This window comes from Camelina sativa, chromosome 16 (genome assembly GCF_030686135.1).
Source record: "Camelina sativa cultivar CO46 ecotype springtype chromosome 16, ASM3068613v1".
NCBI lineage: Eukaryota > Viridiplantae > Streptophyta > Magnoliopsida > Brassicales > Brassicaceae > Camelina > Camelina sativa.
Window position 1 is genome coordinate 13,350,094 of NC_141895.1, and position 111,315 is coordinate 13,461,408.

The following is a 111,315-nucleotide window of genomic DNA, read 5'->3' on the forward strand; positions in this document are numbered from 1 at the left end:
ACCCAGCTCTCACTGGCTATTACATATAAGAGGAGGCATTAAAACCCAGATCATTATTGTCAAAAATCAAACAAAGCATCTAATCTCTTAGCATGATTAATGATAATCTCTAGCCTTAGCCTTATCCAGCAGCTTAAACATTGGTATGATGTTAAGAAGCATGAGATCTATCCTCACCCTCTCGGTATAAGGATAGCATAGAGCTTATCTAATCCAGAAGAGATATGCAAGATACAAGCTTGATCAATCTAAACACTCATAACCTTTACCCAGCCTAATCCATCCTTAAGATCCTAAACCACTACTCACAATCACAAAACATGATGAACAAAGTGATAAACCCATAAATCAATGAAACTTGCATGACTAGATAGAGGAGTAAGAGATCTACAATATTGAAGAAGAAATCAAACCCAAAATCTCAGTACTTAGAAAGTTGTGGAACCAACAAGTATCAAGGATTTCTTAGTTTTTTCTCAAAAGTGGCTAGAGAATCTAAGCAAGGAAATGCAAAAAGTAAAACAATTCGCAAAAGGGTAAATACTAGGTCTAGATTGTTGTACTCTAAAAAGTCTCTCCTTTTTGGTGGCTGCAGGATACAAGGCTTATATAGAAAAAGGAAGGGAAGCCCTAAAAATGCTAAAAGACAAAATAGGAGGGCGGCTCGGTCAACTCGACCAGGTGCTTGGTCGAGTGCTGGTCGAGTGGCCATCTTCTTCTGCTTCTTCCATCCGGTCGAGTCCTTCTCCGCACACGGTCGAGTGTCTGGTCGAGTGGGCGGTCGAGTGGACTTCCGGACCTTGATTCTTCAGCTCTAAATCCTTTGTTTCCCTCACTTGATAGCTTTAATCTTCTTCAGCATTCCTTCCATGCTCCTTAGGATCCAAAATCACCTGTTATGCAAGAAACTATGCAAATGCAATGCAAACCTACTCTAATGCATAAACAGTTCTAAAGTTATACATTAATGGACAAATGTGATGAGAAATCATGGAAAAGATGTGAATATGCTAAGGGAAAACAAGATAAAATATATGAACATCAGAAAACGAAAGATCGCGTCTATTATTAGGTTAACTTATATTTTCCCGCCAAAATATTGCTTAACGGCTAAGTTATAGTTTTACGGGAAAACGAAAGGTCTCGTCGATTCATGTGATGGTTGCGTTATAGTAAGTAGTGGTTGAGTTATCACTAGTAATAAGCTGGAAGTAGATGGCTGATTTATATGACTTCACGGCTGAGCTATGGTATTTAAGGGAAAATGAAAGGTCTCGTCGATTCATGTGATGGCTGAGTTATAGTAAAATTATTGCTTCCTTGTATTCTGCCCAACCAAATAATATACTTTTATGATATCTCTGTATATATATACAAGTATTTCCGTTTCTTTAGTCTATTACCTCTCAACTACAAACTAGAATAAAATTATTGTTTACAACACTATGTCCGCTGGAGCACCCTTATTGTCGGATCTGTCCGACGATGTTTTCATAAAAATCGTTTCCCTTGCTGCAGAAGATCGATGGTGGTCACTTGGTTCTATTTTAAGGGTTGCTCGTAGGGGAAAAATGCAGTATACAGTAAAAAAAGTTCTAAAGACAGCTGCTATCTATTGCCTTTGTACTGATCCATCACAAATCAACACATCCAATGCCCCTGATGGTGGCCTCCAAATTGAAGGGCGGTACAAGCCTTTCTTCGTCAAATGCTTTGACGCCGGCAACCCCATTGCCATTTACTACGAAGGGCTAAGGGTTGTGGCCGAGGATAGAGATATCTGGCGTGGGATTGATATTCTCAGTTGTATTATACCGGTTGATGCTGATGCCACCTTAGCATGTGGGATACTAAGTATTTGTCAAGGGAATGAGGTTATGGCCGTCCATTACGTCCAGCTGTTTGATGCACATCATTACCCTCTGATGTCTTCAGGTGCCATGGCAACCGCTAATGATTTTCTGTTTGAGTTATCTCGTTATAAGACGGCCCGGAAAAACTCGTACACAGCCTCCCATCTCTATCCTGACAGCCTGTTACTCCCTTCACCCGCTTGTGCTGTGATGTGTGCTTTGGATAACGGTCCCTATTGTCTCCTTTTTGGAGACTATGAAATCATGTGCCAAAATTGTTACCTTTAGTGGTTGTCCCTCAAAGTCTCTGAGATCCTTTAGAGTTTTCAGCAGTGATTTCCAGTTTTACCTCATCAACTCGTGACTCTAAAGTCTGTTTATTTTAAAATAATTAGTTTCCATTTCTTAGGCGAGTATATTTTTTCATGTATTAAAGGTCCCTTTTTGTGTTTAATTATATATGTATGATAGAGACTTTGGTTTTTGGCATTATCCATTAAATGGGAATATTTTTATTGAGCATTTCCAATCCTTTCGTTATAGTAAAGTTATGGCTTAGTTATCACAAGAAACAATATGAAAATAAATGTTGATTTATTTCAATGTCATGACTGAGTTATAATATTTATAGGAAAACGAAAGGTCTCGTCTATTATTAGGTTAACTTATGGTTTTCCGCCAAAATATCGCTTAACGGCTAAGTTATAATATTTACAGGAAAACGAAAGGTCATGTGACGGCTGGGTTATAATGAAATATGGCTGATATATATGACTTGACGGCTGAGTTATAAATTTTACGGATAAACAAAAGGTCTCGTCGATTCATGTTACGGCTGAGTTATAGTGATTTTTTAGGGACGCGTGGCAAGAAACATTGAATGTTTACTACGGTATTTTAGAGTGATTGTAGGGACGCAGCGAAAGTCCTGTTGCAATCTGATTGGTGGAAGGGGATCGCAATTGCGTTCCAAGTTTTAGTATAAATAGGGGAAGGGTTGGAAATGTTCAGAGCATTCCAAACTCGAACGAAACTAGCAAAGATGCCAGTGACTACCCGATCTGCATGGTTGAAACGAGCCCGAGAACGGACAGCCGCTGGAGCTAGCGGTTTCGATCCGAATGCGTCGGATAATGCCCCCCCCCTCTTAAACTCGAGCAAGTCTTTCGGCTCTGCCGATTGGAAAGGACTATCCGAGTCCTGGATGAGCTCATCGCCGAAGGTTTCTTTCTGGCGAAGTGGGGCATGACTCGTCTACTTGCTGAGCATGCCTCGTGTGAAGAACAGGTCTCCCGTATGGTGGTGCCCAACTTATCTGAAGGTGATTACAAACCTTTGGGAGAGTCTGACTTCCCGCGCATCATGGACGTCTGGGCCTACCGAGCTTGCGTGGAGAGGCTGAGGCGGTATGTCAACTACTTGGAGTCAACGAACCATTTCTTCCGCGAAAGCTGGTGGTGGAAGAACCGTTGGAATTCGATCTATCCGGTCCGGCTCCCATTCTGAGACGACAGGACTGACCAGAATGCTAGTGATGGGAATCAGTTTGTGCTGAGATCAGAAGACTCGTGATTGCCTTCTCATGGGAACTAGTTCGCTGATAGGACGCTTGTCGCTTTTTATTATTATTCTTATTTTTTTTGCGAATTGCTGAACTGTAATCAATTCGAATTTAATGGAAATTTAATGGCAAATTTTCAGCAAAGTTGATGTGAGATGTAAAGAGAGTCAGACATATGTAAGATGAAAGAGAGTCAGACAAATTTACGGGAAAACGAAAGGTCATGTGACGGCTGAGTTATAGTGAGTTATGACTGAGTTATCAAAAGAAACAATCTATAAGTAAATGGATGATATATATAACTTTACGGCTGAGTTAACATATTTACGGGAAAACGAAAGGTCATGTGATGGCTGAGTTATAGTGAGTTATGGCTAAGTTATCACAAGAAACAATTTGTAAGTAAATGGATGATATATATGACTTGGCGGCTGAGTTATAATATTTACGGGAAAACGAAAGGTCATTTGACAGCTGAGTTATAGTGATTTATAAATCCGTAATGGCTGAGATATCGTAATACCGGTTAAATTATATTAATACTAAACATTATAAAAAGAAATCAAAAGAAAAAAGTTCAGAGTTCATAAGGAAGACGAGACGACAGTACAATGGAATTCACTTTTTAAAACCGATTAAGAGGAGGAGGAACCACGAACTTTTAGTTTACCCCAATCAAGAGGGCATTTTTGAGTTGTGTAAAAAACCAACGCCAAGACTCATCATTTTCAGTGTCAACAATAGCGAAAGCTATTGGGAAAATTTGAAAGTTACCATCCTGAGCTAGGGCTGTAAGAAGCGTCCCTTTGTAACTACCATGGAGAAACGTACCGTCGACAACAATAACTTTGTGCATGAAAGCAAACCCTGCAACACTCGCACCAAAAGCAATAAAAACATATTTAAATCTTTCTTCATCATCTATTTGGAGACGAGTGATTGTACCTGGATTTTCCCTTCTTACCATGTATAGGTAAGAAGGCAATTCACTAAAACTATCCTTAGGAGTTCCCTGATCGATCTCCCTTGCAAACCGCAGCAACCGATATGCCTTCCAATAACCCATCTGTTGACACCAACAAATTAATAAATCAGCCATAAAATATAAATAACTAAATCAATACATTCATATAAGTGAGTCGTAGAGAATCAAAAAATCAGCCATAATAAGTAAATAACTCAGTCAAGACATTCATATCAATCAACCTTATAAAATCATTACGTCAGCCGATATTAATTAATAATTCAGCCATAAAGTAATGATATGCCAGCCATTATGTCAATAAGTCAGCCGAGACAGAGTAATTACCTTCATGCTAAATTGCTTGTTGAAAATGACTCCGACACTTTTAGGTTTAACTTCCGGACCAAGATCACCAAGATAGTCCCTGTAAAGACCTGCCAATACACCAGCTGTTGCTTGACGGGATCGATTAGAACGTTCCGTCACAGAACATGAGTGTTCCGAATCGTATAAACGAACATGAAAATCCGGCTCATCCCCTTGTCGAGATGCACGAACTCTCCAAAGACATCCTTCAACCCAACACCGCGCAACCACCATTCTTGGATTTGATACCCCTCGCCGAAATAAGTTTCACGCGATTCTGGAACTCGGCTTTGCTCCTGTATCGTTGTCCTACAGAAATTTTTAGCGTTGACAACGCCAACCTAAAAGCCTCTGGGTTTATAGTCGATCCGGCATTATCGTTGTTATGAGCTCTCTTCTTAGGAGGCGGAGTCGGTGAATCTTCTTCTTTATTCGGAGGCAGAGTTGGATTATCCAGTTTGTCTTTATTCGGAGGCTCGCCCAAGACAGAAAAGTTATCATCATCAAATGACGCACCATCGGAGTCATCGAAAAAATTAAATCGGGTTGAAAATTCATCGTCTTCTTCTTCGTCAGCTGCTTCTTCGACAGCTTCTTCTTCTTCTTCGTTTTCTTCGATCTTACTATAATCATAACAAGTGCCTTCAAATCCTCCACCGTCCACTTCATAGGTAGATTCTACTTTTGAGTTAGAACTGCTTGGATGTATCATACTTCCTCTAGCTCCACTAGATTTTGTACACTCTTTAGCCGAAAACTCCACACAGAGACGTAGCTGATCGGTTTTCCATAGCCCCAAAAAACATTACAATTGTCGATCATTGGAGACAAAAACTGGTGGAGTATCCTGTGCCAGTAGTTTCAGTGCCTTGTTCGAGAACATGTAGCTCAGCTTTAGCTCATGTTTAAACGCGTCCAATCCGTAGTCTTCAAGAACAAGTTCCACAAGCTTGTCGTATGTTGTGCCACCATCGATCTGCACAACTATATACCCTTTATCGTCGGTGTTAAATACATATCTCTGTTTCTTTACCCAATTACCGGAAACAACTAGTACCGGAACTGGATCCATGAAAGAAAATGAAGAACAAGGTGAAGAAGAAGTAGAAAGAACTAGGTGAAGATGAAAGTGAAGAAGAAGTATAAGAACAAGGTGAAGTAGAAAGTGAAGAAGAAGTAGAAGAACAAGGATATATAAGGTAAATAGTTCACTTAATAACCAGTTGAAGAATCGAAGGAACGACATTTCGTATTTCCAGAGAAGAAAGATGATGACATGGAATGCTGACATGGATGATGCGTCCGACGTGGTAAGTCAGCCATTAAAGAAATAATAACTCAGCCTTAATATAACTCAGCCACGAAATAAATTAAAACTCAGTCACAACATGAATAACATTACAGTAATTAAAAAACAGAAAAATGGCTGCCAAATTCAGCCGCTGCGTCAACTGAAAATATGTAACTCAGCCGTATTGTTTCATAAGTCAGCCGTAACTGAATAACATTCTAGTAATTATCTTTTGCTTCTAAGTCAGCCGTCAAATGGCCGAGTTGAACGATAAGTCAGCCTTTGACGGCTGAGTTATAGAATTTAACCATAACTCAGCCGAAACTACATCTCATAAGTCAGCTGTTTTTCATAACTCAGCTAGCTGGAAATACGATAACTCAGTCGTGTCGTATTGATAACTTAGCCAAAATTTTGACAACTCAGCCATCGGGTAATAACTCAGCCGTAAGGACGGTTGAGTTATGCTCTAACTTAGCCAAAATTTTGACAACTCAACCATCCGGTGAAAACTCAGCTGTAACGTGTGGCTGAGTTATGCTCTAAGTCAGCCGTCTGATCTTACTCAAATGTTTTTTCCATAAATCAGCCGCAACATACCTCTAACTTAGCCGTCATTACCTCTATAACGCGTTACGACTGAGTTATTTAATACACGTCAGCGATTTCTGACGTGGTGTTTGACGTGGCAATGACATTTTTGTAACAACGTTTTTTCCGGTAACATAAAACAAGGGCACGCTGGTATTTTGAAAATAGCCGAAATATTCTAGTAGTAAAATCTTTTTTTTGTAGATTTTGGTAATATTACCTAAAATGTATAACATCTGAATAAATGTCCCATTATATAAAGATACAAAGAAGAACAAGCATGTACGAGGATGGAGAAACATGTATCTTCGTACGTTTTTATATAACAATTATTTTTAAAAAAAAGAACGTACGAGGATGCACCGACGGTGGCAAGTGTGGAGATGGGGAACAAGCATATACGAGGATGGAGAACATATATTATATAAAGACACAAAATCATATAATAATATAACAATGTGGAGATGAAGTGGAGAACTTACGAGGAAGCAACGACGACGGCTAATAACAAATGAGGAAGAACGTACGAGGAAGACGGCGGCTAGTGTGGAGATGGAGAACAAATGAGGGAGAAAAATAAATCATATATATATATATATATTCACCCTCACACTTGCCATAGGAAAGTAAAATACGTAAATTATATGATTCTTTTGTATTTTTTTTTGTGATATATCTCTTGTTCAACTTTCATTCAAGAATTAAAAACAACAAAAAAAGCTGATTATTTTTAAAAGGAAGAAATGTTTTAAATCAAAAATAAAATAAAAAGAGAGCTCATAAGGTATTGCTAACTTGAAAACGAAAAAATTAAAAAAAAAAAAACCATCTTCAATTTTTGTTGATGCATTCAATTTCAGTCTCATAGTTTACGAAGGTTTTGTAGAATCCATCCCTTGTGTTCTGCTATACACATATGGACGAATCCATATTTCATACTTAAACTTTGAACCATTATCATGGCCTCATAACACAAACCATCATCCAAATTAGGAATTTCTTTGATAGCATCCCACATGCCATCAAACAGTTTAACACCTACAAAATCATGTGCATCAAATCAAGTATTTTTAACAAATGAATGAATACAAGTATATATATACAACTTCGATAAATAAATAAAAACAAATTTATAAATGGGCTCACATTAGGCCTAAGGTACAAAACAAAATATTAATGGACTCACATTTTTTTTTTTTGTATCATGATCAATGATATACATGAATAAGACAGGTAAATTGGTCGAGAGTTGGACATGTCTTGAGCCATCCATTCATACTTACGGATATGAAATGTAACATTTTTTATGGGTCTGTAACATTCGCTGCCTAACATGATAACATACACTTTAAAGATATGATCTATGAAGTAGAAACAAAGTATTGATAGGCTCACATTAGGCCCACAAACAAAATTAGGGTTTATGGTTTCCACTTTCCAGTATAAATAGGGAAATACCCTATCCAAAGAGAAACACGAGAAAAAAAGAAAAGAGAAAAAAAAATGGGAGATCTTAGGCTTGTGGAGCAGATAGAGGTGCTAAGTAACCGTAGGTTACCAACCTGGGGGCTCGAGAAAATAATCCCAGAGGAATTCCCACAGTTTATAGAGAGAAACATCATCATATAACAACATTTACACATAAACACATCATCAACTAGAGAACAACCATGTATTATATAAAGACACAAAGAAGAACAAGCATGTACGAGGATGGAGAAACATGTATCTTCATACGTTTTTATAGAACAATTATTTTTATAAAAATAACGTTCGAGGATGCACTGGCAGTGGCTAGTGTGGAGATGGAGAACAAGCATGTACGAGGATGGAGAACATGTATTATATAAAGACACAAAATCATATAATAACATAAAAATGTGGAGCTGAAGTGAAAAACTTACGAGGAAGCAACGACGGCAGCTAATAATAAACGAGGAAGGCGGTGGCTAGTGTGGAGATGGAGAACAGATGAGGGAGGTAAAGTAATCATATATATATATATATATATATATATATATATTCACCCTAATACCCTCCATAGGAAAGTAAAATATGTAAATTTTACGATTCTTTTGCATTTTTTTTTTTTTGTGATATATCTCTTGTTCAATTTTCATTCAAGAATTAAAAACAACAAAAAAGTTGATTGTATTTAAAAGGAAGAAATGTTTTAAATCAAAAATAAAATAAAAAGAGAGTTCATAAGGTATTGCTAATTTGAAAACAAAAAATTATAAAAAAAAAAAAACCATCTTAAATTTTTGTTGATGCAAATAAAATAAAAAGAGAGTTCATAAGGTATTGCTAATTTGAAAACAAAAAAATATAAATAAAAAAAACCATCTTAAATTTTTGTTGATGCATTCAACTTCAGTCTCATGGTTTACGAAGGTTTTGTAGAATCCATCATTTGCGATCTGCTATAGACATATGGACGAATCCATATTTCATACCTAAACAATGAACCAGTGTCATGACCTCATAACACAAACTATCATCCAAATCAGGAATTTCTTTGATAGCATCCCACATGCCATCAAACAGTTTAACACCTACAAAATCATGTGCACCAATCCAAGTATTTTTAACAAATGAATGAATACAAGTATATATATACAACTTCTATTATAAATGGGCTCACATTAGGCCTAAGGTACAAAACAAAATATTAATGGGCTCACATTTTTTTTTGTATCATGATCAATGATATATATGAATAAGACAGGTAAATTGGTCGGGAGTTAGACAGGCCTTGAGCCATGCATTCATACTTACGGATATGAATGTAACATTTTTAATGGGTCCAGAACATACGCTGTCTAACATAATAACATACACTTTAAAAATATGATGAAACTATGAAGTCGAAACAAAATATTAATGGGCTCACATTAGGCCCACGAACAAAATTATTTTTGCTAACAAAAAAAATAGGGTTTATGGTCTTCACTCTCCAGTATAAAAAGGGAAATTACCCTATCCAAAGGGAAACACGAGAAAGAAGGAAAAGAGTAAAAAAAAAATAGGAGATCTTAGGCTTTTGGAGCAGATGGAGGTGCTGAGTAACTGTAGGTTAGCAACGACGACGGCTAAAAACAAACGAGGAAGAACGTACGTGGAAGGCGGCGGCTAGTGTGGAGATGGAGAACAAATGAGGGAGGAAAATAAATCACATATATATATATATAATACCCGCCATAGGAAAGTAAAATATGTAAATTTTATGATTTTTGCATTTTTTTCGTGATATATCTCTTGTTCAGCTTTCATTCAATAATTTAAAATAATAAAAAATTGATTATTTTAAATCAAAAATAAAATAAAAAGAGAGCTCATAAGGTATTGCTAATTTGAAAAAGAAAACCATCTTCAATTTTTGTTGATGCATTCAACTTTAGTCTCATGTTTTACGGAGGTTTTTTAGAATTCATCCCTTGCGATTTGCTATAGACATATGAACGAATCTATATTTCATACCTAAACTATGAACCAGTGTCATGGCCTCATAACACAAACCATCATCCAAATTAGGAATTTCTTTGATAACATCCCACATACCTATCATACAGTTTAACACCTACAAAATCATGTGCATCAAATCAAGTATTTTTTAACAAATGAATGAATACAAGTATATATATACAACTTCGATTAATAAATAAAAACAAATTTATAAATGGGCTCACATTAGGCCTAAGGTACAAAACAAAATATGAATGGGCTCACATTTTTTTTTGTATCATGGTCAATGATATATATGAATAAGACAAGTAAATTGGTCGGGAGTTGGACATGCCTTAAGCCATGCATTCATACTTACGGATATGAATGTAACATTTTTATGGGTCCGTAACATACGCTTCCTAACATAATAACATACACTTTAAAGATATGATGAAACTATGAAGTAGAAACAACATATTAATGGGCTCACATTAGGCCCACGAACACCCTCATTATGATTTCTCTCCACTTGATGCTCTCTCCAGGAAACGTCTAAGCGACGACGCAGAGGTAAGGAGCCAATGATTACTCTAACTGACGAGCCAACGACAAGGGTCTGGAATGCTGAGGATACCAAATGGTTTAAAACACGTGATCAGTGTAAGATAGAACCAACTCGATTTGCTGACCGAGAACTGCTGGGTAGGTTGCCATGCTAACTGATTTTGATGAGTTGGTGCACAACATGGGGTTTGGTACTTTTGCTGAGAAGGCATGGGACTTACATGAGCAGCTTGCACGCGAGTTTTTAGCTACTGTCCATGTGGAAATGTTTGATTATTCTGATTCTTTAGCGGAGCAGTGTTCCATCAGCTTTTTCTTGCGCAAGCAACACTTTACCATCTCCATGTTAGATTTGTGCGACATCTTTGGGTTCCCTCATCACATGCACTGCAAGATGGAGAAGCTCGATAGGAAAACCGATGTCTGGCAACTGATTGGGGCTGGGAACTTGTAGGTTGTCCATTTTACAGGTTTCTTTAATATGGCTGACGGAGAAAATAAGAACCATGAAGTAGAACAACTCGGGAGAATTCCAAATATCCAAATGGAACCGTTGTTGGGAGAAATGCAGCGGTTGTTGAGGGTTGAGATGAATGTCGTCTATAAAAGATTGGACGAAGTTCAAGCAGAAGCACAACAATGGCAACCACAAAATTTGCCTAATCAACCGAGGGGAGTAGGAGAACAGTTAAGACTACCAAGAGATGAAGGATCTGACAAATACTACAGTCGTAGTGGAAACTCATCTCAAGGAGGCCAAAGGATACATAGACGTGTGCGAGAAGGCAGACAAAGAAACAATGACGACATTGGAGGAATGAAGTTTAAAATCCCACCATCCATTGGGAAGAACGATCCAGATGTCTACTTGGACTAGGAGAAGAAGGTAGAAAAAGTTTTCAATTTTCAGCACTATTCCGAGAACAATAAGGTGTGAATGGCGGCTATTGAGTTTAGTGAGTATGCGCTTAGCTGGTGGGATCAGTTGGTGACTTCACAAAGACGTAATAGCGAATATTCGGTTAAGACTTGGGCTGAGATGAAGGCTATCATAAGGAGAAGGTTCGTTCCTGGCCATTACCATCGCGATCTGCATCAAAAGCTAAGGAGACTGACTCATGGAAGTCGAAGTGTGGAGGATTACTATCAAGAGATGGAGATTCTTTTGATAAGAGCTGATGTGGTTGAGGACCGAGAGGCGAATATGGCTAGATTCATGAGTGAGTTGAACCGAGATGTCCAGGATAGGCTTGAGATGGAGCATTATGTGGAGATTGAAGAGATGTTACATAAAGCAATCTTGGTGGAAAAGCAACTCAAGAGAAAAAGTTCTACGCAGATAACTTATGGTGTTGGTTCATTTAACCCAAAAACAAGTTACCAGAAGGAAGAAAAGTCAGTTGCTCTTCCAAAGGCTGAAGCGAAGCCAATTTTTGCCAATCAAGTTACCAAGGACAAAGCTGAGGCTACCAGAACCGAGATCGTGATGTGACGTGTTATAAGTGTCATGGGAGAGGACACTATGCACATGAGTGCTCCAATAGAAGAACCATGATTCTCTTGGATAATGGAGAGTTCGAATCAGCAAATGAAGAGGTGGTTTCTGATTCACTAGAAGAATTTGAAGAAATTCCATCAAAAGGCGAGATATTGGTGGCAAGGAGATCACTTAGTGTTCAAACTGCGATTGTGGAACATGAGCAAAGGGAGAATCTATTTCATACAAGGTGCCATGTCCGAGATAAGGTATGTTGTCTCATAATTGATGGCGGGTTGTACTAATGTGGCGAGTGAAACAATGTTTATGAAGCTTGGGCTGACTACGGAGAAGTACCCAAAGCCACGTAAGCTACAATGGCTTAATGATGATGGTGAAATGAAGGTTAGTATCCAATTAAAGGTTCCTATTGTCATTGGGAAATATGAGGATGATGTTTTGTGTGATGTTCTACCTATGGAGGCTAGTCATATTCTTCTAGGAAGACCATGACAATATGATCGGAGAACAAGCCATGATGGTTTCACCAACCGTTATTTTTTTGAGTTCAAAGGCAAGAAAATCATCTTAGTTTCATTGACACCTCATGAATTTTATCAAGATCAGTTGATTCTCAAGCAAAGGAAGGAAACAAGCACCATGAGCGACCCCACAAACACAATTCACCAAAAAGAGAGCGAGAGTTTGAGAAAAACCAAGTCAAAGGTCTGTGAGAGAAAACCCGTGAGGCATTCAAATTTCTTTGTGAGAAAAGGAGAGGTTAAGAGAGCTTTATTTTCAAAGCAGCATTTCATTATGTTTGTTTACAAAGAAACTCTCATGAGTTTTTCTGATCTTGCACCGGTTTTTCTGATTTTGCAGGATTTTAAGGACGTACTCCCAGAGGACAATCCAAAAGGCTTACCACCTATCTCTGGTATTGAACACCAAATAGAATTTGTTCCCGGTGCATCACTTCCAAACCGACCAGCTTACAGGACTAACCCCGTCGAGACATTGGAGCTTCAAAGGGAAGTTAATGAACTCGTGGAGAAGGGACATCAAAGAGAGCATGAGCCCATGTGCGGTCCTAGTCCTACTTGTGCCCAAAACGAATGGAAGTTGGCACATGTGTGTGGATTGTAGAGCCATCAACAACATCATGATCCATGAGAAAGCAAGAATAAACATCGAGGAGAAGACAAAGCAGTATGAAAACAAGCCAACAAAAAAGGCGCAAGATGGTATTTAAACCCAGAGACCAAGTGTGGGTTCACTTAAGGAAAGAACGGTTTCCACCTGAAAGGAAGTCAAAACTCATGCCTAGAATTGATAGACCCTTTGAGATCAAAAGAAAGATCAATGACAATGACTACCAAATTGATCATCAAGGTTACTACAATGTGAGGTCAAGCTTTAATGTTTCTGATTTAGTTCCTTTTGTGGCAGATGATCCTGATTTGAGGTCAAATCCTTTTCAAGAGGAGGGGGATGATGTGATCATAGATGGAACTTTTAGTTGAGCCTAAACCTGATGAACCATTGCTTGTACCAGAGGAGCTTGTACCTGAGGAACCATTGCTTGTACCTGAAGGACCAATGACTAGAGCAAAAGCTAATCTGCTAAGGAATGCACTAAATGGGCCTATTAAAGAGTTTATGGCCAAAGAGAGCATGAGAAATTATATTGGGGATGATGTCTATCAAGTCCAGCCCACTTTAAGTCTAATTCAAGTCCAAGAAATGCCAAAATAATCACTTTATTTTGTGGCCAAAGAAGAATGACGAAAATAGAGATACATGCACCTTGGAGGAAGAGATACATGCACCAAGAGTTGATAGTGAATTATCAAACGCATCTCTGCCCCAGCTATAATAGGGTCACAACCTACAATAGCGTTTTTTTATGTGCTACACACTATAAAATAATGAATTGCTATATATATAAATATATATATATTAGTAATTCAATTAATTATATGCTACAAATCTATTTGTTAAAAGCATGTGTCATTCTATAGATCATTAAACGATACATAACTGTAATTTTACAAAGTAGTTCATCATATAAAACCATATGTTTAAACATAGTCGCACAAAACATCATAAGTACTGCAATTGAGATGGACTAACGAAGGAGCTACTGCATTGGTTTGCTCTTTCTCGCCCTCCAAGAACATAGGGTCTCATTCCAAGCAATTCCCACTGCCTTCTCCATATCCTGCTTTCCCCTATACGTAATTCAGTATACAAGCATTGAAGAATGTCAAGTTCTTGGTTGTGGCTTTAGTTACCCCTGCATGATCCAATTCATCTTCTTTTCATACATAATAATATTAAAAAAAAGAAGAGGATGCTAAACTGATCCATGTAAATAATATAACCAAAGAACAATGTCACAGAACATAGTGAAAGCTTAAAATCCTATCAATGGATCATGTGAAGTTAAGAGATAAACCAAACCTGTTTCTTGCTCAAATCCTTTTGTTGTACTCTAGCTGAAGGAGTAAACTGGAGCATTAGAAAACCATCTTTTGACAACTTGAAAGCTCCAAACTGTAAAAAAAAAAAAAAAATAGAAATCAATCTCAAACGATGATTACACATCTTTGGGATAGAGACGTAAAGACTTACATCTTAACATGTTAACTGCTTGTCTCAATGTCTCCTCCTGCATCAAGTAAGAAATCTCACATCTTGATTTTGGAACTAGTGAATCGCAAGTTATAATTGTCAAAGCAATGACTAGCTAATACTAAACTCTTCCGGAGTTCAGCCGCCTTTGGCTTGCTTTATACGGCCACTCGTCCCCGTTTCTTCAGCTCGAGCTGATCCATGATTTTTTAAAGTCAAGATGTGACAAACTACTGAAATTTGTTAAATTTATTATAATACTAATATCAAATGAAATATATCTGACAGGAATCAGCTTACAGAACGCCAAACAATGCTAAGAAACAAGCCAAGCCAATAATGAGGCAATTCGTCGAACACTTGGAGGGCATGAAAGCATCATCAGTTTACATAACATAAATCACTTCAAAATTTCTAACCCAGGAGAAAACAAAACATATTGATGCAAGCTAAATGGCTAACATGATAATTGACATAAGTGGAGATTAAAAAGAAAAAAAAGGCACCTGATTAATTATAGTCTCCATGAGACATACGAATAGAACAACACTTGCGTCTTTAGTTCTTTTCCAAGTCTCCAGTTTCTGAACAACACTTTGCGAACCCAACACGCTTCAGCCTCACAACCAATAAATGCTACATCGAAGAACCCAACCTTCTCAACTCGCATCTGTCTTCAAAATTAGCCAATCCTAATTAGTATTCAACCCTAATTTCATGAAGTAGTAAAGATTCTCAAGAGTATCTGCTTTGTGACACATCATAGATCTAGCGTTTTATCACCATAAGAGGGACTTTTAGACAACATGAGAAGGCAAAAAAAAATTGTCGAAGAAATCAGATCTTGAAGAAGAAGAAATCTGATTAATCAAGCGGCACATAATTAGAGAGTAAGAGTGAAGAAAAGCTTGTTTCATGGGATGAAGAATCTGAAGAGGAATATAGCGAGAATTAGAAAAGCAAAGAGATGAGTATTGGAGAAAAAAGAAAAAATAAAAGATATAAAAGGTTTTGCTATGAACAAAAAAGAAAAAACTGTTTGGTGGTAAATGATTTTTAAAAAATTTCGGCTAAGTGTTGAGCGGTAAGCGAAAAATTTGCTAAGACCTTCCCTATCAACAGGTTCACAGGGGATTCTAAGAGAGCCCGTTATATAAGAGACTGAAACTTGGTTTAAAGAGCACTACGTGTCGGCATATTGTTGGGCGAAAGAAAAATACAAAAGGGATAAAAAAAAGTTGGGAAAGCTCGATTTTTTCTTTTTTCCTCTCTCTCTTCTCGTTTGCGATTGAATCCCCGAAACGTGAAAAATTTGGAATCAGAAGCTTGAAGGTTTCAAATCGAAGGAGCTGGAATCAGAGGAAAGGTTTGGATTCGAAGGGTAATTCACTTTTTTCGAAAACCCTAATTTTTAGTTTCTCTATATACAACAATGTGTATTTGTATCTTCGCTCTTTTGCTTAGCACTAAGTTAGAGTTTGATAGATTTAAGTTTTGGAAGTGTAATTAGCTTTGAAGGCTCTTGTGAAGATGTTGTGTTTTGGTCAGATTCCAAATTTGTGAAGAGTTGATCCAGGCTCCTGATTCTTGTTCTTGATTTTGTTTCTTGAAAAGATCAACTGACACTAATTTGAATCATATGTGATCTTTGTGAGCTAATAAGAAACATTGTGTGTGTTTTTTTCTTGAATCAAGTTATTACCTGGTGAGAGCTGGGGAATCTGATTACGAAAGCTTGGGGATCATCAACACAAACCCAGTGGCCAAAACATCGGTTGATAAAGGATTATCAGATAAAGGTAAGAAGCAGAGTGTGAGAGCTGTGTTACAGTTAAAGGCAATGGGAGCTTGTGATCGAAACTGTTGGCTTTGGCCTTCCATTACACAAAGAGCTTATCAGGCTGCTGAAATCATTGCCTCCATCAATGGGATTAGTCGCAGGTAATCATTGCGTCCATCAATGGGATTAGTCGCAGTTTTAGTTCTTTGATTTGTAGTTTACTTCGCATCTACGATTAACGGTTTTTGCGTCTATTGGTTTTCGAAATATGTAGTTCAAGTTGTTAAGAAGAGGCTATAGCATAAGAGTCCTAATGTTCAACTACTTGTTCTTACAGTATATGATGTTTGTAGTCAATTTTTGGTTACTCGGCCGGTTTATTTTGTGCATTGTTTTTGACTCTCTCCTTAACTCTCTATGTGTATTCTTCTGTTAATAGCTTTTGGAGACGTTAGTGAAGAACTGTGGAGATTATTTGCACCATCAAGTTGCAGAGAAAAACTTGTTAGGGGAATTGGTCAAGATTGTTAAAAAGAAGGTACTTCTTGTTCTGTGTTTCTATGTGTGTGTGTTTTTCCATAGTGGTGAATTGTTGATTGTTCGTATTGCTGATGATTTTGGACTTTATAGACGGATATGCAAGTTAGAGATAAGATACTGGTCAAAACTTGAAATGTAATTGATATAACTTTGGTAGACATATATAATGTTCAGTCATCATTTGTTGTAAGTTTTGAAGTATTGTATATTGGTAGCAACTAGCAAGTCTTGTATTTGTTGCCACCACTCTTTCTGGCCCAGTGCTAAAATGTGAAAGTTGAGTGTTTATAGTTGTGGAATCATGTTGCTCGGTGCTTTTCGATGAGCCTAGATGTTTTTTTTTGTGCGACTTTTCCCCGATCTCAGTTTCTCTCTGTTATTTGTAGATTGGTGAAGGATGCTTTGATGGTCGGTCAGTGATGCTTTGATGGTCGATCAGTGACGTATCGTTTCTTATCTTTACCCTGCTCACTTTCTCATATGGTGTGTTGTTTTTTTTTCATCATAAAGCTGTTTATATTATGTTTTGTATGTTTGAAAATTAATTAAATGCATTATTTTCTAATTTTATAAAATCTTAAATGTTTACACATTTATACCACTTATATTCTATTTAAAATTTTTAAATTTCAAAAAACAATATTTTCAAAAATAAGAGACCCAAAATAAGAACCTACCATTGGAGGAGAAAATATTAACTATGAGATCAAGGGTTCTTATTTTCAAAACAGTACACAATTAATTCATAAAAAATTCAAACAGTGTTTAAGAGACTCCAATTATCATACTACTGATAATCTTGCTCTAAGTTTTCGCCGCCATGAGGGATTTTAGCTTTCCATTCTCCTATTATAAGACTTTGCGTTTCTAAAATGCTATAATACAGTTGCACATTTCTGAATATTATCTTTCATAGCACTTGCAAAATTCGAGCTATCTTGTTCTGCTATCAATGGCAACTTTTTTTGTAGTGTCTTTAATGTTTTAGTCTTCAAGAATAATTAGTACTTGGCTTTGTTACCAAGTTTTCTTTTCCTTTATAAACTCATGTAAGAGTAATGAAATAATAAATCCAACTTTTTATCAAAACCTTTTCTTTTCTTTGAGAGTGATTCTCTTATGTTCTTTGTGAACAAAATCGATTGCTTGGTGTGATTCCAACAATCAAAATTGATTGCTTGGTGTGATTCCAACAATCAAAACCGACTACTTGGTGTGATTCCAATAGTCAAAACCCCAATCTCCTTGGTGCGAGGCTGAGAGATCCGATCTTTTTGGTGCGAGGCTGAAATATCAAACCGGTATATCAAGAGTCTTTCCGCAACTCTTTTGTGACCATTCGTTCCACCATCCTTATTCTTGAGGCTTCATCGTCTTTAGGATCTAGGTGTATCTATCTACCAACTTGAGGGTGTCGAATCCTTGGGAGGATCATATCAATACTACTTAATTAAACCAACCCAAACCACAACTCATCATTAAACCAGCAATAACCATTTTACACAGCGGAAACATACAAATGAGACCAAACCACTATATCTTTAATGCAATAACATTCCTAATCATTCTATCCAACAACCTAACATAACACTAACCAAGGTTCTAACATCATAAACATACATAACCAACATCACAAAAACGAGACCCTAGATCATCCTCCTCCTCATCGCCTTGATTCCACGATCACACTTTGCCTTTACCTGCACCGCAAACACAAATTGAGATGCATGAGTATTTAATAAACACTCAGTAAGACAATCCTCCCATCTATTGGGCTATACACACAAGCAATAAGATCCCTACATACCACAAACAACAAACAATATAAACAAACTAAACAATATACAAAGCAACACGTCATCGTCGTAACTGAAGAAGGGTGTCGACCGACACCTCCACATGTTGTCGATCGACACTCGCAAAAATTATCGAGCCGTCCTCGCGTTGGTGTCGACCAACACCCCAACTGGTGTCGATCGACACTGATGCCGAGCATCAATTTCCTTCGATCAGAAACTCCGAATCTCGCCTCCAATCTCTTCCAATCCGCTCCCCGCATTCCTAGAAGCGAAACCCAGCCGCAACAATCACAAAAAAACCATGGAAAGCATAAAGAAACAATCACATAAGCACCAAATCACAGAAAACAAAAGATCTTAGCTTAGATAACCATGGTCATGCACTCACCTCTTTTGCTGGAAGATTCTGTCCAAAATGATGAATCCAACACTATAGAAAGCTTCTCCTTCGTTCCTAGCACAAGATCTCCACTCCTCAGAGACAGATCTCACCAAACAAGCCTTGAATCTCAAAAATCCCCCAAGAACACTCTCTCTTCTCTCTTTTCTTTCTAACTTTTCTCCGTAGCGGCTAAAAGTGTTAATCCCCGAAACCCCCAGGTCGATTTCTCCCTTAGAAATCTCGGTTTGGGATCCACTTAAACCAAACCGTGCCAAAACGACGATTTAAAATGATTTCATCAAACCAGAAATCGTTGGTGTCGACCGACATCACCCTTGGTGTCGACCGACATCACCCTTGGTGTCGATCGACACCCATCCCAAAAATCCATTAATTGGTTCGCAGATGTTACAGATATATTTTTAGAGGAGAAAATACGTTGGAGCAAAACTCATCTCGGTGTGTCCAAAAAATATTGTGTTCTGTATGTGTTCACTTTTAATAATAACGCGGAAATTAATAGTTAAAGGTGACTTGATTCGAGAACAGGTGAAAACGAACACAAACAAATGATCGTCTTTTAAAATTTGAAAGCCTTAAGTCAAACAAAAAATTTCTATATTTCGTATGTATGTAAAATTTCTCTATTTCGTATGTATGTAAAATTTCAACTATTTGAGCTCCTTTGTGATATACGCCATCGCCTGATATTCTGCTTTTTCTAAAGACATACTCACAATCTTTTTTTCTTGGTTTTCCAAGATATTGGATAAGAACCAATATGTATGAAGTAGCCAAAACTGACCGCCTAGTGAGTGGGCAGCTTTTTGTAGTCCCTGGTAGAATGCCCATTAGCTTTATGCAGTTTGTAGTACGACTACGCGTTATCGTCCCAAATCCATTTATTGCTCGGGAGGACTCCAATTTTTGAGGGGCGCGAAAAAGGTGGTTTTGATGGCGAGTTCCTAGGGGAACTCTTTTACGGAGACTTATCCACAGCGAATGTCCCCATCCTGGATTTCGCCATCAGGAAAGGTAACTTCTTGGGGACTGCTTCGAATCGCGTCTTAGAAGCAGCCTTGAATTTCTGGGTGGCGGCAGCCTTTTCCTCTTTTGCGACTATCCAGTTTGAAGCTCTATGTAGTGTGTCCTAGATGGTGGGGAACTAATTGACAGCTAGTTCTTCTCAGAAGCGGTATTCATGCCACATACCATTCTTCAAGGCTGACAGGACAGTTGAGTTCGACACCCCGGGATTTGGACTTGGATTTCCTTTAAACTTTGTGATATAAGAGCAGATTGATTCTCCTGCCGCTTTACCTAGGTTCCAAAGCTGGGCGTCGGTCACCGCTGTTTTGATCAAGCTCGTATACTGTTTCATGAAAGAAGTTGACAGCTCCAGAAAACTATCAATCGAGCCTGCTGCTAAAGATGTGAACCATAGTAAGGCTGGTACATAGAGGGTTTCTGCAAACAGCTTGCAGTAACCGACATCTTCCTCGTAAGGCTCGAAGTTTACTCGACTTGCCTTGAGCAAGAAGGTTTTAAGATGTGTTATCGGATCTCCTTTACCTTCGTAGCTCGTAAACTTAACCTTTCGCGTATCTATTACGCGAACTCTTGCTATCACAACCAAAAAAAAAGTGTTTGCTTTGACTTCTCAATCACCCATGAAATGTTTCGTGCCGAAATGGTTGCGCTATGCACACTGGATTGCATAGGCCGGATCTTATTCTGCATTCTATGTATTTTGGGATAAGATGCGATCCCCAGAGCCACGCTTTCCCGGAGGACGCCTCCTCCCACTCGGGATAGAGTTTGGACAGTAACAGGCGGAAGTGTAGCCGCCATGGCTCCTACCGGGGTAAGATTTTCACTTGCGGGTGGAGCAGTGGTTTGTGGAACACTCGGGAGCAAAGTTTCGGTCTCAGGTGTTGTCTGCCCTGGTGGGAACTCTACCACAAGCTAAGCTTCTGCTAGACTGTGAGACGACTGGTCGACGTTTGAGCTGGTGCTTGCTACGCGGTAAATTATGGGACGAACCCACCAAAGTCCAAAGTGCGTCGCATGCATGGTATGCTCTAATGAAAAGAGATCCATTCTGTCAGCGTACGCATTGTGTGAGATGACAATTCGGTCATCGAATCAGAAATTGCCTCCAAGCAAGAGGTAACATGCCCTTGAATCTGGTGAAGCGGTCAGCCAGAGCGAAATTTGCCGTCTGTTGACGATCCAATTTTTTCGATAAATTGACATCTTGAGAGACTAATTAATAGAGTTGTGAAAAATATCTATTTCTATATTAATTTCTATGATTTCATCTTCTATTTTTTTCTTATGAAAAAAAAAACAAATCATGGAAATAAAGGCATCTAAAATAATTCTGTTTTTTTTTTTTTTTTTTCAACCAAACATTAATCAAATTAAAAAATAACTCCAAGATTGGTTGCCCAAACCGGAGGAAAAGAGTTTACAAAGGAAATTTCAGAGGAAATCAATCTTGAAGAACGGGCTAGACAATCTGCCCTTACATTGAGCTCTCTAGAGATCCTGATCAGGGAGAACGAGGAAAAGCATGGTCTGAGCACAAGAAACTCCTCTAACAGGTTCGAAAAAGATGGCCAATCGTCAGGCGTCTGCACCATCGCCACCAATTCTGCACAGTCTGTCTCAAAGCTTTGACATCCAACTCCAGCCGCCAAGAGTGACTCCATAGCCCAAATCAAGGCTTGTAGCTCTGCATGTAAGGATGTAGGACCGCATCTCTGACTCCGTGCTCCCAAGAGGAGAGTCGCATCATCATCACTACAACACCACCATCCTAGACCCTGCATAGCATCTGACCCTTTCCAAGAACCATCAATCTGACATCGAGGAAAAGCTCCCCTATCCTCCACCAGAGGCGTAGTATGCAAATACCTATCCGAATAGGATTTTGCTTCTTCCCATAGTAATTTATCATTATTCGCCTGGTGTAGAATTTCCGTCGGCTCGGCCTGTAACCCCTGAAAAACTTTTTTATTCCTATCTTTCCATAATGTCCAAAGTATCCAAGGAAGACGATTAGCTACATCCGAATCCCCCGACTGAGAGGCTGCCCGCCAAAAAATAAAGTCTAAATTTGCATAAATTGAAGCAAATGGAAAGCCATCGGGGACTAACGAAACTAGGGACAACTCCCAAACATCGAGCAAGCGAGGGCACTCAAAGAGAGCATGATTGATAGTTTCTGGTGCAGCCCCACACCGTTTGCAGAGTGTATCACACCGGATACCCCTATACGCAAGTCGTTCGAGCACTGGGAGGGTGCCCGACGCAATCTGCCAGAAAAAATGTTGGACCTTTGGGGGAACATCCAGCTTCCACACCTGGGCCCTGAGGGCCATACATGTTGGTCCGTATTCGACTTCCGTCATCAGTTCTCTGGCTAATCTATAACCTGATTTAACCGTATACTTCCCTGACTTGGTAAAATGCCATAGTAACCGATCCCGTTGCTGGACCTTACTGACCGACATACGCCGAATAATCGGTATATCCCCCGGATCCAGAAACTCTTCTAGAGTAGGCAAGTGCCAATCCTTCGTGACAGGATTAATTAAGTGGTTCACCATCAAGCTCGGTAACCAGAGTCGTCCCCGACCATTGGCAGGACGTGGTCTAATATCCGGAATCCATGGATCTCTCCAAACCGAAATAGAACTACCCGAACCTACCGCCCATCGCGCTCCATATTCCACTAAATCTTTCGTTGAAAAAATACTCCTCCAGGCAAAGGAGGGATTAGAAGGTTTTTTGGCCATAAGCGGGTGTTTATTGCTAAAATATCGGCCTTTCAAAACCCTCGCCATTAATGACGTCGGGTGTTGAATTAAACGCCAATACTGTTTTGCTAACATAGCATCATTAAATTGTTCCAAGGCTCTGAAACCTAGACCCCCATCACACTTATCCTTACATAGTTTATCCCAAGCCACCCAATGTAAACCATGAGCCTTATCGTTGGATTTCCACCAAAAAGTGGAAATAGCACTCGTTAATTTAGATGTCAACTCTTGCGGCAATTTGTAGCAGGACATCACATGCGTGGGAAGTGCCAAAGCCACCGATTTAATCATAATCTCCTTACCACCTTTTGATAAAAGCTTTGCATTCCAACCATTGACACGATCATCCAATCGATCCTTGACATATCCAAAAACCTTATTTTTTGAACCCTGGAGGCTTTCAGGAATGCCCAAATAAGATCCCATACCTCCCTCTTTGGTAATACCAATAACTGACTTCAACTGATCCCTTATCTCAGTAGGAACCTTCTTGCCAAACATTATAGATGATTTCTCTAAATTAACCTCTTGTCCTGAGGCTTTGCCGTAATTCCTGATAATTTCCATGACCGTCTGACATTCTGTCGCCTCTGCTTTACAGAAGAAAAGACTGTCATCAGCAAACAACAAATGCGAAATGGTAGGACTATCCCGGGCGATTGTGATACCCGTTACCTTTTTCTCCCGTTCTGCCTTTTTGATATTCGCTATCAGAACCTCTGTACAGAGTATAAACAAGTACGGTGACAACGGGTCCCCCTGACGAAGACCCCGCTGTGGTTTAATAAAACCCCGGGGTTGACCATTAAGAAGAACTTGATACGACACCGAAGATACACACCACATGATCCAAGAGATCCAATTCCGATCAAACCCTAACTTAACCATGACTGCCTCTAAAAAAGCCCATTCTACACGGTCATAAGCCTTACTCATATCCGTTTTGAAAGCCAGAAATTCCGACTTGCACCTATTATTAGTATTTAACCCATGAAACATCTCCTGCGCAACCAATATATTATCCGTTATTAAACGACCCGAAACAAAAGCCGACTGAGTTTCGGAAACCAAAGATGGGAGAAACCGCTTAAGCCGAAAACACAGGATCTTAGAAATAATTTTATAGCTCACATTACAAAGACTTATCGGCCTAAACTCCGCCATCCGCTGCGGACGATCAACTTTAGGAATAAGACAAATATTCGTCTCATTTAAACACGGGTCAAAACGTCCTGAACGGAAAAACTCTCTGACTAGAGCCACTAAATCCCCTTTTAAGGAAGACCAGAATCGTTGAAAAAACAAGGCCGTCATACCATCAGGTCCTGGTGTCTTCTCCGGGTGCATAGCAAACAGAGCTTTCCGAACTTCGGCTTCAGAAATATCCCGAATTAGATCTCTATTCATAGTATCCGATATTAAAGGGGTAACCTCCTGTAACATCTCTGACACACCTTGAGCATCTGAATTCCTAAAAAGGTCCTCAAAATATTTTGTAGCAATATTCTCCATACCTGAAGCCGATTCATTCCATACATTATCTGTATCAAAAAGACCAATGATCCTATTTCTTACCCGACGCTGTTTAGTAGAAGCTTGGAAAAATTTTGTATTCTTATCCCCAACCCTTAACCAGAACTTCCTACTCTTTTGTTGCCAATATAACTCCTCATCCCGATATGCTTCTTTTAATTTCCTCTCTATACCTCGAATTTCCTCCTGAGAAATTGAATCATCCATTTTCGCCTCCTGTAACGCCGCCTTTAAGGACGAAATGAGTCTTGGGCCAGAAAAAATATTATTCTTTCTCCACCAAGAAATCGAATTCCTGCAATTCTTTATTTTATCCACAAAGCCCGTAGGCCGGAAATTTATAGTACGATTCCAACCTGACTCAACTGCCCCGGATAATCCATCCTTCCCCAACCAGCATTTGTCAAAACGGAATTGCCGATTCCGTTTTATATGTGTCTTCAGACAAGTTGCCAAAATTGGACAATGATCAGAACCAATCATATCCAAATAGTCTACCTTGGAATTCGGGAAAAAACCTTGCCAGTCCTCATTACCCAAAGCACGATCTAACCGGCACCGAACAACCTGGTTATTGCACCGATTACCCCTCCATGATAAATGCTCACCATAACAAGGAAACTCTAACATCCCACAATGTCGGATCATGGAATTAAAAGGCACAAAAGAAGAGGCTGGACGCAAAGCACCTCCCCTTTTCTCATGATTACCACTCAATTCATTGAAATCACCAATCATAAACCACGGATCAACACGGAAAGACCCGATATCCGATAATTTATCCCATACTTTTACTCGATTTTGGGGGACCGGATCCCCATAAATAAAAGACATATAAACTAATTGTTGGCCAAAGAAAGCTTGTACATCTATAATGCGATCACAATCATAAAGAACTGAGAGTTTTATTTCATCTTTGTAAAATAATGCTAAACCACCACTTGTCCCGCAGGGTTCAACAGTATACAAATTATTAAAACCAAACTTATTCTGAAACTTTTGCAAATAAGAAAAACATTTCTTAGTTTCTGATAAAAATAAAATGTCTGGTCGATGTTGCTTCCATAAATCACCCAAATACTTCTCTGTCAGATCAACCCCAATGCCCTGACAGTTCCAACTCAGGATCTTCACGTGTGCGCCGGTGGTTTCGGGAGAGCCACCGTCCCTTTCTTGACTTGACGACTACCATCCGCTGGTTTACCTCTCAAGGGAATATCTTGCCTCCCCTGACTCTTCTGTTTTTTTCCTGCACCTGCAGGTTTAGATAACGCCTTAGCCAATAACCGTTTCCCCGGAGAAGCCAAAGTCCTAACAACATTTTTAGCAACTATTCCTGAACCACTAACACCCTTTCTAACATTAGGCCTATTAAGTCTCACCCTATGTATTACCGGATCCACTAGCTTAACATCAGCCAAAGCGTTATTAACAAGACCCAAAACCGAATCCGGCAAGACTAAAACAGGAGGTTTACCTTGTGAATCACCAGTCATATCCGACTGTGAATCCGTACCCTGCTCGGTGAGAGTGTCGTCCTCCTTACCCAACTCAGTATCAGGTATAACCGCATCATCACCTTCGGGATATTCTCCCTCCTCCAACAAGTCATCATTCTCCTCCATAAAGCCAGTCTCCTCTCCCTCCTTGACCAATCCGGTGAGAGTCTCTTCCGGAGCAACCGTAACAGCCTGAGAAGTGGAACCTCTCCCAACCGCATCCTCTTCCTCTTGGGATCTCTTTGCAACAGCATTCTGTTTCACCGCGCTCCCCTGTTTGACCTTATACAACGGTTTTGGCCACACAGGTCCCATACCCTTTCGATTCAGATTGAAGGAAGGAACCTGTCCCTCTAACTCACCACTTAGCATCTGCGAACCTCTCTGTCCACCAGAGCCACTAGACTCCACAGCTGTAAACTGTTTTTTCTGTCCCCACGTTGAACCTTGGAACCTTTCTTGATATCGGGAACCATAAGCACCCCCATCTCCGTGCATACCCTCGTGACCCTGGAAATCCAAAGCCCTCTTAACATGCTTCCTTGGTTTCTCCCAACCACCTTCACTTTTGAATCCCCCTTGCTTACCCTGAAGATGATGTTTCAGAACAAACCGTTTATCCACTTGCTGTTCCGCGACCTGCTCCCCCGCTCCCTTCTTCAATTCTGGGCACTCACGCACATCATGAGTTAGACGAGAACAATGCTCACAAAAACCTGTCAGCTTCTCATACTCAAGGGAGACAATAACCTCATCTCCAAACTCAAAGGGAACAACCATCTTGAAAAGGAGAGGATTAAAGCCATTAACAGTCACACAGAAACTTCCAGTCTCCTCATCAATCTCCCTGAGAATACCCACCTTCTTACCTATTGCTCTCAAAGTCGCTTCTTCCCAAAGATGCATGGGAATACCCGTTACCTTAACCCAAAAGTTGATTGCGGAGGGATAAGTAGATGATATGATAGGCTCCCATTTCACCAACGCGAGCATCCACCCATCAAAATGGTATGGACCGTTCATCAGCACCGCCTGCAGTTCCTCTTCAGCCTCAAAATTAAACTGAAATAAGCCCTGACCCAAGTCTGCTCCTACCACCTTGTCCTCCAGCTTCCAAATCTTCGGTAAATTAGCCACCAAAGACTCCATTTGCTGAACACTTGGATTCATCAAACGCCCAATAAGAGTCAGTGAGAATTGTTGTATTCTCTGAGCCAAAACCGAATTAGCGATCCTCACTGTCTCCGTACGGACCAACGGAGCTTTGCCTTTGTTGAGTGCTAACTGAGACATGATAGACCACCAACGACACAACCAAAACTCCTTGAGGTCTGAAAAACACGACACCGCAAGACACAATTCTCTCAGAAAATCAGACAAATCGCCCACTGAAGAAAGAATGATCCAGCAGTTATAAAACCACCCTATCAAACTGAGCTCGCGGATAAATACCACTTGAACAAAACACCCATTGTCAAGGGATAGACAAAATCTGTCCGAAATTGATATCTCAGAGAACATCACAAAACATTCCAGAATCACCAATACAAGATCGTAACGAGATACCCATCTGACAAACCAAGGAAAGAGAATTGATCTCATACCATAATTAACATACCAATGAATCCTCCCGATAGTATATTCAGGTGGAGCCTCAATCAACATGATATGAAAATCTCGACAATGTATAACAAGCAAAATCAATCGCCATGCAATCCGGAAGCAAATCCTATCGCACTCGCAATCAACCCGAATCGAATCAACCTCAATAAAACCAACCCGATACAAATCCTCAATCCACCCGTACCGTATCGAATCCTCAATCAGCCCGATAAGATTCGATCCAACTCGATCCCCACCATAGAGAAAGAGATCCCGTAAGTCCCGAGTGAACCCAGACCAAATCGAAGACAGATTTCCGATCCATCTCCGAGATCCAAACGTAACCAGAGCACACGAAAGACCAATCTTCCGCCTCTCAACAGCACTGAACCAAAGCATATCAAACCCTAGATCGAATCGCCATAACTGTCGCCCCGTTCATGTTCATATTTATCTTTTCAGTTTTTCTTGGTAACAACTTTATAGTAATAATTCTGTTTTTTAACACTCACTTCTTAATTAATTTCCAACATCTGTTGTGAGTAGAGACAACTGACAAAGGATGAAAACAAAGATACGCGTATTGTGGGTGGATATAAAAGAACCTTTGAATCATCAATGAAATACATTTAAGAAAGAAAGAGAAAAAATAGTTTTTTCTATAAGCTTTAACAAAGTTTAGCTTTGAGATCCTTTCTCAAAATTTTTCCGGAAGGAGATTTGGGAATGGAAGGTACAAAGAAGACCTTGTGCAATCTCTTGTAGAACACCACCTACGTACAAAAACAAATAAACATACACAATGTATTCAATAAGTTTAACAAAAAATGATATTCTTTTTATTTCAAAATATTGAATGTTTTGAGTAAAAGCATGTATATTAAGAAATGACTAGTTTAAAAAAATTAAACCAACAAGAAACAAAATTATATAATATAAAATATTAAACTACTTTAAAAATTATATATAAATTTGAAAACATTTTATGTTATAAAACAAAAAAAATTCTAAAATATTTTATATTATAAAACGGAAGAACTATTAATTAAACCCCAAAAAGAAATATTTCTACGTACCTGTTTGGCAATATATTCTTTAATATCTTCTTCAGTGATATCATTTCCATTGGATCGCACCACGAAAGCCACTGGAACTTCCCCAGCGACTTCATCATTTTGCCTGCACATTTATGTAGCAGAATGATTTAAGAAGACGATGCCGTTTTATACTCAACATGCGTATATGTTAGAGTGTGAGATGATTACTTACGGAACAACAGCTGCATCCGCTATTGAATGGTGGTTGATGAGCAAACCCTCTAGCTCAGCCGGAGGGACCTATTTTTTTTTTCCAAATTTGATCATCGCACCACAGTTTCTAAACCATCTTAATTATATTTAAACTAAAATGAGTGGACTTACCTGAAAGCCTTTGAATTTGATGACCTCTTTGAGTCGATCAACAATGAAGATTTCATCATCTTCATCCACATACCCAATGTCACCTGTGTGAAGCCAACCTTCTTCGTCTATTGTTGCTGACGTGGCTTCTGGATCGTTCAAGTACTCTGCATGCGCGCCAAAAGTTCGTTAAAATTTTTATACCAATTTGTTTAACAATTAATATATATCAAACTCTTTAATTTGCAGTGTTACGTTTTGTAATTTGACCCCTTAATGTAGTTACAAAATATAAAGAAAACATGTCACGTGTACGTGGAAATGTAAAGGACGTGGCGACGTATGCACTTTAGAAACAATATGCATGTCGTACAAAAACATGTGATGATGCGCAAACCTTAATAAAAAATTGCCGTATAATTCCTTTTTGTTTAAATGGTAGACCAAGTCCAATAGCAGCAACCTTACAAGATTGCTTTTAAAAAAAGTTACTAGTTTAATTATATATATGTTTTTTATTGAACCAATCAAAAGAACGATTTTCTTTTTTTTTTCTTTCTCATTATAATATTATTTTTATTAACAACTCTCTTAATTAGTATATGTCAATGGAGATGCCTTTAAGATTTGTCGGTAACTTTTGACCAAAAAAAAAAAAAAAAAGATTTGTCGGTAACTCACTAGCTTTAATTATTTTTTCCATAAATTAAGTTTTATCCTATGCTTGTCAAATAAAATGGAGAAGAATATTAAAAAAAAAAACATTATTCTTCTGAAACCATTACAACTTTCTCTTATTCATAAGACTCATATGTAAAAATATATACCTGATTTTGGAACCATTCTTAAATATTTATGAAGAAGTTTTAACTACTTTGTAGTACTTTCAGTCTAAAATAAATGAGTGATGTATACTCTTTGAAATTCTCCAATAAATTAAATTATGCTCTCTTTTCTTTTTTTTTTCTTTGTTCTAATTTCTATCCTCTATTAAGATATCACCTTTCCCTGTAAAAAATTATCACCCCAAAAAAAGAAAAAGAAAAAAACGAACCTTTCATGATCTGTTGACCGCGGATACAAATCTCACCAGGTTGGTTGTAACCAAGAGATAGACGTGTCTCGAGGTGAACCACTTTAAGCTCTGAGTTTCGGACCACAGTACCACAAGACCCTGATTTTGTCGGGATCGGTTCTTTAGCGAACCCAAGGCTCATTGACAAAACTGGTCCTGCCTCCGTCATACCATATCCCTGTTATTCGTATAATCCATTCGTTACTACTCTATATAATTAGAATCTTATTGGCACTATTGGACAATAGTTCGAAAAGATTAAATTAGTCGATTATACGAGGTTGCTCCAATATATACATGGATTCCCTATAAAGATATTTCTTTATTTAAATACTTTAGGTTACATATCCTTTTTGGAAAAAATGTTTAAATTTAACTTAAGGTTTCATAGACTTGACTTTGTGGTGTGGATATATATATCATTCATTTTTATTGATGATCCATTTGATGTGTTTTCCACAAAAAGGATCTGTCTTAGGCTAATGGCACTCAATAATGATTCCCTCCCATAGTGTTCAGCAGCCTGGTCATCTCCTTTGTAAGAGGAGTTTAATAGGCTTATATCCTAACTTTTCAAAACAAAAAAAAAATGGAAAATGAAAACAAGAAAAAAAAAAAAAAAAAAAAAAAAAACGATGTGTGTGAAAGAAAACGTGACCACGTCACATAAGTGTGTTTGATAATTTGACCCCATCTACTTTTTCCACTACTAAATAAAGGAAATTTAATTAAGTAGTTTGCACAAAAGAAAACCAATTAATGTCTACGTAATAATATTGCTGGTTTAAACCTCTCATGGATTCTGATAATATATACTATAAATGTTGTCAAATGTAATGAAATTATTCCAAAATTTATGTATTGTAGGAAGAATATTAGTAGAACATCTCGTATTCATTATTTTTGAGAAGAAAAGCTATCACAAGTAATCAAAAACTTATAGAAAATAATATATTTATATGAACAAAAAAAAACTTCTAGAAAAATAATTTTTCGAATTCTTGGCCAAAACGACCAAAGTAATTTAAAAAGGAAAATAATGTAAAAACAAATAAAGAAGAAGACATTTGGAGAAGTTGGAATTATATACTAACACAAGAAAAACTCTTTATAAAGTATATATAAAGAGGAAGTAACGTGAAAATAAATTCTGATTGACGTCATAGAATTATATGTAGTGTATCCATTGCAGCGGCGACCTAAATCATATCCATATTCTATTTTTCTTTTTTCTTTGGTAGTCAAAACCTAAACAATAACTGTTTTAAAATTTAAAATATAAATAAATAAATAAAAATAAAGATTACAAAAAAGTAGTGAGTTGCAATGCGAAATTAGCTTGAGATTCAGATGGAGCGTACGTAACCAAAAATTATGCCGATGACTTAGACGTAACTCACTCCTCACTCTCTTCCCGTGCATTCTCCTCCCATATATATATATATATATATATTTAAATATTTACTTTTAGCAAATTTATTTCAATTTTTTTTATTCATTCATTTTCATCAAAATGAAAATAATAAAATATTTCTTGATTTTTTTTTTTTTTTAAATATGCATAAGTAAATGATTCCCGCGAAATTGGTAGGGTTGTAGACTTGTAGTAAAACAAAGTATTAGGTTTGAAAACAGAGACATGAGACAGAGACATACTTGGCCAAGGATGGCTTGAGGGAGACGGCGACGAAGACTATCTTGAAGATCTCTGCCTAAAGGAGCTGCACCAGAGAGAACCAATCTAACAGAGGAAAGATCGTAAGAGTTAACGGCAGGGTTTTTAGCTAGAGCGATCACTAGTGGTGGAACAAGCGCCGCCATTGTCACTCTGTGTCTTTGGATGAGATCCAACAAGGCTCCGATCTCGAACTTGTGCATTAAAAGAACCGTCACACCTATCATAAGGAGTGATTTAAAAGTTAGATAAACACATTAAATATTACGTGATGAAAGAGTACGAAACGACGTAGTAGTTTGGTTACCGGATCGGATGGAGTTGAGGAGGACGCTGTTGAGAGAGTAGATGTGGAAAAGAGGTAAAACGCAGAGTACGACGTCGTTTGGTTTGAGGTAAAGATTTGGGTTATCTCCATCTACTTGTTGTGCAACGCTTGTGATTAAGCTCTTGTGAGTCAGAACCACTCCTTTCGGTAACCCCGTTGTTCCGGATGAGAACGGAAGCGCAGCCGCATCGTCACCGCAGATATGGACGGTTTCTTGAAGTGGGTATGGCTCGTTGGTGAGGAGTGTGGAGAACGGGAGACAATTCGCCGGTGTTGGTTCGTCGGTGGTGATGAGAGTGAGGTCTTCTCCTAGGTTTTTGAGTTTTTCAACGTATTGAGAGTGAGTGATGATGAGTTTGGCTCCGGAAGATTTGAGCTGTTTGTAAATCTCTTGACAAGTGTAGAAAGGGTTGGCCGTGGTTGAGACGGCTCCGATCATGGAAGAACCCATGAAGGAGAAGACAAACTCGGCCGTGTTTTGGAGAAGGATCATGATGACGTCACCTTGTCTGATACCTAACTTGTACAGCCCGGAAGCGACTCTCCGGCAGATAAGGTGGGTTTCGGCGTAGGTGTAGCTTTTTCCGGTTGAGCCAACGATGAGACAAGGCTTGTCGGAGACAGAGGAGAGCTTCTCGAAGCAGTAAGTGTGGAGAGGGAGGTGGTTGGGGATGTCAATGTCCGGGAGCTTCGACCGGAAAATAGGAGGAGTAGGAGAAAGAGGAGGAGGAGGATGGACATCGCCGGAGACGACGACGGATGTATCGGTTGGTTTGTGAATCTGAGGTTCGTGTAGAGCTGCAGTTATCATTGTGAAATGTGAACAAGAAGTGTGTTTGTATTTTTGAGAATGTGAATTTGTTTGATTAGTCTCTCTTGATCTTTTTGTTCAGAAATGAATTTTATGTAAATATATAGTAATGTGCGTGTGTGAAAGAAGAAGAGTTGTCTGAAAATGAAATAAATGAAGAAATTAATATGTGAAAGAGAAAGAGAAGAAGGAGAAGAAATTGTGGGGGTAGGTAAAGGGAATGGCTGATAGAAGAAGAATGGAAGGTCGTTTGGTTTGGTAGGTTTCATATTTTCCCTTTTATACTCTTGCATGTCCTTATTTCTCTATTTTATTTATTTATCATATTTTTTTTTGTTAATATTGAAATTCTGGTACATATATTGCGTATATAACTAACAGCCACCGATTCTTTTTTTCTCTTACTAGCACTAGGTTTTGAACCCCCGCTATCCGTGGATATATTTGATATATTTTGTTGAAAACTATATATGATTGATGACGGTAGTAGAATATTATTTTATAAAAAAATTTAAATTAGTATTAAGGAAAAAATTAAATTTCAAATACACAATTTTTTGAAATAGAAAAATCAGTTGTATTATAAAATCAAATCTGATAAAAAAAATCATGAATTTAACTAATGACCTCACATATCCTAAACCATTTTTTTGACCACCAGAAAAAACAAAACAATTTTATCATCATGAATTTAACTCGTTTTCATATTTAATTGATCGCTACCATCTATGTTTTAGTGTTTTTTATTCAATGTTTTCTTATTCTTCATATTCTTTCTTGTCATTTCTATTGTCAAATTTTGTGGTAATCGTCATCATTACTTTTACTGTCTGATTTTTCGCTATACTATTTTCCTTCTTCATCCTCGTCAACTTCTTCACTTTCTTCCACTAAAAAACTTTTTTTTTAGACTACCACACAACTTGTTAATCCATCAAACTCCAAAAACAAAATCATTTCTTTTCTCATAAAAAGGAAAAATAAGATAAAAAATAAAAAATTAATGGAAAAAGATAAACTTATCTATAAAATCATACACAAAAATATGTTTTACAACTCATAAGAAATAAAAAGCACAAACGTAGATAGATAAGATAATTTATGTTTTGCATAAATATTTATAATATTTTAAGCTTTTAAAAGGTTTCAAAATATAAATTTTGAACCTTTTAAAAAGTTTCAATATTTATAATATTTTAAACTTTTAAAATTTAAAAATTATAATATTTAAAAACTTTTCAAAAACTAAGAATTTTTAAAAGTTTCAATATTTATAATATTTAAACTTTTAAAAAGTTTCAATATTTAAAATGTTTGAAACTTTTAAAATTTTAAAATTATAATATTTAAAAACTTTTTAAAAGCTAAGAGCTTTTTCAAGTTTCAATATTTAAACTTTTAAATTTTTTAAATATTATAATTTATTTTTTGAAACTTTTTAAAGTTTCAATTTGATCAAATAAAAAACCGGATCAAACCGAATATACTTTTAAACTTGGACGCCTGATAAATCAAGCTTTCTTGCTCATTCGTTGTTGGAAGCATATTAATTTTATTTATACTGGTTTTGAACCATTGTCCATAAATTTAAAATTTTCCTTTTTTAAAAAAATTCTGGAAATTTAAAAAATGTTAATGAATGACACGTCAAATCCTGATAGGTTGTTTAAAATAATTTTAAATATAGAAAATTCTGGAGATTTTAAAAAATGTTAATTAGTGAAGTGTCTAATCACAAATGGAAGTTTAAAATCTTATGTGGACATCTTTAGAAGCTTATAGCTCATACTTTTTATTAGTATAGATTTATACAACACATTTTGTTTTCATTTGTCCACAATTCACTAGTACACATCACTAAATCAGATGCATATTATGATTGGTATGGACAGTTATTTTTGGGCTGTATAGACTTTGACCAGAAAATGTTTTGGGTGCAGAGATTTTTTTTTTTGACCGTTAAAGTCTAATTGGTAACCAAAAAAAAATCTGTAAAGCTGTGATTGTTATTTTTAAATATAAATAAATGTTAAATATAATAACTAGGATTGATTTTTTGGTACACCACATGATAATATTTTGTATATATTTTATATATAATTGTAAAATAAATGTTATTTAATCTGATGCTATAATACAAACAAATCATTATTCTAAAATTTTGTAAACACCAGCAATTACATTGATTCAGTTATAATTGTATTAAAAAATTGTCAACGGATTAAATCTTAGTTATTTATTTATACTTTTTGTTTTTTTGTCAACAAACAGTTATTTCTACTTTAGTTACTCTTTTCAACGCTAAGCTATCCGACCGAATTCAAGTTTTTAAACACCGTGCTCAATTAATTTCGCAAGTAACACAGCGTACCGATAGAAGCGTTGTAGGCTTTGTAGCCATAAGCCATCACTAGGCTAAAAAGGGATGAACACAGTCGTACATCTCCCACTAGGGTCTTCCACAGACTCGTCGTGTCCGTCTGGTATCCTCGAAAACAATGAAGTTTGTGGAAAAGTATAACTACTATATTCTACAGAACAATATCAAGAACTATACTTAAAAGGCAATTTCTTCTACATTTGAACGTTGATTCACTATCGAAACTAGTTAGTGGACCACACTTTCGAGAAGTTTACAAAAAATGTGTTTGAGAGATATCATCATTTAATGTAAGCAACTGTACATCCATGGTTCATAGGATTTGCCTGTTCATACCTTGAGACACGAGTGTGCTTTCTTAACCTCTCGATCACCAGCTCCTTTATAACGCCCGTCCCCATTCCATGAATAATAAAGAGGATGGAGCCCGAGTCTCTTCCCGAGATGGCCATGTCTAGCTGGTGAACCGCTTCTTCTGCCCGCATTCCTCTTAGATCCAATGTGTTCTTTGACGTTTGTATCCGCACTGGTTCGCTCTGAATCTGCAACACACTTCCTAGCTCTTTCATGTTTATCTGTGCAAGTATCAGGTACCACAGAGAACTGATGTTAAAACTCAAATGAACATATTACAATCAGATCACAAATTTTCAAAAAATTGTAATTCAACTAGGGAGCGTTGATCTTGTTTCGGATGTTTGAAGTCATCTCAGATGCTACAAAAAACACTGATCAAGTCAGGTGGTTTAGTCTTTGAGGATCCACAGTACCATTTTCATTGTCTGTTACACATACATACCTTCATTATTTTGAACATTAACAAATAGCCCTTACTATTTTGCTACATTTTCATTGTTCAGTTTTCTTCAAGCTAGAATTTATGATGACATGCCAATAATGGTTAGGTAGCTTAAGTTTCATAATGAGATACTGCAAGAACGGGACCTGAAAAGTCTATCAGAAAATGATGTATACCTGTCTCTTTGAACGTAGAGAACGATTGGATGTTTGGCTGTTTGTGCTACGCGGAAGGGGCTTTATGTCCTTTTTCTTTATACGTACTCTTATCTTACCATGCTGGACTAGAACTGTCTCATCATCTCCAGGTTCTTCAACCACAGTTCCTAACTTATCTCCAAGTCCAGTTACAAGAACTTTTTCACCTGCTTGTGGCGAGTAGTCACTGTCCGGTTCTACCATAGTTACAAGATCATTAGGACAGGAGGCTTCAATAATGTCTGCAACCGCCTCTTCGGTTTTCAGAATTAAGGAGTTGTATTGATCAGCTTGAGTGATTTCTAGTTGCCTTTCGAACTCAGACACCAGTGTCTGCATCTTTGATTTAGCAGAGTTTAGATCTTCTTGTACCTTCTGGGTTTCTTTCTTCAGAAGAGCCCTCTCACGTTTTTCAAGATCATGCGACTCATGCTCAAGCTTCAGGATAAGATAGGGGAAAATGATCAGGAACAAAAACAGACGTTACTAGAGTTTAATAACAACAAAAAAAAAATTAATAAATGCCATTTTTACTGTGGAAATATATAGAGTGATAATTGAATCAGATAGGAGGAGGACGAGACATATAACCATCTGATGTGTCCTCTAAAAGGACCCTTGAAGGCAAATCTCAACCACCTAAATGTTTAATAGTTCAACCACCAATATATTCAAGAATAGACAACTGATGTTCGATTACACAACAGGACTATCACCACAATCAATTCTCTCATTACTTCGACAGGGGTATCAAACAATGTTATTATGCTCCTCAAGTAAACATAATATTTCTGGAGGACCATTTCTTATGATTACTACATGCTATAGTCACACATGTAAACGTAGAAGTAGAAAGAAGCAATACCTCGCGGTAAAGGTTCGTCAAGTCTCTATAAAATGCTGCAGCCTTGGTTGTCTGAAGCTTTAGCTTATTCCTTTCTTCCACAAGGGACTGAAAGAGTGAGCCTTTCCGTTCTACTTCCTGCTTTGGATCTAATTTCTCTGTCCATTTATGTGCATTCTCTAATATTCTTCTATTGAAACCAATGGACTTAGCTACTCTCAATGCATTTGATGAACCAGTACTACCCCAGAGTACTCGGAATGTAGGCTGAAAAGTTTCCATGGAGAACTCCATAGCAGCATTTTGGAATTGAGACTCATTATCCTTCAAGCGACTTAAGTCTCCGTAATGTGTGGACACAACAGCCACATTAACACGATTTTTCATATACTGTAGGATACTGGTAGCAAGTGCAACCCCTTCTGAAGGATCAGTTCCACTACAGATTTCGTCTAGTAGGACAAGCGAATTTTCTGAAATAATGTCAAGTATCTGACGTATCCGTGAGATGTGGCCGCTGAAGGTTGAGAGACTCTGCTCTAAAGACTGCAAATAAAAATTTGAAACAAAAAAAAAAAAGTTGAACAGAGAAGCTTTGCAAGAGATCAAGCAAGATTCTTAGAACAGAGAAATACGCAGGAATTTTGAAAGTGTGACTCGAACTAAAAATCTTATTTAGGTGTTTTAGATATGCTCCCAACAAAGTTAGTAGCATGTAAACCTAGATATAAATCGAGACGTTAGTAGCTTATGTTACTTTGCAAGAAATTCGTAACGTAATACCTGGGGATCCCCGATGTCAGCCAGAATAAGATCGAACCAAGGCAACCTAGGGCAATTTTTAGCAGGCAGATACATCCCCGACTTCGACATAAGAGATATTAATCCCAATGTCTTTAATAAAGCAGTCTTTCCCGTGTTTGGACCCGAGATGACGACTACTTTGGCTCGGCTTTCAACTTTAATGTCTACTGGCACAGGGAAAATATTTCCATCACTTGGGCTGCCTAATACTGAACCAAGAAGTAGCGGGTGCTGCGCAGATTCAATGTCTACAGCTAAAGATTTATGGTCTCCACCCAAGTCCAGTGTTTTAGTGTGTTCTGAAGTTAGGTTGGGATAGACACCATTCATCCATTTTGCATGTGATGCTCTTGCAAAAGCAATGTCAAGTTCTAGTATTCTATCCAACAAATGGAATATATCACTCTGCACGTTTGCCACTTCAGATGTTAAAATGCTCAAAATTGCCATTTCTTCAGCTTTCTCGGAGTTGACAAACCTCACTTCCATGTTATTAAGCTCTACTGCCTCTTTTGGTTCAATGAAGCATGTTGCCCTTGAGCTACTAACACTTAAAACAACACCACCTGGAAGTAAACTTTTGTGGGTAGCTCTAATAGCTACACACATCCTTGATCTCCGCTGCGTTATCAAAGGCTTGTCAATCCCACCAGCCTGAAAAATCCTAGTTGATATTTCCTTCAAAAGAGAATCCAAATTCTCAATGTTTCTTCTCCTTTCAAATCTTATAATCTCCAAATCTTCACTAGCTCTGTCAAGAACCATAGACATGTTGCAGTCGATACAAAAACCAATCTTGTGATGCAATGTACCCTTGAAATCACAACCCTGAAGTATATCTACAAGGGGAGTAACCCTACAAATATAAGAGAAGCAAAGGCTTTCTCAATAGCAATAAGAAGACCACAAATAAGAGGATAAGACAGGGTACTACCGTTTATCACTGTTGGCAGCTTCTCGAAGTTTATGAAACGCTGATGAAGCCGCCATTAATGTGTTGCTAACGGCGCAGAGCTCTCTAACGGTAAGCAATTGATCAGCCACAGCACGCTCAGCGATATCAGACAAGTCCTGGATATCAGAAAGACCTAATCGCCGCGACTCCATCATCTCCATAGCCGCCAACGCAGCAGCCGTCTCGTCAAGGAGAGTCCTGCTCTCCTCCGGCGAATTTCCCACCGGAATCTCTGCGTTTTTGGTGGCGGAAAGGCCCATGGTTGTGGAGGCGAAGGGAGAGAGCTGATTGCAGAGGGCTCGCCATTCGAGGACCTCTAGAGTTTGGCTTTCGATTGACTGTGACTCGTCGGACGAGGCGGCGCGTGGGACTGAGGGAGAGGTGAAGCGTAAAGATGACGGTAAGGTGGCGCGTGATATGAATGGTGAGGCGGCGCGTGAGGATTTGAGGTGAATAGGCGTCGGTATGAGTAAATGGAGGGAAAGAGTATTATTATTCATTATGATGCCCTGTGGATGAATTATCTTACATATTTTTTAAGCTTTGGAGAGCCCCAAAATTCAGGGGAAAAAGATGCAATTGTCTATTATCCTTTTCTTTTTTCTTTCTTACTAAGTGGGGGCTCGATTAGGCCTGTAGAATCAAAACTAATACAGGACTTTTATAGAGGAACCGAATCCTTTTTTTTTTTTTTTTGTGCAGACAGAATCCGAATCCAAAAATTGGTAAAAAGATGCAAGTCTTATAAATTACGAGGTAAAGAGTTGTGAATTATGGGAATAATCAAGAGAGAAGAAGTCAAAATACTATTTTGTAAAACATTATTTTCTTCTATACCATATTTTTAATATTTTTTCAAGTTTCTAAAAAGAAATTTCTATGAATCTATGTTTTAATGACTTGTATCCGTATTTGTACGAGTTTTCATTTTGAAAAAGTTTCGAAAATGGGAAATAGAGTTCAAAAAGAGTTTTCATGCAACACTATTTATTGGTCTACAATATATTATTTTAGGGTTGGTGAACAAAACTATGTAGAATATAATTAGGATATTTGCACCCACACCTACTTTACCTCCATCTTTTTTTCCTTTTCACCTACTTTCTACTATTCCTATACATTTTCAAGCTTTTTTGTTTAGGTGTCATTTTTCTTAAAATAAGTTTTTTTGCCTCTCTCCTTTTTCTCTCATTCTTTTCTCTCTTTTTCTCTTTTTTTTTTTTTATTGTTGTTAACACTTTAAATGGTTATCATAAAACAAATTATCTATTTATTTATATATAATATGTTATGATTATATATTTTCTACATTTTAAGATACATATTGCTATATTTTTTAGAGAATTTTGCACTTACACCCACTTTCTCCTAAACTATTAACATACACACCCACTTTCTACTATCACTATACTTTCCTTCTGTAAAATTACCACTTACCCCTCAAACTAAACAAACCAACTCTCTTTCAATTAACTTACCTATGTGGATTCTAATTATAGAGAGAGAAAACAATACATCTTCTTCTTTTTCAATCATGATTCCTCCAATTTATCAACCAACAAAAAAATCCAACTCACCATCCTCCTAATTATTCAACCAAACAATACATTTTCTTCTTCTTTGTTTTGCTTTTGTTAATCCATTGAAAGAGAAAAGCTTGTTTTTGTTTCTCTCTCTTTCTCTCTCCCATTCCTTTTCTAAAATTTTCAAAAACCATTCCAACAATAGTGAAAATCCAGAGAAAGTGAAATCTTTAGATCTCTTTCCTTATCACTTTAGATTATATGAAATTCGATATGGGTTTTCTTGGTTTTATTGTGATTTTACGGATTAATTGTGGTGGTATTGTGAGCTTTTTAAAAATTGAATTAGTTTTCGTTTAATCTGGGAAAAAGTTTGAGTTTTGTTGTGTGAGTGTTATCTATTACTTATATTGTATCCATAAATAGTTATCCATTTGGATAAGTTTGACAAATATTGTATCCACAAATATTGTATCCACAAATATTGTATCCACAAATAGTTATTCATGTGGACAAATATTGTATCCACAAATTGCACTATAACCCCGATCGATAATATGTTTCCAAATGGACATGTTGTCATGGACACCTGAATTGATGGGTATTACTTCTATTTTGAATTGATGGGTATTACTTCGATAATATGTTTCCATATAGATATGTTGTCATGGACACCTGAATTGATTGATATCCACAAGACCATAGATATATGGATTTGATGTTGTCATTATACCATAATGTACAATAGTTCATCTAAAATATATTAATATAGATCTTAAAATGTAGAAAAAATTAAATCATAACTTATTGTATAAAAATAAATATATAATTTTTGATACTGTAATAACTAGTACAGTTAAAGAAAAGGAAGAGAAAAAGAGAAAGAGGAGAGGGAGAGAACCTTTGTCCAAAAAAAAAAAGAGGTGAGAGAGAGAAAGAAAAAGAACGATTCAAAAAAATTTATCCTCCATCAAAATTCTTTTGAGGACAATTTGTAAAAAAGACATAGACACCTAAGCAACAAACTCACAAAAGTATAGAGAGTTGGGAAAGTGGGTTTTTGTGAAAGAAGTTTACCCTAAAGTGGGTGTGAGTGCTAAAATCCCTATTTTTTATGAATTTTTAGATTATACAGTATCCATTTGTCATTGAACAAATGTTCAATGATAAATGGTTAATCAATTGCAGTATTATGTTATGTTATGATTTCTTTGCAAGGTTCATGTGTTACCCAAAACTCAAATAACAGAAAAAAGAGCTTATGATGATTAGTTACAGACCTTAACTTGAAAAGAAAAATAAACAAAGTTCAGTGGATAAATTAATTATGGATAGGTGTCCATGGATTCATTCAAAACAAAGTAAAATTTTCCAAGGTTAGTCTCTTTTCCACCACCAGTTTGGAAGTGCGACAATAACAAAGTATATTCATACATTAAGATTCATGATTTCCATCCAAGCCCATCCACTTAACTTTGACCACATGTTTATTAACTCTAATTTGTTGACATATGTTTGTTAGACATGAGCACATGCTTTCTTCTGCTATGATATCATTTAGTTTAGTTTGATCGCTACAAATGATAACCATGTGTACATGGTAGCATGGATACCATTGGTGTTTTGTTCATTCATATTCTGTAGGTATAGTATTGTTATTGTGGGATATCATTTAGTTTAGTTTGATCGCTACAAATATAACCATGTGTAAATGATAGCATGGATACCATTGGTGTTTTGTTCATTCATATTCTGCAAGTATAGTGTTGTTATCATGGGGAGAAATAAATAGATAGTGGGAGAGTTAGCAGAAAGATCATAGAAAGAAGTTTTTTCATCATCGTGTAAGAGTTAAATTTAAAAATTTTAATTACAAAAATTAGTAACTTGTTTATTATTTTCAAATAGCTTAACATATGTTGTTAATTTCTCGTTAATATATTATGTTAAATTATGCGACGTTAAGTAGCAGTTACTTTTTTATTTTATTTTACTTTAATTTTTCTTAAATGTGTAATTCGATTTTTTTTTGTTTTGTAGAACAGAAAGAACATGCTCTTTCTATTACCTTTATTTCTTTTTTTTAGCATTGTACATGTCTTTTTTTTTGGAAAAGAAATGTATCAATTAACGTGATTTTATTTTTATCGGAGCTCTAATAGTTTTGACGAATAGCTTTTTTTACAGTAAAATTGCACATGTCCGCCAAGACTTTCTTCGTGTGGCAAGTGAATCACCAAATGCTCCATAACATCGAAAAAAGATGGAGGAAATATCTTCTCCAAATTACAAATAACCATACATATATTATTTTCTAGCATTGCAACACCATCTTTGTGTATAATTCTTACGCATATATCTCGAAAAAATAAGCTAACACCTACAAAAAAAGATCGTTATATGAATAAAGTTCTAACCATAGAAAAATTAAACAGATTAGTGGAGTTCTAACAAAGAACTATAGTCGTAAAAATAAGCTAACACCTACAAAAACAACTGACCGGATGATTAACACATTGTCACATAAAAAAGTGCTAAAACATACACAACAACAACAATGACACATACTATGTTAGTTCAATAGCTATATATTTTTTTTACATGTCATTTTTACGTTAACGTAACCGTAGAAGTTGTGATGGAGCGGAAGCAAGAAAGAAAAAAAGGACTTGTTTTGGACAAGGGACAAGAAATACTTGTTTTGGACACGAAAGATGTATTTTGTTTTGGACAAGAAAGACTTGTTTTGGATATTTTTACGTTAATGTTCCCGAGAAGCTAAAGAAACAAGGGTTCTTTGTTTTCTTCGCGAAAAGTAGAGGAAAAACTCTATTTTGCTACATGAAAACAGAGGTTTGAGACTTGCAAAAATACGCTTCTTTGCAAAACTCAGATTTTTAAGATAACTCTTTATTAATTCAATTCAAGGATGATCCTCTTTACAAGCATTAGAGGTCTTATGTATAGAGCAGCTAAGTCAAACTAAAAAGGAAAACCTATAAGAAATAGAAATTTGAGACAAAAAGAATATCAACAACAAAATAGAAAACTAACGAAAATAATAAAGAAAACAGAGAATTCTAGAAGCTTATGTGTACGAAAAGGATGTGCTACATCAAGTTAACAACACAAACACATAATATAATAGTATATGAAACAAGATTTTTATTGTGGTGTGTGTGATGATGTATGCAGTGGTGAGATATGAATGGAATGATGGATGGGTGTTTCAATTTCCCTTATGCTATTGCAGTACAAGAGGTATCAATTCTAAATGAGTGTTTGTGAACAATTAAGATATGCATATGAATCTAAGTTAAGACAAATGTAAAGATTGTTTGTCACTAACAATCCTAGGAAGAAAATGTAAAATGCAGAAAATAAACTACAAGAGCTAACAACTAGATGCAGATGAAACTGAATGATTGAAACAGTGATAAAGCAAGAACAGAAACAGAGACTACTACTAATGAACTAATGCAAGATAATTAATGAACTGAAAACTAAATGTATGCAACTGGAATGAAACAGGAATGAAACAAGACAAACACAAATCATAGACACAGAGTTCTGGGGATGAACTCGAGCAGCACTCGACCGAGTGTAGGTCGAGTGGGTGGTCGAGCTAGACTAGATGCAGAAACAGAGCAATGCAATAAAAACAGAGTAATGCTAAATCCAATCAAACAACAAGCAAGCAACAGGATTAAGACTAAGATTTCAATAAACAAAGAAGGTCCTGAGGATGGATTCATGGGATGGACTAATCATTGTGGTTATCTAACTTGGTCAACAAATCTCAAGCAAACTTTGAGCTAACCTCTAGACATATTAATCTAAGACAAGTTTCTCCCACTCTCATGGTCAAGAAACAATCAAACCTATGCAATTCTAGACTTGTTCTCACACAGTAAAGAATCTACACAAGCAGGCATTAAGCAATACATCTCAAACCAAACAAGACCTCTAATCTCTTAGCAAGCCTAATGGTAAGCTCTAGATCTAGCCTTATCTATGCTTCCTAAACATTGGTGTGATGCTAAGAAGCTTGAAATCAGACTCTACCCTCTCAGATATAGAATCAGCATTAAGATCATCTACCCTAGAAGAGATCTACAACAATCAAGCTTGACCAAGTCGCACAAACCACAAGATCAATCCATCCTAACCCATCCTCAAGATCCTAAGAAAAATACTCACAACAATACATGGTGATCAAAGTCAAAAACCCAGAAAATATTGAAACTTGCATTATTAGAAAGATTAAACAAAGATCTTCAATATTGATGAAAGGATGAAACTCAAATTCTCAATATCTTGAAAGTTATAGAACCAACAAAATATAAGAATCTAGTCTTCTTTTTTAAGGAAGTACAAGATCTTAAAAATAAAAATGCAAAAGGAATAAAACTAAAAAAAGTAAAAACTAGGTTTAGGGAATATCTAAAAAGTTGCACACTTTGGTGGCTGCAGGTACAAGGCCTTATATAGGTGAGGAGGTGGAAGCCCTAAAAATAGAAAAAGTCAAAGTAGTCAACGGCTCGGTCAACTCGACCAGTGCTCGGTCGAGTCCATGGTCGAGCTGGCTTCTTTCGTGCACACTCCACTCGGTCGAGTCCATCTACCCACTCGGTCGAGTGCTTGGTCGAGTTGGACTCTGGACCTTGGTTCTTCAGCCTTAACTCTCTTGCTTTCCCTTCAAGATTGCTTCACTTCTCCTCAGGATTGTTTCCATGCTCTTTAAGCTCCAAAATCACCTGTTTATGCATGAAAAGATGCAAATGCAATGCAACTAAACTCTAATGCATGATTAGTCCTAAAGCTACACAATAATGATGAAAATGGCTAGCAAAAGATGCAAAAGATGTGAATAAACTAAGGGAAAACATGGTAAAATATATGAACATCAGTATACTTGTTATTATATGTTGAACAGACAGAACAAGAGAACACTTAGACACATAATAAATAAACATCAAACAAAGTCAATTCGTAAAAAGACATGTTAATCGTAAAAACAAAGTTAGAAATTTTCAAATAATATAAACAAAGTTGAAAACTTACCAGATAATGCATCGTGAACAGATTTATCCATAAGCTCAGCAAACGCAATTGGAAGTAATCGTTGCATTAAAACATGGCAATCATGACTTTCATTCCTGTTAATTTTGCTCCAGCTAGATCAACACAGTTAGATAAACTTGATGAATATCCATCTGAAAATTTAACATCCTTTTGGAGCCATCGTAAAAATACTGCCTTTGCTTCTGGTTGTAGTCTAAAAATCGGGATAGGTTCCTTTCCATCAGCTGTTAAGTGCAAATCTTTGCGATTACAGTACTCTTGCAAATCAAGTCGTGATTTGATGTTATCTTTCGTTTCCCCCTGCACATTCAGTAAAGTATTGATGATATTATCTAAAAAATTCTTTTCGGTTTGCATCACGTCAAGATTATATCAAAGTTTATGATCCTTCCATTATGGTAGATCCCACAAAATGCTTTGTTTATGCCAACTGTGCGTTTTACCGTATCCTTCTAATCGTCCATGGTTTCCTCCGCAATCCACTGTTTTTGGTAAACAACAGACTTCATTGTAGAGTTTCTCGCCTGTTAGTATCTCTGGTGGACTATCATCTACAACTTTTCCTTTTTTGAAATTTGTTTTATTCCGCCGAGAGTTATGATCAACTGGTAGAAAACACCGGTGACAATCAAACCAACTTGTTTTTTTACCATTCTTTAACCAAAAGGCACCAGTTTGATCCAAACAATAAGGACATGCTAACCAACCATGAGTTATCCATCCAGAAAGAATACCATAAGCTGGAAAGTCGCTTATCGTCCACATGAGTACAGCTTTTAGGAGAAAGTTCTGCTTAGTAGAAATATCATATGCTTCTAAACCGTGAACCCACAAATCTTTCAGCTCTTCTATCAATGGTTGGAGAAAAATATCCAGACTTCTCGTAGGATGATTTGGCCCATGAACTAGAATGGTTAGGAACATAAATTATTGCTTCATACACAACGTAGGTGGCAGATTTTATGGAGTCAATATTACAGGCCACAATGAATAATTATGTCTCGACATACCAAATGGATTAAAATCGTCTGTGCATAATCCAAGGTAAATGTTTCTTGGTTCAGATGCAAAATCAGAGTGTACCTTGTGAAAATGCTTTCATGCTTCTCCATCAGATGGATGACACATTTCTCCATCATTCGCTAAGTGTTCCGCATGCCATCTCATTTCTTTTGCAGTATTAAGAGACTAATATAATCTCTTCAGTCTATCGGCTATCGGCAAATAAAACATCTGACGATATGCAATTTTTTTCTGCCCAATCTTCTGAGTAGGTTGAAATCTATCTTTTTTACAAAACAAACACTTCTCTTCCTTCTCAGCATCTTTCCAGAATATCATGCAATTATCTTGACAAACGTCAATCTTTTGATATAGTAAATCCAAAGACCGCATAAGCTTCTTGATTTCATAGTACGACTTCGGTGAGTGGTTACCTTCTCGCAAATATTCTTGCTTCATCTGAGCAATTGAGCCATACATTTTTGAGATAGATTATAATCTGTCTTCAAACTCATAAGTCAAGCCGTTAATGAGAGATTTGAAAGACCTTCTTTACATCCATCGTAAATTGGCTGTTTTGCAGCATCCAACATATCAAAAAACTTTTTTGCCTCAGCATTAGGCCCTTCTTCTAACATCTGATCAAACTTTGTCTCTGTATTACCAAATGCATCTGAAACCATTGTCACATAAGGATCTATTGGCTCTGAGTGAGACTCAGTTCTGAACAGATCTTCTTCAGAATCGTTGTTTAACATATTGTAATCTTCCCCATGAGAAGTCCAAACCCAATAGTTAAGCATAAATCCTTTGTTGTATAAGTGTGTCAATACGATACATTCTTCTTGTAACTTTGGATCATCCTCACACTTTATACATGGACAAAACAGCTTTTTCTTCTCGAGAAACAAAGGTTGACTTTTAGCAAACTTTAAAAATGTTTCCAACCCTTGACAGTAAGTGTCTGAAACTCTATTGGTTGTAGGATCGATTCTTTCATACATCCAACGCCTTGTAGCATAGAAATCACTATTAGAAGACATTCTGAACACCTAAAAATAAATTTGAGAAAATAAAATTAGAGAACATTACAAAATTGAATTAAGATAGCCATGTATGTTCTTATATAATTTAGGTATTAGTTTACAGCTAGACTAAGTTGCTTATTTGGTTATTTTATATAATTTATTTGGTTATTTTGTATCTTTGGCAACTTGAAAAATTGATTTGTTTTGAATGCATTATGATGCTCTGTGTTTTTGACAGACTAGTTGAGAAGCAAAAACAGAATAAATCAAACTAAGTTCTTTGTAGACCGAAATAAAACTAGTTGCAGAATGGGCTTTAGGTGAATTGTTTTAGGTCCAGTTGATAGCAACTTAGGTTACAAAAGAAGAAGAGACGACACAGAGACACCTCTACTTCACGCGGCTCCATGAAACTTGTATCTTTCTTGTGTATGTGTGATGGAATGTGAATGAATGATATGATGATGAACAATGGTGAAAGCAAGGTGTTTCAATTCCCCTTATGCAATTGTAGTATAAGAGGTGTCAATCCAATCTGAGAGTTTGCAAGAAATCAGGATGTGCATAAATGTCTAAGTCAAACCAAATGTAAAGGATGTTTGTCACTAACAATCCTATTGCAGAATGTAAAATGCATAAATTAAAAACTACTAAGATAGATGCTAAATGTAAAGAGAACAGACTAATCAAAGCTATGATGAACCAAGAACAGAAATAGAACTATGATAATGCAAGTAATGAACTAATGCAAGACAAGTAATGAACAAGACACTAAGAGAATGCAGCAGAAATGCAACTAAAATGAAACAGGAAACAAGACAGGACTACTACAAAGCATAAACAAGAATTCTGGGGATGAACTCGAGCAAGCACTCGATCGAGTGTAGATCGAGTGCAGGGTCGAGCTGGACAAATCCGGAAAACAGAGCAATGCAAGAAAAACATAGCAATACAAAAGCAAATCAAACAACGATCAAACAACAGGATTTAAGCTAGGAAATCAATAAACAAGGAAGGTCTTGAGGAGGGATTCATGGGCTGGACTAATGATTGAGGTCATCTAACTTGGCCAACAAATCTCACAACTTGAGCTAATCTCTAGACAATAATTTCTAAGAACATGTTTAATCCACTCTCATGGCAAAAAACAATCAAACTCATATATTTCTAGACTTGTTCTCACAAAGTAAAGAACCTATACAAGCAAGCATTAAGCAATATGTCAAAAATCAAACAAGACTTCTAATCTCTTAGCAAGCCTAATGATAGTCTCTAGATCTAGCCTTATTTATGCTCCTTAGACATTGGTGTGATGCTAAGATGCTTGAGATCAGATCCTACCCTCTCGGTTATAGGACCAGCATTAAGAACATCTAGCCTAGAAGAGGTCTACAACAATCAAGCTTGACCAAATCAAACAAACCTCAAACACAACCCAGCCTAACCCATCCTCAAGATCCTAAGCAACTACTCATAAGAACACATGATGAACAACAAAGTAATAAACCCAGAAAATACCGAAACTTGCATCAATAGAAAGATAAAGGAAAGATCTACAATATTGAAGAAGGAATCAAACATGAATTCTTAATATCTTGAAAGTTATGGAACCAACAAAATCCAAGAATCTTATGTTTTTCTCCTTCAAGGAGGTACAAGATCTAAAAATAAAAGTGCAAAAGGAATAATTCCCAAAAAGGTAAAAACTAGGTTTTTGACTATCTAAAAAGCTGGACTCTTCGTGGCTGCAGGGTACAAGGCCTTTAAATGGAAAAAGTGGTGGAAGCCCTAAAAATGCTAAAAGACAAAACAGCCAGACGGCTCGGCCAACTCGACCCGGTGCTCGGTCGAGTGACCGGTCGAGTTGGGTTTTCTTGTGCTCCTTCCACTCGGTCGAGTCACTCTCAGCACACGGTCGAGTGTCTGGTCGAGTGGGCAGCCGAGTTGGACTCCAGACCTTGGCTCTCCAGCCTTAACTCCTTTGCTTTCTCCTCATGATTGCTTCACTTCTCCTCAGCATTGCTTCCATGCTCCTTAGGCTCCAAAATCACCTGTTTATGCAAGAAAAGATGCAAATGCAATGCAACTACACTCTAATGCAAGAACAATCCTAAAACTATGCAATAATGGTCAAAAAGGATAGCAAAGGATGCAAAAGATGTGAATATATTAAGGGAAAACAGGGTAAAATATGTGAACATCAACACCCCCAAACTTAGTCTTTGCTTGCCCTCAAGCAAATAAACAAGACATAAGAAGGTAGGTGAGGGTTGAAAGTGGGATCTCAGCTCCTAAAGCTTGCAAATAAACCAGCTAGAATCAATGTCCAAGTTACTATTACTATGATGCAAGTTGAATGAGCTGTACTTAAAGACTTTAGACAAACCTATCACAACCTTTACTGATTTGAGCCTTAGATGTCCACATGCATTCAAATCAACCATTTTCTTTAACATTCATTTAATCAAAAACATGGATCAATCTTATGCAATGTTTTAAACTCATTTGGCTTGGAAATAAAGGTTTAGAGACAATGATGGTCTCTGTTTAGAGTGAGGCTTATCAATATCAAGGTTCTCTCATAAAAAATGGATTGAGCTTTAGAAGAATGCTAAAGGTAAGAGCACTTAGACACATACGAGAACAAAACCTTGTCTACCCAAAAGTAACCCAAGTGTTTGATCCTATCATTCTAATCCCAAATGATCCTAGTTCTACCCTTTATCTTCTTCTCTTCTCAAATACCCTTTTCTCTTTTGTTTTCAAGCCTTAGGAGAGGTTTCTTATTTGATATTTCTAGTGGAATGGGAGATTCTTACTTATTTGCTATGGTTCTCTTTTCTTCTTATTCTTAAGACATAAAAGCATTTTGCTATACTCTTCTTTTTCTTTCTTTCTTTTTTTTTTTTTTTTTTTTTTTGACTGAAACCATCTTTAAACAATATCATACTTCCCATTCTTTCACTAGACTTTAATTTTACTTAAACACATTCCCCTCCTAAAGACTCTAACCTTTTCTTTCTCTTTTCCTCTTTTCTTTTCTTTCTCTTTTCCTCTTTTCTTTTCTTTCTTTTTCAAACAACCAAATCCCAAACCCAACAATGAAATCACCTAGTCCTATCTAGTTTGGAAAATGAAAACTAGAACTACACAAGGCATTATTCTTGTCAGTTCAAACCTAACACTTTCTACCAAGCTCAATCCCAAAATAGGCCTTACACACTCAAGAATAAACATGGCTTGAAAGAAGGGTTGGTTAAGGGTATTGGAAACTGATTTTAATGATTCAATCAGCTACTTGGATCAACAAGAGTGGTAAAAAGGAGAAAGATGATCCAAATATGTATATGGTATCCATGAGTTTAAAGCAATGCACAAACTGATAATTACAAGTCAATATTAGGTTCATATAAATAGGAAATGACATCAAATCACAACATGCTTCAATTTAGACCAAATGCAATGCAGGAACTCAAGGCTTGGTTCAATCTTATGCTTCTAACTACTCAACTAGCATCAAAGTACTATTAACTTGGGCATTGATCCTAGTTTAGTGAATTAAACAAGCTAACAAGGCAAAACTCATCATAGATCCCTAATGCAAATAATTAACAGTCCTACATGAAACATGCTAAACTAGATGCTATTATGCAATGCAAACTACATGAACACTCTTTTTTATAAAGATTTTTGCAAATTTTTTTAAATGTTTAGGGGTTTTCTATGCCTTAGATGCTATGTAAATACTAACATGATGATGCTAAAAATTTGAAATAAGAAAACAAAACACAACATCAAATGCTAGGAGGGGAAGGGAGGGTAACCTGGATAGTTTGGATAAGCAGCTGGAGCTGGAAAACCATAAGGTGTTCTGGGCTGGAACTCGGCCGAGTGCATTTGAGGTGCTCGGTCGAGTGGGTGCTCGAGTGACCCGGTCGAGTGCCTTGAAAATTGTTGTTCTCGGCTACTTGAACTCCTTTTCCTCTGAATTGGCTCGTACATGGAGGCTCTAACTGGTTCCACAGGGTTTTCAACTCTTGAAAGTGCTCTAGTTGAGCTACTCCTCCTCAAAGGGCTAGATAGTGTTGGTGAAGAATTTCCACTTTTCAACTCAGCAATCTCCTTCTTTAGGCTCTTGATGGACTTAGCCATATTGCCCACCTTCTTCTTTAGCTTATCAAACTTCTTCCCATGCCACTTGTTCCACCTTTGTAGGAGAGTCAACCTCTTGCTAGTCTCCCTCACTCCTCTACTATCTCTTGGGTTGGGCTCATAATTCTCAAAGTAAAACTGCTCCTCCCCATCAGCCATTTGCACATCTCCGGCTTCATCAACTCTAACTTGAACTATCCCATCAAACAAGAACTCATCAGCTGGCCAAAAGTCAATGTTTGCTCCTTCTTGAATGGTGGTGAGCTCTTGGTTAGTTAAGATCAACTATTTTTTTCCAACTGTTGGAAGCTCAAAGTTGAAAATGTGATTTTCTTGATGCATTTCCTTGGCCAATATGAGAGTAGAGGTGAGGTAGCTTGAGTCAATCCATCTTGGCAAAACCTTCTCTCCTCTAAGTGGGACCTTGGCAACTTGTAGTATTGGAGTGATGATGCCTCCAATGGCTAAGGCTCCTCTTGACCCTTTGTTTTGTAGATTGCCTACCCAACTTCTCAAATAGATCATGTGGTCAATGAGCACCATTGCAAGGTCAGTCTCCACAGTGGTCCCAAGAATGATGGTTCCATCTCTTGCCTTAAGGATGATTCCATTGAGAGCCATATCAATCATCTTGAGCTCACCCTCATTGAGATTTCCAGTTTCCTTCCTAGCAAAGAAGGTGTTTGCTAAGGCCTTGTGGAAGTACCTTAGGACTGGGCTTCTTATCTTTGAACTCTTGGTCTTGGAGGATGAGTAAGTGATGTTGTCTCCAATGGTTTCCCAAACAGCAAAGAGCTCTTCTCTTGGTATCATTAAGCTCCTATTACTCCCAACTTCAAAGCCAAAGATATTGGCTATCTTCTTCATTGGAAGCTCATACTTCTTTCCCTTGATAGTAAAGGCAATATGACCAGCTCCCAACTCATCATCCTTCCTTGCATATGTGTGCAGCTTGACTGTGGCTAGAAACTCACAACTTTCTTCCTTGTAACCCTCCATGCAAAGCCCCATGAACTTGGTTAAGTTGTTCTTTTCAAAAAGATACTCCACATCTTCATCAATGGCTAGCTTCTCCATGGTTTCCTTGTGTGGATATCTAGTCCCCAGGAACTCCATTCTCATGAAGGCTTCATAAAGTTGCCTCTTTGTCCAACCACAAGATTCTGCTTCTCCATCATCCTCTCCCTCTTCTTCTTCATCTTCTTCTTCACTCTCACTCTGAACCTCCTCTTGTTCAATCTCAACTGCTGGCCTCTTCCCTTTGGTCTTGTTTCTCCTCATGAATTCCATAAGAGTTGGCTCTCTTTCTTCTTCACTTTCAGTCCTCTCAGGATCTTCCTCAGCTGACTGGTTCCTTGAACTCGGCATCTGACTCGACTTACCACTCGGACGACCACTCGGTCGAGTGCTTGCTCGAGTGGGTCGTCGAGTGGTTCTTCCAGTTTCTCCTCTTGATTCAAGACTAGCATCACGACGATCCATGTAGCTTTCAGCCGCTTGTTGAGACTTCCTAGTAATCCTTGAAGACATTTTCGAATAGAACTGAGAGGAATAGACTCAAAGCTTAAAGTTAATAGGTTAGTGACCCAAAAACTAAAAAAAACTAAGCTTGAGCAAAAAGATGAACTTTGAGAGAGATTTTAAACTTGAATTTAATTGTTTTGAGCAAATGAGAGAGTGTGAGAGATACATGATCGAATCAAGCTCTATTTAAAGAAGCTAAGGGGACAAGGAGACAAGAGTGGAGCGTCCATACCATTCAAAATTTGAAATGGGAATCTTTGACCTGCTTTTTGCTGCCACTCGACCCCACACTCGACCAGCACGTGGTCGAGCTCCATGACCAAAGTTTGAAAATTCAAATTTTTCTTCTTTTTCTTCCCTCCACTCGATCATTCTAGAGAAATGGGAATCGAGTGGGCCTTAGTTCTTTGCCAACTCGGTCGAGTACCTCTCATGGGATGGTCGAGTGGGCTTGCAAGTCTACTTCCCCAAGTCCAAATCTCTCCATACCCATCTACACTTTCATTGAAATTTCATTGAAAGGCCTGTCCAACACAAACATAAAAGAAAACACATCAAAACTACAAGGAAAATAAAGCTTATTTACAAAGGATACCTTAGGGACTTCCTCCCTAGTGAGCTTGTTTAGAGTCACTAAGCTTGACTTTGGTTGCCTTCTTAGGCTTTGTTTAGATACCAAGGAGGTGATGAAATCCTCCCTGACACTTCTTGATCACTGTGAGTCTGATCCTTGATCACCTCACCCTTAACACACAAACCATATTTCTTCTTGATTTTGAGCTTTGGTCTTGCTTTCCTCAAAGACCTCTTGTTTAGCTTGACTTGGAGATCCTTAACCATACCAGTCAACTCTTGAACTGACTTCTTAAGCTTTTCCACAGAATCTTCTTGAAGAGAGAGATTGTCCTTTGGAGTTGCCACTTCACTTAAACCTTCATGACCACCTTTTTCCTTGATAGTAAAAGGTTGATCATCAATGGTAGGAAGGTTGGTTGGGTTATACATGTTAAACTTCATAGCTATACCCTCAGCAATGTTCAAGGTCACAAGACCTTCCTTAACATCAATAACAGCTCCAACTGTGGCTAAGAATGGCCTCCCAAGAATGATAGGATCTTCAGGTTCCTTGTCCATCTCCAATACCACAAAATCTGTATGAACCGTTGCTCTTCCTATCTTGACTGGAATATTCTCCAACTTGCCAACCACATCTCTGTTTGAACCATCAGCTAGGCATATATGAAGGTTGGTGGACTTGAAGTCAGTGTGCCCAAGCTTTTGTGCTATAGAATAGGGCATCACACTGATAGATGCTCCCAAGTCACATAAGCACTGGTTGTAGTGAAGATAGCTAAGTGTACAAGGTAGATAGAATGGACCTGGATCCTTAAGCTTAATTGGGATGATAACTCTTCCAAGGTCTTCAAGATCCTTCTCATCTTGAGCTTGAGCCTTCTTCTTTGACAAATCAAGCAAAAAATCCTTATAGAGAGGATATGGATCATACTGTTCCAAGGCAGGTCTTCTCTCTTCTTCTTGGTAAGCAATGATAACCTCTTTTATGGCCATCACTTCCTTTTTCTCAATCACAACTTCTTCCTTCAAAGCTTGCACTTCCTCTTGTTGCAAAGCCATCATTTCCTTTTTCTCAATCACAACTTCTTCCTTCAAAGCTTGCACTTCCTCTTGTTGCAAAGCCATCATTTTTTTTTCTCAATGATCTCCCTTAGTTCCTTAAGCTTCTGTGCCTTGAAACGCCCTGGGAATGGTAGTGGAGGCTTGTAAGCAGGAGGGATGTACTTAGCAGGCTTGACAGCTTCTGACTCTAGAGTTGAGACCTTCAAACTTCATGTTCAGATCATTGTACTGGGATGTGAGCCTTTGGTTCAACTCAGCAAACTGTTTGGGTTCCTCAATCTTTCCATTGGTTTGCCCAATCAACAACTGTTGTATCATTGCTCTTAGGTCTTGTTCCTGGACTTAGTTAGTCTGAAACTCTGGTGGGGGACACAATTGGGGCTGGAACACTTGTTGCTGCTGCTTAGGTGCATAGTTGTTCTGTTGTTGAGGCTAAGGTTGTGGATAGACTTGGTCTTGAGGGTTGGCTACATTGGTGCACCTATAAGAGAGGTTGTTCTGCTTGAATCCTCCACCTTGGTTGTAGCCTTTGTATCCTCCTCCTTGGTTCTGCATATAACACAACTCAGCAAACTCCCTATCTCCTTCTTGAACTGGAACCTCTTCTTCACTAATGAATTGGATGGACTTTTGTTGGCTTAGTAGGATCTTGTCAAGCTTCTCATTGACCATCTTCAAATCCTTCTTGTACTTGTCCTCTTGATCAGTAGATGTGGACCTTATTGTTCCGTCATAGTCCTCATTATAATTTCCATCAGACTGAGCAAGGTTCTCAACCAATTCCCATTCTTCTTCCACATTCTTGTTAAGGAAGTTGCCGTTTGAAGCTGTATCAAGAAGCATTCTTATTTTGGGAAGCACTCCTCTATACAAAGTGCTGAGCAAAGACTCATTGCTGAATCCATGGTGGGGATACTGAGTTTGGAATCCTTTAAATCTCTCCCATGCCTCACAAAAACTTTCATTATTTCTCTGTGCAAAACCTGAGATTTCATTCCTCAACCTAGCAGTCCTTGCATTTGAGAAGAACTTGGCCAGAAAAGCTTTCTTGCATGCATCCCATGTGGTTATTGCTCCAGTAGGAAGAGTCTTCTCCCAGAGATGAGCTTTGTCTCCAAGGGAAAATGGGTATAGCCTTAACTTGAAGCCATCTTCACTCACTCCATTGATTTTTGTGAGTCCACATATCCTGTCAAACTCATCAAGGTGATCTAGAGGATCCTCCATTGGCAACCCATGAAATTTGTTGGCTTGTATCATGGAGATCAATCCACTCTTGATTTCATAATTATTATTGGCAACTGCAGGAGGCACAATACCAGCTCTTTGGTTGTGTGTGTTAGGTGCATCCCCATCACCAATGTTCCTTGCCCTTGGAGCTTGTTGATCTTGTTGCTCCATTAGCACTTGGTGTTCTTGTTCCTGATTGATTCTTGTTCTCTGCTGTCTCAGGTCCCTTGGTGGTCGGTTGATGTGATCAAGGAGTCTCTGAAGATTGTGATGACCCTTGGATCTTGTTTGCATCAACAGACTCGAGTACAGACTCGGACAGGCACTCGGTCGAGCGCAGGCCCGAGTGGACGGTCGAGTCGACTGGGAGGTGAGGTCTATTTGTATTCGGCTTCTGACTCGATCACGAACTCGAGCACTCACTCGGTCGAGTGGCGGTCGAGTTGGTACCTGAAACTCAATCACAAACAAGCAGTAGAAGAATCGAGATCAGTAGCGAACAAGGGGATAAAGGAACTTAATCTTAGACTAATATAGACCCTAATTGTAACAAATAAACACTCAAATGGGCAACAACGCCAAATTGAAACATGTATCTTTCTTGTGTGTGTGTGATGGAATGTGAATGAATGATATGATGATGAACAATGGTGAAAGCAAGGTGTTTCAATTCCCCTTATGCAATTGTAGTATAAGAGGTGTCAATCCAATCTGAGAGTTTGCAAGAAATCAGGATGTGCATAAATGTCTAAGTCAAACCAAATGTAAAGGATGTTTGTCACTAACAATCCTATTGCAGAATGTAAAATGCATAAATTAAAAACTACTAAGATAGATGCTAAATGTAAAGAGAACAGACTAATCAAAGCTATGATGAACCAAGAACAGAAATAGAACTATGATAATGCAAGTAATGAACTAATGCAAGACAAGTAATGAACAAGACACTAAGAGAATGCAGCAGAAATGCAACTAAAATGAAACAAGAAACAAGACAGGACAACTACAAAGCATAAACAAGAATTCTGGGGATGAACTCGAGCAAGCACTCGATCGAGTGTAGATCGAGTGCAGGGTCGAGCTGGACAAATCCGGAAAACAGAGCAATGCAAGAAAAACAGAGCAATACAAAAGCAAATCAAACAACGATCAAACAACAGGATTTTAGCTAGGAAATCAATAAACAAGGAAGGTCTTGAGGAGGGATTCATGGGCTGGACTAATGATTGAGGTCATCTAACTTGGCCAACAAATCTCAAACAACTTGAGCTAATCTCTAGACAATAATTTCTAAGAACATGTTTAATCCACTCTCATGGCAAAAAACAATCAAACTCATATATTTCTAGACTTGTTCTCACAAAGTAAAGAACCTCTTCAAGCAAGCATTAAGCAATATGTCAAAAATCAAACAAGACTTCTAATCTCTTAGCAAGCCTAATGATAGTCTCTAGATCTAGTCTTATTTATGCTCCTTAGACATTGGTGTGATGCTAAGATGCTTGAGATCAGATCCTACCCTCTCGGTTATAGGACCAGCATTAAGAACATCTAGCCTAGAAGAGATCTACAACAATCAAGCTTGACCAAATCAAACAAACCTCAAACACAACCCAGCCTAACCCATCCTCAAGATCCTAAGCAACTACTCACAAGAACACATGATGAACAACAAAGTAATAAACCCAGAAAATACCGAAACTTGCATCAATAGAAAGATAAAGGAAAGATCTACAATATTGAAGAAGGAATCAAACACGAATTCTTAATATCTTGAAAGTTATGGAACCAACAAAATCCAAGAATCTTATGTTTTTCTCCTTCAAGGAGGTACAAGATCTAAAAATAAAAGTGCAAAAGGAATAATTCCCAAAAGGGTAAAAACTAAGTTTTTGACTATCTAAAAAGCTGGACTCTTCGTGGCTGCAGGGTACAAGGCCTTTAAATAGAAAAAGTGGTGGAAGCCCTAAAAATGCTAAAAGACAAAACAGTTAGGCGGCTCGGCCAACTCGACCCGGTGCTCGGTCGAGTGACCGGTCGAGTTGGGTTTTCTTGTGCTCCTTCCACTCGGTCGAGTCACTCTCAGCACACGGTCGAGTGTCTGGTCGAGTGGGCAGTCGAGTTGGACTCCGGACCTTGGTTCTCCAGCCTTAACTCCTTTGCTTTCTCCTCATGATTGCTTCACTTCTCCTCAGCATTGCTTCCATGCTCCTTAGGCTCCAAAATCACCTGTTTATGCAAGAAAAGATGCAAATGCAATGCAACTACACTCTAATGCAAGAACAATCCTAAAACTATGCAATAATGGTCAAAAAGGATAGCAAAGGATGCAAAAGATGTGAATATATTAAGGGAAAACAGGGTAAAATATGTGAACATCACTCCATAAGTGAGAAAGATATAGAGATAGAGAAGAGATTGAGCTTGGTGAGAGAGTTATTCTTGTTTTTTTTCTTTATTTCTCTTCTCTTGTTCTTCTTTTATTCTTCTTTCTTTATGCTTATGGCTTGAATTAGTGTTTGGTTTAATATAATATGGCGAAGGATGTGGAAGCCGTTCCCGGAGAAGGATTTGTGACAAGAGACTATTAAGATCCTCGGGCAGCTCCATTTTTTGATGGAGATGAGCTAAAGCAGTGGTCTTTTTACATAGCAGTCATCGTCCACTGCACCGCTGATATCTCTGGTATGAATCTTCTTCAATCTTGGTTTTGGTACGTTATCGCTTAGGTTTGGATTTAGGAAATATGTCGTTAATATTGATGAGAACCCAAACTATTTTTTTATTTACACTAAACTAATCAAGTCGGTTGGAATAATATTGTCTCTTGTAACGCCCGCGAACCAAAACTCTGCGTTTTGGGGGTAGGTGTCGATCGACACCCATGTTGGTGTCGGTCGACACCACTTATTTCTGGTTCGACCAGATTGTTTTAATTATTGATTTGGACCGGTTTGGTTTAAGGAAACCATTGGACCAAGGTTTAAAAAGGAGAAAACGACCTAGGGTCGTGTTTTTGTTGTCTCACGCCCTTTGAGAGAAAAGAAAAGAGAGAAAACTGTTCTATAGGTTCTAGAGGGAGATTGTGAGACTTAAAGACTTTATGGGTGAGATCTTGCTGTGGGAGTGAGGATTCAAGGCTAGGAACGTGTGGGAAGCTTGTTGAGAGTGTGGATTCGTTCATTGTTGGTCAGAAACTTCCTGCAAAGAGGTGAGTGCATGACCATGGCTAATCTAAGCCCTTGATTTCCTTGTTCTTGCTTCTTTGTTGTTGTTTTGTGTGTTTTCTTGTTGGGGATTGGATTATACAGGTTCCTAATGATGTTTCCGGCATGGGTTTTGAGTATTGGATGATTTGGAGGAGATTGGGAAGCTAGATTTGACTCTCGGCTTCGTGCGGATCGCAGTTGCAGGTGGAGTTTCGATCGACACCACTTGGTGTCGGTCGACACCAGCAGAAATGGGCATCGATCGACACTGTGGGCTAGTGTCGGTCAACACCAATGCCAGTGTTGGTCGACACTAGGCTAGTGTCGGTCGACACCTCCCTTCCAGTGTGACGATGTTCATTTTTCCTGGTTTGTGTGTGTTGTTTGTTGATTGTTTGGAACATTGGAGTCATTGTTGCTTGTGTGTATAGCCCAGTAGATGGGAGGATTGCCTCACTGAGTATTTATCAAATACTCATGCATCTCAATTTGTGTTTGTGGTGCAGGTAAAGGCAAAGTGTGATCATGGAATCAAGGCAAAGAAGAGGAAGATGTTCTATGGACTCGATTGGATGTTGTCTGGCATTGCTAGGTTGCTAGAGTTGGGTCATTAAAAACATTGTTAGGATTGCCGGTTTGGTGTTTCTTGTTGTTTGACATTGAAATGGTTAGGATTGGTTATTGGTTATTTGATTATGGATTATTATTGGTTATTTAATTGGTATTGGCATTCCGCTGTTATTTGTGATTGTGGTTAGGTGGCTAGTGGGTATGGGACCACTAGTCGTAGTTAATTATTATTATTATTTATTATTAAAAAAAAACGGGTCAGGTCATTTCATCTCTAATTATTTAGTTATTTGTACATAAAGATATATGCAAACAAGTTAATTGAGAAAACAAATTAACCATATTAGAATTTTCTAGATCCTTAAAATTTTATTTTTTATACCAAATAGCGCCTTAATTTTTCCCACTAGAACCTAAAATTTTCATTACCGCTTTAATTTTTTGTGAAATTTCTCCAACTCTTAAAAGCCCTAAAACTGCGTCAAAACTATTTAATCACCTCCCTCTACTTCTCAGGTCTCTATGCCACTTCCCATTTATAAGACGTATTGGGCTGTTTTCTATTTCACAGATCTCATTAAAAGGTATTTCGATATTTTATTTAATTTTTAGAAGTTAATCGTTTTTGTTGTGGTTTTACACAATCTTTTATTACAGTTTTATAAATCTTGTTAATCTCTATTAATTTAGATTAGAGTCGTTTTAAAAATCTTTGTTAATCTCTGTTAATTTAGATTAGAGTCGTTGGATATGCACACTTTAATTTTTCACTTTGTAAAATTGGGGATTGATAACTTTTGAATGTTTATGTGTTTATAGTGTACGTATCGAAGAACCATTTGTGGATCGTTCGAGTTTACCTGTGTTGCATCCATCTCGGTTAAATGGAGCTAAATGGTATGGATTTATTTCAACATACTATTGATTACTTTCACATAGTTATAACTCATAATAAAGTAATTTATTTCAATGGAGCTGGTTTAAATACCACACCCAAGTATCAACTGGTGTCCGAAAGGTCATTCAAAGTTGATTTAAAGGACCATGATACTCCTGGAGAAAAGTGTCTCCCTTCTACTAAAGAACCTGGTTTACACTGTTTATGGTAGTGCTGTTGTCTGTTATTATCATTAAGCTATTTCATAAATGATTTACAATATTACTCATCATGTGTGATTACTTTGTTTTCTCAGAAAAAGTTTAATTGGGATGCTTCTATCAACTATCAAGTTGAACGAGAGTTCAATAAGCTTGCTGCATATCGCCTCAAAAGAATGATAAGCCATGCTAAGTAGGGAGGAAAAAAACCAGATTGGATTTTGTCTGATTGTTGGACGATTATGCAGGCACATTGGGCAACAACAAAAGCAAAAGCAACAAGTGAGAAGGCTCGTGCTTCCCGAATGTCTAATCGCATATGGTTTAGCCCTACATTCTCATCTAGCAGGTTCATGTTCGTATGTCAAAGTTCAAGCTGCTTTGGTAATGTTTACATTATCTATCAATTTCCCTATAAATTCATGATCATTTTTGTATTAGTTCATTTAGTTTTATTTTTTTGTTTATAGGAAGCAAAAAATGAAGATTACTCCTTTATTGTTGTGATGAAGAAAACACATCAAAAGCCTGACGGAACCTATGTTAATCAACGAGCACGATTGGTCGCATAAACTTATGAAAAGCATGTACAAGATCGCTTGGAACCACTTGAATGTTCTGGTGAAGAGAATGTGACAGCTGAAAATCTTGACAAAGCTGAGAAAAATGAGATTTATATCAAGGTAACATTTCAAAACCTTATATTCTTTAAGATTTTTTTGAGATTATATATTTGTGATTAGTATATTGAGGTTTACCCATATACGTTATTAGGGTGGAGCAAATTTGTTAGTCACCATGGAACTGTCGTGTTTTATTGTTTGGTTTGAGTTACGTACGGGTGGTGTATTAGTTTGGCGTGAGTTGTGTGTGTTGTATTGGTTTGGTGTATGGAAGCTTATGTATTTATTTTTTATTTCTAGGCTGTTGGATCATCTAAACAAGGTCATATCTTTGGACTTGGAGCTCTTAGTGAGGTTTTACCATCTGTTGGTGCCTCTTCAAGTGTACCACAATCTGGTGAAGAATTAGAGACGATAATACATCAGATGCAGGAGATGAACACTGATATGAAAAAAAACCTTGAAGAAAATCAGCAAATCCAGAAAAGATTTGAAGCTATGGAGAAACTAGTTGAATCTTTTGCAAGTCAAAATGGCTAAATCCAACGCCACTACCAAGACAATCCACCTTTATCTAACTGTTATGGTTTGTTTGTATTTCCTTTCAGTTATGTTTATGGATTAACTTTGTGTTTGGGTTGTATTTCCTTTCAGTTGTGTTTATGTATTAACTTTGTATTTGGATGTTAGTTTGTTATCTATATATTATCGTTTGCATTTTATTTTCAGTTTTCATGTTTTATTCTATAATTATATATTTGTTGAAATATGGTGAATGAATTTAATTTTTAAAAATAAAATGAGGAACGTGAAAAATGTCACAAAGAAATACAAATTGTGGTAATAAAAAATAGATAAATAAATAAATAAATAACAAATTGTGATGGTTGTGTGTCTCTAATCGAGTCACTAATTGTGTCCAGTTTGTGATTGTATTTTGGTGGCCAAAACTAACAACGTAGTGACTTAAAATAGTAATAATTTGAAACAAATATATGACATTTTTTGGTTCATGTTTTGTGTCATATTTGTGACTGTATTAACCTTCATAAATTGTAACTTTTTTGTAACTATTCAAATATCATCACAATTTGTGATGAATTGTTACTTCTAAACGTCATAACTATTTATGACTTTTTTGTAACTTACACCCATTTGTGACCATTTTATTGTGAAATATGGAAGTTCGTATCATTTTCGTCACATTAAAGTAATTGTGACCGAAAATTGATATATTATGACCATTGAATTGGTAATAATATTTATTTTTTATTGTAGTGTATGCATCGACTATATATTGGTGCAGCAAACGCTTTGATATTACAATCGTCATGCCTTATGTCAGTCTAGTTTGAATTTGGTAGGCTTATTATATTATCTTAGTGATGTAAGTTCTTTTCCTTGTGTTTTCTTCACTCTCGACAATAGGGATTGCTTCATGATATCCCTTTACACATACGGGAACAGAAGTGGATATTGTAGAGTCATGTACAAAGGGTGTAGATTGCTTATCTGTTGAAGCCCAGTTGACTTATGATGGACTATCACATCTCTTTCCCCAAATTCATTTGTAAAATCTCCCATAATTAAACCAGCTATTTCATTTGTAGTCGACATATCATATTGTTTTCCTCGCTTCTTCTGCCCTATTAGCTTGATACTAAAATCTGGACAATCACCAGCTTCATATCTATCTCCTGCCTTCCTGAAAACTTTTACCAAACAATTGAATTTATCCACTATGTTGATAAGGTCTTTGACTATTTTCTCGTCTAACTCCTTAGCCTTTGTTGTCCTACTTACAGCTGAAAATCTGTTATGGACCTCGTTAGTTGTATCGAAGATGTATAGTTGCAAGAACTTTGGTGTTGTCCCTTCTTCTGGTACTAATGATCCTATCTTGTGATGATTCTGGCCATGAATCCTAAAAGTGAATGGGCCATCTTTGTGCATGATAGACTTATCTATCTGCACACCCATTGATGTGAAGGAAAGAATAGAATTATAGGTTCTTATATTCTGCTGGTAGTGATGTGACGTTGTTAACAGATTTTTTGGTGGTGGTTGTGGCTCAGCAGGTAACTTTGCTCGCCCTTCTTGACAGCATATTGTATATAATGGAACATTGTTTGGTCCTTTGGTCCCTATTTTTTCCTCTTCCCACACCAAAGCTTCACAAAATGGGCACTGTAGCAATCCATCTTCTCCATTTGTTTTACTTGTCGATGATGTCTGGCCTTTTTCTCTCTTGGTTCCTATGATTTTTTTCAAGAGTTTGTTAGTATTGGGTTACATTTTTTTTTTTGCCATTGGAACATATTAGTTAGATTCTGAGGCGAGGAATATTTTTTTCATCTATATGAAGATTAGATTAGGCTTTACTTGTTAGGGAAGCATGTCTTTCATCTTTATTGATAAGCAAATTACCTTTCTGCTTTTTAGTTCCTCTTTTAGCCAATAATATTGCCCGACGAGTTTGCCGTGCTTTTCTTTGTTCCACTGTAATTATACAATGTTAGTATAGTTTCATTAAGTAAATAAAGTTGACCCCAATCCATAACTTATTTTTATGCTTTCGTTTACCTCGACGTACGGAGATGGTTGATTTATAATATGTATTTTGCTGTGGAATACCTGTAACTGTTTTAAAGGAATTAGTTTTAGAAGATTGTTGGTTTCCTTTGATTGGCGTGATCGTAAGTGCATGATCTAATATATGATTACGATTGAAAAATGGTGAACTTAATTTTAGTTTGTAAGATGCTTCCAGCTTCTTCATGATTCTTCGTTTTCCGTTTTTTAGTTGCTTGGGTTGAAGTTTGTGAGATGGGTTTTCTCTTTCCTGGTGATTTTTGCTTCATAACTTCTTAGTTTGTCTACTTCTTTTCTTTTGTGAGATTGTAGTTTTAAGTGATGATTGTATAGTGAGAGGTTTTCTATTCGGCTTCTTATATTTAACTGAATAGGATTTTCAATTTTCACACCAACTCTATTAATTATTACTATATTGTATCTTATTTATTGATTGAAAACACCATCATATTCAGTGAGTGGGTATATTATTAATATTTCATGATCATGTGTTATACGTTTTCATGTTTACGTACATGAGTGTCATTGCATGGGTGTGACGTAAATGAGCATTATTGCTGGAGTGATTTTTGTATTTCTTTGGAAAATATTTTTACACTAAGACTGTGATTGGAGACTTATCTTTTGCGGAATTCATTTTTTCTTTTTCAAAAACACACATGAAACACCAATCAACAATTTTGTGGTTTTGTACAGCAAGCAAAAAGTGACTTACTGCGGTTTTGTAAGTAGAAAATAGCTTTAGACCGCTTTTTCAGAATGAATCAGTTTTTAACCAGCGGTCCGATCAAATACGCAACAGTTCTTTTTTTAATAATTAAAATATACTGTATTATAGATGTATTATTATTTCTTCCACAAATATATTTTTATGTAGCTAATATTTCTTCTATCCTGTCAAACAATATAACAATAATACTGTATTTTATTTTATTTTAGTATTATATAAACATTGAAAATATGTGATATTATGGTTTTTGATAAAAACATGTTATAAGAATAATTATTCTTACCCTCAACATGTTATAAATAGAAATATTCTCTCACTTTTTTAAAAACATTTTTCGCTTTCTTTTTTCTATTGGACAAAATCTATTGTACATCTTCATTAAAATTCATAATGGTATTTAAAATTCGGAAATAAAAACTTTATTTGTTAATAAAAATAATAATATATAATTATACTAGTTATTAATAAAAAAAATATGAAATCCGCACCACAAATTTTTTTCACCAATCAAACATTATTTTGTACCGCTTATTTTGGAATAACCGCACTTTTTCCGCAAATATATTTGTCCCGCACGTACCGCAGTTGAACCGTACCGCACTATCAAAATTTTTGTCCCGCACAACTAAATTCACGGTTACCATTCGGGCCCTAAGAGTATGTTTAATTTTAAAATGGACCTTTTAGATAGATATTGTAATTGTATTGGGGTATGTTTGTTTTATAATGGAAATAGCTTAACACTGCTTGAAAATTATACAGTTTGTTTACTGTATTTTTCTAATAATGTAATAGCAAACTGTTTGAAATAATTTTGGTTTTTTTTTTTTGACAAATGATCATACGTTTTTCTGGTGTTTCTTTTTGGTAACTCTCAAAAGTAACTCAGCTTGCCATTCTCAGATTCTTAACAATTGTTTGGGAAATAAATATATATGCAATTAATATATGTAAGAGTGGAATTTATTTGATAATTAGAATTTCATACAACTTAAAAATTTGAAAACATGAAAGAAAAAGAAAATACCAAAACAACTTGGCTTTGAGACATAGCTTTATAAGCATTTTAGGTAAACTTAAAAAAAACGATTTTCAAATCTTTAGATGCCAAGTTTAAGTTATATCATAAAGATAAACTTATACATTTGCTTGTAGTAGAAACACCTTCCACATGTAGTGTCCATGTCCTTCAGGTGACAGAAAGTTGTTGTTGCTGGTTTCATGTGTTGAAGGGAGGTTAAATAACAACTCTTTCTGGCGACTCTAATCCCTATTAATGAGATTTTGTTTTTTTTCAGCAATTGTAAACCATAGTTGTGTCTTCAGTCCATTTAAGCTAGTTTAGATACTTTTTACCTTCAACGACTCTGCCTCTACAGAGTAGTATAATGGCATACAAATAGATAGCTTCTAGCTTCCCTGCATTAGCTGACACACCCAAATGGTAGAGTCCTGTGACAGAGTCATTGAGGAGGAAGTACCAGATTATACCTTTGATGTAGTGAGCATCAGGATTGTTTTCTACAAGGGTTTTTTTCATTAGTGGAAGGTATTGGATTGAAAGTAGTGGTTTATTCACCAGTGGAGCTAGGTTGAGTTTTTGGAGAATATGTTCGTCATTAGCCTATGTGCCTAATTCTTTGCAAGAGAGGATGCAGTTAATGTAGTCGTCAGTGGATGAAGCAGCAACTTTTGAGATGATTATGCCCAACAGATCTTATATCTACTTTTCTTGGATCCATTTGTAAACAGAAGTATTGGTAATTTGAAAGTGTGAATTGTGTTTATTTTTAATCGTTTAAATAGATCAATGACATGTGATGGATGTTTAATCTCCTCGGACGTTCGAATTAATATTCTTAAAAAAGGTTCTTAGTGGAGTATTTATTTCTTGAATGTAAATGCCCACGTTCACCAGTATTTCAAATTCAATTATAGTGATCTTTCAGTGTCTACATAACTGTTTTATCCTATGTTTATTATATTCCTATTGTGTTTTTAATTTTTCAATTTGATCAGGGAAAATATTTTTAATGTGTTAGTGGTTTTTCATTTTATTTTTCCCCAATTTAGTTTATTTGTATTGTATAATTTATGGACACAAAAATCGTCCCAATTTGGGAACTATGAAGCTATTACAGATTGGAAATTTAACTAAGTTTGTCATAGGATATGTTTGAAGGAAAATGACGTTCTCTTGGAAATTTTGAATGTTATTGATCGTATAATCTCTTGGTCAATAAGATGCTCTACATTAAAATCTTTACACGAACTAATTTTTTATTTTTGGAAAGATGAGAACCCGGACGTTGGTTATAGTTAGATACATTTTGGATTTGCTTAAGATTTTCTCTGTTTTTACTTAAAGTCAGTGTTTACTTGGATGATTCAGCAATATTATACCACACATTCTCTGTGATGTTATCGCACTCAATTCAAGAAAATAGTTGCATTCATAGCTCATAAATGTTGAATTCTGTCTTTTGGTCGACTCCATCTTGAATTGTTTGTGACACTAAAATGGTAGATGCAGGGTACTGGGACAGCATAGAAGGCTCAAATGTTTAGATACACTTCTACTTGTTACTGGATAATAAAGTCCTAAAGATACAAAGAGCATGAAAGCTGCAAGATGTATTTAAAACAAAGAAGTTGCATCCGTATTTATTTTTAAACTAGAAATTGTTTTAATAATACGTATTCATTCCCTTTATCATGGAAAACAAAAGATTAAAAACATTGTTCTTTTTAAAGAACATTGCACGAAATTGGAAACAGAAAAGACATGAGTTCTTTTAGCATAAGATAGAAAACAAAAGTTTAAACACTAGAAACGGCGGATTGTTGGTTAACAATGCACTACTCACGTCCACGTTTACGCTTCTTCTTAGACATATCCATGTTAGAGCTTGTTATTTCGACCAATTTGTTGTCAAGTGTGTTCAGATCAATCTGACCTATGTTAGCACTTGCAGAATTATCCAACTTATCGTTGAATGTGGGTCCTTCTTTGGTAGTAGCAAAAAGAAAGAAAAGATGTATGTTTGATTAAAATAGAACAAAAATTATAATGAAAAATATTAGCTTCGTAACAACAATACACATGCCCAACATCTGTTGTAGATTCACTGAGTTTTGAAACTGTAAAAGTTCCGTGGCTAGAAGTGACGTTGAATGGGGTTACTTTTATTTGGAAAAGAAATTGTTGTCCATTCAGGTCTTCAATACAGCTTGGTATTTCATCTTTGTTGCCTCCATCACCCTATAGGGTGTGTTTATAAGTGTGTGATAAAAACTTTTGTATGAATTTGAGTTGTTGAAAACCATATGGATATAGCATTTTAATAACTTACATCTTCGAGGATGAGAGCAGCTGCAGTTTTGGTGATGAGCTTAGTCATTTCATCATCAAATACTACAAATGTTGCACGGTCATGATCGTCCCCCACAGCAAGTTTAACTCGATACCTTACAACTCATGTGACATTTGGTAAAATGTATTTGGTGCAGCGTAGAGCATTTCCAAACTTGTCCAATTTTCGACTACACACAGTACATGACACATAAGACCACCCATTCTTTTGTACAACGCCTAAGACCTTAGCATTGCACATGAAATCTGCATCTTGTGTCTTTTGAAAAATGTAAGAAGAAACGTTAGACTTGAATAAAAGAGATTTTAACGTAAAAGTTAAGTTTTGGAAAGTATCTTAATACATGTTCATCAGATTTTGAAATAAATTCATGAAGCTCATGAATGGAAACCATTTCTTTCATGCGTATTCCAGCTGATGTATCTGCCCGTGTAAAAGCCTTTTCACTTTTTATTCCCATCCGCAACCATTATGCATTGGAAACATTTTTAGTGTTTGTTTTTTTCAGTGGCATATTAAAGAAAGATTGTTATCATCCTTACTTGTTAGAAAACTGTTGGATTGCCTGAATGTCAGTGCCAAAAAAGAACCTTGTTTCGGATGTGGAGTTCAGATAAAGGTTACCTTTAAAAAGACAAATAAGTATGTGTCCTAAGATTTGAGTTTAGTAGTTACAATTAAATATAGAAATTGTTTGAGATTTGAGATTATTACAGACCTGCAAACATCTTTGGGTTCACGGTAGTTACCAGCATGACAAAGTTCATGGTATTTCCAGAGCTCAGATGTGCTCGGAAGGTGGCAGCAACATCATAACATAGTGATAAGTATACACTAACAGACCTAATAATACATAAGATGTAGGTATAGATTGTGAATGTGTATTTTCTTCCATACATGGTAATTTTGAAAGAGTATTAGTAAGCTTACGTATCCATCCGGTATCGCACTACCAAACGCTGAGTGGAAGTTGGATCATTGAGGTTAGATCCTAGAACAAAGCAGATTTGGCCAACCACATCTATATATAGGGTAAAAGTTATTTCATAGTTATAGTCTAAAATTGAGGGACAAAGACAATTTGAGTAAAATTTTACCAGGGAGTTCATTGTTGGTGTTAGCAAGAAATTGTAAGTCTTCATAGTTTCGTAACATGAATTTTTCTCACTGAACTGAAGGGCCAACATCTTCAACCTCAACAATTGATGTGACAGGCAGGAAACGAATGACGTAAGGATAGTCAGTGATCTTATCGAGCCTTGGGCATCGACCCACTTCAAACTCTCCAACATTTAAGATTACACCCTCACGTATAACATGACGGAATTGACTAGCATAAGCTGATGGGATGAAGGCATTGATTAGTGAGCACTGAAAAGGAAAAAAAAGGAAGGGTTTAGCTATTAAGAAGAGACTAAGAATCAGATTTTTAAACATTAAAACATGTAAGAAGATCTACCTTTTCATCGAGTAAGATAAGAATAATTCCCATAAATTCGTTATCCTTCTTGATATTGCGAGCATCCCAAAAACGAAGTAGACGGCCACCAACTTGTTGGGAGAAACGACCAAGACGTAAGCCATCAAAGCTCACTTAATTTGCCTCAGTAGAAATCGTAACAACATCAACATCAACATTAGACATTTTCTTTAAAAAAAAGTTTCTGTTTTTAAAATCAAGATGCAAGTATGAATTCGTGTTTGTGGGTGGTGTGATAGAATTTTTAGTAGTCGTATAGAAAGGCAAATCGACATAAGATTAAGTGTGAATGATTTATTCCAATTTCCGTTTCAATAGTGGACAATTAAAATCTCAAGCACGATAAGAGAGATGATATCAGCACAAACAATTTGGGATATTAAGGAGCAGTTTAAAAGGTACAAAATTGAAGCCGTGTCTAACAAATTAGCATTACCATGTTTACATTGTTGAGGGAGGTTGTCATCAATGTGGTGGAGAAGAATAAGATTCAAAATCTGATAGTCTCTAAAGAAGACACAATTTATAATGTAACCCAGTTTAATTGTTAACCGGTGATAAACTCGATCATTTGATTTCGTCCCCTAGGGTGCAGTGAAGGGAATAAAAATTTGTGAATATATATATCAAAATTTGCAATATATAGATTGAAGATACTGAAAGCCTTTATGTTTAAACATCGCTAATCTTGACTTGTTTATTTTATTTAAAATGTGAAATTTATTTGGAAAATTAAAGTGTAAGGAAAAAATCAAAACAGAGTTTGAGTAACGGACGCCACAAATACAATTCTATCTTGAATGAGCTTTCCAACAAATCTTACCATGAACTCCACCATTTCGCTTGTCCCATTAGTATTCTCCATCTATCAACCCTCTTGCGTAACATGCTTCTTTAAATGTTTCATGTATAACACCTCCTACAATCTTCAAGTGAGCGAAACTTGTGGCACCCTTGACATTGTTGAGCAAGATTTGAAGATAATACAATTCCCCTACAGTAGGTTTCTGGTGGAATAGCGGTACTGCACTCATAATGTTGGTTGCCATGTACTGCACTCATAATGTTGGTTGCCATGCGGTTGCTATCGAGAAGCCATGATCATCTACATATAAAAAAAATGAACAGCATTTGTCAAGATAGTGGTTCCAAACATTATAGATATAGCAGAATGATCAGAGAGATGATATTAACACAATGCCATTACCGATTGTAGGTTAAAGAAGACATGGTCACATAAAACAAAAGTAAATCCTGAAAGACCAGACATAGTGTTGATACTAAGAAGAAGTTTTAAAGGTACAACATTCAAGTTGAGTGGATCAAATTAGCATTACCATCTTTACATTGTAAAATCCATTTGTGCATCCAAATGTAGTCTGATAGCAAAAGTACATAAAAGTATAACATGGAACAAATAAAGAAGTCATGACACAAAGAGTGTTATTAATAATGCACATGAGAATTAGATCAAAGAAATTAAAAGGAGAAGGAGAAACCTCAAATAGAAAACATATGAAGAAACCGCCAAAAAAAGCTCTCCGGAGGTTGACGATCGAAGAAGAAGGCTGATCACTAAGAGGGAGACAGCAGCATAGTCGCTTCAGGGGAATCGGATGAGCTGCTCCTCTTCATCCTCTCCCCAAATCCAGTTTTAAGATGTTTGGCAGATAAATGGGTCCTCTCTGGGTACCAATGAAGTGATAATAAAAACATTATGCAAGCCATTGGACCTTGACGAAGAAAAATCTCATAGAAGCAGATTCATTAAATTAAATTCTCTGTTCTATTCTGGATTTCCGGAGAAATGAAATTAAAAACATGATAATCGAGTCAATCTTACAAATCCGGCCAATCATCGAAGAAAAAAGACCATAACCGAGCCAAAATCCAGAGCGAGATATTTCGGAAGAAGAAACCTAGAAGAAAGACTTTACCAAACCATGGAAGAGAAGCAGAATCATTAATGAGATGTTTCCCGAAAGATGATTTAGAAGATGACAGACGACATTTTTCCAAATTTTTAATTTAATTTTACTCAATCTGTTGTAATGAACTTATATCACAAAAATTTAACTATTGGACTTATATAAAGCCCAATGAATTTGTTAATTTTTGCTCTCAAATGAGAGAAAACAGTGTCATTGTATATATATGATTTTTGGATGTTAGAATATAAAATTGAAAACAATGGCGATTTGAAAACTTTTGGCACAAATCCCTAAATTAAGACATCGGCAAAAATAACAAAAAAACATGAGGTGCTTAAAATATCTAAATAAGAATTACCAGTCCTAAGCGAACTATGTTCAACATTTCTTTTGTTTTATCGCAAAACTAAACAAAATATTATTAAACACCAGAATTATCAATTTATGAACGATGGTGGACCGGTTTACTTTCATAATACCGTAACTCGGTTCTTCTTTTTCGTTTTTGTTCGTTGACGTCTCTCTTGTGGGTTTTAGAAAAAATTGGAAATGTCATCAGTGTGGAGGAGTTGTTTACGCGCCTCCTTCTCTCGTCACCGTATCTCTAATCTGTTCTTCTCCAACTCTCTTAAACCCTTCATCTCCTCCCATCCTCCTCCTCTGTTCTCTCCCTCGCCGCCGTGTTTGCCCCCTCTCCACCGCCGATTCATCTCTTCTTTCCCAGAATTTCCAATTGGGTCTCAAGAAATCATCATCCCTAACGATGATTCTTCTTTACCCGTTCACGCCGTCGTTAATTTTCTCGACGGGTTTCATCAATTCACAGGATTGCCTTGGTGGATGATTATTGCATCTTCTACTGTTGCTGTTAGATTAGCTTTGTTGCCTTTACTTATTCTTCAACTTAAGAAACTGAAGACCATCTCTGAGTTGTTACCTCAGTGTATACTTCCTATTTCTCTCTCTACCTTTTTTAAAAAAAATTCATCATCTTTCTTGGCTGCTACATTTAGGTGTTGATTGATTCTGCATATAGTCCCTAATGTTTCATTTACTCACAGTGCCTATGCCGATCCCGGCGACTCCAACATTAAGAGCATCTATTGATCAGTTTTCTCACTTCCTTAAAGAAAGCCGAGCTATTGGGTGCCCCTCCTTTTTGTGGTTCTTCCCATACTTATCTCTCCAGGTTAAAATATTCTTCCTTTGTGATGTTTTCTACACTCTATGTTGGTCACAATACCAGATACTTACCTAGAACAGTCGTGCTTTATACTTTTTATCTTCGGTTCTCGTGTGGTCGTCTTTGTTAGACACTCTGTTTCACTTGGTTATAAGCTTTCTATTCGTTTTACTTCTCTTTGTATGTTTTCCTTGTAGTGTATCGAGCTACCAATGAGAGTGGTGGATGATTTTTAAATTATACATCTCTACAGAAAGAGTTTTGAGATTGAACTAGTAAACTATATGCATGAAATATGAATTTCTGTAAGAAAAGCCCAACCTTTGAATTCTTTTGTCTTGGGTTCTCATCACCTGACCCATTTGCCAGTTCACTGTTTTTTTTTGCCATTTTCCTTTGGATTTTCTTCTTTAGAGTATGTTTTCGACCCCTTGTGGTTTTTATTTACATGGTTGGTTGGTGTCCTATGCAGCTTCTTCATTTGATTTAATCGCCACAATTGAAATGGGCTTCTTCTTTACAGTTAGAGTTAGACTTTTTTCGCAGAAAAAATCCATATTGTACATACTTGTATATCTGTTTGATACCACCTTATATGAAACTCTTTGATGGTACTTTATCCCTGGCTTTCTTCATAAATGATATGGTCTTTTCTATGTTGAAACTTTTAATAAATAGTTAATGCTTTCCCATCATATTCATTCCCACTTACCTATTGGCTTTCATCATCTGCAGCTCCCATGCTTTTTCTTGTTGATGGCTAGCATCCGGAAGATGTCACTAGATGGTCATCCTGGGTTTGATTCTGTAAGTTGAGACTGCATAAGAATGATTTGTATGGTCACGAAGCTGCATTATAACTCTGCTAGTTTGTCAGGTGGTACGCTAGCTGTTTCCCTGGTGTTTTGTTTCTGATCGAACTACACATTTTTTATGCCATTGCTCCTTATTTTTCTAATGCTGAGTCAATTCTAATACTCAAGTTTTGCTTTAAACGTATGGAACAACAGCTATCATTGGTATGCAGAAATTTTTATGGCTAGTACCAATTTTCCTAGAGCATTGTAATTGTGGAGAAGGAGACCAGGAGGGAAATATGTACGACAGCGAACTAGAGCGTACTTCGCGTACTTAGGGGAAAAGAAGCTTGGTTTTCTAACATAGGCTAGCTTTGAATAGTAGTGAGTTGGCTAGTAGTGTATGTTTTTATAATCTAAAGATTCTAATCAGTGTTATCGAGTTTAAAAGTCCATATGATAGTAGAAAAACTCTTGATGGTGTCTGTCTTAGTTTTGTTGTTGTACGTAGACCCTCATATGGAAGCTAGATCTTAGTACTAGGATTGAGCATATCTGACCTGAGCCTGTCCTTTAATATTCCCTGATGTTGCTTCTGCGACTGACCTGCTGTCTTATCTTTGCAGGGTGGTGCCTTGTGGTTCCAGAATTTAAGTGCTCTTCCTGGTGGTTCTTTTGGACCAGTCTTTCCAATTTTAATTGCTGGCTTCCATTACATTAACATACAGGTTCCTGCGATTACTTGGTTATTCAAATATGTTTTGATGGATCAATACTAATCGTTTTACTCTTTAGAATTTATTTGTTCTGCATAATTGTTACCATAGTGTATTCAAATTGTACGTTACATTATTATATATGTCTACTTCTTACTTTTGATTCTTTTCCAGATTTCTTTTGATTCTCCCACAATTCGTCAAACTACCGGCTTGACTGGGTTGCTTATGAGAGTGAGTTGAACAAATCTTATTTGCTGCCTTGGTTACTTACATCTTACAAAATTTTGTTTTGTATGCTTGGATCACGAATTCTTGTCTACCATGAAGATGTATGGGTATAGTTAGTGATGTTACTTGTTTTTGTGTTTGTAGTATTACAAGTTATATTTGGAGATCTTGAGTGTTCCTTTGTTTTTTGTTGGCTATGCTATTCCACAGGTAAGTAATTTCGTCCATCTCCTTCCGCAGCTATTTATAATTCACTCTAGAAATCGGTCGGCCGTCTTATTCTTGCCTAAATATTTATCCTTCAGACTTTTGGTTATATCTCTACCAGTTTCCATACGTTCTTTCTTATTTCTTGTCTTTAATGGTGTTATTACTTACCTTTTTTGGGTTAGTTCGTACTCTTTATTTAGTCGTGTGATTATTCTGACTCTGGTCAGTTAATTCTATCTATGTATTTTCTTCCATTTATCGTTTTTTTCTAGAGACTCTGAATTGTCCTTCATTTTTGCTTCTCTTGAAACTTCTGCTGAGTTTTATGTCTATGGAACCAGAACTCATGCTTCTGTTTTTCGGAACACATTTTTTTAATGAAAACTAGCATTTCCTTTTCTGTCAGGGAAGTCTTGTCTATTGGGTAACCAACAGCTCAGTAAATATATTTCAGGTATGCTCCCTTGTCTTGTCTTTTCTTTGTCAGGGAAAATGTGATTCCTTGTTTTCTTCTCCAAGTATTGAAGAATGAGGAATGCTGGTAGTTAGCTTTTAATTAAATTAAAATGAAGAAAACTTCTCTTGCTTGTATGTTGTTTCTGCAACTGAAGGTTAAAAACCAAACTAAAATGTTAATATAGACAGATAGTATGTTTCGTCTCTGCAGAATCGATGCAACTATGTTGATGAGATATGTTAAAAGACAGTGTCGTAGTGGGTTCACCAGTGATTTACTTTTTGATTTAAGAGATTCATAGTGAAAAGAAAACTGTGTTACCAACTGTACTGGTGACTCATAGAGAATTGACTTCGGGTTGAGGTTGTTAAAATGTGTAAATTCCTCACCGAGAAATCTCAACGCTGCAGCAATTATCTCTCAAGCACCCTACAGTAGGAGCAAAACTTGGTTTACTGGGTCAGGGAGCCTCTCCAAGCGTTGGGCACTCTATGGAGATCAGCGAGTCAGTGATCAAGTATGTGGACTCCGACTCACAGGAGCAGACCCTTTCTCTACAGACGCTAACACCAGAAGAACTTCTTTCTGTAAGTAGTTGGACAATGTATACCTACTGATCATGCCTACCTGTATGTTTCAATTTTTCTTAAATGAATTTGGTGTCAGCTATCAGTTCAGGTCTTGTCAAAAGGTGATAAAGAAACATCCATTCAGTTGCTGCGGTGTGTAGTTCCAAAGACTATCCTCCTGGTCCTATACTATTCTTTACCTTCAGGCACTAGCCATGTTCACTGCATGTGTAATTGTTCTTTTCAGATTAGCTCTTGAAAAGGATCCTGGATATGTAAGAGGTTTGGTTCTCATGGGGCAGGCTTTATTGCAGAAGACGCAGTTGGCAGAAGCTACTCAATATTTGGAGCTTGCTATCTCCAAGGTTAGAATTTCCGGTCCTTTACACTTTCCTGACTTCCTACCTATTAGTCCTTCCTTTCTGTACTCTTGAGGTCAAATTGGATTCGGTGGTTCAGTATCGATCACTCACTTTTTCTGTACGTTTACACCTACCAACTTATTTATTTCTTCTTGTCCTGCCAACATATCTAGTTGGTTCTTTCTGCTTATTGAATGTGTAGTAAGATTAAGAGCATGAGACTCTTTTATTAAGCAGCAGCACAATTCTTTTGTTTTTCTCTCAGTTGCTTGATGGGGCTCCATCTGACGCTGAGGATGTTGAACTTTTCATGCTTGCATCTCAGTGGGCTGGTGCTGCATATGTACAACAGGTATGACCGCTCATCATTTTTGAAAACGACTGTTATGAAAGGGCCTCAGGACAGGTTCTGAATCGGATGTCAATTCTTAGTAATCTTGTTTGCGTAGTTCCAATTTTCCTTTAGGATACTACTATTGTTATTTTTTGTTCTGCACTTTCCGTCACCTAACAAATTGATTTTGTGGACGTTTGTATACTTGTGAATTTGATCGGAAGTTGACACTTGGTGTTTTTGGCAGGGAAAAATGAAAAGCGGAATAACACACTTGGAAAGAGTAGCAAACCTGAAAGAACCTGGTGATCCTAAGAGCAAAGAGCATTACTTTGAGTCATTGCTGCTTCTTTCAAGGTACTATTTTTACAGCAAAATAGGAGTGTCACTATGGAGAGTTTAATGAAATAGATAGAGAAGCATATATACCACTGAATCCTGTGCAATGTGAAAACGAAAAGCTTTTGCTACTGCAGCGCTTTGTACAAAGAAGGGCAGAGTGATGAAGCTGCAAAAATTCTACGAGTAGTAGTGGATCACAATCCAGCGTACAAGCCTCTGCTGGAACAGTGTCAAGATGAGAACGAGCTGGTTAGCGATCTTGTCAGTCGCAGGAAGGACTATTACTAAATACTAATCCTCTCCACCTTGGCTTGTGCAACCTTCATTGTAAGTATTTGAATACTATGCTCTCCCGCGGGAGTGTTCAATTTTCAATAGTTAATATAACCTTGTAGGTTAGCAATAGTGTATATGTGTAAATTCAATTGGTGGATACTAGAAACCATTCAAAACTAATAAAACTAGATCCGAAAAGTCGCAACAAAAGTACATACAAAGTTGAGATTTAGTACACCACTTGTTTGAGACTTTATGAGTCCTGAACCTACTACTACACAAACACACCATCAAACTAGATTATTCCGATAGCAGACATGAGGAAGCGAAGTCTAAGACTAACATGTGCAATATCATGAGTGTCCAACTGGTTTAAACTTGAGCGACGAGGCTCCACCACGCCAGTGAAGACATAGAGAGCTTGAAGCTCCTCTGCATATGAGGCACTCCTTGTAACACTGTATCCGACCACCGTCCTCAACGCCTCCATCTTCTCCCATATTTGATCTTCACTATACACCTGCAAATCCAAAGCCATACATATTTGGATCACTTTGACACTCGCTTTAAAATCGAAATCAATGCAGAACATTTAATCAACAATCAGATCCATTTTCTTTGTCGCTCAACCTTGGGAGGAAGAATGAAAATTCATTTGGATCCCCCGCCACTATTTCAATGATTTGGGTTCAAAATGTTACTACTACATGCCTAACTAGACAATGGACTCTATTAAAACAGCATCACGTTCGAAAATACATCATGTCAAGAGCATATTCAAGGCATCTCTCACCAAAAGATTCTAAACCACGTCTAGCTAATGGCACAACGTAAGATTAGCAATGAACGAAGGGATAGTCTGCATGCCCTCCAAACTAAACAACCCAGAACATGACTTTAGAAACCGGTTACCTGCTCGCCCGGTTTTCTTCTTTTTCTTAGTTGTGTTTTTTCGTTTCTCTTCCCCTGTTCCATGTGCCCCACTAGCTTGGTCTATCGGCTGAACCATTTAGTCAAGATATCAGAGAATGATGTTACAATAATTTCAGTCAGTTATCCAGAACCATTGGGTACTAATCAACGAGGGATTGTAACAGAGATGAACACAAATGACTACAACCATGAGGATACTGACATCCCTTTTTCTAATCTTAACCCTCACTGACTCTCATAACTAGAAAGAATTATAACCACAACAATATATATGTGATAGTGAAAATTAATAGCTATTGACCAATAGATTACAAATGTGGGGAAAGCAACTAGTTATAAACTGAGTATGGAGTTATCCAGTAGTACCTAACTAGAGGCAGGGGATATTTTTAGATGTTATCGTTCAGCTACTAACTCACATCATGATAGGATTAAGTATAAACCTCATTGGAAGATGTTTCCTCATCATCCTTGCCTGTAAAAGTTTCAGTTTTTGTGGCCCCAAGTTCCCCTGCAAAAAGCATGAATATCATCAGTAAACTATTTCACACAAATTAAAATTTTATACAGTGATCATAATTAAACAAATAACCTTCACGTCCAGTCTCAGATTTTTCAGGCTGGTCTTGAACCTCGTCTGACTTGGTATTTCCGGACTTTTTATCTTCTTGTAAATCTTTCTCAGAGGTTTCTTTATCAGTTCTACCCTCATCCCTAATTTTCTCTAGCAAGCTCATTGACTCTTTCCCCATCTCCTCATGTTCCTCAACCCCAATGGGAATCGATTCATCTGTAGCCATGAAAAGTGCAGCCTCACCAGCTCCGGCAGGGCGGCCTTCACGGTTACCAATCTTGCTGTACTCATCAAATCCAGATTCACCATCCTTGTCAACTCCACCAGTTTCTTCAGTATCAGGAAGAAGACTACTCATTACTTTTTGAGTACAAGCATAGTTAGCCAAGAAGAGACAAAAAGGAACAGAGGAGAGGAAGGCGATGGTAGAGGCGACAAAAAGTGAAGGAACAAGAAGTGGAGCTGAAGACACTACAACACCAGCTGTCAGAACCTTCTTCCCAACGCTTACCGCCTTACTCCAAATCCAACTTCCTTTGTTGTCTCCACTCTCATTAGACTGATGATACTCCTCCATTGTTCGACTCATGGTTCTGTCTTTAATTCTGCCATGAATCATTTGTTGGACTCAAAACATATTTGGAGGAAAACACAACATGCATGCAGACCAAAAAAAACTTCATGCAAGCACATTCGATAAACAGTATATCAAACTCCACGGTTTCTTCATCTTTGGAAAAAAAAAAGAAACAAATTCAAAAAAATGCTTTGTCTTACACCACTATAATGTAAACAGATGAAAACCGAGTAATTAAAGAAAAAAAATAAACAAACCTGTTTCGGTTGCGGCAACTTTGAATTAAAGCAAAGAACTCATGGCAGATTCAGTAGCAAAGTAGAGAGGAGAGAATAAGGACCAGAGACGGACAGAGAAACAGAGGCAAAAACTTGTGTATAGACAAGACAAAGTTAGAGAACAACACAAAGAAAGAAAGTGACACGCGTCGAGGAAACAGAAACTGAAGATTGCATGGTTTTGTGTCGCAACGTGGCTCTTCCTTCCTCTATCCACTTGTTCTCACTCCTCTGTGTTTATGCAGAGTGAAAAAGATTTGGGTTTATCATAAAACTGTGTGATTCGAGTAAATGATACGCAAACCAAGTATGTTGTTACCTTCAGAACAGGCCAGCTCAAAATTATTATTATGGTTATGGACCTTATTTTAGCCAGCCTTTTAAGTCTTCTTGTTGATTCTTTTTGCTAAAAAGATCGGTTTCTGTTCCAAGTCTTTTTTGTGTAGATTGTTTTGGTAGATTTTATCATATGATAAAAACAGACATACAATTTTGTAAAGGTTCTTTCAGTTTTTTGTTTTGTTTATTTAGTTACGTTTAGAAGAAGAAGAAAGATCAAAATAATGGACTTTTAGTGTCTTTTACTAGTTCGTTGAAGGTTTAGCTGATACCTTAAATGTTACAATGACTTTGAAATGCACACATAATATTGAGTTATTAGGTTTAAAAGTTTAATTCATCATCTCATCGTTTTCTAAAAGTAAATATGTCTTCCTGTTTTAACAAAAAAAAAAAGTATATCTTCCTGTTTGGGATAACAACTTCATCCCACAAAATATTTGCGTGGAGAGAAGCGGCTGGAAAAGTCACCATTTTGGACGATTCATATTGTGTTAATGAGATTTGTTGAAGACACATAGGTTCCAAATTAAGAAAGTTGTCATTAGAGCTTTTAGGTAGGAATTTAATTTTCGGTGATGCTAGAGTTATCAAAGAAACCAAGGTGATATCTAGAGCGGCTGACAATGGGTTTTGGGTGCATGAGTGGTCAATTTTAATGACATGTGTTCTCCTTATTTGGATATCTTTAGAGATTACAATGTCATTTTGATTTAATTTGTTTCAGCATTTTGTACATCTAATTACTGCTCTTCCCCTAGAAAAGAGAAGTGGGAAAGTGAGATATAACCATTTTTTCTCGATGTTCCTTATGAAGTCTGAAAAGTAATTAGTATTGGTATAATGATTTTGGACTGTGGCGATCTGATTTTGTTAATTTGATCCATTCTTGTTTAACATGGAACTTAGAGAAGTGCATCTTGTATAATACGTGACTTACATGCATGCACATCTAATTTGATAGTTTGGTTTGTGGGATCCAAGGTCACCACTACATTATAGATATGATCGAATAAAATATATCCCCAAATTGCAAATTCATGATTTTCGGAAGGATCATGGTCATGTAATTATTTTAGCTATTTTTTGGTGTTAGAGTCAAATACAAATATAAATTAGACACTATGATGAAGATGAAGATAAAGATAAAGATAATATAAAAAGCTATATATTTTTCAGCTTCACATAATTTAATCTAATATTTATACAAGCTTAAAGATAAATGTAATTCAGATGCAATACATGTATCTTTTATTATTTTTTTCTATTATGTAAAGATGACTTTGACTAAATTTTCTTACAAAAACTTAACTATAAAAAATGAATGGTTTTTAAATTTCTCTAGAGTTGATTGGATGATTTTGATAAACACATCTTTTATTAGTATTTCTACAAACTCGACCGACTTCAAATAAACCAGCCCAAACTTTTCTTTTTCTGTTGATGACAAAACATTTAATAATCGACCAGTCAGTATATTTGTATAACACTTTTTTTTTTGCTCAAATTTTTGTAATTTTCCAAACCACAAGAAAAAAATGAAACATTTCATTTTGGCAACAACTAATTAAACCGGGCCGGTACAAAATCTGTATGAGGTTTTCTTGCTTAATCATCACCGCACATCTTCATCTTCCTCGAGCTTCTTTCTTCTCCACGCCGAAGAGGAGAGTAACCTCAAAAAAAAAAAAAAAAAAAAAAAAAAAAGCTTCATCTTGTTCCTACTCAGCTTAGTGTAATCTCTCATGGTCTTTCGATTACTATGAAGGCTTGCAACTTCATGTGGCCTTCCACATCACCCAGATTCACCATCACCACACCTTATCCACAACCACACTTACGCCTCCGCACCTACACCTCACGCGCCGCCCCTTTCTTTCATGTAAAAGCCTTCCAGCGCGGTGACTTCGACCGTTTCGCTGACGACGTTAAGTCCGGTAAAGCTTGGAGAGACGCGTGGCGGACCGCTAACGATGGATTCGAGCAATTCGTTTTCGAGGCTAAGAAGACCGCCGAGCGAATCGATCGTCAGTACGCTGTTTCTCGCCGGTTAAGCTCCGCTGCTAGTTCTGCCGGTGACCGTGCTCGTGAGATTGATCGTGAATTTGGGATTAGTCCTCGTGTCAGGAGCTTCTCTGCCGATTTAAGTAGAAATTTCCCTAAGGTATAACATAGAATTGATAAAGAAGATGAACTCAATCTTGATTTAGATTCTCATGTGCTATGCTATATTAATCCCTTCTTCTAGTAGATTCCTTGAGTCTTCATTGTTGCTGACCATTAGAATCCTACAAATTGTGAAGGCCATGTATCGAGTCTTCTTTTTGAAGTAAAGAGACTTGGTTTCAGTTCCCTTCACTTCACAGGCTAGCATTTACTTGTTATGTATACACCTGCAATGTTGAATCATATCTGTGTAATTTAGTTGGTTTTATAAGAGTTACATATATTGATGCAAATGACAGGGGTTGACCTCTGATATATCAGGTGGTTGTTTTGTATATACATGACCCTTTTTCTTTGCTTTGTGCTGAGGTTTCCCCTTGTGTTTTTCTTTACAGTACAGGAAACAATTCAGTGCCTTCTTGAATACACCGCTCGGTGGAAGTTTTGCGGTAAGTGTTACACTTATACTGCTATTTTCTCTTTACTTTTACTAAACTATGATTGAGCCCGAGTTGGAATCATTTAAGGCAGTATCATATAATTGATCAATAACAACATTTTTTCCGCTTAAGATCACTAGTTATCTCGTGAAAGATCTGTCTGACCTTTTGAGTTTTTGTACATTTTGCGGGTTTATTGTCTGTAAGGGCAACATGCTAGGACTATGGAAACCAAATTAGTTTCTGTGATGTTGATTTATCAGGAATATGATAATGATTACCACTGACTTGTCTGATTATAACCTGCTTTTGAATGAATCTTACTGACTGAGTTTAGAATTCTAATATTGGATATATTATGCTTTGATTACATTTCCAGACTATTTTCTTTCTTTGGTTTGCCCTCTCTGGATGGCTTTTCCGAGTAATAATAATTGCGACTTGGGTTCTTCCAATTGCTGGCCCTCTTCTCATTGGTGCAGTGGCCAACAACTTTGTCATCAAGGTATAGCTATTAAATCTCAGGTCCTATTATCTACATTCTTCGTTTTGGTTTATGAAACCGATATTTTCTTTCTGGGTTACATGTATGATGAAGTGTCTTGATTCTTGTAACAGAATGTGTGTTTCTAAGCTCTGTTATAACACGTTTGGGTCTGTTCAGGGAGAATGCCCAGCATGTAAGAGGCAGTTCATAGGATACAAGAGCCAGATTATCAGATGCGAGGGGTGTGGGAACATAGTGTGGCAGCCACAAGGCGACTTCTTCTCAAAAGATGGCAACAACAATAATAACAGCAAGGGAAACTCTAAAAAGCCATCTAAATCCCAAATCATTGATGTCGATTTTGAGGAGAAATGATGATTAGAGAGAGACCGAGAATGAAGCAGAAAGCTCTCTCTCTCTTGTTGCACTTAATGCTCACATGAAGATAAAGAAAATGTGTTTATAACTGAACCATTTGCTGTATTTTTTGTCTGTTTTGAGCTGCAGCTCTGTAGAAGGCATCGTGTTTTACATGTTGTGTACATGATAAGGTTTCCTTGTAGATGGACAAATGTAGTTTCCACAAGCCGGGAGACTTGATTGAAACTCCTAAAGTTTTTACATCTTAGACAAATCATATATTATAGAACTTCACCACTATTTGTATTTACACTTTTTGTTTTATTTCACATTTAGCATGATATATTAGTGTGTTTTCCTGAAACCACAAATTTCTAGTATTCAATAAAAATTAAAAAAGTTAAGTGAAGCAGCTCTTTTTGTGTTCGGTGAAGATATCTTATGACAAGAAAATGAAAGTATTCTAATCAAAATTCACATGTGGTTCAGAAACAATAACAAACATGGCCGAGTCGAGATAGTATTCCAACAAGTGAATACTGAATAGTGATATATACAATGAATGTTCTACCTTAAGTCTGAAAATGGACTTCGCCCACTAAAAATGTTCATAGCTATGCTGATCCGGTTGGTTTTAAAGACACTAATCCTATGGTCTCTGCTCCACCTTTGTCTGCCTGTGTTACTCTTTCACAAGCTTCATATAAGAACAAAGAACACGACTGTTTTTTTACATGAATGGTAGGTTTTCTTTCATATTGATATTAACTTTTGCCACTTGTTAGGCCATTGAAATGCTTCGTAAAACAGAATCTCTGGCCGAACCTTTCTTTCTCCACAGAATCTGATCACATTCTTCCAGTTACCTACAACCTATGGCATCACCACATATATCAATAATGTCTCACCTATCTAAGTTCCCAATTCAACTCATAGAAAACTGTTTTTTCTTTACCTCTTCTGCTAAACCTTCATGTGTCAGACTGACCCACCGGTTCTTTTTATAAGCCATGCAAATGTATTCTCCTATTTCAACACAACCAATCTGCAATCCAGGATTCTGATGCTGTAACAGAGAAATAGAAAAACAATAACACAAACATTTGTGACCCTGTTTCAGATTTTATCATTGACACAAGCCTGTACTTAATGTTTGCTTCTTCTAAGCCTTCGTACAGCCTGCTAATATCTATCTCCCAGTCCAATGCCTTTGTTGTTTCAAATATTTCTTTTTTCGGTTTCATTCTTCACCCATTCCAACACTATGTTGCAAACCTACAAAAATAGCAACACCAGTTTAGCATGCCACAATAAATGAAGGGAGTAAATTAGATTACAATCATGGTCATCACTTACCAATTGTGAAAATAGGCGGGCATCTACTTATAGTGTGGTGGACAAAGTTTGTCTCTCCACAGCCTCCTGTTTTAACATCACATATCATTCCATCTTTCATGCGGATCACTTTGAGGCTGTCCTCAAACTTTATATCCCCAAAATCACACTGCATATATAAATAATCACAGAGCAATATTTTAAGTACCAGCTTGTGTAGAAAAGAAAAATATGGAAATAAATGAAACAAACCTTTAAGTTTCTGATTGAATTTGCAGCCAAAACAATTCCGTAAGAACTTTGCTCAGGATAATTTGGCTCCCTTCTGCATTTCCTACAACTCATTCTTTCATATTCCTCCAACGTAAAAAGGCGAGTTACCAAGCTTTCTCTTTCTGGAGTTTTCCAGCAATGACAAAACTCGAGGATCGTGACAACTATCTCAACAGCATCACTTGACTGCAAAGAGTAAAAATCTGAATGACATGTACAACCATGGAATAACAATCAAGCTTAAAAGCTTATGTTTATCCCCACAAACCATGGAATGAACTTCTTCTAGGGAAGCAAGTAAGTTGCTCAGGAGGTAACTGTAGAGTCCCTCTTCTGTTATCTGTTCCGAGACAAAGGCAGAAAATAAATTTTGCAGTGCATAAGGAACTTGATCTCCCAAGTTGTCATGAAATGGTTGGCCATTGTGCACCAAATCTTCTTTAAAAACCTTAATGTTTAAAAGGGCCTGCAGTAGCACAAATTGTCAAAACAAACAAGGAGGTAAAGAGATAATATATGAAAACAAAAAATGACTGGATTTAGTAGAGATGAGTCAAGGTTTTGAATCTCATTTTTGATGGTGACGGATATACCTTAAGCGTCATGTCAAGAGCTGAACGGTATCTGGTTGCATCTTCTGAATCTTTTCTACGCATATTGTTCAAATCTTGAAGATCACGAATGAAAGACGTAAGAAACAAGCATCTCAAAAAAAAAAAGCAAGTTGTAAATTACAAAGCTCTCGTTTAACCTTTAATAGCGTCCTCTTGATTGTTAGTGTTGGAAAAACTTTCCAATCGATCCCTTTCTTCTGGTTCCATAGAATCTTCTTCTGCTGTTTTTAGTGATGTAACTCCCGGTTCAAGGTTAATAGAAGATTCCCTGGACATATTAAGAACACGTTTTGCTCACAGAAAACCTAAAAAAAATTTATAAACTTGCAAAAAGAGTCCTGAGAAACTAGTACTTACTGTTCGACATCCTGAACAAGATGACTAGACATGCTCGCTGAAGTTCTCTGTTACACCATGAAGGAAATTCATTCTTACGACTGAGTAATCAAAAATTCATGGAAGCAAATATTTAGACCTTCCACAACCTTGTTGCTTTTATGTTTCTTCTTCTTTGGTCCTAACTTCTTCCCCTTCTCTTTCTTTTCCTTGGTTAAAAGTTCTGCTTCTACTGCAGCTAACTTGGCTTTGGCATCCATATCTACAATTCCATCCAACTCTTCCTAGAAGAAGAGACATAAATTATAACATAAGGTACCAGTCAATGAGAAAACCAGGGGGAAGATGAAAGCTCTATGTACAAAACCAAAGTTAAAAACTAACCCGCAAGAAACGTTTCAGCAGGGGAAGGATATAAGAGCGGTAGTCAAAAACAGAAAGCCTGACAAGGTCGTCTAGCAAATTTATCCTTGAATTTTCAACCAGCAAAATATTTGAATCGGCTAGCAGAACCTGCGAGTCAATATATATATTACGAAAACAATAAATGTTAATCTGTTGTAAATTAAAACTTAGAACAGGATTGAACCTGCTTGGTGACAACTGATTTCAGAAGGTCTATGGACTTTAACACAATATCATCACTGAGATTTTTGTGACCATATATAAGTGTCAGGCAGTCTTCTGCATTAGTGAAATCAAATGTGGGTTGCGATGCACCTTCGAGTACATCTCGTACTGCACACAAGAATAGTTCTGTAACATGAGGATCTTCGACATCTATCGTTAACTGCTCTTCACATTTCTTGTATAGAAGAGATGCATAAATGTTCCTTTGATCTTCCCGAATATTCATTCTACTTTCATCTTCTTGTATACAAAAGTTCTTGGCCTGATTAAGACATTCATCATAACATAGGATCCGCCACGTCTTTGCATATCTGGCTACCAAAGTCCTCCGCGTGAAGTGAATGGCTCTCAGAACAGCCACCCTTATATCAAGATTGTGTGACCTGATAGATCTGGGAAACGCAAAGCTCTTATCTATGAAAGAGTAGTCAAGTAACCAGGTTATGAAATCATCTCCCTGAGGATGTGTCTTGGCATAGTAAACATTGTGATCACAAACATCTATTGACCCTTCATCATCGAATGAAGCAATCTTTCCTCTCAGCAATCTTTTATCCAGAAGCATAAATGAAAATTCATGGTCAATATCAATCTTTTCTTTAACTCTAGTACGACGCCATAAACTGTCTGTTACCTTTGAAATCAGTTCTGTACCATCATCCCTTTCACACTTGATGCGTTTGAGTGGGTCTATAATTTGATTGAGTTCAGGACATTCCAAAAAGCAGATACTCTGAGGTGTTTCCAGCAAACGGCACTCGGTAGCAAGAGAGAGCTCGGAAACTTCAAATTGTGCAAGATACTTCACCGGAAACTGCATCATCCAATCTCGGATGCTACAAGAGAGAATTTTCCGCTCCCGGAACGAAACAAGGAACAACTTGATTTCTCTGAGTAACTTACTGCGTTCTTCATCTGAAGCTAAAGGCCAGTTTTTGGACCATCCATTTTCATATACAAACTCTTTCACAAATTCGAGCCGCGTCTTGATCATGTCAGCGGCAGCTACTGCATCTAGAGGTTCCCAATCTGCAACCGATATCATACCAGCCCAGACTTCATCTACCCTCTGAGCAATATCCTCTTTCAAAGGTTTATATTTTGCAGCATGAACTTGTTCAAGATGATTCTTAAACTCTTTAGGATAAAAGAACTTCTGTGAACAAACTCGACACATCCAAAATTTCCATTTTCTGTTTATCCTTGCAGATTCAAGAACTTGCTCCAAAGCATCCAGTCCTTCTGTGCCATATCGTCTCTCGACATAACTTCTAAGCTCTGCAGTGCTTACTTTCATGAAGTTCCTTTTACTCTCAGCATTCATACTCGCCCAATACGACCTCAATCTTTTCACCTCAAGGTCTTCAATGGTATGCGAGTCACTCCTTATCTTGATTCGAAACTCCTTTGGCTCCCAAAGTTTTGTGTCAGAGTTTTTCAGAGTAAGACCGTGGAGGATCTTAGAATCTGCCATTTCGATTATAAGTTCAAGTTCACGTTTAGTAGTTAGCTCGAGCGATCTCAATGGATCAAAAGCCATGAGAGATAAACACTGTTTTGCAATCTTCACAGCTTTCCTGTAATACAATGCTGAGCCAAGATGTTCGCCCAAGTGGAAGAGAGAAACTGCAGCGAACGCTTGTACCATGTAATCTTCCAAAAAGCATTCAACAGAAGCCAGCAAGAAGGCAAATTTCAAGTCACTGTTCTCTGTCTTCCTCGCTAGTTCCATGAAGATAGTACCTTGTAGGTAATGAAGATCTGATGGAAGCTTGTGTTTCCCACGGATGTTCAAAAACGAATCTTCAATCACCTCCAAGGCCTTCATGTGTTCTCCTTGTCCGTAGTAACGTTGGGCAAGTTTGTGTTTTTCTGCGTCCCAACGAGAATGGTAAGAAGGCTCCATGATTCTCTCAACAAGCTTTCTTGCGTTTTCTTGGTCTCTTGGGCTTTCGCGAGGCGGGAACAAATCAACGGAGATTGATGATAACAACAAGATGAAAGCTCCTTTTTTATTTATCCACCACGTAAACAAAGATGTTGAAGCTTTTTTAATCACGTGAGATCCACGTGACAAGAGAGACGAGCAGTTCGTGGTTTTTTTCTTTTTTGAACACGAAAAATCCACTGAGGAATTGTGTCGAACACCTTGTGGCCACTCCTTTTAATTTTATTTTTAAGCAAGCTACACACCTTACTTGATTTTATTGCACCAGATAATACAGCAAAAATTGTGTGAAATTTTCGAATTCGAGGACGTAATGGTCTTCATGTTTGAGATCAAAGATGGGGTCATCGGATGAAACTAAAATGGTTTTTATATGTGTTGCGTTTGAAACGTTTTAGACTATGCCTATAATCTATACGATGATAACAATTTGAATAAATGCTAATAAACGTTAGACCTTTGGTTGTATATTGAAAAAATTTAGGGAGAAAAGTAAAAATGTCTCTTTTTCCATTCTACTTTTTTAAAATGCATTTGGAAAGCGTTCATTTTTAAGAGTATCCCTTTTTGGTTGAAAAGACAATTTTACCTTTAATGAAGTAAACCTAATTATACTACGTTCGCCGCCTCACTTTTCGTCTTCGCCGCCTCAATTTTCGTGTTCGTCGCCTCACTTTTCGTGTTTCGTGTTCGTTGTATCGTCCGATCGTCGGATCAAAATTGATTTCGTTTCGTGTTCGTCGGATCGTAAACTCTTTTCAGGTTTGTGGTTAAGATTTTGTTTTTTTTGGTATATTCATCAATCTGAAAATTGATTTTCGATCAAAAATCCAGATCTGACGAATTCAGATTGAAAAACTTCTTTGATATCGATTTGGATTTTTGTTACCTCTTGTAAATCAATTTTCAGATCTGTCATAGTTGAATTATGTCAATAAAGTGTGTTGATAAGACGACTTCAGATCGATAAAGTGTGTTGTTGATTTTTAAAAACCCTTTTAAATCTCTTTGTAAATCCGTTGAAAACTCTAATTAAGTGTGTTTCTTTAACAGATGACATCTAGTGATTTTGAAGCCCTTGCACTACCAAAAAGCATATATGATATGGGTTTTGAACCAATTGGTGGAGCAACCATATGCCAACATTCAGACTTAAACCTGGTTGACAAGGTTAAAAGTGTATTAGGAAAAGAATCTTTCAAGAAGCTTCAAGCTTCCTTCCTTGGGCATATTATCAAGCTTTCGGACAGAGACATCAAAATTTCTGGGAAATTATTCTACTACTTGATGCTGAGAAGGCTGATGACTAGAGGAAGAAACTTATGGTTTACAGTGGACATGCAACATCTTCGGTTCTCCATGAGAGAGTTCTTCCTTACAACAGGTATTATAAAGTATTTAAAAAGGTTTTAATAAGGTTTAAAAGGGTTTTAAAAGATTTTAAAACATTTTTAAAAGGGTGTTAAAAGGTTTTTAAAAGAGTTTCAAAGGCTTTTAAAACCCTTTTAAAAAGGTTTTAAACCATGTTTTAAATGGTTTTAAAAGGATTTTAAAAGGGATTTAAAAGGGTTTTAAAACCTTTTAAGCAGGTTTTAAAACCATTTAAAAACCTTTTAAATAGGTTTTAACCCGTTTTAGACCATTTTAGAAGTTTTAAAACCCTTTTAAAATGGTTTTAAAAGGGTTTTAAAACAGTTTTTTTTATCAAATAACCTCGTATATTAGGTAAGTTTGAATAAACTAACGTCATTGTTTTATTAAACATAGGAATTCAATGCGAACCTATTCATAGAGAACCAAGGAATAACGGCAGAGATCAAAATAGTGAACCATATTCTTGGACGTGAGAGGAGATTACACTTTATCTCAACTTCAATATCGACTATTTAATGAACCAAAAAAGGATGAAGAACCTTTGAGTGTTGAAGAGAAGGAATGCCTCGCTGCAGTGGTGTTAACAGAAGGTATTTTGATGACACCAAATTCTTTAGAGAAGATACCACTGTCTAGGCTTCAACATGCTTCAGATTTCGATATGTATACAGCCCAACCATGGGGCAAGGATGCATATAACATCCTTGCTACATGCATTCAGAAAATGAATAAAGATTCTTGGTCAAAAGGTCAGTATAGTGTCAAAGAATTTCCATTGGCATTATCAATATGGGCTTTGAGTGCTGTTCCAATTTTTGGTTCTACGTTTGGGAGGAGGTTCGATTCTTCCAAAACTCTGTATCCGCTGTTTCTCAACTGGCACTCAAGTCGAGCTCCAAGGTTTGACGAAATTGTTGATGCTATTAAGACAACAACTTGTGTAAGTTTTGAATTCTATTAAAAATGTAGTTTTTATTATTCATTGGTTATCTTATTTGATGAGTTTTGTTTTGATGGATTTTGATTATTTTTGTAGGTTGAAGTCAACACTATAATTGGAGATCCACAAGAATATAAGCATTTGGTTGATGAAGATGACAATGATTTTGAAGAAGTTATTGGCTTGGTTATGAAAGGCTATAGATTGAAGAAAGAAGAATGATCTTCTAGATTAGTTGATATTTACTATGCCATGGGAGAGTTGAGTGACAAAATGGAGGAAAAAAAGTCAGTCTCTGAGAAACATGAGAAAATGGAGAAAAATTTGTCACATTCTGAAAAACTCGACATAATCCTCTTCATGTTAGAACACTTCAATAAAAGACTAGAAGCCATTGAAGAAGCTGTCAAAACCACATCAGAGAATGATAAGGATAAAGGAGTAAGATTCCAAGATCACACCTTTTCCCATACATTGGACACTAACTCCTTTTTTCTCTTTTCCCTTTGTAGTCTAACGAAAATGAAGATGGACAGAATATAAATGAAGAGGTTAGAAACAAAGAGGTCAGTCTTTGCCAAGACTTTAAAAAGGGTTTTAAAAGGTTTTCAAAGGTTTTAAAAGGCTTTACCAGGTGTTTAAAAGTTTTACAATGTTTTTAAAAACTCATTTCAAAGGTGACCTAAAACCTTTTAAAGCCCTTTTAAAACAGATTGTAAAACCTTTTAAATGATGATGTTATATGGTCTTTTGTTTTGTTGCAGACTGGCAAACAAAATGTTGATGGAGAAGATTTCGTAGAAAGCCTGTCTGCAGATTCTGTCCGTCTGTCAAACACACATTATGGGAGCTACGCTGGAGACGATGAAAACACCCAAAAAGCTGGTGGTGATGATGGTAATTAGTTTGAAGAAACACCAACAGTACATTGATTTAGTATTTTTATAAGTTTCCAAATACCCTTTTAAAAGTTTGTTGTAAAACACAATTCTTATCATCTTTGAAGGATAAATCTTCTTCTCCACGCCCTTCTACCCCAAAATTTGATCTTCTTTCTCAAGAAGATCAGGATAGTGGAAAAGATAAAAGCATGGGTAAAGAGAAGAGAGTAAGGAGTAAGAAGACAGTTTTGAGAGAGAGAAAACAGGTAAATCATTAAATTTTTATATAGTTGTTATGAGTATTTTAAAAGATTTCATCAAGTATCTCATTAGGTTTAAATCATGTAAAACATTGTTTTCTTAAAAAACTTTTTGAACTGCAGAGTAAGTCTAAGCAAAGCAATGATGATGATGATGATGTTACAAACAGAAAAGAGGTTAGTATATAAGTTTATAATGTTTAATGATGTTTTACACTTTATCAATGTTTACCAAAAATTGTGATTTTCTTGTGGCACTGCAGAGGAAGAAGCGTAAACCAAGTGACAATCCAGATGCTGATGTTCAAGCTAGAGAAGGGGTATGTATCTAACTTAATAATTTCTATGAGTTATTTAAAAGGTTTTCCAATGTATCGATATAAAGTGGGATATTTTTTTGTTTTGTACAGCCACATAAAAAGAAGAGAAAATCTGATGATGTTGGTGGTGTGCAAAGAAAAAGTGAACGAAATACAGTTCCTTCTATTCACACTCAGCCACCTTACACGACTGAGAAGAAGAAGCACCCAATATTTTATCCTTTTTCCAAAGTTGATAAGACCCGGTTAGAAATATTTACTGAATGGAAGAATTCAAAGAACACAAAGTAAGTTTTAGTTTCTAGCAACAAAACTAAAAGTTCAATTTGTCTTTTATAGACATTTTAAAAGATGAATTCATGATTTTGTAAGTATTTATGTTTATTCTGTTTATTTTTGGATGTAGGCAACTAAAAATTCTGGGTAACAAAGTTGATGCTAGGTGGTTCACAACACTAGAGACACCAGGGAAGTCGTTAACAACAATGGTATGATTACAAATCATAAGGTTTTACAATTGTTAACGTTTAATGGGGTTTTAAAGGTTTTACAAGAGTTTTAAAAAGGTTTTTAAAAGGTTTTACAATAGTTTTAAAAGTTTTTTAAAAGGAATTAAAATATGTTTTTTTAAGCGTTTCAAAATTTTACAATGTGTTTAAACTGGTTTACAAGATGATGTGTGACCGGATCTGAACTTATTTATATGAATTATTTGACAACAAGGGTTGTTTAAATTTGTAAACTCTTTTAAATTTCAAATTTTGTTCTAACCCGGTTTTTGTTGTTGTTTAGCATGTTGATACAGTTGTGAAGTTATTAAGCAAGAGAGAAGAAAGCCATCCGGAGTTCTATAAAAGCAAAGAATTGACGTTGGCGGGAGTATCTTTTTTGAGAGAAATTGATGAAAATTACTCCATATTCATTGACGACAAAGATAAATATGAGTTCCCTGAAGAGGGATTCAGTCAACTCTTCAAGGAAGCTCCTACAAACAAAATATTGGCACCTATGATGGTTAAGGAAAAGCTTTGGATGCCATTGATAATCAATTTGGAGAAGAGGTTGTTGACTATCTATGATTTAGGCAAGTCTTTCTACAGTAACAAAATTAAAGACAAACAGGTGGGTGCATATGCTGTTGCAATGCTGTATATTGCCCAGGAGAAATTTGGGATGAAAAAGGATAGAGAGAAATCTCCATTCAGAATCAATATCGTGAATTGCATACCTCAGGTAAATACTGTTGAGCTTGTTTTTTAGTTTTGTGATATGTTCTCTGTAAATACTTTGGACTCTTCACTTTGTTTTTTTAATAGGTTGCTAAGATTGAAGATAGTGGTGTCTTCATGCTAAAGACAATCTAGTGTTTGGCTATGAGCATCGCGACATATGGCAATCTTACAAATGAGTCAATTGGTGATTTACAGCAGAAAATGGCAGTTGACATCTTTGTAGGTCAGTGTAGATTTTTACATAGTTATTTGAACTGTTTTTAAATGGATATTGCAATGTATTTTAAAAGGTTCTAACATTAATAATATTATCTTTGCAGAATTAGCAAATACCTAGGATAATTGAAGTTTGCATCTTGCTGGTATACACCGGAATGGAGCTTATTGCATCAAGAACAATAATGAATGCTAAGATATTTCAATGTTTAGTTTACAAGTAGATTTAATTTTTACTGTGACACTATTCTAGAAAAATGTTAAGTTACTCCTTTTCGAATCCTTTTAAAAACCTTTTAAAACTCTTGTAAATCCTATAAAATTTATTGAAATACTCAAACAAAACCCTTTTAAACCTTTTAAAATCCGTTTTAAAACGCTTGTAAAACCTTTTAAATTGTGTTAATACTATAAACGTAATTTATATTTTAAAAGGTTTTACAATGTTTTTTTTATAATAAGGGTGAAAGCCCTAGGCCTAGACCCAATTGTAAAATATAACCTCTCTTGTATCATATATCCCAAAAAGTTACCGGTTCTCTACCAAAAAGTACAGTTTTCATTATGGGAGGTTGAAAATCGCGAAATTCACTCAAATCTGTATTTCTAATATTGGGTTCTCGATTTCGTCGTATTGCAGACACGAAGTCGTCGGATTGAAACTAGGAGTCGGCTGATTAGGTACTCAAGGACTTCCAATTGCCATTTTCTTCGTCGAATTAAGGACTCTTCTTCTCCCATCGGTAAAATTCAAAAACAAGCTTACACGATGGGAGAAGAAGAGACGGCGAAGTAAAAGAGAGATTTAAGATTGTCGATGTGAATGCGTCAGATCTGAATCGACGACGACGGAGATTGTTTTTTAAATCGGAGATGGTGAGACGACGGAGAAATCAGAGATGGTTAAATCGAAGATGGTGAAGAGACGACGGAGAAATCAACGACGGAGAAGTAGAATAAGATTGTCGGTACTAGGTATATAAAGAAGGGCAAAATTGAATTTACGAAATAAAGGAAGGGTATAATTAAAAATGACCACCAGAAGGGGTATTTTTAAAAAGGGGTACCAAAGAAGGGGCATTAGTAAGAAATTCTCAAAAATTTATATGATTGCAACTGTTCATTGTAGAGTTGTATATTTTCATCAAATATTATTTATATTTTTTCATCCCAACCTTTCGTTATAACAGATGTGTCTATTTAAATAGTCATGTCTTTTGAACTCTTTCTATATTTGTCTATTCATCAATAACTAATAAATCATTGTTCGTTTAAACAAATTTTCTGTTTTATGTTGAATCTAAATAATTTAAATATTAATATCCAATATTCAACGTTATTTAATAATCTAACTAAATTTTTCAAAAATGATTATAGCAATATATAAATTTAATACAACTTAATATATAGTTTAAAGTTGCGTCTATTTATCGTAACTTTTATAAAAAAAAACTATTTTAGTATTTCAAATTTATATATATATTTTTTAAATTGTGTATTTTTGTTTTCATTTTTTGTTGATACATTTTTACTCATTATTAAAAATATTTTATTAATTATAATTAATTATTAGAAAATTACTCATTACAACCATTGGTTCAATAGTCTTAGTTAGTAGCCCTGGGAATAAATATCTGAATCCATATCCGGATCCGCTCCGAAAAACAAGATATCTAGGTAAGACGGATATGGATTTGGATCTTAAGTTTGTGTATCCGGTCGGATCCAATTACTAACAAAATTTCAAACCGGATATCCGGATCCATTTTAATATATATATTACATAATATCTAATGGATTTAGGCTTTATATTTGTAACATACGTGAACCAAAATGTGCGTTTTGGGGGTGATGTCGATCAACACCATGGGGAGTGTCTATCGACACCAGCAATTTCTGGTTCGACTAGATTTTTTAATTATCGATTTCGGGTTGGTTTGATTTAATTGGGTTTTCCAAAACCATGTATTTAAGCGGAGAAGCTACCCAAGTCCAGGGTTTTAGTATTTTTGTCGCCGTTTCAGAGAGAAAAAGAGAGAAAGGAGAGAGTTTGTGAGTTTGGAGGTTTTTGGGATTTTCTTGAGTGTTTTGGTGAGTTCTGTTGCTGTGGAAGGGAGTGTTGCTAGGAACGAAGAAGAAGCTTCTTAAGGTGTTGATTCCATCGTTTTTGAGCCAGATCTTCCTGCAAAAGAGGTGAGTGTTTGACCATGACTGATCTAAGGCTGAGATCTCTTTGGTTTTGCTTGTTCTATGTTGTTTGTGGTGTTTTGCTTTCTTGGGTTGGTTTTTTATTGTTTTCATAGGTTCCTGAAGCTTTTGGGAGAGTTTGGAGATGGTATGAAGCGAAGGTTCGACGTTTGGCTTCGAGCAGATCGCGTTTGTGAAGTCGGTCGACACCAACCTAGTGTCGGTCGACACCAACTTTTCTGACACTTGATTTCCTGGTTAGATGTGTTGTTTGTGTTGCTTAACAATGGAATCTCAGTTGCTTATGTGTATAGCCCAGTAGATGGGAGGATTGCCTCACTGAGTGTTTATGACAATACTGATGCATCTCAATTTATGTTTGTGGTGTAGGTAAAGGCAATGTGTTTTTACTTAGCCTTCGGTTCTTGGTGGTACAGATGGCTGCTGGTCGCGGGCGTGGTTGTGGTCATGGGCGTGGCCATGGACAGGGTCAAGTTCTCGAGGCTAGTGTGAGTGTGACCCAGAGTATGGCCAGTGAGGAGGTGGCAGAGTCACATGTTCATCCTAGAGTGTATGGAGACCAGGCTGGTGATGGTATCGGCACAACGGGTGGGCTTGGTGTCTGTGCCGGTGATGCCTCGGGTGTGGGGGTTGCAGCGGAGGGTGCTCTAGGTAGGGAGGATGTCCTAATGGGCTTGCTAGCTCAGGGTTTTGGCGCGGTTTCCAGCAGCAGTGCCACCAGTGGTTGGTGGGCAGGTTCCAGTGGTGCCACCAATGTTTGGTGGGTAGGGTCCAGCGGTGCAACTTGTTGCTGGAGTGCAGGCGGGCGTGCAGCCGGGGGGCTGGGGTAGAGGAGCTTCGCTACGAGAGCAGAGCTGGTAGAGATTGCAGCCGGGATAGCGGATGACTTGAGATCATAGGTGGTGGTGATCAGTCCTCCGACGCAGTCGAAGCGGACCCAGCCGCATTCTGTTCCTAGCAAGGGCGGTAAGCCTGCGTACGAGCAGAATTAGAAGTATGATGCTATGCAGAGATCGGGGTGGACCACAAGGTGGCCAACTGTCCGCAGAGAGTCGAGTAGCGGGCAATAATGGAGTAGCGGGCAGATACCCGAGTATGTTACCATTGCAGGGAGACGGGGCATATCAACCTTGTTGTCCCAAGTTGCAGCAGATGGCAGTAGAAGCAGTATAGGCTGGAGGACAACCAGGATTGCAGCCGGGTGTACAGCCGGGGGGATGGATCGAGTCGACGCCGCAAGTGTACTCGACTGTGGAGACTGGTGGCACCAGTGTAGGAGCGATCACAAGTTTAACTTCTGTGACTCGAACTTGGTCAATTCAATAGTTCAGATTTTAAGTTTGTTGCTTGTGATAGAATGTTAGGTTCTCAACACATGAGGTTGTGTAGGGACCTTGTTGGTGGGCGGGTTTACGTCCCATGTTGTCTTTGATTCTGGAGCTACCCATAGCTTCATTACTCCGGAGTGCGCAGAGAGTACTAATATCAGAGGAGATCCCGGGGAGCGAGCAGGAGTTGCCAGGGTTGCGGGAGGCAAGTTTCAAAGGGTCCTTGGCCACGTGAGGGATGTGGATATTCATATTTAAGGGGAGTCGAGGCAAGCAGATTTGATTACCAGTTCCATGGAGTTGTATGATGTCACATTGGGGATAGATTGGTTGCATCGTCACAGGGTCCATCTGGACTGTTACAGGGGTTGAGTGGTCTTTGAGCGTTTCGAAGGGAAGTTGGTTTTCGAGGGGTAGATTGGTCTTTGAGTGTCAGTAGGGCAGTCTTTTGTTGGAGGTATTCGGTTTGTGGAGGAGTTTGAGGATGTGTTCCAGTCGTTGCAGGGGTTACCACCATCTCGGTCTGATCCCTTCACGATTGAGTTGGAACCACAGACAACGTCGTTTTCTAAGGCGCCCTACAAGATGGCCCCAACAGAGATGGCATAGCTGAAGAAGCAGCTAGAGGATTTGCTGAGCAAGGGATTCATCCGTCCTAGTTGTTCACCATGGGGAGCAGCGGTGTTTTTTATTAAGAAGAAGGATGGGAGTTTCCGCTTGTGTATCGGCTATCAGGGTTTGAACTGGGTCACTGTGAAGAACAAGTACCCTCTTTCGGAGATTGATGAGTTGTTGGATCAGTTGAGGGGTGCTACTTGGTTCTCCAAGATCGACTTGGAATCAGGTTATCATCTATCACATCCGCGAACCAAATAATGTGATTTAGTTCTCCCCCTAGTGTCGATCGACACCAATAATTTTTGGTTTGACCGGTTTGTTTTAAATCGTTGAAATTGGAATTTGCTCGGTTTAGGAAGTTGTAAATCAGAGTATTTAAGTGGGAATCGACTTGAGGGTTTGGGACGGCCTCTTATTATCGTTTTAGAGTGAAAAGAGGGATGATGGAGTGTTCTTGGGAGATTGTGAGTTTGATCATAAGAGTAAAGGGAGCCCTGAGGAGGGTTGAGAGGAGCATATAGATCTGTTTTGGTGGTTTTGGAGGAGAGAAGAAGAGAGAGTTGTGGTGCTCTCACTTAGAAGGGATGAGAAAGAAGATCCATCCTTTTGATGTGTAAGGAGAAGGATTTGAGCTTGGTGGTGGATTGGGAGAGACAAGGAGGTTTTATCATGGCTGTTATCCATGTAAGTTGTGTGGTTTTATTGTTAGATCGATTAGGGAATTGATAGTTGTGAGGGCTTAGGGATTTGCGCCAAGAAATTAAAGGGAGGCTGGATCGTGTTTTCTGGGTTGGTGTCGTTCGACACCAAGACATGTGGACAAAAAAGCGCGAACTGGTTCGAGAGGGCTACTTCGGGGCTATGTTGGAGGATGAAACGGAGTCCGATTTGGATGAATTTTGGTAGCTAGCTTTGTGGTGCTATAAGATTCATATTCAATGGTGGGTTTGTGAAATGAACGGTTTGTTTGTGTTTTAATCAAGTGTTTGTATTGTGAAATGAACGGTTGGTTGTTTGCGGTAAAGTTGGGGTGTCGAGCGACACCAATATGTTGTTGTGTGTTTGGGTCCTAGGAGGACAGCTGGAGTTAGGTTTAAATGAGAAGAGATTGACGGAAGTGATTCCATGAGCGTCGATGTGTGTGTTGGTTCGCAAGTGGTCAATGGGTGACGTTCGACACCAGGTGGAGGTGCTGTTCGACACTAGGTGGGGAATTGTTATTCGTGGCTGGACGAAATCAAATATTACAGCCCACCTCTCTTTTTAATCAGTAACTAGATAAGGTGGTGTTTGGTAGTGCGACTCAGTAACTAGATAAGGTGGTGTTTGGTGTATTTGTGGAAGTTTTTGTAAGAAGCGATTTCTACGCCGGTTTTCTCGTCGGAATTATGGGGTTCCGGTGAGATCGTTTCCCTTGGATCCTATGTGAGGATAGGGAATCCAGGTGTGGTCGTTTTATTTTTGTATCAGAGCGTATACGGTTCTAGGACAAGCTCTGTAATGGAAATAGACTTGTCAAGGAAAATATCTTGGCGTTTCTATAAATAGAAAGTTTTATGAATAGTTAGAACTTGTCTATTTTTGGAAGGGGTGCGTATAAACATCCAAAATGGTTGGGATGTTTTGGAGTGTGGCTTAGGAGTGGCCAAGGCGAAGGTTATGTTCCGGAAGGGAATTTAGTGGTTGGTAGGACATTGCAATGTTCTATGCGGATCACAGGGGAAAATCCTTATAGACGTTATGACTGTTTGCTATAGGGACGGGGGGTTCCGAACATCTAATGAGGATATGGGAGTTCTCCTAAGGGGACGAGAGGTTTCCTAGATACCGATAGCTCGAGGGACTGCGGTCCCGAGGGTGGCAGAGGAGATGGGGGTTCTCCTGAGGAGATGGGTGTTCTCCTGGTACCGAGATCCCGAGGGTGATCACCTGAGGGTGAGATGGTATAACCCAAAGACGGAGGGTCTAAGAGTGAGATTGGTATGTCTTGAAGGTTGCGACCTAAGAGCAGGTGAGTTGGGACAAAAGTGTCAAGGACGTGGAGATAAACAGTATGTGTAACATCCGCAAACCAGAATCCCGGTTTGGGATATGCATCGGTCGATGTTGGTGGTGCATCGGTCGATGCAGGTTCACTTTTCTGCGTTTTGACTTAAGTTAAACGCTGCGTTTTGGGCAAAGGAAAAAGGAAAACCCTTAAATCGATTCTTTTGTCTCATTAGTCGACTTTGGCCGCTTTTGAGAGAAACAAAAGAGAGAAAGAGTGTTCTTGGTGTTCTTGGTGACTTTTGGGCGATTGGAGGCGTTTCTGTAGAGATCTGTAGCGGAGATCGTTGTAGGAGCTTCCTAGGAGCGTGTTCTTGCTTGTTTGTAGTTCAGAATCTTCTGTGGCAAAGGTAAGTGCATGACCATGGCTTATCTAAACTGGAGATTCTCTGATCTGTTAGGACGTTGGTTAGGTTCGTGTGAGGCTTTCTTGTGCAGGAACAAAGATCCGGCGAGAAGCTTCGGGGAAAACAATGCTCGGTATGTGCATCGATCGATGCACTTTGTGCGTCGGACGATGCAATTGCAAGGACGGCGCGGTTTGACCTAAGAGCATTGGTCGATGCCATGTGGAGGCGTCGGTCGGTGCAATTAGGGTTTTCGCGTGATATCGAGCATGCGTCGGTTGATGCAATGGAAGCATCGGTCGATGCAAGTTTCACTATCATCGGTCGATGCAAATTTAACTAGCATCGGTCGATGCATATCATGCGTCGGTCCATACCCTAAGCCACCTAACCACAATCACAAACAAGAACGGAATAACAATACTAATCAAATAACCAATAATAATCCATAATAGAATAACGAATATCCAATCCTAACCATTTCAATGTCAAACAACAACAAACACCAAACCAGCAATCCTAGCAATGTTTCTAATGACCCAACTCTAGCAACCTAGCAATGCCAGTCAACATCCAATCGAGTCCCTAGAACATCTTCCTCTTCATTGCCTCGATTCCACGATCACACTTTGCCTTTACCTGCACCACAAACACAAATTGAGATGCATGAGTATTTAATAAATACTTAGTGAGGCAATCCTCCCATCTACTGGGATATACATACAAGCAATAAGATCTCTCATGCCACAAACAACAACAATAAAACAAACCAGGTACATGAACAAGTGACCCGACACGATCCGGTTACTGTCAGAATGGTGTCGACCGATACCAGAAGGTGTCGACCGACACTGGACATCTGGTGTCGACCAACACCACTTGGGTGTCGACCGACACCTGCTCAGCACCCCCAAAACCCTAATGGTGTCGACCAACACCTCCACATGGTGTCGACCGACACTCGCTAAGTTCCCGACCATCCTCGCGTTGGTGTCGATAGACACCACATTGGTGTTGACCGACACCACTGTCGAGCAGTGATTTCCTTCAAACATAACCTCCGAATGTCGCCTCCAAACTTCTCCTCTTCATCCCACACAATCCCAGGAACGAATCCAAGCCTCAGGAGCTACGAAAAACTCACAAACAACCAAACAACACACAATATCACAGAAACAAAGATCTTAGCTTAGATAAGCCATGTTCATGCACTCACCTTAGCCAACAAAGAGATCTAAGCCCAAAGGATGAAGCTACCACCGTAGAAACCTTCTCACCACGTTCCTAGCCTTGTATCTTCACTCTCACAGCAAGATCTCTCCAAAAATGCCTTCAAATCTCACAAACTCTCACAAGAACTCTTAGAAACTGTTTTCTCCTCTTTCTCTCTCAAAAACAACAAACGGCGACCAAGACAAAAATAAAACACGACCTAGGTCGTTTTCCGACTTAAATATCTCGGTTCAATGGTTTTTTCTAAACCAAACTGGTCCAAATCGATAATTAAATCAATTTGGTCGAACCAGAAATAAGTAGTGTCGACCGACACCTCATGAGTGTCGATCGACACCCACCCCGAAATCGCAGAATTTTGGTCGCGGACGTTACAATTCTCCCCCACCAAAATAGATTCGTCCTCGAATCTCGAACAATACTCAGCCAAGGACTCATGTACTACCGACTCCACGGCCCGCACTCCTCCGACTGACATACGAAAGGTCACCTCTAGGTGAAAGACTCACGCTCCAGGCGTTATTTGCTCTCGACTTTTGGACTTTCCTTGTCTCATAGGCCTAAACCTTGAGTTTTTATTGGCTCTTCATCAGACCTAAGTTTGCATGCCATAATGTTGGGTCCTCATCGGGCCTAAACCCGCATGCCATAATGTATAAGGAGAATTCCAATATTCGTCTCTCGGGTCGTCACCCTACAGCGCGCCTTCGGATCTTCATCCGAAGTCGATATACCAACCACACTCTCAAGCCACAAAGTCTTGGAATATGGCGGTACTAGGAGAACCGAAATCCCCTAAGAGTCACGAGCAAACAATTCTGAACACGTCTAAGTCCTATTCCTAACCAGGTTCCCTTCCTGTAGCTCGCGTAAGACAACACAATGTCCTACCAACCACATATCCCCTCATTGGAATACCCCATGACCACACAAGGATCATCTCACTGCCCCACGAGCCGCCACGAAGGCCAAACAAATATCCTAAACAGGACCGCCACAAAGGCCAAACAAATGTCCTAACAGGACCGCCACCAAGGCCAAACAAATGTCCTAAACAGGACCGCCACAAAGGCCAAACAAATGTCCTCAACAGGACCGCCACCAAGGCCACTCGTCTCGAAGGACCGTCACGAAGACCATCTGTCCCGAAGGACCGTCTCAACAGGCATTCTGGCTAAACAGCCCGACACGAAGACCACACAATAGCTAAACAGCCCGCCACAAAGGCCATACAATGGCTAAACAGCCCGCCACGAAGGCCACACAATGGCTAAACAGCCCACCACGAAGGCCACACAACGGCTAAACAGCCCGCCACGAAGGCCACACAACGGCTAAACAGCCCGCCACAAAGGCCACACAAGCCCTCTCCTAGGCTCTCCTCCACCAAAAATGGACAAATTCTAACTCACATAAAACTTTCCATTTTTTAGCACTTACCACATCTGGAAACTTTCCACTTATAGAAACTACTAATTCAGGAAACTTTCCTCCAAAACACTGCCTTGCGGAAATTTTGTACCCCAAACACCACCTCATCTTGTTACTGAGTCGCACAACCAACCTCCCCAAGCAAACCGAGTAAACAAGAGAGATGGGCTGGAATACTCCATTTCCGCTCCAGCCACGGACTACAAATGGGACCAGGCTAGGCAAGCTCAAGTCGTGGCTTGCTTCTCATACCACTTCTTAAACCTTGCCTTAATCCTCGCCTCAGGCTCCCAAGTCTGCTCCTCCACACCATCACAGTCCCAGAGGACTCTCATCAAAGGAATCTTCTTCTTCCAAAGTTTCTTGATCCTCCTCTCAAGAACCCTCACTGGTCTGGCCTCCAAAGTCATGTTGGGCTGAAGATCCTCAAGGATCTTAGCCAACATCTCGTCATCCTCACGGAGACACTTCCGCAACATAGACACATGGAAAACCTTATGGAATGCACGCATAACCTCAGGTAACTCCAGCCTATATGCCACTGGTCCAACTCGCTCAGTCACTCTGAACGGACCCATATAACTCGGACTCAACTTAGTCTCAGTCAATGACCTGTTCGGACCCCGCAACATGGCCATCTTGAGGTACACTCTATCTCCAACCTGAAACTCAAGATCTCTCCTCCTATCAGCATAACTCCTTTGCCGATCCTAAGCTTCCTTCATGTTAAGCTTGAGAACCCGAATCTTCTCCGAGGTCTCCTGAACAATATCTGCCCCGCACATGCTCCTCTCCCCCACCTGAGTCCAGCATAACGGTGTACGACACGACCTCCAATACAAAGCCTCATAAGGTGCCATCCCGACACTCGCCTGGTAATTGTTGTTGTAAGCAAACTCTACCAAAAGATCTTAGCTTAGATAAGCCATGGTCATGCACTCACCTTAGCCAACAAAGAGATCTAAGCCCAAAAGACGAAGCTACCACAACAGAAACCTTCCCACCACGTTCCTAGCCTTGGATATTCACTCTCACAGCAAGATCTCTCCAAAAATGCCTTCAAATCTCACAAACTCTCACAAGAACTCTTAGAAACTGTTTTCTCCTCTCTCTCTCTCAAAAACAACAAACGGCGACCAAGACAAAAATAAAACACGACCTAGGTCGTTTTCCCACTTAAATATCTCGGTTCAATGGTTTTTCCTAAACCAAACCGGTCCAAATCGATAATTAAATCAATCTGGTCGAACCAGAAATAAGTGGTGTCGACCATCACCACATGAGTGTCGATCGACACCCACCCTCAAAACGCAGAGTTTTGGTTCGCGGGCGTTACAATAGCGGTTGATGCAAGCCTTGTGTTGGTTGATGCAGAGTTTGGGTTGTTTGTGGATTGTTATTTGATGGTTAGAGTATCTCTATTTCTTGTGTGTATAGCCTAGTAGATGGGAGGATTGCCTTACGGAGTGTTTATAAAATACTCATGCATTGCAATTTGTGTTTGTGATGCAGGTAAAGGCAACGTGTGATCGTGGAATCAAGGCAATGAAGAGGAGGATGTTCTAGGGACTCGATTGGATGTTGTCTAGCATTGCTAGGTTGCTAGAGTTGGGTCATAAGAAACATTGCTAGGTTGCTGGTTTCATGTTTTCTGATGATTGGTTATTGGATTATTGTTATATTTGATTAATGGTTATTATTTATTAGAATTTTTTTTGGTACTGGTTATTCTGCTATTGATTGTGATTGTGGTTAGGTGGCTAGTGGATATGGGACCACTAGTTTTGGTTATTATTATTATTATTTATTATTTAAAAAAAATAAAAAACGGGTCAGGTCGTTTCAGTTTGCATATCAATTGGTGACAGTTTGTCCTGAGGGAAGTTGTTAAAGGGTGGGGACCAGGGTTCGAGGAACGCCTGGCGCACCAATAACCTACTGGTGGATTGGGATATCCACAGTGATGGGTTAAGATCGATGCTCTGCAGGGCTAGCTTGGGGTCTGTTTGGGCGGCTAGCAGGGTCCACGGGACGAGTAGTCATATAAAAATTGGTGGATTGGAAAATCCATAGTGATGGGTTAGGATCGATGCCCTGCAGGGCCAGCTTGGGGTCCGTTGGGCGACTAGCAGTGAGGCAAGTGGGGTCCGCGGGACGGGTTGTCATAGTGTGTGTAACATCCGCGAACCAAAATCCCGGTTTAGGGATTGCATTGGTCGATGCACTAGGTGCATCGGTCGATGCATAGCCGGTTAGTGCGGACGAGTTTAAGTTAAACGCTGCGTTTTGGGTAAAAGAAAACCCTTAAGTTCGTGTTTTTGTCTCATTAGGCGAGTTTAGCTGCTTTTGAGAGAAACGAAAGAGACAGAGAAGAGTTCTTGGTGTTCTTGAGCGTTCTTGGGAGATTCTTGGAGTTGGAAGTTGTTTCTGTCGAGAACTGTAGATGGGATCATTGTATGAGCTTCGTAGGAGCGTTTTCTTCCTGTTTTAGGGTCGGATTTCTTCTGTGGCAAAGGTAGGTGCATAAACATGTCTTACCTAAGCTAGAGATTTATCTGATCTGCGTGTTTATGTGTTGTTTGGCTTGTTAGAATGTTATTTGGGACGTTATGAAGCTTTCTTGTGGCTTGGGATCGAGTTTTTGTGGTTGTAGGAACAAAGATCCAGCGAGAAGCTTCGGGGAAAAACGATGCTCGGCATGTGCATCGGTTGATGCACTTTGTGCGTTGGTCGATGCAAGTGCGAGGACGGCGTGTAAAACTTTAAGGTTTTTGTGCTATGTCGAGCATGCGTCGGTCGATGCAATAGGGAGTATCGGTCGATGCAATAGGGAGTATCGGTCGATGCAAGTGAACCTTGCATCGGTCGATGCATATCATTCGTCGGTCGACGCAACCCCAACTGGTGTCGGTCGATGCATGATTGGTGTCGGTCGATGCAGAGTCATGGTTTGTTATTGTTGATTGTTGATTGTTGGTTGATGGTTAGAGATGTCATTATTGCTTGTGTGTATATCCCAGTAGATGGGAGGATTGCCTTATTGAGTGTTTATAAAATACTCATGCATTGTAATTTGTGTTTGTGGTGTAGGTAAAGGCAATGTGTGATTGTGGAATCAAGACAATGAAGAGGAGGATGTTCTAGGGACTCGATTGGTTGTTGTCTGGCATTGCTAGGTTGCTAGAGTTGGGTCATTAGAAACATTGCTAGGTTGCTGGTTCTATGATTCTTGTTGGTTGATTTTTGGATGTTGTCTATGTTATAATTATTGGATTACTATTAGGTATTAATTGGATATCGGTATTGGTTATTTCCGCTGTTGATTGTGATTGTGGTTAGGCGGCTAGTGGGTATGGTACCACTAGTTGTAGTCTATTTAATATAATTATTACTATTACTATTATTTTTTTTTATTTAAAAAAACGGGTCAGGTCATTTCAGTGTGATCAGGTGCAAATTTAGGAGATTGATGGGGGTTCAATCTCGGATTTCCTGTTGTGATCGGGTTTAGATTTAGGAGATTAATGGGGGTTCAATCTCGGATTTCTTGTTGTGATCAGGTGCGGATTTAGGAGATTGATGGGGGTTCAATCTCGGATTTCCTATTGTGATCGGGTGCGAATTTCGGAGATTGATGGGGGTTCAATCTCGGTTTTCATGTTGTGATCAGATGCGGATCTCAGGGTTGATGGGGGTTCAATCTTGGGGTTTCTGTGTGTTTACTAGGAGGGTTAGGTTTATGCTTGTCGGGGGGAGGGGGGGGGGCAGAGTTGTGATGGTTGGAGAGTCTTGTTTGGGTTGACGGGTGGGGTCTGATTTGTGCTGACCAGTGGGGTCAAGGTTATGTGGACCAATGGGACACATGAATGTGCGGACTGTTGCGGTAGTTGCACGAAAAGTATTGGTTGGCAGTGTCCAGTCCGGTCAGAGGATGTGCGGGCCGTGGTGACGGTTGCACGGAGGTCCTTGGCGGATGAATGGTGTTGAAGGATTTGGGGACGAATCCTTGTTGGTGGTGGACAATTATAACAACCGCGAACCAAATAATGTGATTTGGGGGTGGGTGTCGATCGACACCAGGGGAGTGTCGATCGACACCAATAATTTTTGGTTCGACCGGTTTGTTCTAAATCGTTGAAATTGGAATTGGCTCGGTTTAGGAAGCCCTAAATTGGAGTCTTTAAGTGGGAATCAACTTGAGGGTTTGGGGGAGGCTGCTTATTTTCGTTTTGGCGAGAAAAGAGGGATCTGTTTTGAGAGATTGTGAGTTTGATCCTAAGAGTAAAGGGAGCCCTGAGGAAGGTTAAGAGGAGCAGAGGGATCTGTTTTGGTGGTTCTGGAGGAGAGAAGGAGAGAGAGAGTTGTGGTGCTCTCACTTAGAAAATATGAGAAAGCAGATTCATCTTTTTGATGTGTAAGGAGAGGGATTTGAGCTTGGTGGTAGATTGGGAGAGACAAGGAGGTTTTCTCATGGCTGTTATCCAGGTAAGTTGTGTGGTTTTATTGTTAGATCGATTAGGAATCTTGAAGGGAGGCTCGGATGTGTTTTCTGGGTTGGTGTCGGTCAACACCAACACCTGCGGATGAACAGCGCAAACTGGTTTGAGAGGGCTACTTGGGGGCTATGTTGGAGGATTAAACGGAGTCGGATTTGGATGAATTTTTGTAGGTAGTTCGTGGTGCTATAAGCTTCATATCCAACGATGGGTTTGTGAAATGAACGGTTGGTTTGTGTTTTAATCAAGTGTTTGTATTGTGGTCTGGTATAGACGGTTTTGTGGTAAAGTTGGGGTGTTGAGCGACACCAAGTTGGTGTCGGTCAACACCAGTATGTTGCTGTGTGTTTGGGTCCTAGGAGGACAACAGGAGTTAGGTTTGAATGAGGAGAGATTGACGGAAGTGATTCCGTGAGCGTCGGTGTGTGTGTTGGTTCGCAAGTGGTTCGATGGGTGACGTGCGACACCAAGTGGATGTGCCGTTCGACACTAGAGGAGTTTATAGTGAGTTAGAATAATTGTGGGGAATTGTTTTTCGTGGCTGGACAAAATCAAATATTCCAGCCCACCTCTCTTGTTACTCGGTCGCTAGGGGTGGTTGGTTGTGCGACTCATTAACTAGATGAGGTGATGTTTGGTGTATTTGTAGAAGTTTTTGTAAGAAGAGATTTCTACGCCGGTTGTCTCGTCGAAATTATGGGTGAAACAAGCTTTTTTGTGTACTTATGCAATGAATGTATGATAACATGCAAACAGAGACATAAGCAATGATGATCAGATGTAGTGCAAGGTATTTTAATACCCTTATGTAGTTGTTGCATAAAGGATGTCAATCCATAAAGAGTGTGATATGTAAGCAGTCAAGATATGATCAATACATTCAAGTTAAGCCAAATATCAAGTTAATTTTTTTCTAACAACCTAATTATAATAATGTAAATGCAGAATGTAAAGTGCTTAGAACAGAAACTAAATGCAAGATAAACAAGGATAAACAATGCAGAAACTAGATAATACAGTAGTGACACCTAGATAAGTGCAATGAAACAAAGCAGTAAAGATGCAGAACATAAACAACATGAACCCAAAAAGAGCTCGAGTAGCACTCGGTCGAGTGCATGGTCGAGCAGGGGGTCGAGTGGTGCATAACTGAAGAACATAAGCAATTGTAACAACTTAAAACAGAGCAAAATGCAATGAAACATGATAATATGCAGTAATAAACAATCAAATGACAAAGTAGGCTTCCAAAGATGGATTCATGGGCTGGTGTTCAAGCTGTGGCTATCTAAATTGGTCAACAAACCTCAATCAAACATGAGCTATCTCTAGACAATGATCTTAATGACTCACTGATCCACTCTCATGGCAGAAGTGATCAAGTTTAAGTAACTTCCTTACCCAACTCTCATTGGTGAAACCATACTAAACAGGCATTAAGAAACAGACCATTACTTGTCAAAATTCACCTTATACAACCAATCTCTTGGGATATGCATGATAATCTCCAGTATTAGCTTTATATAACAACCTTAACATTGGTATGATGCAAGGAAGCTTAGGATCTGCTCTTACCCTCTCAGATATAAGAACAACTTAGAGCACATCTAAACCAAAAGAGATATATAATCAAACAAACTTGACCAATCTAAACAACCATAGCCCTAAACCATCCTAATCCATCTCCAGAATCCTAACTCACTACTCAGATGAACAGAACATGATGATAATGAACATAAACCCAGAAAATGATGAAACAAACATTACTAGAAAGATAAGATAGAGATCTTTAATTCAATACAAAGTACCGAACACAGATTCTCAACACACAAAAAGTTATGATGATTACAAACTAAGAAAATTCTGGAAAAGTCAAGAACAAAAGTAGATAATGATGCAATAAAGTAAATAAATCTCACAAGGGAAAAAACTAAGTTTGCTGACTCTCTCTCACTCCTAAAGATATATTTTCTGCCCTCTTACCTTATTTAATTACGATTCTTTTATCAACATATCTATACAAAATAACAATTCAATAACAAAAAAGTTTATTGAAAATACACTAAAATATATATAACATTGCATCATATATATTTAAAATCATGAAAACTTAGTCAATTATAATATAAACTATATATAAATGCCATTTTTTTAATTTTCTTTTCGATTCTGCCATTTTCTATTATTATGCCTCATAGCAAAAAAACGAAAAATAACCTTTCAGTAAATAACTTTCTAATGTACCAAATCCATCTAGTCAGGTTTAGTCCATCCCTAATTTGTCCATCGACTTTTCAAAATTCTTTGTGACCCCATTTTTGTCCATCGGCGCTTTTTGTCCATTACAGGTCAAAAGACCACACATGCATTGAAAATGATTTTGCTTCTAGTGGACCACATTTGACAACCAAGGTATTTATCGTCCCCAAAACATTCTTTTCTCTAGTGTAACATATTAGCTTCAAAAGATCTCAAGAATGAACAAGATTTGTTAGTAAAATGGAAAAGTTTGGTTTACCAGTTCTCTAGTCCACCGGATCTGGTCCATTGAGAGACAAAACAAGTCTTGTCCACCGGACTGTGGTTCTGGTCCACCAGAAATGCATCAAATGTGTTTTTGAATCGTAAATTCTGGGCAGGCGAATCATATAGAGGTTTGAAATGAGAGTTATGAAAGTTTAGAGAGAGAGAGAGTTGGATATGTGGAAAGCTGGGGTTTTAGAGATTTTGAGGAAAAAAAATGGTGAATTGGAGAGAGAGATCAAGAGAGATGAGAGAAGAAGAGAGAAACAAAGGGAAGCTTTAATTAAGTATAATTTTGTCATTTTAGGTTAGCCAAAAGTGGGTCCAATGGCATTTTAGAAAAGACTTGGTTGAAAATGGCATTGCTCACAATGAATTATATTGTACATGGCATAAATCATAAATTTCCCTTTAAAATACTACCATAATAATCAAAAAATGGTTTCACATACGCTTATAGATCATTCAACAACTAATATATCAAAAATGCATATAGTTCAACAACAAACATCTATTAAGATGTAAAAGCAACAAAAGAAAGAATTTTTCATTAGGAACAATACATCAATTATTTGTCCACGCATATCTACCTTCGTATTTGTTTTATACATGTTATTTTTCAAACATGTTGTAACATCTGTGTTTTGGGAATGAAGTTGGGATGTGTTGAATAAACCAAAGGAGTGGATTTTAATTGATTTTTGGTTTAATTAAATCCTGGTTTAATCAAATTAAACGAAAAACCCTTAATCTCCCTCAAAGTCAGGCCTCCTCTCTCTTATTTTGTGCTTTTGTCGACATTTTCATCAGAGGGAGGGAGAGATTGAGAAATAACTCTTGGTTATTTGGTGTAAAGGAGAAGGAGAAGGAGATCAACCTTTTTCCTTAGAGTAAAGAGAGAAACAGAACTGTTAGGGTTTGGGAGAAGGAGGATCCGACGGGTCAAATCATTTCGAAAGGTATTGATTTTTGGTTGGGGTGTAGTTAAAATATTTTCGTACACTCTCCTTTTTACAGAAGTGAATTTGGTTTAATATTCTAGGAGAAATTGACAGTTTAGTGGGGCGTTTCGTCTCAGTCGCGGATTGAGACCAGCGGGTGTTTCGGGATCGATTGCGGTTTCACCTGAGATCTGATCGTTCTGAACTTTTGTGGACGCTTCTGGATGTGTAGACCAGAAGGGATTAGAAAGTTAACGATTCGTTTTGATTTCGTGGTTTCACTTGTGAGGTTATCCTTTTCTGTTTTTTCTAGCAGTTTGTTTTCATTGTTTGTTTGTTGTTGTGATTGGTTGTAGGAGCGAGTTTGGTTGTTCTTGAATATTGGAG

General features: G+C 37.7%; 9 protein-coding genes, 2 long non-coding RNA genes, 1 other non-coding gene and 5 pseudogenes across 40 annotated transcripts; 5 read left to right on the forward strand and 12 right to left on the reverse strand.

Moving 5' to 3' along the window:
- Nucleotides 1-14,107: 14,107 nt before the first annotated feature.
- On the reverse strand, nt 14,108-15,878 carry LOC104750306 (uncharacterized). 7 transcript variants are annotated; one of them, XR_015583523.1, is made up of 6 exons: nt 15,255-15,384; nt 15,049-15,107; nt 14,876-14,942; nt 14,749-14,785; nt 14,578-14,670; nt 14,108-14,410 (listed from the first exon to the last, which is right to left on the reverse strand). It is a non-coding gene; the product is annotated as an uncharacterized LOC104750306 (long non-coding RNA). The 7 variants fall into 7 exon arrangements; XR_015583524.1 differs by having other exon boundaries at nt 15,049-15,064; nt 15,255-15,365; XR_015583520.1 differs by lacking the exon at nt 15,049-15,107 and having other exon boundaries at nt 15,255-15,876.
- A 9,620-nt stretch (nt 15,879-25,498) lies between these two features.
- Nucleotides 25,499-28,109, reverse strand: LOC104741107 (uncharacterized). The gene is made up of 2 exons (XM_010461887.3): nt 26,087-28,109; nt 25,499-25,864 (listed from the first exon to the last, which is right to left on the reverse strand). Exons 1-2 carry the CDS (start codon nt 28,107-28,109, stop codon nt 25,740-25,742), a joined length of 2,148 nt encoding a protein of 715 aa, XP_010460189.1. The 3' UTR covers nt 25,499-25,739.
- An 18-nt stretch (nt 28,110-28,127) lies between these two features.
- LOC104750307 (4-coumarate--CoA ligase 3) lies at nt 28,128-33,340 on the reverse strand. Its single transcript, XM_010472083.3, has 7 exons — nt 32,168-33,340; nt 31,842-32,080; nt 30,165-30,363; nt 29,132-29,277; nt 28,980-29,047; nt 28,787-28,889; nt 28,128-28,483 (listed from the first exon to the last, which is right to left on the reverse strand). The coding sequence occupies exons 1-7, from the start codon at nt 32,997-32,999 to the stop codon at nt 28,379-28,381; spliced, it is 1,692 nt and encodes a 563-aa protein (XP_010470385.1). The 5' UTR covers nt 33,000-33,340; the 3' UTR covers nt 28,128-28,378.
- Nucleotides 33,341-35,217: 1,877 nt separating this feature from the next.
- Nucleotides 35,218-39,695, reverse strand: LOC104750309 (uncharacterized). 2 transcript variants are annotated; one of them, XM_010472085.3, is made up of 6 exons: nt 38,958-39,695; nt 38,003-38,879; nt 37,241-37,765; nt 36,355-36,813; nt 35,716-35,954; nt 35,218-35,479 (listed from the first exon to the last, which is right to left on the reverse strand). In XM_010472085.3, the coding sequence occupies exons 1-6, from the start codon at nt 39,476-39,478 to the stop codon at nt 35,449-35,451; spliced, it is 2,652 nt and encodes an 883-aa protein (XP_010470387.2). In that variant the 5' UTR covers nt 39,479-39,695; the 3' UTR covers nt 35,218-35,448. The 2 variants fall into 2 exon arrangements, with proteins under 2 accessions (XP_010470387.2, XP_010470386.2); XM_010472084.2 differs by lacking the exon at nt 35,218-35,479 and having other exon boundaries at nt 35,544-35,954.
- Nucleotides 39,696-45,524: 5,829 nt separating this feature from the next.
- LOC147925454 (uncharacterized) lies at nt 45,525-46,594 on the reverse strand (annotated as a pseudogene).
- Nucleotides 46,595-55,828: 9,234 nt separating this feature from the next.
- LOC147925455 (small nucleolar RNA R71) lies at nt 55,829-55,935 on the forward strand. The gene has a single exon (XR_015585518.1). It is a non-coding gene; the product is annotated as a small nucleolar RNA R71 (small nucleolar RNA).
- Nucleotides 55,936-62,783: 6,848 nt separating this feature from the next.
- On the reverse strand, nt 62,784-64,439 carry LOC147925456 (uncharacterized; annotated as a pseudogene).
- Nucleotides 64,440-66,100: 1,661 nt separating this feature from the next.
- LOC109129477 (F-box protein At2g35280 pseudogene) lies at nt 66,101-66,724 on the reverse strand (annotated as a pseudogene).
- Nucleotides 66,725-67,841: 1,117 nt separating this feature from the next.
- Nucleotides 67,842-68,911, reverse strand: LOC147925457 (uncharacterized; annotated as a pseudogene). Its single transcript, XR_015584564.1, has 4 exons — nt 68,700-68,911; nt 68,336-68,614; nt 68,060-68,244; nt 67,842-67,998 (listed from the first exon to the last, which is right to left on the reverse strand). The product of XR_015584564.1 is annotated as an uncharacterized LOC147925457 (transcript).
- Nucleotides 68,895-70,103, reverse strand: LOC147925458 (uncharacterized; annotated as a pseudogene).
- A 398-nt stretch (nt 70,104-70,501) lies between these two features.
- Nucleotides 70,502-71,904, reverse strand: LOC104750311 (uncharacterized). Of its 4 annotated transcripts, none has more exons than XR_015584565.1 (5): nt 71,680-71,904; nt 71,336-71,521; nt 71,174-71,215; nt 71,044-71,090; nt 70,502-70,941 (listed from the first exon to the last, which is right to left on the reverse strand). It is a non-coding gene; the product is annotated as an uncharacterized LOC104750311 (long non-coding RNA). The 4 variants fall into 4 exon arrangements; XR_015584567.1 differs by having other exon boundaries at nt 71,774-71,902; XR_015584568.1 differs by lacking the exon at nt 71,044-71,090 and having other exon boundaries at nt 71,680-71,853.
- Nucleotides 71,905-72,096: 192 nt separating this feature from the next.
- On the forward strand, nt 72,097-77,454 carry LOC104750312 (ALBINO3-like protein 2, chloroplastic). 14 transcript variants are annotated; one of them, XM_010472087.3, is made up of 13 exons: nt 72,097-72,710; nt 72,829-72,956; nt 73,686-73,757; nt 74,374-74,475; nt 74,638-74,697; nt 74,839-74,904; nt 75,311-75,358; nt 75,772-75,948; nt 76,028-76,083; nt 76,178-76,295; nt 76,558-76,644; nt 76,874-76,983; nt 77,103-77,454. In XM_010472087.3, exons 1-13 carry the CDS (start codon nt 72,317-72,319, stop codon nt 77,254-77,256), a joined length of 1,572 nt encoding a protein of 523 aa, XP_010470389.2. In that variant the 5' UTR covers nt 72,097-72,316; the 3' UTR covers nt 77,257-77,454. The 14 variants fall into 14 exon arrangements, 8 of the variants coding, with proteins under 8 accessions (XP_010470389.2, XP_087347730.1, XP_087347729.1 ...); XR_015584559.1 differs by having other exon boundaries at nt 72,211-72,710; nt 76,028-76,052; XR_015584558.1 differs by having other exon boundaries at nt 72,211-72,710; nt 76,035-76,083.
- Nucleotides 77,402-79,958, reverse strand: LOC104750313 (uncharacterized). Of its 4 annotated transcripts, none has more exons than XM_087491609.1 (5): nt 79,586-79,958; nt 78,770-79,356; nt 78,621-78,688; nt 78,157-78,244; nt 77,402-77,764 (listed from the first exon to the last, which is right to left on the reverse strand). In XM_087491609.1, exons 2-5 carry the CDS (start codon nt 79,338-79,340, stop codon nt 77,757-77,759), a joined length of 735 nt encoding a protein of 244 aa, XP_087347735.1. In that variant the 5' UTR covers nt 79,341-79,356; nt 79,586-79,958; the 3' UTR covers nt 77,402-77,756. The 4 variants fall into 4 exon arrangements, with proteins under 4 accessions (XP_087347735.1, XP_087347736.1, XP_019094052.2 ...); XM_087491610.1 differs by having other exon boundaries at nt 78,770-79,481; nt 79,586-79,817; XM_019238507.2 differs by lacking the exon at nt 78,157-78,244 and having other exon boundaries at nt 79,586-79,732.
- Nucleotides 79,959-81,362: 1,404 nt separating this feature from the next.
- On the forward strand, nt 81,363-83,698 carry LOC104750314 (uncharacterized). 2 transcript variants are annotated; one of them, XM_010472088.2, is made up of 4 exons: nt 81,363-82,109; nt 82,507-82,560; nt 82,931-83,056; nt 83,216-83,698. In XM_010472088.2, exons 1-4 carry the CDS (start codon nt 81,708-81,710, stop codon nt 83,411-83,413), a joined length of 780 nt encoding a protein of 259 aa, XP_010470390.2. In that variant the 5' UTR covers nt 81,363-81,707; the 3' UTR covers nt 83,414-83,698. The 2 variants fall into 2 exon arrangements, with proteins under 2 accessions (XP_010470390.2, XP_019093084.2); XM_019237539.2 differs by having other exon boundaries at nt 81,385-82,109; nt 83,170-83,698.
- Nucleotides 83,699-84,492: 794 nt separating this feature from the next.
- Nucleotides 84,493-88,943, reverse strand: LOC104753552 (uncharacterized). Its single transcript, XM_087490489.1, has 10 exons — nt 86,546-88,943; nt 86,341-86,469; nt 86,106-86,240; nt 85,978-86,024; nt 85,758-85,888; nt 85,600-85,673; nt 85,275-85,472; nt 84,986-85,192; nt 84,755-84,902; nt 84,493-84,673 (listed from the first exon to the last, which is right to left on the reverse strand). Exons 1-10 carry the CDS (start codon nt 88,490-88,492, stop codon nt 84,639-84,641), a joined length of 3,051 nt encoding a protein of 1,016 aa, XP_087346615.1. The 5' UTR covers nt 88,493-88,943; the 3' UTR covers nt 84,493-84,638.
- Nucleotides 88,944-89,093: 150 nt separating this feature from the next.
- Nucleotides 89,094-91,153, forward strand: LOC147925459 (uncharacterized). Its single transcript, XM_087489918.1, has 4 exons — nt 89,094-89,296; nt 89,588-89,918; nt 90,302-90,848; nt 90,945-91,153. The coding sequence occupies exons 3-4, from the start codon at nt 90,507-90,509 to the stop codon at nt 91,068-91,070; spliced, it is 468 nt and encodes a 155-aa protein (XP_087346044.1). The 5' UTR covers nt 89,094-89,296; nt 89,588-89,918; nt 90,302-90,506; the 3' UTR covers nt 91,071-91,153.
- A 1,060-nt stretch (nt 91,154-92,213) lies between these two features.
- On the forward strand, nt 92,214-96,795 carry LOC147925460 (uncharacterized). Its single transcript, XM_087492631.1, has 7 exons — nt 92,214-92,309; nt 92,400-92,596; nt 92,716-92,797; nt 93,102-93,542; nt 95,871-95,950; nt 96,061-96,137; nt 96,335-96,795. Exons 1-7 carry the CDS (start codon nt 92,214-92,216, stop codon nt 96,793-96,795), a joined length of 1,434 nt encoding a protein of 477 aa, XP_087348757.1.
- The last annotated feature ends 14,520 nt before the right edge of the window (nt 96,796-111,315 follow it).

Bases quoted from the DNA above. Each gene is read 5' to 3' on its own strand.
- LOC104750313 (XM_087491608.1), bottom strand. From the start codon at position 79,370: ATGATTCATGGCAGAATTAAAGACAGAACCATGAGTCGAACAATGGAG. The intron at 78,689-78,769 runs GTTATTTGTTTA...TGCTTTTTGCAG, and splicing joins ATCTGAGACTGGACGTGAAG to GGGAACTTGGGGCCACAAAA. The intron at 77,765-78,620 runs GTTTATACTTAA...TTGGATTTGCAG, and splicing joins AGGAAACATCTTCCAATGAG to GTGTATAGTGAAGATCAAAT.
- LOC104750307 (XM_010472083.3), bottom strand. From the start codon at position 32,999: ATGATAACTGCAGCTCTACACGAACCTCAGATTCACAAACCAACCGAT. The intron at 28,890-28,979 runs GTAAGTAATCAT...ATAAATGTGCAG, and splicing joins GCGGATGCAGCTGTTGTTCC to GCAAAATGATGAAGTCGCTG. The intron at 28,484-28,786 runs GTACGTAGAAAT...TTTTGTACGTAG, and splicing joins AAGAATATATTGCCAAACAG to GTGGTGTTCTACAAGAGATT.
- LOC104741107 (XM_010461887.3), bottom strand. From the start codon at position 28,109: ATGCTTTGGTTCAGTGCTGTTGAGAGGCGGAAGATTGGTCTTTCGTGT. The intron at 25,865-26,086 runs GTAAACCTCCTG...CTAAACCTGCAG, and splicing joins TATGACTGGTGATTCACAAG to GTGCAGGAAAAAAACAGAAG.
- LOC104750312 (XM_010472087.3), top strand. From the start codon at position 72,317: ATGTCATCAGTGTGGAGGAGTTGTTTACGCGCCTCCTTCTCTCGTCAC. The intron at 74,698-74,838 runs GTGAGTTGAACA...TTGTGTTTGTAG, and splicing joins TGACTGGGTTGCTTATGAGA to TATTACAAGTTATATTTGGA. The intron at 76,645-76,873 runs GTATGACCGCTC...TGTTTTTGGCAG, and splicing joins GTGCTGCATATGTACAACAG to GGAAAAATGAAAAGCGGAAT.
- LOC104753552 (XM_087490489.1), bottom strand. From the start codon at position 88,492: ATGGAGCCTTCTTACCATTCTCGTTGGGACGCAGAAAAACACAAACTT. The intron at 86,025-86,105 runs GTTGTGGAAGGT...ATGGTGTAACAG, and splicing joins AGAAACATAAAAGCAACAAG to AGAACTTCAGCGAGCATGTC. The intron at 85,193-85,274 runs GTTTGTGGGGAT...TACTCTTTGCAG, and splicing joins TAGAAGAAGTTCATTCCATG to TCAAGTGATGCTGTTGAGAT.
- LOC104750309 (XM_010472084.2), bottom strand. From the start codon at position 39,478: ATGAATAATAATACTCTTTCCCTCCATTTACTCATACCGACGCCTATT. The intron at 37,766-38,002 runs GTATTACGTTAC...TTTTATTTGCAG, and splicing joins CTGACATCGGGGATCCCCAG to TCTTTAGAGCAGAGTCTCTC. The intron at 35,955-36,354 runs GTATACATCATT...ATACTTGCACAG, and splicing joins CTCTACGTTCAAAGAGACAG to ATAAACATGAAAGAGCTAGG.
- LOC147925460 (XM_087492631.1), top strand. From the start codon at position 92,214: ATGTTTACCAAAAATTGTGATTTTCTTGTGGCACTGCAGAGGAAGAAG. The intron at 92,310-92,399 runs GTATGTATCTAA...TGTTTTGTACAG, and splicing joins ATGTTCAAGCTAGAGAAGGG to CCACATAAAAAGAAGAGAAA. The intron at 92,798-93,101 runs GTATGATTACAA...GTTGTTGTTTAG, and splicing joins GGAAGTCGTTAACAACAATG to CATGTTGATACAGTTGTGAA.
- LOC147925459 (XM_087489918.1), top strand. From the start codon at position 90,507: ATGACACCAAATTCTTTAGAGAAGATACCACTGTCTAGGCTTCAACAT. The intron at 90,849-90,944 runs GTAAGTTTTGAA...TTATTTTTGTAG, and splicing joins CTATTAAGACAACAACTTGT to GTTGAAGTCAACACTATAAT.
- LOC104750314 (XM_010472088.2), top strand. From the start codon at position 81,708: ATGAAGGCTTGCAACTTCATGTGGCCTTCCACATCACCCAGATTCACC. The intron at 82,110-82,506 runs GTATAACATAGA...TTTTCTTTACAG, and splicing joins TAAGTAGAAATTTCCCTAAG to TACAGGAAACAATTCAGTGC. The intron at 83,057-83,215 runs GTATAGCTATTA...GGGTCTGTTCAG, and splicing joins CCAACAACTTTGTCATCAAG to GGAGAATGCCCAGCATGTAA.